Here is a 144,179-nt window from a genome sequence, read left to right on the forward strand (position 1 = left end):
AACAGAATGGGGAGCCTCTGTGCTGCTATATCCTATTATGTATTATTTATACGATTCCAAATACATGTCTTGATTTTCAACTGTGTGAGCTCCCCAAAAGACCCCAAACAGGCTTACAAAAATAATTAACAAATATTAAACAAGCATTTTACTATAAAGCATAATAGAACACAATAGCTAAATATAATTCCAGCTTTCAATGATCTAATCAACATGGGCCTGTTGAAAGATAAATTATTTCATGGCTTTTTAAAATGATCCAGTGTATCTTCATCACAATAAACAGAAGGCCACTATAACTAGCTCTATTTCCTGTTGTGGCCAACCTCATTTTAGGAACCATTGGCATTCAAACAAGGAACTAATCTTTGCAGGAAGTACAGTGAGCCATTAGCAGACTCTATGCTTCAGGTAATGTGCTATTATTGAACTATGCAAACTAGGATGTTTCTAGAACAGTTTTTTGGATATATTTTTTGCCTATTCCAGTCTCTTGATAGATACTCCTAATCTTTTTCTATATATAGTTTTTCTGCCCTCACTTCCCTCCACATTACATCCTACCCTTCAAAGAGATAGCTGTGCTCATGGAAGCACTGTTTCATAGCTAAAAGGGTGCATAAATTGCTGGGTCAGCTATGTCATTTTTTAACAAAATGTCTTTTGCATGTAGAATTAAATGGATGAAGAAAACAGGAATGAATTATATGCTATTTCAAAATAATTACAATAAGACATGTAAACAAATTAAAAAGGATATGTTAAGATGAGATAGGTTACAATTGTCCCTGTTGAGGAGGTTATCTGTGATCAAAATGAATGCTGTTTTTGTTCCAGACAATACCTGTTCTAACATCAGAGGTACCATTTAAACAATGACAAAAAGATATTTCTAAATTTATATGGCAAGGGGGAAAGCCAAGAGTCAAATACAAAATATTACAAGATTCAAAGGAGAGAGGTGGAGTGGGTTTACCAAATTTGAAGCTTTATTTTGCTGTCTCTTGTCTAATGTGGATGAAAGAATGGTTGTTGTTGAGAAATGATAGGCTTCTGGCTTTGGAAGGACATGACCTGATATTTGGATGGCATGCTTATCTATGGTATGATAAAGTAAAGGTCAATGTGTACTTTAAAAATCATTATATTAGGTGACCCATCCTGAGATTATGGAATAAATATAAACCGAGACTGTGTCAGAAGACACCACTTTGGATTTCAACACAGGAACCATTCTACAGACGCGAAATGATAACTAAACAGGAGTGGTTGATCTGTGGAGAGTTACTAGATTTCTCACAAAGAGATTGCAAATTGAAGACAAGGGAAGACTTAGTAGTAAAAGGTTATAAATGTCAATGGTTTATCTATGCACCATTACAAGAAATATTTAAATTAGATAAAAAACTATGGGCCAAACAAGAAAAGACAAAATTTGACAAAGGGCTATATACAAATGATGACCATGTTATTCCCAAAATGTATACACTTTTATTGAAGTTTGATGTGGAAGAAGAATGTGTTAAAGATTGTATGATAAAATGGGCAAAAATATTTGGGTATAATATACAAATGAATCAGTGGGAGAACATATGTGTAAAGGGGCTCAAATTTACTCTGAATTCCACACTCAAAGAAAATTTGTATAAAATGACGTATTGGTGTCTATGTCCCCAGATAAACTAGCTACAATGTCCAAAAGTATTTCAAATAAATGTTGGAAATGTGAACAACATGAAGAGACATTTTATCACCTCTGGTGGACCGGTCATAAAGAAAAAAAATGGTAACAAATCCATATGATAAAACAGAAAATTTTGAAGCTTAATATACAACTCAAACTGGAAGGCTTATTTTTTTTTAAAAAAAAAATATTTGGAACACAAATCTTTTTGGGAAACTGGAAGGTTTTTTGTTGGGACTAATGAGCAAACAGTTGGAAAATAATTATGGTGCCTTATTTTTATATATGACAACGGCGGCAAGGCTTTTATATATACAAAAAGGGAAAAGGACAGTACAGCCTTCAATGGATGACTGGATTGTGAAAATGATGGTGTTAGCTGAAATGGCTAAACTTACAGCTTTGTTTAGAGATAAAACATTGTCTACATTTATAATGAATTGGAAACCCCTTATTGATTTTCTGTGTGAAATGGAAAAAATTGAACTGATGATTTGCAGATTTGACTTATAAGAGGCTAACAGTGCAATCCTAAGCAGCAGAGTGGAAACCCCATAGGGAGAGAACTAAGCCGTGCACGAGCATAAATGGCACTTATGTTGATGTAAACCCCTCTGTGCCGGTGCCCAGCCGAGGTGCAGTACCGCAGATGGGTCATCAGTGGAGGGCACACTTGGCAGCCAAGTGGAGGCGCAAGTCTGGTGCAAGTCCCCACGCCAGCATGGAAGGAGGCGGGGTGGGGGAGGGGCATGAGTTAGTCTGCTTCCAAAGCCACTCTGGCCCTGGGAATGCCCCCTGCAGCAGCTGAAAGTTACGCCAGGAAAAAAGGAGGCATAACCCATAGGCACCCACTCTCTCCCACTGCCGAGCCTCACCCCCGTGGCCCAAAGGAGCACAAGATGGGAACTACCATGGGGCCAATCTGCATCCGCTTCCAGGGTGGGTGAGCCTCCCTCCCCACACCCAATCACCTGCTGACGCATACTACAAAACATCCGGCTGTGCTGCTCATGAACTCAGGTAGGTGAGCACATGGCCGAAGGCTCTGCCTGTCAACCTTCTGCCGTGGGTACTTTGTGCGTGGGGAGGGAGAGAGGGTACTTACAGTGGTGGGCACTGAGTGCACTGGGGGGAGACTTAGTGGGAAAACTGGGAGAACTTTGTACTCGCTCAAGGGAAGAAGGGCAAAGTCCAGAATGTCTGGCTAACAATAACCACTCAAGCCTCCTTGCAGGTTATCTGACTCGAAAGTTTCAGCTTGGTAAGGAATGAGGGAGAACTGACAGGTAAGAAAGAGATAGGCAGCAGCTAACCCAGCTCACTGATTTGTGCCAGCTACCCCCTCACTTGAACTCGCCTGACTGCTAGGCTCTTCTGGTGATGCTTGGCGGGGGAGGGGCAGTGGCGGCAGACCCTGCCTGCCCCATAGACAGTTGCCCAGAAAACTGCATTTGACACAGCCCTTACTCCACAAGGTATTGTGCCTGTGGCTTGAGGGATATAGAAAGTACTGAACAAGTTCTGCTGTACTGCTTATTGTATTGTGATATTCGAGCCATTTATCTAGAACCTTTGCTTCAAAATCATGAAGGTCAATCGGATGACAGTAAGACACACCTTTTACTATCCCATAACTCTGGCATCATGGAGTCTGTGGCTAAATTTCTTTGTTGTGCATCAAAGAGGAGAGGAATAGTTTAAGTGATGGGGCAAGGGATTTTTTTGTCTCCTTGCTGTCTGTGCATATGTATGTCCTGTTATGCCAATAAATGTATTCGATTCAACACAGCCAATTGGGGGGGGGCACTACTCATGTGAGAGCTCTATTCAGAGTCACTCAGCTGGGGCCCCTCCTGGCAGAGGAGGAGGTGTGGCCAGTGGTTGGGTTGACTGGGTGTTCGTAACACCCTATTGCTGAAGGGTGTTCAGCCACTTGACTTTCTACCTCATGGGATAACATCATCCCAAGGCAGAGCGCTGTCACGCCAGAGAGTCCTGCATTATGTGGTTGCAAGCTGCACCTGTGGAGTTGCCGCCACAGCTCTTAACCAAAGGACACTTTCCAAGATGTTGCAGATTGGGCTTGGCATCAGCCGTGCACTAGCCTGGTTCACTTGCAACATGTGTCTGTTTCTCTTGCAGGCAGATTGCCACTCATCTGGGAGACCAAGGGATGTGGCTGTCTGAGCTCCCTGTAAGCCTCCACATGTGCCATTTATGTCCTGCACAGGGAGCAGTTTACCAAGGCAGCCTGCAGCTTGGCCACATTGGCAGGAAATACTTCCAGAGAACCTCTGCACATTTTCCAGTTTAATAAAATGTGTTGAAAAACAAGAAACTGTTGTCTGTTCACTCACTCCCCTGACTTTTACAACAGCTGCCACTCCTCCCAACTCCCTGTTGGGACGTCTTCTCACACATCGCCACAAATTTTTCCTGGTTCGGGGCTTGGATCGAGGGGGTGGGCTCTGCTGCCAGGAGGAGAATTTATCAAGTGGTGCCCTGTCCGGCTCCCTTGCCCCCTTCTCTCCCGTCAATGTAAGTTCAGGCAGTGGGGTGGGAATTGAACTTTGGCCCATGAATGTCTGGCAGGGTGGAGAGGATGTTCCACTGAGGACGTTCATTTGCTGACAGACTGAACTTTAAAAAAAAATACTTTATTGTTTTATTCCAAATATAACAACCCATCACCAACATCACCCGTGTAGGGACCTCCAGGCAGTAGATACATAAATATTATTCCACACAATATTATTTCATATTCACAATTACTCCCAGTAAAACTCTATTACTCTATAGAGCATTCCACTTAGCCTTCTAATTAAATTAACCTCTCAATTTTCTATTAACCGACTAATCATCCCAAATTGATTAAACGTTTCTAAGTACCCCACCATCCTTCTAAACCAATTCTCCTCTTGTTCCCTAACCTTTAACCCATTCATTCTACGTATCTTCATCGTAAGGTACTCTAAAAATATTATATTATTCATATTTCCCCTCCAGTGATTAATCGTCAATTCCTCAGCTTCTTTCCAATTCCTTGCTATAACCTGTCTTGCTGCTACTAACATCAAATTTATCCACTTAGATTCCTCTCTTAACCTTAGCCCTATTCCATCCAAATTAATGTGCCATTGCTTTAGATATACTTACCCTTCTTCTCACTATCCTTGACATTTCCATACCAATTTGATCCCAGAACTTTTTTACTAAAGGACAGTCCCACCACATGTGACTGAACGTTCCCAATTCTCCACATTTCCTCCAACAATTTTTACTCCCCGGTTTTGAAATATAATATAACTTAATCGATGTATAGTACCATTTCAGTGTCATCTTCAGACCTTGCTCCTGCATTAACCTAGATGTAGTAACTAAAGGAGGTAACCTAAAAATCATTTCCCACTCTTCACCCCTAATTTTACCTTGAATATCTATTTCCCAATATTCCTTCAAAAATTCTCTCGGTGACTCCCCTGTGCCTAATAAAACCTTATACAATTTTGAAACTATTTGTATCTTATCTTCTCCATACTCTTTCACCAATTTTTCAAAGGGAGTAATTAATCTTTTACCAATATCGTTAATTTCTTCCTCCTTCAACAAGGAGGAAATTTGGTTTTTTGCAGCCAATTAATCCTATTCAAAATATTATTCTCCTTTTCCACCATCCCTTCTGCTCCCCACACCTTTTTCAACTCTATAAACGTCATCTTCTTTAATTTATCTCCTACCTCCTTTGACATTGATCCCCTCAACGGGGCAAATTTATCATAATACCACATTTTGGTAAGAGGTGATATCCCCGGGGCGAGCTCTTTTTTCCACTTCTCCCATACCCAACAGGGTCCCTGAAAAGTTGATAATTTGTCGCCTATCTTCTTCCTCCTTTTCCTCCTATCAAACAAACTTTCCTTTCCCCCTACTACTTAAAAATTTTCCCATTCTATCCAACCAAGATCTTCTCCTAACTCGCCCTCCAACCAAATCATTAGATGCCTTAATTGATATGCATCGTAATACAAACTAATATTGGGAATCCCCCATCCCCCATCTTTTATTCCATAATATCTATACCTACCCGCCCTTGGTTTCTTAGAGCAGAACCACAAGTGACAAAAGGCACAGATTGGACACTTGTCTGCTTCCCTCAAGTTTTGATGGGAAATGTAGGCATCCTGGTCTCGCAGCTTCGCTCTCTGACTGCTGTCCCATGGACTTTTCAACTGTCATTTGTCCAACATTCCGCCAAGCTGCCTACATTTCCCATCAAAACTTGAGGGAAGCAGACAAGTGTCCAATCTGTGCCTTTTGTCACTTGTGGTTCTGCTCTTAGATGCAAAAACAAATCTATCTATAGCTCCTTGCCACTTCTTTAATATATATCCTGGTATATGCCAAGGTAGCACATAGAAAAGGTAAATCAACGTAGGAACTAAAAACATTTTAACCATCGCATTCCTTGTACTAATTGAATCTTTCCTCCTTCCCCAAGCTCTCATTTTATCTTGAATTCCACTCCAAATTCTTTTAAAATTATACTCAAATATTTTTTATCATTCCTAGCAATATTAACCCCTAAATACTTCACCATTTTGTTTGCTATAGGAATCCCCAAAGTTTTAGAAGCTGCTAATTGTATTTTCGGTTTAACATTAAAACACATCATTGAAGATTTTGAAAAATTCACTTTCAACCCTGACACCTCTTCAAATTCCTGTAATACCTTTTTTAACGGGTCCATTGCGGACTCCAAATCCTTAATTGTCACCATCATGTCATCTGCATACAGTGTTAACAGATTCCCATCTACTTTCCCTTTTCCTGGGATTTCAAAACCTACTATTCCTTTATTCTTTTTTAATTTAAGCACCAACGGCTCCAGTGCTAAAATAAATAACATAGGAGATAGAGGGCAGCTCTGTTTCGTACCACTCAGTACTTGAACATACCCTACTGCTGATCCACTAACTCCTACCATTGCCTTGGATTTGGTATATATTGCCTTAATCATATTTTGAAATTTCACCCCAAATTTATACTTTTGAAATATATTTTCCATATACGTCCAATCCACCGAATCAAACGCTTTATAAATATCCAACGCCATAAGCGTAAGAGGCGATCCCTTATTTTTAGCTAAATAGACCATACCTATCACCTTCCTAACAGCTTCTACCAAATACTTCTGAGGCATAAACCCAAATTGATCTTTCCCTATCAATTGTGTTATACATTTTTTAAGCCTCATTGCCATAACTTTTGCAAATATTCGATAATCCATATTGGTGATAGAAATTGGCCTATATGAATCCCTTAGAGTCTGATCCTTCCCCGATTTAGGGATTAACACCAACCTCGACTCTAAGCATGTAGGTGGGGTAGCGGATCCGTCCAGAATTCCCTGAAACACTTCAGTCACATGTGGCACCAATATGTCCTTAAAATGCTTATAAAACACCACATTGAACTCGTCTAATCCAGGTGCAGATTGCACGTTCATAGAGTCTATGGCCATCTTAACTTCTTCTTCCATTATATTCTTATCTAGTTCCCATCTACTTTCCTCACTCAATTCTGGGAATTCCACTCCCTCGCAAAATTGTTCTATATCATAATTTTTAATTCCTTTGTTTGCATACAGTTTATTATAAAAATCTAAAAAGTTCTCCAATACTTTTAGGTTCAGTTTCCAACTCCCCTTTATCATCCCTAATCGCCCTTATATTTTTTCTTACTTGGAGATTTTTAACTTTATTTGCTAATATTTTCCCTCCTTTCCCTTCAAACTCATAATACTTCTGTTTACTATACCATAATTTTAAGGTGGTCCTGTTAACATCTAATACATTCAGCTCTTCTCTTTTCCTATTTACTTGTTCCCTATCCTCCTTCTTCTTAGATTTCCTAAATTTATCCTCCAATACCCTAACTGCTTCTTCTACTTCTTTAATCTTCCTATCTTTACCTTTCTTCAATCTCACCAAATTCTGCATACATACTCCTCTAATAGTAGCTTTCATTGCTTCCCATCTTATTGTCAATGACGTATCTGATTTTTTTATTCTCCACAAAATAGCATTCTATTGCTTTTTTAATGTTACCCTTGCTTACTTCATCTGCAACTAACCATGGGTTAAACTTCCAAAAATAAGGCCTATTAAAATGACCTACTTGCAAAAACACTGAAACAGGGGCATGGTCTGTAATCTTAATCATTCCAATATCCATATCTTTTACCCAATTCCTTACTTCCTGAGAAATTAAAATACCATCCAGTCTTGAATAAGTTCCATGTACACCAGAGTAGAATGTATATGAATCATCATTAGGATACCTTTCCATCCAGAGTTCCAATAAACCAAATTCCCCACACATTCTTTTAAATTTCACTACCTGTCCTTTTTTAACACTACTTTTCCCTTGCAAATTAATATTAAAGTCACCCCCTACTATCTTAATATGAGGCGAGAAATTATCAAGCTTCTGCAAGTACTTATAAAATACATTCAGCTGGTGCACATTAGGGAGGTAAATAGAAGCTAAGACCACCGGCTCTCCTTCAAGGTGACCTTGAACAAAAATAAACCTTCCATTCTTGTCTCTCAATACTTTATCCTCAACAAAATCAACCTTGGAATTTATTACTATTCCCACCCCTCTACTTTTCGAGGAGCCTGGAGCAATAAATTTCTTTCCTTTCCCCAAACCAGGAAAGTTCACCTCTCTCTCTCCCCCCCCTTGTGTAACTCTTGCAGAAACACCACAACAGATTTTAAGTCCAAAATATATCTTCCAATTCTCGCACGTTTCACTGAATTCCCCAGCCCTCTCACATTAAGAGTTGTACATATAATATTTACATTCCTTGTCATATTACTACTAACCATTGCTCTTTCCCATTCCTCTTCTGTTCTCTACCAGCCTGGCATCCTTGTCCCCCGCATTCCATAACCAACTCCCCCTGACAGTGCCAATCTACCCCACACCTAAACACCCAATCCCCCTCTGCCCAACCAAGAGAAGGTTTATATGCCAGAATTCTTGGCATATCTCTTGTATATGAAGTTCTTCCCAATATGCAATCATACCCTTCCTTACTCCATTCATAATCCACCCATCCACCCCATTTACCCCAGACTACCAACCATTCCACAATCACACACTCCAACCGTACCAACATTATTCCAACCACCCTCCATTCCCCCCCCCCCTTCTCAATCATCCCCCTTCTCACGCCAACCATCCAGCGACCCCATGCATCCATATTGGGGGGAGGAACCAGGGCACCAGTCCCACTAAATATAAACAGAAAGCTGTCCATGCTGAGCTATCCGGTTCTTTATTCTTCCTTCCTTCTTCATTAATCCTTCATTTCTTATTCATTTCTTAGCCTTAGCCCTTTCTCTGAAATCCCAAGTTTTTTTTTCATCTTTTTCTCTCTTCTTCTTGTGTTTCTGAGTGCCCTCCATCTCCTCTTCCAAATCACTGTCTTCTTCTGACTCCCCATCAGGAAGTTGCTTATAGTCCTTAGGCAGCTGCAGTCCCATATGCTTGAATAGAACCACCATTTGCTTCTGATCTTCTGCAACCAAAGTTTCTCCTTTATATAGCAGCCTTAAGGCAAAGGGTGCTATTCTCCAACTATATTTCATTTCCTTCTCCTGCAGCACCCTAGTAAACATCCTTAAGTTCTTCTTTCTTGCAATTGTTTCCTGCGATACATCCTCAAACACCATCACTTTCTTATCCTCATACAGTAATTTATCAAGCCTATCCAAGGCTTTCATGTCCTTAAGCACTTGGTCCTTTAATGTATATTTTCCAAAGCACATTACCACATCTCTAGGCCTCATCCACTTGGCTGTCTGCTTCTCCACACGATGAATACGATCAAAAACTTCCTTTGAGATTCCTAACTCCGGGAGCATTTTAGCCATCCATTCCACCACCTTCTCCATATCCTCTGTTTCTGGAATATTTTTCAACCGTAAATTTGACCTCCTGGCCCGGTTTTCCAGGTCCATTAATTTATCCTTCATATACTTATTATACTTTATCAACTGTCTGGACCGTTTTTGCAATATAACAATTTTCTTCTCATTTTTCTGAACCAATTCCCATGCAGAGCTCACAGTTCCTGCCATTGTTTCCATGGCGTCTGCTAACTTAGATATTTTTTCATCCACAATTTCTGTTACAGCTTTGGTAATGCTATGTTTTGCCCCCTCCACAGCCTTTTTAACTTCTAACTGAAAGTCTTTAGGCTTCATTACCTCAGTTTTGCTTTCTACTTCTGAGTCCGAAGACGCCATATCTATTACTCTCAGCTCGCTAATTAATTATCTGCTCGTTCTTCAACTCTGCCAAATTCCAGACGCTTTTTCCCTCTCACTTCACAGCAGACAAGATTAAAGGTCTTTAGGGCTTGGTTTTAACATTTTTATCTCAGAAGAAGGAATTTCTTTACACTTTTATTAGTCTTTCACCGGGAGCTTAGCCGCGACACGTCTTCCCTCTCAGCCAAACATGCCACACACCCCAGACTTAGCTAATAGTATCTGAAAAGCCAGGCAGAGGGGAAGGCAGAAGTTACTGCAGGGAGGTGGAGGATGTGAAGCGACATCTTCGGATCTCCTCTGCCTGCAGAAGAATGGACCACCCTCCATTTCACTGTTTACCAAAGCAGGGATAGACTTGGAAAACCTGGCCTCTCACATGGTTTCCAATGGGCATTCCTATCACTCACTGTAGAACCCCAGCCCACCCCTGCCCCTCCGAATCCAAGGGGTTGCTTCCAAGTGATGCAGGCTTTTTGGTCCCACTTTCCAGGGAGGCAGAACCTGTTTCTCATGGTAGCGGTGGCGGCGGTGTAGATTTGCAGGTGCACCAAGCTGCGGCCATGGCCTGGCCCTCATCAGAAATGGGGGCTGGATGGGCAAGAGGTGGGTGTTCGATCCAGATCTTCACTGTCACCTCTGCCCCCCCTCCCTGCTCTCTGAGGGGGGTTCTTTTGGCAGCGGTGGAGATCGTGGCCTCCCCATTGGCTGCACTGCTGCTTTCCCCTCCCTGCCTGTCAGAGGAGGGGTGTGGCCATTGGCTGGTGTGAGCAGGGTTGTCAGGGAAACAGTAGGCAGGCAGTCCTGGTGGTGGCTGTACCTCGCCTTGCCACGCTTGGGTGCTGGCGGGACTCTCCTGCAAAAGTCCATAGGGAGTCATGTAGCAGCACCCCATTTACGTTGATACACTAGTGACGATGCTATCTTGGGGGTTAGGATTGTGCTACCCATCTGGGAAAACTAAACAAAAGGGGGGATATATAGAAAAGATTAGTTTATGTATTAATAAGACTACAAGTGTATTGTTTGTAATAATGTTTTACGTGTTGTACAGGAAACTGAAAATAGTTTTATAATATATGTATTTCTTTTCCTTTTTTCTCATTATTTTCTGTTTTTTTCTTTTCTCTCTTTTTCTTCTCTCTTTACTTATATATACTTTCTTTTTTCTTTCTTTCCCCCTCTTTAATGGGATTTTAATCGTTTTATTAAAATAAAAAAATTAACAGCAAGGAATTAATGTAAAGCTTTAACTACTATGGTTGAACAGACAGTCAATCTAACAATTTAGAAATACAATATTGTGGCTATAATGTCAGAATTTTTAAAAATGTGGTTCCTGGTGAAAGCCAGTGTTGATGGGCTGAAGACCTCCCTGGAGGCCATTGTTAACATATCCTTGGGCACCAGGGTTTTTCCTGGAGGTCTAAAGGAATCCATGATGAGACGTCTCCTAAAGAAACCATCTTTGGACCCCACCAACTCTACCAATTACCACCTAGTTTTAAACCTCCCAATTCTGGGTAAGCTAATTGAGCAGGCAGTGATGGAACAACAGAGACATTGCTGTTCGCACTCACAGATGATCTTTGCAGGCAGCTTGACCGAGGTGGTTTGGCACTGCTGATATTATTGGATCTTTCAGCAGCACTTGATACAGTCAACCATGATCTATTAACTCACCATCTTGCTGATATGGGGATATGACGACTGCCTTGCAGTGGCTTATCTCTTTTCTCCATGGTCAGGGACAGAGGGTGGTGCTAGGGGAGAAATTGTCATTCTTTTAGTGTGCAGTGTCCCTCAGGAGGCAATACTCCTCTCCATTATTGTTTAATATCTATATGCGCCTCCTTGAGCAGCTGGTATGAAGTTTAGGACTTGGGTGCCATCAATATGCAGATGACACCCAGTTGTATCTGATGATGGATGGCCAGCCCAACTTGGCCCCAGATGTCCTGGAGTGTGCTTTTGAAGCTGTGACTGGATGGTTGGAACAGAGTCAGCTGAAATTGAATCCTACAAAGATGGAGGTCCTGTATGTGAGTTGTGGGTCCTTGGGCTCAGGACTTCTGCTCCTGATCCTTGATGGGGCACCACATGTGCTGATTTTGAAGGTTAGGAGACTGGGGGTGATCCTGGATACTTCCCTGACAATGGAGGCTCAGGTCACAGTGGTTGCCCATTCTTCATTTTTTCACCTATGACAGACCAGGCAGTTTGACTCTTACCTTTCAACCCACGATTTAACTACAGCAATCCAAGCAACAGTCATCTCTAAATTGGATTACTGTAACTCACTCTATGCAGGGCTTCCTTTGAGTCTGGTCTGGAGGTTACAGCTGGTTCAAAATGCAGCTGTGCATGTTATTGCAGGAGTCCTGAATGGGGAACATATAACACCTATACTGTGCCAGATGCATTGACTGCCGGTGGAATACCGGATCAGGTTCAAGGTTTTGGTATTACCCTATAAAGCCCTATGTGGACTGGGACCTGCATATATGCAGGATTGCTTCTCCCTATATATACCCCAGAGGATGTTTCAATCAGTGGAAAAACAACTATTGGTGGTCTCTAGGCCCAGGGAGGCCCACTTGGCCTTGACCAGAGCCAGGGCCTTTTTGATCCTGGCTTTGACCTAGTGGAACTCTCTGTCTGTTGAAACCAGGGCCCAGCAGGATTTGTTATCTTTCTACCAGGCCTGTAAGACAGAGATGCTCTGCCAGCCATATGACTGAGGCTGGGCCAGGCCTCTGCTGGCCATGTATGAGAAGGAGGTGAATGAATTAAACCTTGTTATCAGATCTGTTCACTACCCTGTGGGCGTGTGTTTTTAAAATTAACTAAGCAGTGACTGCCACCATGAAGATAATATCTATTGTAATTTTTGTATCAAACTGTACGATTTTAAAATGCTTTTATGTGCTTTTATGAAACCGTATTTAATTACATATAGTATTTTAAATGGTGTTATCCACCCTGAGCCCGCTTACAGGGAGGAAGGAATAGAAGCTGAATTAAATACATACATACATACATACATACATACATACATACATACATTTCCAGACCCTTGTAACTCAATTGCAGCCAATTGGGTGATAGAGGGCTGGAAAAGTATAACACCAAAGTCCCCAGGCTGCCACAGGCTTATCAGATCAAATCATACAGCAGCAGTTGGCCTTCTACACAGCCTTCAGAGTGGATGACCTGATGGCTGACTCCCACCAGGACGTTTCTGGGCAAACCCTAGGATTCCAGAATGTTTCAGTTCCTTTGTCTGCATCATCTTAGGGATGTCCAAGACTGATTAGAAGGGATGATGGAGTGCATCATCCTGGGGTTGGCTGCTGGTCCTTTTATGTCCAGTCCTGGCCACCATGGCCTACTTTACAATCTGCCCTCAACACATAGGCCCTTTTCTCATTCACACAGACTGCTCCCCAGTCACCAGGTTTCAATTCACTTGCACGCTTAGGTCCTGTTTTGCCACTGATGGCCTCTCAGCCATTACACAATACTGGCTCTCTTTTACCATTTTACAATTTACCAGTGGTAACCAAGTTATCATTAGGTGTCTCTATGGACCAGTCCCATAAAATAATTGTACTGAACTTGTAACGTGACCACAATGATGATGATGTTAGTCTTCATAAAACTTCAATCAAGATCTGGAAAATGATAAGTGAAAATCTATCGAAGAGTCTCAGAGCATCCCTATAACACCAATTTCTGTGATGGTATGAACACCCCCCCACACACACACTTCGTTTTCCCCACTCTGAAGCAGATTTTCCTGCCAAAATCCAAGCTTGCCTGCCTTGGCTGAGCAGCCTCAAGTAGTGTGTTTATACTTGTGTTTTTCAAGTTCTTTTTATGTCCCACTCTGAGAAGCCATTATATTTTTGCCTTTTTAGCCTAGCCCAGAAACTTGATAGCAGAAAAGCAGGAGCCCTCTTTTTCTTTGTATGTAGTGGCTCTGGAGGCAGAGCAATTCTAAAAAAAAAACAGCAACTTTATTGAACAGAGATGAAATGTAGACAATCAGGAGAAGAAATAGCTGAGGTAAAATTCATTGGTAGAACAAAATACTTCAAAAGTAATAAGCAAAATAGTTTCTTGCAGCTTAGTTTCAATATTTACAATCTTCAACATTGAGAAGTGTTTTACCTTGGTTAAAGCAACAATGTTTCTCCACATATTTCATGTTACTACTCATGTTTCCAGATTTTAGTTCAACACTGTTTTCCCTTTACTACAGACCTGGGGTCCTCCATAGAGCCAAAACCGCCTACTTGATGCTGGGTAGGATTAATTCTTCTTCACCTGAGAAGACATAACCCTACTCGCTTGGCTGAATAGGAATCTCCACTCACTACCACCTCATTCTGCCAAAAACACACTCACAATTCTATCTTGTGCTGGCTTTGGGTAACACTTGTCCTTTTAATTCCTTCTATGATTTTGTATATTTTTGTATAATAAACTTTGTGTTAATTTAAAAAAAACTTGGTGTCAGGAGTGGTAGCCACTGCCAGCTCCAGACTGGGGGTCCAGGGAGGCCCCTGGGAGCCATGATGCTCCACAGCCACCCTCCCTGCTGGCCCCCAGCCCACTTACCCTGCCGAGGAGGAGACACAGCCTCAACAGAGCCCCGGAGCTGGAGGAGGCACAGAGGCATGCTGGAGAAACCACTGTGGCTCAGCTGAGTGGTGCGGTGCAGTGGGGAAGTCCAGGTGGCAGCCAAGCTGAGCAGCATGAGATGCAGAAGCAGGGCAGCCTGCCAAGCTGGGGGAAGCAGCAGGATGTTGTACCAGGAACATCCTGAAACAACTATTATGGGGCTCGTGCTGGGGAGGAAAAGGCTGACGTGCAAGGTCTGGTGTGAGAGAGGGAGCACCTGGGTGACGTTAACCCCCTCCCCTGCCAAATGTCAGGTTCTGACTGTGTTTAAGCCAAAGAGACTCCATTTTAATTCTGTCAGTATATTAAGTGTTTCCTTTGCAGGTGGCAAGCCTTCCGATGGAAGCTTACAGTGAGGAGAAGAATGTTATGTCTACAGATATTTGGTTTTTGTTTGTTTGTTTTTTTATTTTTCAATATCTAACATACAAAACTACAATAACAGTAACTACAAAAGACTACAATAGCACAAGGGAAGGAAAAGAAGGGAGAAAAAAGAAAAGGGGAAGGGGGGTGGGAAAAAAGGGAAGGTAGCCTACAAACACTAAATGCTACACTTCAATGCTTTCCCTTCATACTACCATAATAAAAAAATAGCTTAATAAAGTAGTAGAGGAGTGGTTGATCATACAAATTACAAAGTACAGTTCAAGTTAAATCTTTTTCCCTCCCCTGGGCCTCGGATGCAATTCTCTCTGAGCATCTACCGCCGCAGCGCTCGTTGCCTCCCCCCTCCCTTCAGGCTTCGGATCGTCTTCTTTTTGCTTGGTATCTGGTCCAAATTCTGGATTTTTTTCCACAAAATCCCTTAGCTGATCTTCCGAATTAATCTTGTAAGCTTGATCTTTATGACTAAACCCGATTCCTTCCGGGAGTAGCCATTTGTACTTTATGACACATTCCTTCAAAAGAGCTGCCAACTTCTTGTACTTAAATCTTCTCTTCCAAACTAAGAATGGAACGTCCTTCAATATCTTGACTTTATTTCCCAGAAAGTCCAACTCCACATTGTAAGAATTATATAGGATACTGTCCCGGACCCTCCTAGATGAAAACTCAATAACAATCTCGCGAGGCAGCTGCCGCTTCATTGCATATTTTGAAGATGCCCGACGGACTCCCAAAATGGCGCTTTTCACTTCTTCTTTAGTTGCCCTCGCGGGTGTCGCTAAAAGTTCCGAGGCGAGATCCCACAAATCCTCGTTTTCCTCCTCTTTAACGTTCTGGAGACGCAAAATGGTCTGTGTTCGCTCCACTTGCAGTCCGATCAGCTGGTTTTCCACCAGCTTCAGCTCCCTGTTCATTGCTCTCATAAGTGACGCACTTTCCCGGGCAGACTTCTCTGCCCCCCCCGCTGCTTCTTTAATGGCTTTCACATCGCTCTCAATTAAGCCCACCCTTTGATCTGTTTCATTCAGCTTGTCAACAAAGGGTTTTATGGCTTCCATAACCGCTCTTTTAACCAGTTCCTCAAGCGTCTCGCCCCTCTGCAAGGCCGCCGTAACTGACTTGCCAAGAGCAGGGCTCTGCTTTTTCGCTGCCATTTTAGGGGGGGGGGAACTGCCAGTCTTCCGAGCCTCTACGAGCGGGGAAAAATCCGAGTCTTCTAGCCTTCAGACCCCACCACTCCTCACATCGCTTGTAGTAACAGAAGGGATTCGCTTACTTGCAGGCTTTCGCCTAATCCTGTTCCTTGCCATTTTCCATGGCCCGGCAGCACACTGGGTGCCGCGCTCGTCTGCCGGCCTCCATAGGGACTTATGGGCAATTTACCCCCTGCCTCGATCTGACAGAGGGCTCTTCCCGCCGCGCCCCGGACTCAGACTCCCTGCCTGAGAGTCTGAGGGCTAACCTTTGCAGATCAGCCGCACGGCCAGGCGGCTCGGCCGCTTCTTCCTGGACCTGCCAAGAAGAGCGTCTGACATGGCCGCGAAAACGAAAACGAATCCAGATATTTGGTTTTTGGACACCCTTGAGAAACTTCCACTTTCTCACCCTCGGGCCAATTGTTTTGAGAACTGAGGGGGAGGATGGGGCCTGCAGGGAACTGCTATTCTGTACCTCTGCTTTTGCCTGTCATTCGTAACAATTTCTAGCTCAGCCATGATCCTTGTATCTTGGAGTGTGGACTTATAATGGTTGTTTATCTTCAGTAAAGCCTTTTGAAATTGATGGACTTTTGTCTCATTGCAAGGGGTAGTCTGGATTGCAACTTTTATTCAAGCCACAGTCTGACATTTTGTTACGAATCACATCTGTTCCAATGCCTTGGCTGGAGGAGATGGATACCAAAGCCGTGCCCGACAGGGACCCTTTGTTTGATCCATATGTCTCCAACACCAAAGGAGTGGAACCTACTACAACAGTTCAACCCGTTCTAGGGGGAACGGAGTCAGGTCTCGCTACAGTGTATCCCCACAGTGTATCCCCTCGCACCCAACAGAGCTGGCACCCAAGATGTCCAGAGGGACTTGGGAGCTCGACCACGGGTGGTGGCGGAACCCCTGATATCTTTGCCTACACCGAGGCAGTGGGGCTCCAGGCCTAGAGAGATGAGGGAGAGGAGAGCAAGCACGGTGTTTTCCAGGTCGCTCATTGACGTGAGACGGATGGTCAGTTTGTCAATGGAGGAAGGACCTAGCATTATTTGGGAGCTTCCCAAGCAATCCCGAATGCCGATCGAGGCACGGGCCAGCAACCAGCCATGGTACATGTGGAATAAAGAATCCGAGCAACTGGAGGAATGGGACCCCAGAGGTACCGAGAATACCCAGGATTGGGAGACCACCCGTCGCGACTTGATGAGTTGGGATTATGCCGAAGTCGCCACATGGATGGGGCAACGCGAATCAAGTAATCAAAGTTGGCAGCAACTCCAGGGCCGAACTTTAGCCGTTGATGCGGGAATTTCAGCAATAACGGGGCTAGCGAAAGGAATCCTTGGCAGCATATCTGTGGAAGGTGAAACTACCGGGGCCACTGGGATGGGGGAGATTCGACCTTGGTCCCATGCAACCACCTCCTCTGAAGAATATGCAGATGCAGTACCATTCCCGACGGAGTTGCCCCAAGAATTGCCTTATGAGGATGTCGATACTTCAGTGCCAATTCATGTACAAAGACTGGAAGATAGAATTGGCACCATGGAGGAGAGCTTGGCCCACGCAGTGCACTTACTATCGGTGCTAGTTATGGAAGGATGAGGTGAGGGGCCACGACAGGACGCTGGAGAATGTCCTAGGATCTCGATAGGTCGAGGAGTAGCAGCCCTCCAACAACTAGCACCTATCCCGAGGGGCTCCCCAGTATTAACGCAGGCACAAGGCCAGGTCCCCCCTGCGAATCGGGACCTGCTGCTCTTGCCGGAGGATGACCATCAAGAACCAGTGATACCACCGCCTGACCCTCCACAAGGTCCACTGGATGTTTTACCAGAAGATCTCCCTCAGGGACCCCCTGCAGAAGATAATCATCCTCCGCCGGGACCCCCAAGGGACGGGGACCAGGAGGGACCTCAAGAGCAGCCTCCTCTTCAACCACGAGAGCAACCGCTGCGACCAAGAGAACAATCACCTCAGCCCCAAGAGCAACCCCCGAGACTCCCTCCGCCGCGTGAACAGCCCCCTCGTCACCCTCTTCCACGGAGTCCAGCACCGCAACCTTATCATCCACGGCAAGTACTGCAGGGGCCCCTGCAACCGAGACCGCAGGGTCCCCCACAGCCAAGACCACAGGGGCCCCTGCCTCCAAGACCACAGGTCCCCCCGCAACCAAGACCTCAACAACCACCACTACAACCAATTCCACGGCAGCCAGATGCACAGTTTAGACCGAGGCCAGCACCTTTACAGTACTACCCGTTACCAACCCCAGCCCCCGTCGCCAGACCTCAGGAGTTGCCGATGGGATGGGTAAAGTTGGAAGCTACATTTGATGGAGATCCTGCGAAGCTAGGATTTTTCTTAGTACAGGCGCTTCAGTTTTTTAATCGTTGGGGACATTTGTTCGAGGACAAAGCCAGTCAAATCAAGCACCTAGGATCCCGACTGCAAGGAAAAGCGGCAGAATGGTATGTAACTTTGTATGAATTGGGGGCCCTGGAGCTAGACACCTTACAAGGCTTGGTAGCGGCTCTCCATGCCCAATATGAAGACCCATTAGAAGAAGATAGAGCCCAAACGGAATTGCAAACCATTAGGCAAGGCAATCTGTCGGCCAGGGACTATGTAACTAAATTCCGACAGCTAGCCGCCAAATGCCCGAGATGTGAGGAGTCTACAAAAATAATCTTGTTTAAACAAGGCATGAATCCTAAATTGTTGGATCGGGCTCTTATGCAAGACAATCCCCCAACACTATTGGGTTGGATTCAATTGGCGTGTGAAGTAGAAAACCGGATGCAGGAAGTATGGCTTGTGGAGCAACAACAAGCAACAGGGCACCGAAGGACTTCGATAATTGTCAGAGGGGGAAGAGGAGCAGGATATGTGGCTAGAGGAGCGCGAGAAGCTAGATGGCGACAAGGACTGTGCTTACATTGTGTCTAAAGCGGTCATTACGCAGCACAATGTCCACTCAGGCCTGTGCAACAAGCTCCGTTCCAGCCAGCAAGTACAGCCTCGACCACCCTTCCCCCGCCATACCGCCCGACGCCAGCTCCTCGGTCTACTAGAGGGCGCGGCGCAACCCGAAGAAATCCTCCAGAGAAGGGATTAGAGCTAGAGGAAGTTATGGAATTTGATTCAACCACTCTAATCGGAGAAGAAGGACCCGAGAGCCCAAGTTCGGGAAACGAGATGGATCTGTCGTAACAGGACCCAAACGGCAGATCAAAAAACAGTCCTTTCCCATAGTGGAAAGACCTCGAGGGTCCATATTATTCATGCCTGTTACGTTAGTTAATCCAGAAAGAAAGACTCATATTCGTGTACAAGCACTTATCAATTCTGGATGCTCCCGAGATATCATTGCACCCGCTCTAATTAATGGATTAGTACTCCCAATGAAAGAACTAGAAACTCCAGTTATTTTTGAACAAATGGACGGCTCCAATATGAACCCAGTCGCCACTGAAACAATACCTGTGATCACAGGAATGGGACAGCATTGGGAGATGAGATCCTTTGTAATTAGCTCTACAGCCAAATACCCGCTGATTTTGGGTAGCAGGTGGTTGTGGGACCACAACCCAGACATTGATTGGCCAGGCGGGAGCATTACTTTTCAGCAAGACGACTGTAGAGATCACCGTTGGAATCAAAATTGGGGTACCAATCCTACCCTAATGGAACAGGCTCTCTTAACTCAAGAGGAAATCAACCAAATACCTAAAGAATACCGAGCCTATCTACAAGCTTTCACAGAAGAAGAAGCTAACACCTTACCTCCCCATAGGAGGACCGATTGTGCAGTGGAAATTCTCCCAGGAGCCACCTTACCCAAAGGCAGATTATATCCAATGAGCCCCATCGAACGAGAGGAACTACACAAATTTATTGACACCAATTTTGAAAGGGGATTTATCTGACCAGCTAATAGTCCTCATGCTGCCCCAGTACTATTTGTTAAAAAGAAGGATGGAGGATTAAGACTATGTACTGACTTCAGAGGACTCAATGCAGTCTCCTCCACGAATGCTTATCCAATACCCCTCATCAGAGATTTACTCAACGTCGTGGCTCAAGGTAAGATCTTTACGAAATTGGACTTAAAAGATGCTTACTTCCACGTTCGTATAAGAGAGGGGGATGAATGGAAAACTGCGTTCAATATGCCTTTAGGGCAGTATGAATATTTAGTCATACCTTTTGGCCTGGCTGGAGCTCCTTCAGTCTTCATGTCCATGATCAATGAAGTATTACATGAATTTTTATATAAAGAGGTGGTCGTTTATCTGGATGATGTCTTAATTTATTCTGAAACAGAAGAACATGTACAATTGGTACAACAAGTGTTAACCACCCTCATGTGCAATAATTTACCCATCAAATTATCCAAATGTGAATTTCACAAGTCTGAACTCAGTTATTTAGGATACTGCATTTCTAAGAATGGGCTGAAAATGGATCCAGGCAAAGTTAAAGCAGTACAAGAATGGCAAACCCCTACAACCCGTAAAGAACTACAATCCTTTCTGGGGTTTGCCAATTTCTATCGAGAATTCATACAGAATTTTGCCCAAATAACTCTCCCCCTCACAGAACTACTTAAGACAAAAAACAAAGGGGAGCAAGCCAAAAAGCCAACCTCCAAACTAATATGGACACCACAATGTCAAATGGCTTTTAATCTTTTAAAACAGCAATTTATATCCGAGCCGGTGCTGCAACACCCCGATGAAAATCGCCCATTTATTATGCAAGTAGACGCCAGCGATATGGTGATAGGGGGTGTGCTCCTGCAAAAGGGGGAAGACAATAGCCTTAAACCGTGTGTTTATCTCTCTCGTAAATTTTCGGAATCGGAGAGAAATTGGAATGTCTGGGAAAAGGAAGCATTTGCGGTCAAGGCAGCGCTCTCCTCTTGGAGACATTGGCTAGAAGGGGCCCATCATCCTTTTGAAGTATGGATGGATCACAAAAACCTGGAAGCATTGCGCAGCCCTAGAAGACTAAATGCAAAACAGTTACGATGGGCAGAATACTTTTCCAAATTTAATTTCACCCTCAAATTTTTGCCCGGCAAAACAAATTTTCTAGCGGACGCTCTATCGTGCATGCCCCAACTCAAAAGCAAAAGGGAGGAAACAGTAGACACAGTATTTTCGCCTACGCAATTAGGAGGTGTGGTCACAACGCGCAGCCGTGCAGCCCAACCTCCTCACCCAAATCAGGGGTGGAGACAAAAACCGAAAGACGAAAAGGAGGGGGGAAATGTGCCCAAAGAAAAACTAACTCAATCCGCACAAGGGGAATGGCTTTGGGGCGATCGTTTTTATGTACCCGCTAGCTTGAGAAAAGAAATATTGCAACGTTGTCACGATGCCCCAACTGCTGACCATTATGGGTATTTAAAAACCCTTCACCTCTTCCAGAGACAATTTTGGTGGCCAGGCTTATGCAAAGATGTTTCCCAGTATGTGGCTTCCTGCCCAATTTGTCTCAGCACCAAAACGCGAAAAGGGAAGCCTCCAGGACTATTACAACCCCTTGAAACCCCAAGCAGACCTTGGGAAATTATTTCTATGGACTTTATCACTGATCTTCCCCCCTCCAAAAACCACACATGTATACTGGTCGTAGTGGATCTATTTTCAAAGCAAGCCCATTTCATTCCTTGCACCACTATACCTTCAGCAAAAAAATTAGCGGACATATTTATGAAACGTAAAACATTCTTTTCCATCGAAGGTAATATCGGACCACGGCAGACAGTTCATTGCCAACTTCTGGCGGGAGCTCCTCCAACTTATGGGCGTGGAACAAGGCTTGGGCTCCGCCCACCATCCACAAACCGACGGACAATCGTAAAAAACTAATCAAATATTAGAACAATTCCTCCGATGTTATATTAATTTTCAACAGGATAATTGGATTGATCTATTACCTTTGGCGGAATTATCCTATAACAACAGTGTGGATGCCTCTACTGGAGAAACACCATTCAAAGTAGTTTATGGCTATGACTTTAAACCCTATCCTTTTGAAGCTCTTCCCCCTCCAACAGCTCCCAAAGATGTTTCAGAATGGTGGGGGGAAGCTGCGCAACAATGGACTCTAATTCAAGCACATCTTGACAAAGCCAAACAGGATTATAAAAAATACGCCGATCACCATTGTGTGGCCGAATGGGAATTACATCCAGATCTTGTTTACCTTTCAACAAAAAACTTAAGAGTGGCTCAAACTAGCCGTAAATTGGCTCTGAAATTTCTGGGACCTTTTCCTGTTCGCAAGGTAATCAACAAAGTTACTGTAGTGCTTGACTTACCAAAAAATTTGCGTCAAGTCCATCCTACATTCCACATCAGTCAGTTTGCTGAAAAAGGTCCCCCCTGCAAATCAATGGCATACCACCACTCCACCAATACCTACTTTGATTGATGACCAAATCCACTATGAAGTGCAAGAAGTTTTGGACTCTAAAATTAGACACAATAAGTTGTTTTACCTCATTAGGTGGAAGAATTTTGACTCTGGGCATGATGAGTGGGTGGAGTCTATTCATATTCGAGCCCCTAAATTGTTAAAAGCATTTCACACTCTATATCCTCTCAAACCTGGGGGAGGAACATTTTAGAGGGAGCAGAATGTCAGGTTCTGACTGTGTTTAAGCCAAAGAGACTCCATTTTAATTCTGTCAGTATATTAAGTGTTTCCTTTGCAGGTGGCAAGCCTTCCGATGGAAGCTTACAGTGAGGAGAAGAATGTTATGTCTACAGATATCTGCTTTTCGGACACCCTTGAGAAACTTTCACTTTCTCACCCTCGGGCCAATTGTTTTGAGAACTGAGGGGGAGGATGGGGCCTGCAGGGAACTGCTATTGTGTACCTCTGCTTTTGCCTGTCATTCGTAACAATTTCTAGCTCAGCCATGATCCTTGTATCTTGGAGTGTGGACTTATAATGGTTGTTTATCTTCAGTAAAGCCTTTTGAAATTGATGGACTTTTGTCTCATTGCAAGGGGTAGTCTGGATTGCAACTTTTATTCAAGCCACGGTCTGACACCAAACTCGGAGGCTGAGGGAGACCCCGCCGAGGTGCACACTAGGATGGCGGAGGGTGGAGACCTCACTGCGGGTGGGACAGTGGCTCACAAACTGGTGGCAAATGCAGACACTACAAGGCCCATGAGCTGCCCCCTCCCACACCTTCCCACCCCCACCGTGTGTAGTAGCACCCAGTCTCTGCTGCAATCTTCAGTCCTTTGGCCCTTGGGAGACCTTATGGCTGAGGCGGGACCCACTACAAGTTCCTCTATGGACTTCACCCAGTTCAGCCAGTGGCTGGCTGAACACCAGGGGCAGCTGTTGTGGGAATTGGCCAAGCAACTGCAAAAGGCACAGGCAGCCCTAGCTCAGCAACAATATTACACCCAAGCTGCCCTCATGTGAGACCTCAAGCAATCACTCAAGAGTACCCGGACCAGGCCTGGAAACCCAAGTGGCCCCATGGGGGCCAAGATTCTGCCTTTCCACTTGGCCAAACTAGGTGCAGAAGATGATGTGGACATGCTACTTGGATGTATTTGAGCGGATGGAGGAAGTGGCCCAGTTGCCCCGGGGTCAATGGGCCTTCATAGTGGGGCCCTACCTGACCGGTGAGGTGCTGGAAGCCCTGAAGGCCTTACCTAAAGAGGAGAGCACTGACTATGACCAGTTAAAGGAAGCAATCCTGGACCATTATGAAATAACTCCCAAGACATACCAACAGAAGTTCCAGGCGCTCACCGATCAGAAAACTGACCAACCCAGAACCTGGTGGCAGCCCTCAGGGATGCCGCGTATCACTGGCTTAAACCCACAACAGATGAGGGATGGGGCATAGCGGACCAGGTCATCCTGGAATAACTATTACAGATAATAACCCCTCGGGTCCGTAATTGGGTGGCCTACAACAAGCTCACTACCCTGAAGGAAGCCACATTGCTCTGGGAGAACATGACCGCAGCTGAGCCCAAGGAGGCAGGGCAGCCTGAAGGTTGAGGCCCAAGCAGCAGAGCTGGTTCCACAGGGGAGGCCCGAAGGAGCAGAAGAGCCTGATTGGGACCACAACCGGGGACTCCTGGGGCTCCCACCAGGGAATAAGGGCCGTGGTCTGCTCCCCCTGGCCTGAGAGGTCTGGGCCCGAACCCCCCTGGGGTGGCAGGAAATGCCCCTGTCCCTGCCCAAGGTCCCCTGTTTCATATGGAAGAGTGTTCTGTCATGAAGGTGCCGGTGGCATACCTGGGACACACCTGGGTGACAGAGCTGGCCCGGGTGAGGGCCCTATCTTACCCTGTACTGTTAGGCTGAGATGTGCCGCACTTCCACCCGGCTCTTTGGACCATGATGCAGGACGCAGATGAGACTACTGTGTTAGCCCTGTTGGGAGAGGAAGATGAACCCCAGGGGGAGGACCCCACGGCCAATGAGGAAGAGGATGTGGCTGGCCGGCTCCACGCAGGTTGGCAAGTCGACCCACTTGTCACGGCCACACAGGAGCTAGACGAGACCCTTGAAGCTCTTCAGAAGCTTATTGCGGTGAGTGAAGGAGAGGTGCAGGATACCCGATGGGTTGGGAGGCTACCCTGGGTTGTCAAGGAGCACGGGCTGCGGTTCTGGCTAGTGAAGGGGTCTTCAGGCAAGTTTCACCAGCTGCTAGTTCCTGTAGCCAACCGCAAGGAGGTGCTGGCTGCAGCCCATGACCACCCCTGGGCTGGCCATCAGAGCCCGGCAAACATGGTGGCCAAGGTGACAGAACATTTCTTTTGCCTGACAATGACCAAAGATGCCAAGCAGTTTTGCCACACCTGCCCTGTTTGTCAGAGGTTCTCATCCCGGAAACCCCCACGGGCCCCCCTGGCACCCCTGCCGGTGATCCGGGAACCATTTGAATGTATCACCATGGACTTTGTGGGGCCCTTACCTCGGACCCCCAGGGGGGCCACTATATCCTCCTGCTGATGGATTACGCCACCTGGTACCCCAAGGCCTTCCCCATGCATGACATGAAAGCTCCCAGCATCACCCGCGTGCTGCTTCGCTTCTTTGGCAAGTGGGACTACCCAAGGAGCTCCTGACAGACTGTGGCTGACCCTTCATGGTGCATCTCACCCAGCAGTTGTGCCAGGCCCTCCAAGTATGACAGGTATTTACCAGTATATATCACTCCCAAACTGACAGCTTGGTGGAGCGTTTCAACGAAACGATGAAGACTATGCTGTGCAAGCTGGCCCGTGATCATCCCCAACAGTGGGACCTATATGTAGATCCACTCCTTTTTGCCATGAGGGAGACACCCCAAGCTTCGACAGGATTTGCCCCATTTGAGCTCGTTTTCAGTCACAAGCCAAGAGGCATTCTGCACCTGGTAGAGAAAAAGTGGATGACCCCCACTCGGGGCGAGGCCCAGCCTGCCCCTACCTATGTTCAGGAGTTGCAGAACCACCTTGAAACTGTGAGGACATCAGCCCAGCAACACCTGACGGAAGCCCAGCAGGTCCAAAAGACCTACTACAACAGGGGGGCCAAGGCACAAGAATTCTTGTTGGGCACTCAGGTACTGGTAAATCAGCAAGTTATGGCCCCCACCCAGGGGACCCATGGTGAGGTCTGTACCCTGTCACAAGGGTCCTAGGGCCCCTATCCTATGAGGTCCAGTGTGGGGCCTCCTGGTGGCACCCTAAGTGTCTTCATATCAATGACTTAAAAGCCTGGCAGCCCCCAGGACCTCTCGGATGCCAGCTTGCCGAAGAGCCACTGGACCTCCCGGAAGGGGAGCTCCTGTGGACTGGACAGCTGGGACTGGAGGAAACCCCCCAGCTCGATGCTGGGCTAAACACAGAGCAGGTGGTGGCGGTGCAAGCACTACTCCAACTGACTCTGCAGGTCTTCTCCCAGCAACCCAGGTGGACCACTGTGATCTCACATACATTCACCACCCCACCGGGGAAGGTAGCCCGGGCACTGTGGTGACCCCTGCCCCAGAAGCGCTGGGATGTCGTGGCTCGGGAGGTGGAAGATATGCTCCAGATGGGCATCATCGAGCCCTCATGGAGTGCCTGGAGAAGTCCGATTGTGTTGGTCGCCAAGCCAGATAGGGCCGTCCAGTTTTGTGTCGACTATCGCCAAGTCAACAAGATTGCCACCTTTGATGCTTACCCTAGGGCTGACATCCTCATCGATCAACTGGGGTCCACCCAATATTTATCAGCCTTGGACCTCACGAAAAGCTACTGGCAGGTGCCCATGGCTCCAGAGGATAGAGAGAAAACAGCCTTTGCCACCCCTCAGGGGTTGTTTCACTTCTTCATTATGCCTTTCTGCCTACATGGGGCAGCCACCACCTTTCAGAGGCTAGTAGACAAGGTCCTGGTCTACTGCTCGGGTTTTGCGCTGGCGTATGTCGACAATATAATTATCTTCAGCCCCAACTGGGAGTCTCATCTGTGACACCTCTGTGAAGTACTACAAGCACTGAGGCAGGCTGGACTGCAGGCCAACCCATGGAAAAACAGGATTGGCTTCCGGGAACTAACCTACTTGGGGTATCAGGTCGGCCAGGGAGAGCTGTGACTCGTACCAGAAAAGGTCACCATGTTGGAGCACAGTCCCCGCCCCCACACTAAGCGCCAGATGAGGCACTTCCTGGGGTTGGTGGGGTATTACAGAAAATTCATACCCCACTTTGCCAGCCAAGCCAGCTCTCTATTGGACTACCTGAAGAACAGCCAACAAAGATTCAGTGGACCCCCCAAAGGGTTCAGGCATTTTAGACAATCCCTGGTTCTGTGCAATCCGGACTTTGAGTGCCCTTTTGTGGTTCTGATGGATGCATCCGACATAGGACTAGAGGCTGTCCTGTCCCAGGAGGTAGAGGGCCAAGAGCATCCCATACTTTTCATCAGCCGAAAGCTTCTACCCTCTGAAACCAAATACGCAACAGTGGGCCATGGGAGCCTAGCAGTTCTATCTTGCCAACAATCCCTTCACCCTCATCACGGACCATGCCCCCATCCTCTGGATGGCCAGGATGAAAGAGCACAATGCTCAGGTCTTACACTGGTACCTCTCTCTGCTTCCTTTCAGCTTTGCTCTCCGCCACCAGCCAGGGAATCAACATGTGAATGCGGATTACATGTCCGGACTCCATGAGCCCACGAGGAGCCCAACTTTGCCTGCTCCCAGGATGTGTGTGTGCCCAGAGTGGCAGCCACCGCCAGCTCTGGACTGGGGGGCCAAGGAAGCCCCCAGGAGCCACGATGGCCCACAGCCACCCTCCCTGCCAGCCCCCATCCAACTTACCCCACCGGGGAGCAGACACGGCCTCAATGGAGCCCAGCCAGAGGAGGTGCGGAGGCATGCTGGGGAAACCCCCGTGGCTCAGCTGAGCAGCGTGTCCATGAAGTCCCAGTGGCAGCTGAGCCAAGTGGCTTGAGCCACAGAAGCGGGGTGGCCTGCTCAGCTGGGGGAAGCAGCAACAGAGGAGGTGGAGGAATGGCCACATGGGCCGGCAAAGACGCAGCCATCCCTGAGGCCCGCCGCCCAGCAAGAACTGCCTGGCCCAGCTCAACTGGACACAGGGCAGGCTCATGCCTGGTGGGGGGTGGGCTGGCTCGCCTTGGAAGCGAGGGCAACGGGCCCGGCACTTCCACAAGCTGGCAGCTGGGGGTGGTGGAAAGGGAGGGCACCCCCGTGTGAAGGGCAAGGGGGACAGCCAATGGAAAGGTATCATGCAAGGGGGGAAGGAACGAACGGGGGTCAGGCAGACAGGGAGTTGGGCTGATTGGCAGCCCTGGTGGGGAGGCGGGTGGAAGGTGTGCCATAAAAGGGGGGAATCTCAAGGACACCGGGGAGGAGGAGGCTGACATGCAAGGGCCAATGAGAGAGAGGGTGCATGTGTCAATAAGCAGAGGGAGGACCCAGGTGACGTTAACCCCCTCCCCTGCCAAACTCTGAGGCTGAGGGAGGCCCCACTGAGGTTCACGCTAGGACAGCGGAGGGTGGAGACCTCACTGTGGGCGGGGCGGTGGCTCATACTTGTGCTGGCTTTTATACTTGGAACTGTTAACTAAAAGTCTTTCTTAAGACCAATTCATTTTGTTTGAGGGTATGCTAATATAACCTAATACAGATTAAGAAGCTTAATGAGAGCTACCACTTACTTTGTAACACAGTTTTGAATTTATCATCGATGTTCTTCTATTCTCCTTGTAACTTTACTGAATTATCAATAAATAAGTTAATTTTTTTTTTAAAAAAGGAACAGTTTAAGGGAACATAAGGAGGAACTGATTTAAATATTCAAATGGTTTTTTAAAAAAGAAAATCATTACAGTAGGGAATCCAGGAAACTGGCTTTAAGGTATAGGGTATAAGATAATCATGTAATAGGAAAGGATTCATCCACCTCAGTACAAGTATTCATTAATCTCTGAATTATCATTTGGATTTGGTATTGATTTGATGGACTAATATGGCAGCTGCAGTCCTCTAATAATTCTTGGCATCCCCTACTGTCAAGTAAAAGTCTATGTGTAACCTCCAGGATGATCATTTACTGCAAATCTTGCCAGCCATTTCTACAATGGCTTGAGCAACATGATAGATGATGTAGCCACTAAAGAACAGACAGGCTCCTAGCCAGCTAATATCACTGAAGTAATAACAAAGGAAAGGAAGGTTGTTTCCATCTTTCATGTGATAGCATGACATATTCTGTCATAAAAATGATGGGGATATAGTCTAAATTGGCTTTTTGGAGAAGAGTCAATAGGGAAATATCACTCATGGGTCTTTGCGTGAGACAGTTGAAGTTTCTTCTAAATGGTGCCAAGGTCTGTTTTTGGTGTAATGTGGTATTTGACATTTGATCCATATTCCCTATTAGAGTTGCCAGCTAGCCAAGAAAAAAAAAAAGTCCCATTCCTTTAATTAAAGCTTACTATGTGGAAATGGGTAGTTGAAGTTTTTCATGACATTAAGCTAAATAACATCACCTGATAGTCACTGCAGATCATCAAACTTGTATTACATGGCCAGTCTGAGGGACTAGTTTAAAATTTGGCAACCCTATTTTCTATTTTATATGAATAGGATAAAAATTAAGTAATTATTGGTTTAATTTGTTACGTTACTTGATGAAGATACCATCCATCTTTATGCTTCCATTTTGTTCATTTTACCACCAAATCAGAAATCCAGGAAAAATAGCTTTTCCTTGGTTCCCTGGGGAGTAGCACACAAAAATAGTTTGAAAAGATGTGAATGTTGCATTCTACACAGGTTCCACTTTCTACCCATCTACAGTTAAGGACAATATATTTGAGGGATCAGTGCTGTTCATATCAAGATCAAGCTGCCTTTTGAGGACAGAGAGGGAAATATATGAATTTTGTTTCATATCAACTAGTCTTTACTGAGATTAATTTATTACAGATATATATAAGCAATCATTAACATTTTTGAACTATAATAAAATAGATAATATAGTTTGGCATTATAGATCTTTGAGTAGATTATGAATCAAGTATAGCTTGGTAGAGTTGGTTAGGGGCCTGTAGTTCTTTTTCCGTGATAAATTCATAGAAGGGTAGCCATTTTTCACAGAAATTAGAGCTTTTAGGAGGTATATTGGATTTGTCTAAGTAGTTTGTTATCTTTTCGATGATAAAATAGTCCCATATTTTCAGATACCATTGGTTAAGTGAAGGTTGTGTGGGTTTGTTCCAGTTTATTGTTATTACATTTTTTGCGGCAGTTAGTAAAGTTGTAATTAATTCACGCTTGAGCGTGGGGATTTCAATAGTTTGCCATAGATCTAAAAAAATTAACTGTGGAGAAAATGGAATCTTACAGTTAGTTGTTAAAAAAACTTGTTGCAGTACCTCTTCCCAGTATTTACTTATTAATGGGCATTGCCACCAGCAGTGGGCATAAGTACCGATTTGACCACCTTTCCTCCAGCATAGCGGTGAATAGGTTGATATTATTGCAGAAAGTTTTTTAGGGGTATGATACCATCTTGTGATTATTTTGTATGTCTGGAGTTTCGTATTGATTTCTGAGGCAGTGAACCTTAAACTGTTTCCACAGGAGGGCTATGGTTACAACCAAGCCAATACTTACATTGTTGAAGGCTTTCATGGCCAGAGGATGTTAGTTGTTGTAGATTTTCCGGGCTGTATGGCCGTGGTCTTGGAGTTGTAGTTCCTGATGTTTCACCAGCAGCTGTGACTGGCATCTTCAGAGGTGTAGCACTGAAAGACAGAGATCTCTCATTGTCAGTGTGTGACACAAGCCTATACTCCTTTTTTCTCCACACAAAGAATGTTTCAGGAGTAAGGGTGCACATAAAGGATGGAGGGAGTCAAAATTCCACCCAGAAATCACTGTTTTGTTTTGTTAAGGCAGCTTATGGAAAACTGAACCAAATATGGGAAACTAAATTGTAATGCATCCCTCCAATTTTTTTTAAAAAATGTGTGTTTTGTTTTGTACTTCGCAGCAGCAGGCAGGCCCTGGGCTCACCTCATAGGGCAGCGTCTTGTTTTATGAACAACATTCCAATTCAATCCCAAGGGGAGAAAGCCTTTGTTATTAATTAACTTTGATGTTTTTAATTTTTTTTAATTACAAAATGGAAAAAAAACCAAAAAAATAAAAGGCAGACAAAATAATGCTGACTACAAAAACGCTATTAGTAAATCTATACACAGGCATCTATAAAAGATTTCAAAATAGCTTTTTAAAAAGTCCATAAGCAATTGCCACCAAGTATGATGCCCTTCCTTTCACTCTCTCCATTGTGAGGCAGATTTTCCTGCCAAAATTCAGTCTTTGACTGAGCAGTCTTAAGAAGTGTGTTAATATTTGTTGGTTTTGAAAGTCTATTTGTCCCACCCTGGCATGCAGATCTAATTTTGGCTTTTTAGCCAGATCTTGTATCTGCACTACAATTTTGTCATGACTCTCCCTACCACCTAACCAAATTTACTTGGGCTCTGTTTCAGTATTTGATTGGCCAAGACACTGGTAACAGCTCTCCCCCCTTCCCAATATTCCTGGTTTTGCATTGCTGTATTCAACTGACTGTATGACATTGCCTTTGTGGAATATGGATTTGTTGGAATGTACAGTGTCAACTGTGCATTGCAACACCTTGACTTCCTAAAATGTAAAAAGAAAAACCCAGGCAGGAGGTTCATAGTCAAAATGCAAAAGAAAGGAGCATTTCCTTCAATTCAAACACAAGGCATACCCTCCCTTTCATACACAAGAAAAAGATAATCCCAACAATGCCATGCCAGGAAACAGCTTTTTAAAAGTGTTTTTAAAGAGTTATTTGTGGAAAGAATAGGCTGTGCACAATTTATGCAGGAATGGGGGGAGGGGGGGAAGTGCTGAGACCAGAAATGCCTTTAACCAGCTACTGCCTTTCCTGGGCAGAAAAGTTCTGCCCATAGCGATAGTTGTCCTGATGATATCTATATTAGATTACTCCAGTGCTTTCTATGTGGAACTGGCCCCTGAAAAGTTGGTACAGAATGCTGCAGTCAGGATGTGGACTGGAGTAACTCATAGTCCTGGTTCATAGTCCTGAAAGCCAGTTTGGTGTAGTGGTTAAGAGCGCAGGACTCTAATCTGGAGAACCAGGTTTGATTCCCCACTTCTCCACTTGAAGCCAGCTGGGTGGCCTTGGGTTAGTCACAGCTTCTTGGAGCTCTCGCAGCCCCACCCACCTCAGAGCAGTTTACATACTGTGTACACTGCTCTGAGTGGGCGTTAAGTTGTCCTGAAGGGCAGTATATAAATAGAATGCCGTTATCATTATCGTTATCGTTGTCATTGTCATTGTCGTTGTCGTTGTCGTTGTCGTTGTCGTTGTCGTTGTCGTTGTCGTTGTCGTTGTCGTATTGAAAGATCAATGGCTTTTATCCTTGATAAAAAGAGTCATATAAAGGATTTTCCTTTTGAAGGTGCTTTTTTCTTTGCTGATTCATTAACCCAGATGAAGAAGAATCATCAGATGGAAAAATTGCTGGGTGTGATTGTTCCACAGCATCTTCAACAAGCTAGGCCCTGTTTCCAAGGGTCACAGCCTTACCAACATCGCTCTGGAAGGTAGCAATACCACCAATACTATCAACCATATGGGCAGCGATCATACACATCCTCTTATCATCCTTCATCCAAGAGGGCACTCAGATCTAGAGGGAGACATAGCCAACCTCATTTCCCTAAGCCATCTACACAGGGACAGAAGCCTTTATTTTGACTAGATTGCAAGGACTCGCACACTTCTATCTTGTTTCTGGACAGGTCACATCCTTTCCTCTGCCTGGGAGCACGTTTCTACAGACTCATTGAACCTTTCAAGTGTTAAATCGGGTTATAGGTTGTTTTTCTCTGAAACCCCTCCACTGTCTCTACCGCCCTCGAGGTCGGATCTTTGTTTAATTGCTTTGAAAGATAATGTTTCTGTGTTGTTGTAGAAAGTGGCTGTGCAAAAAGTTGATTCTGTTTCTAACTCTTACGAGTTTTACTCCAGATATTTTCTGGTCAAAAAGAAAGATGGGGGAATATGCCCACTCTTGATCTGAGAGGTTTAAACAGGTTTATTAAAGTACAAAAGTTTCATATACTCACTCTATCCAATATTCTTAAATCTATAGAGGCTAACATGGTTTGCCATTATTGATTTAAAGGATGCTTATTTCCATATATCCATTCATCAAGACCACAGATGGTATCTTTGTTTTTTATGTGGAAATGAAGTGTTTGAATACGCGGTACTACCATTTGGCCTAACTTCAGCTCCACGTGTGTTCACTAAGAGTATGGCTGCAGTGGTCATGTTTTTCCGATCGTAGGGCTGTGCCATATCTCCTTACTTGGATGACTGGCTTCTGGTAGCAGATTCTGCAGATTTGCTTCGTGAACACGTTAATATTACTGTGACGATCATCTCTATTCTAGGTCTATTAGTCAACTGGGATAAATCAATTCTTTTCCCTTCTAAGACCATTCAGTTTATTGGGGCTACCCTTGACTCTTCACAGGGCAGAGCATTCTTACCTCATGACAGAGTAAAAAGATTGCAGGCCTTGGAACAGTGTTTCATATCACACAAGTATCAGTCTGCACTGTTAATTCAAACTCGCCTGGGTCTCATGGCATCAACCACTTGTGAGGTGTTTTTGCTTGTCGTAGAATGAGACTGTTGCAAAATTGGTTTGTGAGAAATTACAACCCCACAACTACCAGTGAACAGGTCAGTTGTCAATTCTCAGGTCAGTCCTTAGGTCCTTAGCCTGGTGGAATAGCTCTGAAAATTTGATGCAGGGAAACCCCTTTGGGAGACCTTGCGCGGAAGTTTCTGTCTCAACTGATGCTTATAATTTAGGTTGGGGAGGACATTGTGGTAATTCATCAGTCCAGGGCACGTGGTCTTTAGATGAATCAAAGCTACATATTAATGTTTTAGAGCTTAGAGTGACTCGTTACTCCTTTGCCTCTTTTGCAGGTTTCCTGCACAACAGATAAGTTCAAATCCACACCGATAATATGATGGTGTTATACTACCTAAACAAGCAAGGGGGGATGGCATCACTCATGCTTGCAGCGAAAGCCACGGCTTTGTGAGAATGGGCCATTCAGAACATACTTCCGCATGCCATTCACATAGCTGGTGCAGAGAATATCAAGGCAGATACACGCAGCAGAGTGTTCCATTCACAACATGAATGGTTGATAGAATTGAAATACCTCCTTAAATTTTCCAACAGTGGTGGTTCTCCCATAGTGGAACTGTTTACAACACAAGTCAATGCAAAAGCCCTGAAGTTCTGCTCCATAGCAGGCATGGACCCCCTTTAAATAGGGAATGCTTTTCAAATCCCTTGGGCATTGAGTCTCTTCTATGCTTTCCCACCAACATCATTAATAACCGAGGTCCTATGCAGGATCCATTTTTCCGCAAACATTGCATCCTATTCACTTCTTTCTAGCCCCATCAGGAATGGTTTCCCCCTCTACGTTCCATGACTCAGGGCAGATGTATTCATTTCCCTCTAGTACCAGATCTCTTACACAAGGGTCAGGTGTGGCATCACAATATCACTACTTTGCATCTAACAGTGTGGTTACTGAATCCACTAAACCAAAGTTTTCAAGGGACATAGTCTAAATTATCCTGATTACGAGAAAGGCATCAACTAGAATATCCTACAACTACAAGTGGAATTGCTTTATAACCTGGCTAAAACCCTTGAAGATTTATCCTTTTTTCTTGCCCTTTGGCTTGTATTTTTTATTATTTGCTATCCTTGCATAGACAACGTTTATCAGTATCATTTGTTAAGGTGTATATGGCTGTGATATCAGATTCCATGACAGAATAGATGGGGAAACTGTTTTTTCTCACCACTTATCTAAGTTATTCCTTAAGGGTTTGTTAAAAACTTTCCCCCCTAAGACTCCTCCAGTTCCACAATGGAGTCTTCCTATGGTTCTATCTCAATTAATGTTGTCCCTATTCGAGCCAATGGCATCCTGTTTATTATCGTTATTCACATGGAAAGTTGCATTCTTAGTTGCTGTTACTTCAGCCAGGCATGTGGGGGAAATTATCACCTTTAGAGTTGACCCTCCATTTATTCATTTATTTTACAGAGAGAGTGGTCTTGCATACCAGTATTGAGTTTTTACCAAAGGTGGTATCAAAATTTCATTTACAACTAAGTTGTGCTACCTGTATTTTCCCCGTCTCCCTCATCTAGGGCAAAATATACTCTTCACAAATTAAACATTAAAAGAGCTTTATTATATTGTTTACATAGAACAGAGAACACTCATAAAACTAAATGATTGTTTGTATGTTAGTCTGGTCATCAGGTGGGACAACCTGCTTCTTCACAGACTCTATTCAGATTGTTTCGGTTATCAAACTTTGTTACCAGAAGGCTGGGATACAGTGCCCCCTCTTGATCAAGGTGCACTCAACCAGGGCCCAAGCATCCTTTCCTGTATTTCTCCATGGAGTTCCCTTATGAGTTGTCTGTCAAGCTGCCATGTGGTCCTCAGCCAACACATTTGTGAAACATTACTCTGTGGTCACAAATGCCAGAAGAGATTCAGCAATGGGAACAGGTGTTCTGCAATCACTGTTCAACTAACCACTCACACCTTCCTCCATTGGTGAGTAGCTTGTTATAGTCCCAATGTGGTACTGCACAGAAGGACTATGATAAAAACAAGGTTGTGCCTACCTGTAACTGTTGTTCATCAAGTATCTTTCTGTGCAGGCACATATTCCTCCCTCCTACCCCACTGTGAGTGTTATTTAATGATATTTTTCTATGGTGGTTCAGGAGACCGTGGAGGTACTCAGCCTCGTCACTCCATTTTTGGCAGGAAGGTCTCTGCGCTTGTACAGTGGAGGCTGGGCACCTCCTTAGAAATTTTAAATTTACAAAAAAAAAATCTATGGGGCCAGCCTGCACATGCACAGTCCCATCATGGAACTGCAAAGAAGATACTCGATGAACAAGTTACAGGTAGCTGCAACCCTGTTTTACCATGTCTCCTGATAAACAATCTGCATTGCCTGGTGCAATTATGCTACTTTCCATATCTTCAGGAAGTGATGCCATCATATCAGGATATGCTCTATGGTTAAATCAAACAGGTTTTGGTAATGCTAGAGTACCACCTCTGGCACAATGAGATCACTTTCAGGTTGTGCTGGAAGTGCTGCCATTGTACCAGGGATATCAGTTCCCCCACCCTCAACTGCAGGTTCCTGCCTCCCTCATCTCCCACCAGCTGCCAGGTCATGTCTGGCAACCCCAGCAGAAAGGCAGGATATAAATTCTGTAAATAGATAAATAAATATAAGACTAGAGAGTGGAGAAACCCCCAAATGGTCAGTAGGACTGAAGTGCAGCCATTTATTTGGTGTGCATCAAATTGTATGTACATTTTTTTTGAGAAATCATGTGGAAGCAATGCTGCTCATACAAATTTTAGCATCTTATTGTCAAGCAGTATCTTACAAGGCAATTAGAGATGTTGTTAAATCTAAATGCTGCAAGGTTTGTTTTGTATGTGCAGCTCTACTTTCCATTAGAGAATGAAGGAGGATAAAAGAAACTGAAAAGTGAGCTGTTAATAACTATAATAGCAATAACAACAGCCATTTTATATTGCTTCACACCGGCTTATGAGGTACATTAAGAGCAGCTGTAGCAGAAAAATACTTACAAACCACAAATGTGTAGAGAACATGCTGTTACCATATTCATTAGGCATAATTCTAGTCTACAAGAGTACACACTAAAAACACAGCAGCAGAAGCTACGGAAGGCATTGGAAGCATCATGGGCATCAGCTAAAAAAAACAATATGTCACCATGTTTCTTATCAATGCTAGGTGATGACTCAGGTTAAGCTCTCAGACTACCTAAAATACAGAAGAGTATCATGATCTTGTCAGACCAACCTGGGTTCCTTCTTTGATTGAGTGACAAGCTTACCAGATCGTAGGAACTCTGTTGACGTGATTTACCTGGATTTCATCAAAGCTTTTGATAAAGTTCTCCATGACACTCTAATGGGTAAACTGGAAGACTGCAGACTGGACTGTAGGACAGTTTGGTAGATAGGGAACTGATTAGCGGACCACACCCAAAGAGTGGTGGTCAATGGCGTTTCATCAGATTGGAGGGAGGTATCCAGTGAGGAGCCACAGGGATTGATTTTGGGCCCAGTACTTTTCAATATTTTTTATCAATGATCTGGATGAAGGGGTAAACAGATTACTCATTAAATTTGCTGCTATACCAAATTGAGAGGAAGTGGCAAACACAGAAGATAAAGTTAAAATTCAACAAGACCTGAATTCTCTGGAGAAGTGAGCGGTTGTGAACAGAATGCAATTCAACATAGTATTGTTGCACAGTATTACATCTGGGCCACCAAAATGTGAAGCACAAATACAGGATGGGGGATACACTTCTGGGTAGTAGTATATACGAAAAGGATCTTGGGGTAAGAGTGGACTGTAAACTAAATATGAGCAGTCAGTGTGATACAGTGGGAAAAAAGGTAAACTCAGTCTTGGGTTGTATCCAGACATGGGCACGAACAGCATTACGAATGCAAAAAAGCCGAGAACAGCCCGTTTGGCGGTTTGCGAACAAGCTGTTCATGAGACCCCATTCCAGACGAACAAGTGGTCGTTGCAAGCCTAGTTTGTTGCATTTGTCCACTGTTTGTGAAGCCAGACAGTCAGGCACCTTCAATCAATTCCCTTGACAACGGAGGCAGGGACTGCCTGAACTCTGTCTACATCCCTTCGGTCACCCTGGAAACCCCAATCTAAGCCCAACTTAGCTTGATGGGCAGGTCTTCCTTCCAAGTATGGAGCTCCAAATTGGTTACAATTGGTTACATGGGACCAGAGACCGGGGGGGGAGGGGGGAGGGGTGGTGTTATGTAGCCATGGGCACTCCAATCTCATCCCTGCAAACCCTGTTAGGCAGTTCTGACTGCCAACCACAGATCTCCTGCTTTTCTGTATGAGACCTCTGGTTATAAAAGGGCACTGTGCTCCCAGTTCTGGCTTTCAGTTTCAGCAAGCAGTGGAGTGGGACAGAGCTGTTGCTAGCCTTTTGGAGAGAGACAGGGAGAGTGCATTGGAGCTGGAATTTTCTCTGTGTGTGATGGGATATGGATCTATCCCCTCTGGTTCCAGGGCTGCTGCCAGACCCTGGGGCTAAGCTCAGTGGGCACCTTGGCTGAGGGCTCACAGTGTTCTCTCCTTTTCTTTCCTCCTTAATTCTTGTTTGCTGTCACAATGAGGCTTCGCGCGGGGGCCAAGGGTGGTCGTGGGGGGAAGTGCAATGGTTGTACTGCTTGCCCCGTGGGAAGCAGTAGTGGGCAGGGCTCTGGGGAAGCAGAGACTCCCACTCCCCAAAAATCAACTGTGGGGGCTGTGGATAAGGCCAAAGAGCTGTTGCCGCTGGGGGAAGAGGAACTCTTTAAACTGTTTGAGGAGGAGGAGGATGGATCCATGGAGGAATGCTTAGGGTTCGATGAAACATCCATCTCGTCCCCACCCCAAACTCCAAGTGCTGTCCCTGCCTGCAGTCCACCCCCCACTCCGTCTTCCATTGCCAGCTCTGATGCGCAGACAGTAACGCTTCATCCTCCTTTCCCTGGAACAGTTAGTGGGCCACAGTTCAAACTCTCTGTATGGAGAGTGCGGTGCGTGTGGTGAGGTGCTGTTTCTGTGATGGCCTGGTGCACACGGGCAATGACCCGAAGCACCCGTCATCGAGGATCTTGACTAGGCACCTGAAGACATGCCACCTGAGCCAGTGGTCTTTGTCCTCGGCCAGCAAAACATCTGGTGGTGGGAGGCTACCAGCTCCTCTGAACTGGGATCAGTGGGAGGGTCACCGGAATCCACCCCAAGCAAGAAGCCTTGCCCCCAAGGTGCTGCTGGTGGGAGCCGAATGGTCAGGCAGGCTGTGCTTGGGGAGGTTGTTCCATCAGGTTTAGTGATAGTGCCGTTGGAAAGGGTGAGGTCAAGTGCTCAGGGGGCGGGTATTCATGTCGTGGCAGAGACGATTGCCCTGCAGGGATTCCCTCTATCCATCGTGGAGGGTGTGGGCTTCCAAAGGCTGCTGCAGCACTTTGTCCCATGGTTCTTCATGACATCATGGCACACCTTTGAGCATCGAATCCTGCCTGCCCTCTATCAGTCTGTGCAAGACATGGTGCTCAGGGAGCTGTCGGCCTCCAAAGGCTGTACAGTACATTTCATGGCCGACCTCTGGAGCAGCTGCCATCACAGCTACCTTGCCATCACTGCCCACTGGTGGCAACTAGAGTACATCTGCTGCTCCAAGCCAAGAACTGGCCCCCAGAAAAAGGTGCCATGCTTGACACCAGGCTACAGAGTAGTTCTTCTCCAGGCCCGGGGGATGGACGAGGTCCATACTGTGAAGAACATCGCCACCACCATGAAGGTAGCACTGAGGGAGTGGACGACAACGGGAGAAGGGTTTGTCCGTGGCTTCATGGTGATGGATGTGGGGAGCAACATGTTGGCAGCCCTGAAAGAGGCATCCTTCCTGGGCGCTGGTGTGCATTGCACACAAGCTGCACCTGGTGATGAGGGACATGCTCAGGCTGGGGAGCAATCCAAGGGACAGCTGGGATGAGGGAATGTTGTGGATGTGCAATCTGCTGGACAGATGCCACCGCATTGCTTCCCACTTCTCCCGCAGCAACTCTTCCCATGAGCTGTTCCAGAGGCAGGGGGAGAGGGGGACCCTAAGCACCAACTTTTTCAGGACCTGCCCACCCGCTGGAACTCCACCTATGATATGCTATGTCATCTGGTGGAGCAGAAGGGCCCATTGCAGGACATCTTTGTGGGATAAAAGGTAGAGGCGTGGAAAGAAGAGCCATTTGTTTAAGAAAAATAGTCTTTATATCAGTATCAGTAAATTAGGTAATTCCATAAACAAGTCAAATCATATGTACAAGTAGCTAGATAATAGATCAAGTAAAGTAATGTGGCTATATAGTAGCAGGGCAGTGTGTCTCCATCTGCTTCAGCATCTCACACCTGCTTGCTGATCATTAACCCTTTTATGGCTTCTAACCAGGATTGACTCTATTTCCAGAAAGAGATGGCAGGATGGAGGGAACGGGGCAGGGGCGAGGGGCAGGCAGCAGAGGAGGAGGAGGAGGAGGGTGGAGTTGGGAAGAGAGCCACCCCAGGAGAGACCCACCCAAATGGCCCCACTTGATCTCTGGGACTCGTTGGTGGGCTGTGTGGTTGGCCACAGTGCAGTTGGCACATCTCTCGCAGTGGAGGACTAGGTGGGGGTGATGGTGTGAGAGTACTCACACAGCCCACTGAGCCCCCCACTCCAATCCCTTGGAGTATTGAGAAATACATCTGCTGTATGGCCAGACCTGTCCATTGTGGTAACCAACTTCCTGTCCTGCCCTCCCACCAGTGTGCAGTGCGAGTGGGTGTTCTCTCACCTGGGAGACCTCCTCCGTCCCTACCACGCACATTTGCACCCAGACCTGGTAGACATGTTGACCTTCATCAAGGTCAACCTCAACCTCCTTGGACCTGGAACTACCTGAGCTCTGAGCCTCCCCAAGTCTACTGTGGTTCTAGGCCAAGCTCCTCTGCAGCGGGCTCCAGCCCTCCTCAGTTCTCGGGGCTGCTTCCACGGCTGGTAACCTATTGTCCTCCTCTCCCAGACAAGTTCCCATTTTCTCTTTCAACCTCTCCCTCTCTGGATGGCACCAATACAACCCTTTCCCACAACTCGTCCTGCCCATCGCATCCTCTTCCTGACAAGTTCCTGGATGGTCCCTCTTTCAACCTCTCCCTCTCTGGATGGCACCAATACGACCCTTCCCCATGACCTCTCCTCTCCTGTCCTGCCCATCCCATTCTTTTTGCAAAGGCAGGAATGTGGGTCATGTCAGCTGCCTCCTCTGCCCCGCGACTCGGTGGGTTTCTCGGCTCATGGCTCACCAATGAAGGGGTCTTCTTGGTCCTGCCCCTCGATGTGGCTGGCAGTTACCCTTTGTCCCCCTCTCCCTGATAAGGTACCAGTCCCTCTTTCAACCTCTCCCTCTCTAGATGGTGCCCAAACTACCCTTCCCCACGACTTGTCCTGCCCATCACATCCTCTTCCTGTCAAGTTCCTGGACAGTCCCTCTTTCATCCTCATCCTCTGTGGATGAAACCAATATGACCCTTCCAATGGCCTCTCCTGTCCTGCCCATCCCGTCCTTTCCACGAAGGCAGGAAGGTGGGTCATGTCAGCTGCTGCCGCTTTTGGCCATGATAGACAGCTCTGCTGCTGTTGCTGATAGGATTGTACTGCATGGTGCCCCCCTTTCCATGGCACCTGCTGTCCCCTCTGAGCAGGGGAGAATGGGTCCCTCCCACTCTTTCTGTGAAGGCAGGAAGGTGGGAGCTGTCTGCTACTGCTGCTATTGGGCATGAGGGGTAGCTAAAAAACATTTGCTGATATGGTTGTGCTACATGGTGCACCCCTATCCATGGGCACCTGCTGTTCCCCCTGTGCATGGGGGGAATGGGTCCCGTGACTCACTTCCTTTCCACAAAGGCAGAAAGGTGAATGATGTTGGATGCAGCCTGAAGTTCAACACAGGAGGGGTGGACAAGCCTCTCCAGCAGCAGTCTACGCACTCCTTCAAGGTGGATGTTTGGGTCCTCCATCCCGGTCCTGCTGTGCAATCTGGCCAGGAAGCCTCTGTCCTCCTCTCCCAGATAAGTACTTGGTCCCTCTTTCAACCTCTCCCTCTCTGGAACACTCCGACCCCTTCCAATGACCTCTCCTGTTCTGTCCATCCCATCCTTTCCATGAAGGCAGGAAGGTGAGTGATGCTGGTGATAGCCTCCACTTTGACACAGGAGGGGCGGACAAGCCTCTCCTGGAGCAGTCTGTGCAATCCAACACGGTGGATGTTGGGTCCTCCCAGTCCTGCTCCACAATGCAGACAGGAAGCCTCTGTCCTCCTCTCCTGTACAGGTGCCTGGTCCCTTTTTCAACCTCTCCCTCTCTGGAACCACCCTGACCCCACCCTGTGACTCTCCTGTCCTATCCATCCTGTCCTTTCTGCGAAGGCAAGAAGGAAGGTAATCCTGGTGGCAGCTTACCCTACTTACTGCCTGCACAGGTGAGGTGTCTCTGAGTGGTGTGGATTATGTGGAACTGCAGTCATCCATAGGGTGCTGATGCTGAATAGACTGCCGGGTCTGTGAAGGCAGGTTGGTTCGTGATGCGGGGGACAGCCCACAGCTCCCCACATGGGTACTTACCTGTCTGCCCACAATCCCCTTTCCTAGGGGAACTGCTGCTTCCCCCATGACGGGGGGGGAGGCATCCTCCACTGCATCGATGGCCAGCATGTGAGCCTCTGCTTCTACCTGTTAGGGGTGAGCCCCACCTCCCACCCTTGGTTCTTTCCTTCCAAATTTCTAATGACGGGATAAACCAGATATTTATGCAATCCACCTGTTTCCCTAATATCCCTGAACACGGTATCTGTCTCTCCTGTCAATCTAATACAGGTATTCAATGTATCCATGCATCCCTCTATCCTATACATCTATCCCATACAGCTATTCACCTGTCTTTTGAGAATTCTGCCTATACCATACCTTTATACAAAGCTGGAAAGTAGCCACTGGGAGGACTGGTGGGTGGGCACATGGGGGTACCTCTGGTGAGTGGCCACACACCCTGCCCCCTAGAGGGGAGGTGGAATGCCATCGCCTCCCCCAGCCCGTCAGGGCCAGCAGCCGCAAACATCACCCACCTCTATACCGAAGCAGGAAGTAGCCTCTGGGAGGCCTGGCAGACGGGCACATGGGGTGCTGCCAGTGAGCAGAAACACCACCCACCCCTTAGAAGGGAGGCAGCCCACCTTCAAGTCCACTGCTCGTACACAGGGCCAAAGTCAACTAGTGGCTCCAATTATATCGAATGGGAGTTTCCTTGGGTGCATTGGATTTGGGAAGGTATAAGTCCAAGATCCATATTGAAATCTTGACCTAACTTGGGTGATGGCTGGAGGAGAGCCTGCTGATCACTCCCTGTGAATATGGGCTCTCTAAGTCCAATGGGGGCCATTCTGGGCCCCATGACCAACGAACACTGAACATGTTCGTTAACAAGACATTCATTACTGTTCATCTGTTCATGTTCATCGATGGCAACGAACATGAACAGCATGTTCATCCCCCCCCCCCGTTTGTGCCCATGTCTAGTTGTATCAAAAGGGCCATTGCATTGAAATTGCAGGAGGTCATAGTCCCTCTCTATACTGCCCTGGTTAGGCCACACCTGGAGTACTGTGTGCAGTTTTGGAATCCTCACTTCAAAAAGGAGGCAGAATCAAAATCAAGATGGTACGGAAGAGAGCGATGAGGATGATCAGGGGTCTGGAGACTGAGCCCTACAAGGAAAGGCTGAGGGCCTTGGGAATGTTTAATTTGGAGAATAGGCGATTGAGGGGGGACATGATTGCTCTCTTTAAATATTTGAAAGGCTGTCATTTGGAGGAGGGCAAGGAGCTGTTCCAGTTGGCAGCAGAGGATAGAACTCGAAGCAACGGACTTAAATTATATGCAAAAAGGTATTGGTTGGATATTAGGAAAAACCTTTTCACAGTCTTTCAAAGGTGGAATCAGCTTCCTAGGGAAGTGGTGAGCTCCCCTTCACTGGCAGTTTTCAAGAAGAGGCTAGATGAATATTTGTCAGGGATGCTTTAGGCTCATCCTGCATTGGGCAGGGGGTTGGACTACAAGTCTGTATGGCCCCTTCCAACTCTGTGATTCTGTTATTCTGTGATTCTGTGATGTGTTGTGCAGGATAATGAACAAAAACAAAATGAAATTAGAATCATCAAAAAGAAGGAAAACAGGAAAAGAAGCCTAATTGTTAGGCAGAAATCTCTTCAGTGAAACAAAAGAATTAACAGATTGTGTGCAGAATTTTGTTGCTGCTCTGATGGATGAAGTGTTGAGTGTTGACTGTAGGGTGTAGGGCTGCTAGTCCATTGGTGGGGGTGAAGGATCCCCTGCTCCCAGCCTCTGCCCCCCACCCACACACCTGGCTGGTAGGGGGGAAAGAGCTGGGGAATGGGCCCAGGAGGCAAAAAACCTCCCATGCAGAGCACAGTGTGCACACTCCCACTAGGAGCAACAACATTGCTCCCTCATGACATCATTGCACCTGGCGGCGGGCATGCCCCCATGCTTCACAAGGACCCAAATGCTAGAAGTAACATCAATATGCCCACCAGGAGCACACATGCTCCTTTTGTGCACACAAGATCTCCCCAGGTAAGTACCAGGTCCTCTGGCAACACTAGTGGTGTTGCAAAAACATACCTTGCTTGGTACGTCTTTCTTGGGAGGGAGGTATTAACTGTTGCCATAAAAATGAGAGTAAATCTAGTTTGAGTTGGGGAGGATGATGCCAGAATATGTTTTCTCCATACATATATACGTAGCTCATACAAGTATACTGGACAAGGGAAAACAGAAAGCAGTACTGGGTGAGACAAAGGGGAAATAGCTGTTTTGCACACATCTCAGACTAACACTTGGGCAGCTGAAGATTTTGAACTGGAAGAACGAAGGGGATCAGAAGCCTCTGATGAGTGGTGGAGATTGACATGGCAAAGACCAGCTACAAAATAACACGATAGTGTTGTTTTTTGCTTTTAAAGTTGGTACAGGAGACAGCAGGGCTCAGTTAGATAGGATAGTGAGGGCAGCATCTCTCTCGTCTCCTAAAGGTCATTTCCTTGTATTGTCTCCTAATCAGCTAAATAGGGCAATATTCTCCTCCTTCTCTCTTCTTTGAAACACACTCTCTCTAAGGTGTAGTTAGATAGACAGCATCTGTCTCTATCTCTCCTCTTTACTATCTGATATGTAGTTCCTAAATAAACTGTTTTACATATTTAATCAGTACTGCATAACTACCACTGCTTTATTTGCTGCTCTACCAACTTTTTTATCAGCCCTGTAAATGCCTCTCTGTTTAAGACTGAGAAACGTGTATTAATGTGTAGAAAAGAATCATTCATGAATCATTGTTTATGTGTGTGTATGTGTACACACGTATGTGTGATTTTAGTCATGTGAGACCTACATACATGTATGTAAGACTGAAATAAAAAGAAAGATTTCAGATGTTTTATTTGTAAAATTGGGGAAATGTTTTCTAGAGCTTAATTCTTTGATTATGTAATATATTTGACCTACAGTCTGTGACTTATGCAGTCTTATATGTTTGATTCTTTTGCCACAAAATCCCTCATGGTCCTTGGGACCCTTCTCATCATCAGCATTCCCAATCTGTAAAAGACTTTGCTCTCTAGATGATAAATTCCTTGATTTACTTTATAGAGTAAACAAAATCACACAGTACAAGAGGAGTTAACTGTAATCTCTGACCTGATTTACTTTCTTAAATTATCTATTCTGCATAAGGGTTATTTTCTGCTGTTTATTACACAATTATGGTTAAGCATACCATGAATTTCTCACTGAACAGTTCAACAGTTGACTTTACCGTGTTTTGAACATGATGATCAGACATTAGCAGATTAAGTTCACATCAAATTTATTGAATGCCTGCTAAACAGCTTTGCATTTTTTTCCAGAACTGAGCATGTGCCAAAACATTGCTGATTCAAACGAATCAGTGATCATTCAAATAGCAAAGAACTTCTTGGATGAACATCAAATAATTTCTTTATGATAGATTTATATGATTTTTTAAAAAATTCTATAACATATATAACAAAAATCTGTTGATAATCCAGATACAAATTCAGTAAGATAAATGGACTATGAATACACAAATACTTACATCAAGAAACAATGAAATAAGCAGACTATAAAATAAGCATACCTTCTAAATTACTACTACTACTACTACTACTACTACTACTACTACTACTACTACTACTACTAGAAGAAGGAATAGTCATGTCATAAGTAAGTTTATTTCAGTTAACAATCTATCTTTCTGAAGCACATAGTCTAGAATTATTTAAAAGAATGAATATACTCTTTCTCTTATTCATAACATATTGCACTGTATACTTAAATAAATCTGTAGAGAACTGTACCTCTTTACACCAGAAAGAATAGATTTCCCCCCTAAATTGCTTATGTTCATGTAGACATTGCTGGTTTGGGATTCAAATCAGTATGAGTTTTTTTGGCTTTCAGTGCTTCAGGACATGGGAAATGATTTTCATTAGGGAATCTATTCAAGGGTCTTGGGCAGCTGTTTATAAATTTAATGGCACTAAATTTGCACAGAATATAGTCCTTCTAATTTAAAGAATACCCACATTTAAATTGATTTGGACACAGACCTCTGAATTAGATGCCTCTCAGAGAAGGCACAGTTCTCTCCACTGATTCCTATTGGTGGAAAGTGGTGCCAGCCACCATCATTTAATTTTTTTAAAAACCCTGTCTACATTAATTTCATTTCCTAGTCTTACAGTGACCAACTGACATTAAAAATATTCTACCTTTCCTCTGAAAACTATGTGCTTGCCATACTTCCTTGTTATTGTGATCAGTTGTTTGTTTCACAGAATGAAGAAGGAGAATGGCAGGTTTGCAATTATTCCCTATGGGGGATTTTTGCGGGGGGGGGGGGGAGCAACTATTTTCCAGACTAATTACACCAAATTGCAGTGGAGCTAGTGCCACCTGTTCATTAAGGAACCAAAGTTTCAAGTGAATCGGACCCATATAGGCTCATGAACATGGTGCCTCCCACCATCATATTTGTAAAGAAAAAAACAGCTGCACCCTCACAAAGAAGGGAAGGAAGGAGAAGGACTACAGCCCTGCCATTATTCCCTATGGATGACTTGGGAAGAGTAGAGTGGCTGTTTTTTAACCAAATGACACCAAATTGCAGCAGAGATAGTGCTACCTGTCCACTTAAATAACTCTCAAGTTTCAAGTGAATTTGACCAAAGGTTTAACTCTACAGGCCACTGTGGGGTCTGTACCCACAAAGGAGGGGGCACAAAGGGAAGTATCATGGAAAAAAGCCAAACCAAAACAACCAGCCATGAAAGCTCACAATGTCAGAAGTCAAAGATATATCGTATATGTCATTCAATGACATATTTAAAGGTATAAACCTAATTAAGTTTTAATTTATATGTATTTAATCATATGCCATTCTTTTAGTATCTAATAAAGTTCTCTAATGCCTAAGCAAAAATTTTTCAATAACATAGCAGAAATGGGCTATATGAATTTCAAGCCCCCTCAAAGAACTAGAAAAATATCCAAATCTTATAGAGAGAGACTCTCAGAATAGTAAAGTGCTAGTACATTTAAACCATTCAAGAAATATATTGTACAAACAGTTTGATTAGTCCTATATGTAATACCAATCACTAAGAAAAATATTTCATAATCCAATGATTCATCATATAGCAGGAAAAGTCCTATTAAGCCATTTTTAAAGTGTCAGTGCAAATATAGTCCATTCATAAATAGTTCATGTATAGTTGTAGACTGTCCTGCTATACTTGAAATAACCTAAATTGGTCCTTGACTCCTTCTTAGTGAATAAATTTCCAACTCTGACCACGATGGGTGATGCAGTTCATTTTCCCCATTTCCAGACTTCTTTTTCAGAGTAGTCACAATTTAATGAGATTTTCACTCTGTCGAGAATATTGCATTCTCAGAGTGTAAGCTTTCGAAAGTCAGAGCTCCCTTCAGATCTCTAAGGTGCCACTGGACGCAAATCCTGCTGTTTTATAAATTTTTTAACTAATTTAATTGTATTTAACTTTATTGAACACAACATGCCACCATTTTCCCTGCATTTTCTCCATGCTATGACACTGGAAAGCCTTTTTGATATATATGTAAAAAAATCTGGTCATCAAAAAATGGCTCCCTGTTCATGACTGGCAAAAAGGAGATGAACACGATGGTGGCTGTCCACGTGTCCCTATTTGTTTTTTAGATAGTGCTGTTACTTGTGTAAGTCTCACAACAATATTTGCTGCCAGATAACCTGTAATCATTTTAAAAAGATGTTCTTTGGATGAACAGGTTGATTTTTGTGGCCCTGATGCCAACCATGTACCATTTTTAAATATTTCATTTCAAGAGTTGACAATCCCAGATGGATATTAGGTTTATTTTACACAGAATCTCATCAGTTGTATTGTAGATGCTTTCTCACCATGCTCTCTCAGCAGTTCTTTCCAGTCAGGCCCAGATGTCTCTGAAATAGCATAAGGTCTCAGAATTCCTGTTTTAAAATATCTCAGTAAAATGTCAAGTGGAGGGCTAGCATACATACTTTCTGCAGCCTGTTAGTTCCTTATTTTGTTGGATTTTTTTCAGACAGCAGGATGCAGACCTTACCTGTTCAGCCAATTTATCAAATTTGCAATCTTTCCCCTAGCCCTTTCCAACTCTAAAAGATCTGTGACTGGCATTAGGCCTTAATACCTAGAAATGTCAGTTCTTCTGTAACCCCACTTGAAGTCTTTTAAAAAATCTGGCATTTCTCTGGCTCTCTAAAGCACCATATGCTTGCTGTTTTTGTATGTTAGCAGTTGTCTGAAATGGCACACTACTGGAATGAACAATTTCTTGCATACGTTTTCAAAATACCAGTTGGGGAGATTAACACTGGAAATGGCCCTTAGAGTCATTCTATTATTTATCTGAGTTCTGTTTCTATATTTTCTAGGTGGCATACCTTTTCATGTCAACCAAAAAGATGGATTTTGTAAATTCAGATGAAAAGAAAGGATTATATTTTAGCAGATGAACGAATAAGAGCTTAATACATACGAACCATTTGCTTTTAAGTTTCACTCTTATGAAATGAAAACATAGTTTTGGTTTCCTGGCGAAGAAGGGGAAAACAGAACTTGGTAGGACATGAGAGCCTAACAATCTATGTTAACTAAAGGGGTAAACACTAATTATGCATAAGAGCTAATAGTTGAATGTTAGGAATTATTTAAACAACACTTAAAATAAGAAGAGGAAGCACTTTTTTTAAAAAAAGTTTTTTTAAAAGAAACACAGTGGTGACTGTTTAGCCAGGAATTGAATTTCAGATAATCAGGAACATACTGTCTCCAGGGCCCATTCTGCACAGCACACTTTAAGCTGTTGATGCTGAGCATTCACACTGATCGGTGATGGGGCGTCACCATTTTTCATTGCATGACCTCGATGTGATTTGGTGTCTGCTGATGATTTGAGATGTGCCTATTTGGAGCCACATTTTGTGGGAGCTGGATCTGACATCATTTTTTTAAAAAAAATTCACATGCCTTGTAATGTTGCAATGTTGGACACATCCCCCCACTATGTATTTGCTGATTGGGCTGTCTTGTGCCCACTGGAGAGGCAATTGGTGGTGGAGTTCTGGGGGAAAACATGTACTTTTGGTGCTTGTTCCACTCTCATTTTTTTTTAAGCCAAGCCAGGAAAGGGTTAAAATGCTGCTGCTTCACTCCCTCCTGTAACAATAGAAAGGGGACAACCCCAACTTGGTCAAAAAATTTTTTTCTTCAAAGCAACAAATGCTCACTCTTTATGCAATGTATTTCAAAAATAACAATTTAAAGACACGACTCCAGATAACTGAAGCAATGTAAGTAATTAAAGTCCATTCTTTTTTCAAAGCAACAAATGCTCACTCTTTATACAATATAGTAATTAACGTCCATTCATAGTAATGCTCTTATCTTCTTTCTTTTTGCAGCTTGTCCTTTTGCAGCTTGTATTTATCAGTTGTTGTTGCCAGAGGAATTGGCATTCCCACGCAGACGCCCAAATCAGGGCCTTTAATTACTTACCTTGCTTCAGTTATCTGGAGTCGTGTCTTTAAATTGTTATTTATGAAATACATTGCATAAAGAGTGAGCATTTGTTGCTTTGAAAAAGAAAAAAAGCTTTTTGACCCAGTTGGGGTTGTCCTTATTTTTTGCCTTGTTTGCCTTATTTGTTACACCATGCTTCACTCCCTCCTGGCAGCTTCCCTGCTGCTTTGTTTTGCAAAGGGCTGCACAAAACACTTGTTTTTTTCCTCCTCTTTGGCATTAGGACAAGCTTCTGGGAGGGAGGGAAAAGCAGCCATTTAACCCTTTCCTGGCTTTTAAAACCAGGAAGAATGAGCAGTAATGTTACAACTCATCCCTAGCTTTGAAAAAAAATAAATGAGAGCGTGCTCATACCACTGAGGGAGGAAGGGAAAAAAACAGCTATTTAACTCTTTCCTGGCTTTTAAAGCCAGCAGAGAATAAGCAGCAACATTAGGACTAGTTCCTTGCTTTGGAAAAAACAATTAAGAGAGTGCATGCATACCTGGGAGGAAGGAAGCGAATGGAGAAGCAGCCTTATGACCCTTACCTCACTTTACAGATAAAAATGGTAGAAAAGGAGTTCAGAGAGCTGAGGAGGGTGGGAGTGGTTGCCAGTCGACAGACCAATCAGCTCCTGGGGGAAAGGAAGAGGGGAGAACAAGAAACAGAATGGGAGTTTTTGATTCTGCATAGACATAACACACTCCAGCAGTGACTGGGCAGCAGATTAAAAAATCACAGAATGTGTGCAGAGGGGGAAAATGGGGAAAAGATGGACAAAAACTGATTCTGTTTCCCATTACTCCCTTGTATGTGCAGAACTCTGGAGAACATGGGAAGCAGAATAGATTCTGAAATGCTGTTAAGTGATCACGTGGAAAACACCCAGGGAACAAAGTACACTGTGAATTATCCTATCAGCATTTATCCTTTATTGGATGTTCATTAGTTAGTTTATTGATTTCAAATTATGTCTCACACTGTCTCCGGGACTTGAGGTGGGAAACAATTTCAAAACATCATTTTAAAACAATTGACCCAATATCCATTTTAATTTTTTTTAAAAAAATATTATTTAATTATTTAACACAAATCACGCACAACAAAAGAAATGCGACCTGTTCAAGACAGTAGTCTGGAGTAGGCCAATGGCAGGCAATCTCCCAGAGGTTAGCCCAGAGAGGTTGCAAACCCCCCAACAATTGCATGCTACTAGCAAGCCACCTGAGAAAGCATACACTAGGGGAGCTCCCAGCGGTGCATGACAATGTCACTTCCTGAAGTGATGTCATCATGCCAGCCCAGGATGTGCTCCCGTGCTTCCCTGAGGCTGATTTTGGCCCTAAACGAACTGAATTTGCCCCGTGCAAAGAGCAGGAGCATGCCTGTGGCCAGCATGATGACATCACTTCCCAGAAGTGACATCATTGCACAAGCGGTGGAAGTGCGCATGCATTTTGCACACACATGAGGAAAAGACTCCTGGGAGACACAAGGTAAGTGCCAGGTTACCCCTTCCCCCTGGGAGGGTATAGGAACATGGAAACCCTAGTCTGGAGGGCCACAAAGAGAGGGAGACTAGAGGGACAAAAATCCCAGTGACCCGTCAGCTCTTGAGGGCCCGAGAAGCTGGATAAATCATGAATTCAGCAAATGCATTTGTTTTTTATTTTGGGTGCAATTCTGTCTGTAGCCACTAGGTGGTGGAAGAACCACTAAGCAAACAGGAGTGACTGGCTTCTGGGATCTGCCTTTGCTATTGTTGGGGTCGGGGTGTCAGCTTTTTTTAAAAGAAAGCTTTCCATGGCTTCAGGGAGGCTGAGGCAAGCATGGGCCCATCAATTAACCTGGTATGCCTTAATTCCTCTCCCACCCTTCTAACTCTCCCTGTGTTTGTCTCTCCCATTATGCCTACCCTGGCTGGGAAACTAAAACATGTTTCATTGCAGAACAGAAAACTTTTATTCTTATTATGTTTGCAAAACCTGTGTGAGTGTATTCCCCAAAAATCTATCAAATCATCAAAAGGGTGTTTCCTCCCACCACCACAACACACACACTTTACATGCATTTTGATTCTGTTTTAATGATTGTAGATGTGGAATAGTGAAGGCTCTTCTGTTCCCATCCCCAAATAACCAGAAGTGATTTTGATTGCATATTAGCACTATTTAAGCAATCAGTTATTATTGTTATTGATACTGCATTGGTGGAATATCTGATACTTGGCCTTTTGTCAATGCAAATTTGTTACAGTAGGGAATAATCTAAAACTGAGATGTAAGAAGATGAGATGTAAGAAGAGTATCCTGTGCTGGTAACTTGCATGTGTATATATAAAATTACATACGTCTATATAGATGGCAATTTATTAAGAGGCACAGGCTGTGGAAACTGAGTGGTTGAGGGAATTCTCAGATAAAATGAGAATGGGGGAGTTTTGAGAATCTTTAATAAATAGAAGAGGAGGGTATTTTTGGCAGGAAGCGTTTGGCTGGAAAAAAGTGAGGAAAGCCGCCCATGCTCCTTTTACACAATTATGAAGGCTTATTGAGAGCAGAACTACAAGTGACAAAAGGCACAGGTTGGACACTTGTCAGCTTCCCTCAAGTTTTGATGGGAAATGTAGGCATCCTAGTCTTGCAGCTTGGCTCTCTGACTGCTGTCCAATGGACTTTTCAACTGTCACTAGTCCAACATTCTGCCAAGCTGCCTACATTTCCCATCAAAACTTGAGGGAAGCTGACAAGTGTCCAACCTGTGTCAGGTGTCACTTGTAGTTCTGCTTATAGATCGATAAACCATGTTAGTATAGAGGCTGATAAACTACTGAATGATGTGAAGAAAATGAAGAGTAAGGATTTTTTTTCTGCCTTACTGTCAGAGCTTAGGGCAGCCAAATGGAAGTACTGTATCATGTGCTGCATAATCAATTAATTGAATTCATAATCAATTCATAACCAGTTCATTAAATAAACTACTAGAGGTGACATCCACTGGTTTAGAAGACATCAACAGGCAATTAGTTGGATTTGTGGAGGTGGACAGGTCTGTGAGTGGCCAGTAGCTATGTTGGCAAATAGAACCTTCATGTTCATCTGCAGTATACTCTTGAATGCCAATTTTGTGGGGTACCTGTTGCCTTTAGTCGCTGTTGGTGGATTCCCAGAAGTATCTGGCTGGCCAGCTTGGGAAACATGACACTCTACTAGAGTGACCTCTGGTATGATTCAGTAAGCCTTTTATTTTATTTTTTATTTTAATTTATGGAATTTATAGTCAGCCTTTTTCACTGAGATTCAAGATGGATTTCATAGTGTAATTCAATTCATGGGCAGAAATCATTGCTCTTGGAAATCATGCAGGAGGATCTGTTCATTGAATGTCCTAACTATTGATTATATTGTATTTTGTTCATTGAATGTTCTCATAGCTATTGCTTATATTGCATTGTGTAATCTGCCTTGGATCTCAGTGAGAAAGGTAGTCTATAAACAAACAAAGTGCTGGCTGAAGAGTCTCCCTGATTCTGCTTGCTCCTGGTTTGTTGTTGCCTTGGAGGTAGGAGGGTTGCACTGTATCCTATTGCAATTATTATGTGTCCTCAGTAACAGAAAACCAAGTGATTTGTTTTGTTGTGATATTAATTTTAGATGGGGGGTTGCTACACAGAGGAAGGCAGTACCAAACCACTTCTGTTCCTCTTGTGCCTTGAATACCCCATGGTTAGGATAACAATGAATAGGATACAACTTGACAGAATATTCTTCTTCATATAGTAGGGGCAGATGGAATATTTGTCTAGGGGCCCGTGGTGGCTCTCTGCAGCCCTGTGCAAAAGAACGAAGTAAACATGAAGACATCCATTTCTTTATGATTAAGTAGGTTAGTCATAGGAAGACTGAAAAGGTATCTTTGTTAGAGACTGAATTACAACTAGATTGTGGTGTCTCAGCCGTAATTGATTAGGTTATTATTGATCAGATGCTGAGCTGTTTGCCCAGAGAAAGACCAAAGATGTTCAAAATATATTGGAAAATCTGAGCATTTCATTCTTCCAGTTCTTTACAGACAACAAAGGAGAAGGTATTGTCGAAGGCTTTCACGGCCGGAGAACGATGGTTGTTGGGGGTTTTCCGGGCTGTATTGCCGTGGTCTTGGCATTGTAGTTCCTGACGTTTCGCCAGCAGCTGTGGCTGGCATCTTCAGAGGTGTAGCACCAAAAGACAGAGATCTCTCAGTGTCACAGTGTGGAAAAGATGTAGGTCATTTGTATCTACTCAGGAGGGGTGGGGTTGAGCTGAGTCATTCTGTAAGAGTTTCCCAGGGTGTGGAATGCTAATGGCGGGAGGCTTCACTGAGTCATTCTGTAAGAGTTTCCCAGGGTGTGGAATGCTAATGGCGGGAGGCTTCACTGTATCCTGAGGAGGTTCTTTTGCATATGGATTGGATACATTCATATGGATACATTCATCATTTGGAGCCATGGGGAGGAAGAATTGATGGAGTTTTTGAATCATCTCAACAACATCCACCTGAACATACAATTCACAATGGAGAAAGAAAGTGAGGGAAAACTCTCATTCCTGGATACCTTGGTCATCCGCAAAGCAAACTCTCAGTTAGGTCACAAGGTCTACAGGAAACCAACTCACACTGATCGGTACTTACACAAAAACTCCAATCACCACCCCCGACAAAAAAGAGGCATAATGAAAACATTAGTGGATCGTGCAAGACGGATATGTGAGCCGCGCTTTCTCAATGAGGAAATTAATCATCTAAACCACGCACTTCAGGCAAATGGCTACTCCAGAAATGAAATCCGAAGAGCAATCAAACCCAGGATGAATCAAACAACCAAGGAAAAACAGTCACCTACAGGAAAAGTGTTTTTGCCATATATCAAAGGAATTACTGATCAGATGGGAAAGCTTATGAAAAAGCATAACCTTCAAGCAGTATTCAGACCCACCCGAAAAATACAACAGATGCTACGATCAGCAAAAGACAGCAGAGACCCCCTCACCTCTGCAGGAGTATACCGTATACCCTGCAGCTGTGGACAAGTTTACATCGGGACCACAAAGCGTAGCATCCAGACAAGAATAAAAGAACATGAAAGACACTGCAGACTTGGACAGCCTGAAAAATCAGCAGTGGCTGAACATAGCCTAACTCAAACAGGGCACAGTATCTTATTCCAGGACACCAAAATACTGGACAACACTTCCAACTACTTTGTCAGACTGCACAGGGAAGCCATTGAAATTCACAAGCATAAGCAAAACTTCAACAGGAAAGAAGAAACCTTAAGAATGAACAGAGCATGGGCTCCAGTTCTGAAAAACACCAGGCCAACAAAACACTCTACACCCGACAATAGCCCTGCAGAGAAGATTAGCACATCAAGCACCAATCCATATGCAAAAGAACCTCCTCAGGATACAGTGAAGCCTCCCGCCATTAGCATTCCACACCCTGGGAAACTCTTACAGAATGACTCAGTGAAGCCTCCCGCCATTAGCATTCCACACCCTGGGAAACTCTTACAGAATGACTCAGCTCAACCCCACCCCTCCTGAGTAGATACAAATGACCTACATCTTTTCCACACTGTGACACTGAGAGATCTCTGTCTTTTGGTGCTACACCTCTGAAGATGTCAGCCACAGCTGCTGGCGAAACGTCAGGAACTACAATGCCAAGACCACGGCAATACAGCCCGGAAAACCCCCAACAACCAAAGGAGAAGGTAGTATGACTTACTCCAGGGAACTGATTTTCATAGACAAGCTTTTGAGAAATTCATGGATCTAGAGAGACTAAAGTTGCCCATCTTCTTCTAGACTTGCTGCAGAAATGGAAGAGAGGCAGAGGCGGCTGTGGATGCTGCTGCTGCTAAATAGTTGATAAAAAAAATGAATTTCCTTACAAAATATTCTTCCTGATACTGGTTATGTATTGTTTATAGATTGCTGTTTGAGAGCAGTATGTAGACCTATTACCATAGGTTTTTCTAAACTGGCATATGATGGTAGTTAGGAACTTGAAAAAAGAATATCATTATTATTATTGACCATTAATGGCTGCAGAGGTTTCCTTGGTGCAAGCTAATTGTTATGAAAATCAGCTGATAGCTGTGTTCTTAAATGCATGCTTGGAAATTGTATCAACCTTTCCAACTGAGTAGAGTGGGGAAGTTATGTGTTCATGTAAAAATAAGAGAGAGAGATACATTTTTTTAAAAAAAGTTGTGAGATGATGCATTTGCTCACTATTTATACCATTATCTGATTAGAAGTCACAAAAAGTCTGTGGGAGAGTGAGGAAACTAGGACTCACAGAGGCATGCATAAAATACTACTGGTAGCATCATTAAATGCACAACAAGTAACCCAACAAGCAAACTGCTTGTAAACTGGTAAACTGCTTGGTACAAAAACTGCTTGATTGGATCCATGCTACTGACCAGCAAACAGAAAATGAGCTGGCGGGCGTTTGATCATCCCTTACCAAATAGTGAGCAAATTAATTGGTCAGTTAGAGATTATAAGAACAGTATTTTTTAAAAAAAAAATCTTACAATTTGATCATAGATCCAGAGGAGTTAGCCGTGTTACAATTTGGGGTTCATTTAAGTCAGTTCTATAGTTGAAGTTCCTTTTCTGCACATGCATTTTCAGACAGTCTTATGGGAAGGTAGTACTCCCCACTAGAGATGGGCACGATCCGCATTACGAACGGAAAAAAACCCATGATAATGGCGATCGCATGATAGTGACCCGGCAGATCGTGATCGGCCACGGCCAACGATCCAGCGGTCGGGAGAGGCCTAGATCGGGGCATTCGGGCTCAATTCGGGGATCCAGACACTCAGGCTCCAGCAATCTATTCCCCTGGCAACGGAGCCAGGGGAATGCCTGAGCTTTGTTTGCCCTCCTTCTCTTGCCCTGGAAACCCAAATGGAAGCCCAGCTTTCCTTGATCAACAGGGCTTCCTTCCAACCACGGAGCAGCAAAGCCGTCACAAGTTGGGAGAAGACACCCAGGGGAGGGAGGAGGAAGGGGGTGTTCTGTAGCCATGGGCACTCCAATCTCATCCCTGCAAACCCTGATAGGCAGCTCTGATGGCCAAACACAGACCTCCTGTGTTGCTGAATGGGACCCATGCTTATAAATAGCCGTGGTCTCCCAGGCTGGGTTTCACTTTCTGCGAGCAGTGGAGTGGGACAGAGCTCTTGCTTGCTACTTGCTAGCCTTTGGAGAGAGAGAGAGAGAGAGAGACTGAGAGAGTTGGCCGCCACCACAACCCACCTTCCCACATAGCTGGGAATACCAGCGTGCCCCGCTTTGGCATCCACGATCCACGGTTCAGGAACGGGAGATGATCGGTGTGGATCGTTAATTCGGGATCGTTGCCGGTGCCGAACCACGATCCGCTGGTTCGTTAATTTTTTTTGGATCGTGTCCATCTTTACTCCCCACATCATTTACAGTGCAGTCCTAAGAAGAATTACTCTAGTCTAAGCCTATTGAAATCAATCGGCTTAGACTGGAGTAACTCTGCTTGTTACCTATTGCAACCATCTACTAGGAAAGAATAAATTCTAGCTATTGTGCAGCTGCACAAACAGCTTGCAAAGGAAAATAAATGATCCTCATATATAGCTACTGCCCTGCCACACAGCTTATTGACAGCAGTTCAGGGTGGGTGAGGGAAAGGTGACAGATCTGAGGTTCAGCAACTGAGGAATCACAACTGTTAATCATGGTACGTTCATCTACTGAAACTGTTCACTACAAAATTTATGGTATCCTTCTCCCTAGTCCATGGAGTGGAGAAGCTAATGTCGGGAATTGTGTAAAAACTCTTTTTCCTCTCTGCTTTTCTGCTCTAAATGCCTCTCTATCAAATTCATTTTTCTTAAAAAAGAGATATAAATAAAACACTGATTTTGTCTCTAATAAATATGTTGCATGTAAAATGTAGTCAGACAAGAGATAAGGGAGCATCATGGTAACAGCTACTATTAAAAAAGGGCCTAACTCCACTGTGACGTACTCATAAACCGACAAGTAAATACATTTATTTATTTTATTTATTTTATTTATTTTGACTAGTATCCTGCCCTCCCCACGAATGGGCTCAGGGCGGCTCACATCATCAATAAAACACAACAAATTAATAGTCAACTTTAAAAATAGATTTAAAAACTTATATTAAAATACTCCAGTGCCATTATACATAGGCTACTTTGGATACTAATAAAAGACTTGCATAGGTCATACCTGTGGGTAAAATGCATAGCTGAGGGCAGTCATAGAAGAGGTAATGATCTTAGATAGGATAAGCGGGGATACCTGCTGGTCCTCAACCAAAGGCCTGGTGGAACATCTCCATTTTACAGGCCCTGCAGAACTGTAATAGGTCCCGCAGTGCCAGGATCTCCAGTGGGAGAGTGTTCCACCAGGCTGGGGACAGGGCAGAAAAGCCCTGGCCCTGCTGGAGGACAGCTGGATGTCCCTCGGGCCAGGGACCACCAGGAGTTGTTTATTTGCAGGGTGTAGCACCCTGCAAGGGATGTAATGGGAGAGGCGGTCCCGCAGGTATGCCGGTCCCAGTCTGTGGAGGGCTTTAAACACCAAAGTTAACACCTTGAACCGGATCAAGAACTCCAGTGGAAGCCAGTGCAGCTGGCACAGCACAGAATGGATATGCGGTCAAACCGGTGTTCCTATAAGAACACATGCTGCTGCATTTTGGACCAGCTGCAGCTTCCGGATCGGGCTCAAGGGCAGCCCAGTGTAGAGTGAGTTGCAGTAATCTAGCCTGAAGGTGACAGTTGCATAGATTACTGTGGCCAGATTCTGAGATGAGAGATAGGGTGCCAGTTGCCTGGCCTGTCGAAGGTGAAAAAAGGCAGATGTGGCAATGGTCATGACCTGGGCCTCCATTGAAAGTGCATGTCCAAAGTCACACCCAAGATTCTCACAATCAATGAAAGCTTCAATTGTACCCTGCTGAGGGCTGGGAGCAGGGTCCCCAACCCCATTGCTCCACGATCTAGACACAGAACCTCTGTCTTCAGGAGATTCAATTTCAGGCAACTCTGACGTAACCATACTGTCACAGCCTCAAGACCCTTGGCCAAGGAATCCAGAGCACAGTCAGACTGGTCATCCATCAACAGATAGAGCTGGATGTCATCTGCATACTGGTGACATCCCAGCCCAAAATTGCGGACTACCTGGGCGAGGGGGCACATATAAATGTTAAATAGCATCAGGGAAAGAGTTGCTCCCTGAGGTATGCTGCACACCAAGGAATGGCGGGCGGACATCTGTTCCCCAAGGAGCTCAGCCATTGAAGGATTGTCCTACAAATCCCCATGTTGGCAAGGTGGTGGGTCAAGAGATCATGATCGACTGTATCAAACACTGCTGTAAGATCTAAAAGTATAAGCGGTGCTGACCCACCCTGATCCAGGTTCCGCAGCAGATCATCTGTGAGGGCGACCAGAGCTGTCTCTATACCATGGTCGGGCCTGAAGCTGGACTGGAATGGGTCCAAGATAGAGGCATCATCCAAGTATACCTGTAACTGTTCCACTACCGCCCTCTCAATTACCTTACCCAGGAATGAAAGATTTGAAATTGGGTGGTAATTGGCTGGATCAACAGGATCCAATGATAGTTTTTTTAAATAAGGGCCACACCACTGCCTCCTTCAATGAGTCTGGGAAAATCCCAGAACTCAGGGAAAGATTAATGATGTCAGCTAGCGGGACCCGAATCCCAGCACCACCAGTTTTCACCAGCCATGATGGGCACGGGTCCAGTGGGCATGTGGTAGGTTTTACAGCATGCAGGACCCTGTCTGCCTCTTCCTGGGAGAGTAGTGTGAACTGATCTAATGTCAACCCTGAAGATGGCCAAGGGGCCTCCAGTTCACATACTGTATCAACCATGATGGACAGGTCTCGGTGGAGCAACAGGATCTTATCTGCAAAATAGTCTCCAAAAGCTTCATAGCTTATTGTCGAATTCACATTTTTTGTCCCATGTGTAAGGGACATTAAAGCCCAAATCACTCTGGAAAGTTGTGCTGGGTGAGAACTAGCAGACGCAATGGATGCTGCATAGTAATCTCTCTTTGCAGCTTTCACTGCCACCTCATAGGCCTTCATAAACATCCTATAAGATGTTCTTATCACTTTGTCACGGAGTCGCCGCCACACTCGCTCTAGCCATCTCAGCTCCCATTTCATCTGTCATAGCTTCTCAGTATACCATGGAGGTATTCTAGTTTGGGGGCGGAGAGGGCGACGGGGAGCAATCTCGTCAATGGCATCAGAGAGATGGGCATTCCAGTCCTCTATCCGCTCATCCAACAAGCTGCCAGGGGGCATCAGATCCCGCAGAGCTTTCTGGAATCCAATTGGATGCATTTGACTCCACGGGCAAGCATAAATCAGCTCGTCACCCAAGCGGGGTGGGGTGGGGGGCTGCGGTGCCCAGACAAGCCCTGAGGACAAGGTGGTCTGACCATAGCACTACTATAGGTTCATCCAGATCCACCTGTATCCCCACCACAAAGATTAAATCCAGCGTGTGTCCTGCTTGATGTGTGGGCGCTGATACAAACTGAGAGAGTCCTAACACTGCCATGGAAGCTATCAGGTCCATGGCCCGTGAGGAGGCGACATCATCAGTATGAACACTGAAGTCTCCCAGGACAAAAAGCCAGGGATACTCCAAGGCCCAGCCAGCTACTGCCTCCAACAGGCCAGGCAAGGCATCTGCAGGTGCGCTGGGCAATCGGTACACCAAACAGATGGCTATACTCTCCTCGGCATCCCACACCAGGTCCACACAGTCAATACCAGCAATCTTTGGCATAGGTAGCGGCCTGACGGAGAAAGACTCTCGAATGAGCATCACCACCCCACCCCACCCAGCCACTGTCACATGACTGATGAAGGACCGAGAAACCTTTAGCTCTTTCAGGGTGACAGTTTCATCTTCTTGTACCCAGGTCTCGGTCATGCACACCAGGTCCACCTCTTCCATTGCAAAATATTGCTGGAGGGTTGCAGTCTTATTATTAATGGACCTGGCATTTTGCAACAGCAGTGATGGGAGACTGCATTGAATCCTAGCCCCACTACCAGCATCTTTCGGGATGGGGCAAAGGTTGGAAGGGACCCAAGCATAGCCATATCTCTGGCTCCTTCCCATATAATGCCTAGCCCCACCACCATACCTTCCCCGTCTCATGACCACTGGGATCCCCGACCCCATATCCACCACCACCTCAAATAACTTCTGCCCCAGCTACTAAACCCACAGCACCTATTGCACTGTTACCCAGGTCCACCTACCCAATAAGTTCCGTGAAGACCATCCAAATTAATAATTAAGTTCCAAATTTCCCATCCCTCTTTAAATTATTAATTTCTCAACTTCTCTAACTAACTAACTAACTAACTAACTAACTAACTAACTAACTAACTAACTAACTAACTAACTAACTAACTAACTAACTAACTAACTAACTAACTAACTAACTAACTAACTAACTAACTAACTAAAACTGAGTAGGTTTAATTTAACAGTCCAGCAAAGGGCTATACCTAGTGCAGTTTGTCATTCAGACATGCAATACATACGGAATTCCCCCTACCCAAGCCATCCGCCCCAGTAATAACAACTATCATAGAGAAGGTAATACAATAACTAGGGTGAGATAAAGAAGATAAGATAGATCTCCCTCATGAACTGGTCTATATTATAACAAGCATAATTCCAGCTTCAGTCTAACAGTTTGAGTCCTCAGGCTCTGCTGAGCAACAATTTCAGGGATAGTTGGCAACGTCGCAGCTGTTCTAACATAGTTGGGTCCCTTCAGTGATCTTTGCTTACAATGTTGCTGAAATTCTATCGGGTCATCTATTGCTCCAACTGCAGGCATTCCATCGTTTGCTCTGGCTGCAGGCATTCAGCTGCTTCAGCTGCAGACACACTGGTCGAGTTCCTAGTTCCAGTTCTCCCAGACTAAGCCTGCTGACAGCAGGATCAAATGGCATTCAACTTAAGAGCACCAGGAACAGCAACTCACAGTAAAAACAATGCTGCCCAGCTCAGAGTGATCACAGAAGAGGCTCCAATGGTTTAAGGACTTCTAGATGCGACAGGCAGGACCGTCCAGCTATCCCACAGGATGCCGGTAGCTGCCCCTTTCTCTGACACACCTCTCTGTCTGATGTAATTTGCTGGAGTCCCTCCAGTGGCCGAAGACCTTGGGGAAACCAACAGTTGGCAAAGCAAAACTACAGGCAGTAAGCAAGCAGGGGGGCAACAGCTGCAGCAGCTCCCACTGCTCTGTGAAACAACAGCCTGCGGCAGGTATTCAGCTCAGTCCCTCAGTGTCTCAGCTCTCAGCGTCTCAGCTTCCCAGTCTCTAATCATCCAGTTTCTTGGGGCTCGATAGTAAGCCAGTTTCTAAATAATTCGTTGAGGTTGTAGTAATAACCCCTTAATACCGACTCAGGTGGAACACAAAAACCTCAACCCCCCCAAATAGCCTTAATACTTAAACTTTAGAACTTAAAAACCCCTCCTGCAGCAGGAGCTTTTGATTAATGTTCCCCCCATGGAGGAGTAAATATCCATTTTAAATACTGTAAACACCAACATCAATATTATTCAAAATACAAAAGGATTATTTATGGTAAAGTGACACAGTGCAATGAATATACATATACAATAGAATGAATCAGCTTCTATAGCCAATACTCTCAAATAGTCGTATATGCAAATAAATACTAATAAATTCATGAGTCTGGAAAACAACTAGACTAATTTGCCAGAGGAAAAAAAATGCTCATATGTCCACTTTTCCTTTAACAGGATAGAGGAAGAAATCATCCAACTGGCTCAGCTCTCATTCTTCTCCTAACAAAGGTAAATCCAAAGATGTTTTTGTATTAAATATTTTGATGGTAAAATATTTCTTTAATCTTTCAACAGGATAAGGAGAAACCATGCTCCTGGCTCTGCTCTACGAGGTCCTGGCTCGCATCCTTGTTTCAAGACCACTTTTTCAAGAACATTCCATCTAACAATAATTATCCAAAGGTGGATTCATTGATACCAATCATACAGAAAATCCATGTTATACACAACCACCTGGGTCATGTAATTATTTGTATTTATTTGTATATGAGACCGTTTGAGAATATTGGATATAAAAGCTGATTAATTCTATTGTATATGTTTATTTATTGCACCATGTCAATTTACCATAAAGAATCCTTCTTTATTTAGAAATAAGAGTGTTGTTAGTGTTTACAGTATTTAAAATTGATATTTATGTATTTATGTATTTATGTATTTATTTATTTATTTAATTGTTGGCATGTAACATGTAGGCAGCCCTTCATAACAAATACATTCATGCTCTGGGCTTGAAAGAAAGGAAAGAATAGGGAACAGGAAGTGTCTTGTCTTCTGTTCTGGATGATGGCCATATGTTGTAAGTACATCTATGAGAATGCAGCAGACTGGGGTAGGAAAAGGTGAAGGTTCCATTAGGTTTTATGAGGATCCTTCTATATGTATGCAAGTACATTTGTCCAAGGAAGGATTGTACCTTTAATACTAATGTAGCACTTTCACCTAATTATTCTATTTGTTTAATAACCCTGTAAGAGTGTTTTAAAAACTGTCATACCTGTTTATGTAATAAAGTAAAAGCAAACTTGTTTCATTTTTAAAAGTGCAAAATGTGAAAGCAAATTGTAGCAATCCAATGCTGTTCTTCCAGAGAAACATAACAGCAACCTTTGTGAGGTATTGAAATAATTAGTAATTTTCTTAATTGAGACATTTGAGAAAATAATTTGCAGGGCTTAACTGTCTTTACAAAGCTAATTTGAACTATTAAAACCAGCAGATGATCACCCCTTGTTAGCAAATTATTTTACAAGTTTTTTCCCCTTTAATAAGAGACTATAATTTAAAATACGTGATGCTTGGATGAGTTGGTTGATTAAATGAAGGCTTTTTGTAGGACCATTCATTCATTATACCTAAGGGTAATAGCAAAGCATTACATGTGTTCCACTTTTGTGCGTGATGAGAAGTTGCAAAGGCAATATTACCAGTCTGGGTTTCCTCTGAAAGAGAGAGAGAGAGAATAATGGAGACTCACGATGTTCTTGTAGAATTGGCTTTCAGTAGCAATTATTCTGGTACAGCACAGGTGGAGGCATTTTCAGGAAACAGTTGATTTGCTACTCCACATCACATTAGGGATACTCTAAACTCCATGGTGGTAAGTAGAATCAGCAGGCAAATATACCATGTTCAGCCATGGTGATCACCAGTTGGCTGAACCTCAGATCTCATAATGCTGAGCTTCGCCCTGAGCTTTGCAGCTGTGCAGTTGTACTATTTCAGTTTCATATCCTTTGCCTTGCAAGCTGCTTTTGTACATGCACAGTAAGTGAAATTGATTCTCCATCAGGATCACAGATCATAAGGTTAGATAATAAAATGGTATGGGGGAGTGTTACAAGACCCACAAAGCTGTGTGAAAATGTTTGTTTGTGAGAGAACCACTATGAGAGCACGGACTTAAACACCAAACAGCAAGACTTTAAAAATATATATTTATTGTTTATTTATAATTATTGGAGTACTAATTCATTTGTCTATTGTTTGTTTATATGACTGGCTGCCAAGTAGTGAAAAAGCCTTGAGAAACTAGGATTTCCATCAAGCTGATTAAAAACACTCCTACATGAAATAACCGGCCCTTTAAGCCAGTAGCAACAGCCACTTCTGGTGGATGGTGCAGTTTGCCTCCCCAGAGAAGGAAGGCAGACAGTGCATTCCCAGGCATCTGGGTGTGTGCTGAGGGGTGGAGCCAGAGACCTTAGAAGGCCACTCTGACCCCATGGCTATGACATCTCATTGCATTTTGAGCTTTCATTGTATTTCCAACTGAGTGGGGTGTGAGGAGAGATACCTGTGACCATCCATTGAATTATGCCCAAGAAGAAGTAAGAACGAAATGGGAAATGGAAATCTGTGCATAAGCCCGTCGGCAGTGTTCCTTGGCACTTCCAGTTCCATCTTTGGACTGATGGTCTGAATTTCATCTCAAGTGGGACGTTTCTCCCCATCCTTGTATACTCTCCATCCACCAGTTGAGACTGTATATATTGTATTATTTCTGGATTGACAGACTACCTCATTATTATTGTTCATAACTGCACTTTGAATTGATATTTATGCATTTGCACTTCAGCACTTTGCACAAGCAAAAATATATATATATAAAAAAATAACTTTCAATTGATTGGTAATTTATTGCGGTTCCCCGGATTCTGTATTTTGTGTTGTTCCTCTTTCCGGGGGTTCCCTTTGTTTTTGAGTCTCCCCTGAGTTGGCAAACTTTGGCTGACAGTACTATTTATTCACAGGAGCCTGGTGTTGGGGGCTGCTGCTAGGAAGTTATTTTTTCCTGTCCAAAGGTATTACTAATCTGGCTCCAATTAAGGCAGTAGCAATGCACCCAAGAAAGGAGTGGGCACAACTAAGGGCAAGCTGCCTGCAAAGCGCCCTCCAAAAAGGCCCACTGTTGCCTTGTCCTCCTCAGATGAAGAGGATGTTGGTTTCAGCAGGCAAGAAATTTTGGAGTGGCTTGCTGCATTAGAACAGGTGGTCTCAATGGGGTCAGCCTTCCTTCACAGGACAGCTGATGGGGGCGGTTGGTTGGCTGCCCACTACAGCCCAAGCTCAGGCCAGGATGGGGATGGTGGTACCTTGGGGTTCCTTTTATGGGATGCCTTGGGCTAATTACAGGGTGGTGCCTTTTCGGGCTCTGCCATTTGGGGAAACAGCCATGCCCCTATGTGACCACCTCACTCTGGTGACAAGGGAAAAAATTCTCAGGGGCGAGTATGTGGATGTCTTAACCCTTCTCTTCAGGGAACTGGAAAAGAAGGATGAAGAGGATCTGGATGATAGGGACAAGGTCGCAAGGTTGTGAGGACTTGGACTAATTGGGTCCCTGGATTCCTCATTTATGTAGGTATTATCGCTTGTGCACAGCCTTGGTGAGCTGACCCGTTTCAATATATGGACATTATATAAAGGGGGTATTCGAATTTCATGGGTGCAGCCTAGCTGCAATATGATGAAGAGTTCTGAATGTGTGCTCCCCTTAACCCTACTATGCCTTGGGATGAGGTGCATCAGCAGCTTTGGCTGCAGGTCTTGTGCCTGGTGTGGCCAAATGCAGGTGACTGCTCTTACAGTGGTCATCTCGTACACCGGTCCTCCACGGCTACTTGCACCTGCACCTCTGCGGGGTAGTCAGTTCAGCCCCGGCTGCTTAGCTAGGAGTTTTCCTCGCAGGGAGTGTGTAGCCGGAAGGCCTGCAGGTTTGGGCATGAATGCCGAAAATGCAGAGAGCCACATGCTTTCACTGCCTGTACGCAACAGAAGTTGCTCATTAAGCATGGTGGTGGCCTTTCTGGGCAACAGGCCTCTGAAAAAGGGCCCCAGCCCTATAAAAGTGAAGGTACTTAAGGCCATGTTGGTTGACTGTCCCAAACGGGTTGGTGCCTAGTTCTTGTTACAGGGTTTTATGTTTGGTTTTAGGATCCCGTTCCAAGGTCCCAGGACCCTCTTCATGTCATCCAACTTACATTCCATTGTAAGCAGTCAGCCCTGCCTTCACCAGTTGTACAGCAGTTTTCATATAGCTGTGTATAATATTAAAAGTGTACAAGCCTCTGGAGTTTAAAATGGCTACTGTATAGCCACCGGAGAGCCTCTGCCATTGCTACATCCCGCCCGGGAGGACCAGGCATGCAAGGAATTCTGCCTTGGAATGCAGAGTGATTGCGGCTTGATTGGATTTACTGCCATTCCGACCCTGCTGGTGCTCAGAGCAACAAAGGTCTCACAGAGTCATCCCCACTTAGTATATTCCATTCCCTCCTTCCGTGATGAGATCTCCTGTCCATGATCGAGGAGCTAATCAAATGACATTCATAAGTATAGACAGTCATTCCTGGCACAATGAGTTCCCTCCCTAAAACACTTAACCTAGCTCCGGTGTACTTCATCAGAAAACTGTCCTTTTTCTGCAGCGCTAGAACTAGTTTTGCATCTGCATTCACACACCCCAGCAGCTATCCATCAAGGCAAACAAGCCTTTTGTCTAACCCAGGAACTGACGATTGGAGTCTTTGTCCTAACTGCTAGGAGGACTCTCCTCCACCTCAGGGCACATTTTACTTATAAAAGCAGAGCCTTAGCCCCATTCAAATCGAACACATTTCCGGATCCACAAGCGCTGTTCCCTTGAGGTTTGCTCTAAGCCTCTTGCTCTCTTGGCTGGGGACGGTGGACATTTGAAGCTTCTCTCTTCACCGCGGACTGGACTACTCTCCAGGATAGGTAGATATACTTACTCCCTCTCTCTCTATTCCCAATCTCTGGCTACATTTCCTAGGACTCTGTGTGTGTGTGTAATTATCTTTCCCAGTAATTTGTGTGTGTGTGCATGAAGTTCGTGTGTTCAATAAAAGTTATTGTTTGATATTAAGCACCAGACTCGCTGTTCTATTGTCAGAAGGGACCTGGTATACAAAAGTGACAGATCCCAGTTACTGCCTCTCATATAGCCATCTTCCTTGCTTGCTAATTCCCCCATAAATCATATTTTTGCAAGAAGACCACTTCCAGTAACACTGTGGTCAGCATGGAGGGGATAGTTAGAGCCAAAATAGCAAAGAAATGTGCTGATCAGGGTGTTGTGCCCCTTTGCTTCCCCTCTGGTCCCTTGTTTGAGAGTTTCTCCTTTGGATGTTGTTCCTAACAAGGCAGCCGGTGAATTCCAGCTGATTAATTATCTATCATACCCCAGGGGAGGCTCTGTAAGTGATGTCATTCCTGAGTACTTGTGCTCTGTACGTTACACAGAGTGTAACTTGTGTTTTCTATTGATGGACAGCCGGCCAGACACGGCCCCAGACAATCTGGCCAGAGCTTTGGAGGCTGTGACGGCATGGTTGAAACAGAGCAGGCTGAAATTGAACCCAGTGAAGGCGGAGGTCCTGCAGCTGGGATGGGGGATGCCAGATGTTGGGATCCAGCTCCCTGCCCTGGATGGGACACCACTGGCAACTTTGCCAGTGGTAAAGAGTCTGGGTGTTCTCTGGATGCCTCCCTATCAATGGAGGCCCAGGTCACGGCGGTTGCCAAGTCTGCATTTTTCCATCTTCGTCTGATCAGGCAAGTTGCCCCCTACCTGACACCCCAGGACCTGGCTACAGTGATCCATGCAACGGTCACCTCCAGGCTAGATTACTGTAACTCACTCTACGCTGGGCTACCCCTGGGCCTGATCCGGAAACTACAACTGGTCCAGAATGCAGCTGCGTGGGTCCTGACTGGTATACCTTACCAGTCACACATCACACCTGTCCTGCGCCAGCTGCACTGGCTTCCGGTTGAATTCCGAATCAGGTTCAAAGTGTTGGTTCTTACCTTTAAAGCCCTGAGCAGGTTGGGACCGGCATATCTTTGGGACCGCTTCTCCCTGTACATTCTCCAGAGATCACTTTGATCAGCGAATAAATATTTACTTGTGGTCCCCGGCCCTAAGGAAGCCCGCCTCGCTTCAACCAGGGCCAGGGCCTTTTTAGTCCTGGCCCCAGCCTGATGGAACGCTCTGTCAATGGAAACCCGGGCCCAGCGGGACATATTATCGTTCCGCCAGGCCTGTAAGACAGAGCTGTTCTGCCAGGCGTTCAGTGATTGAAGGGGGCGGTTCCATGTCGGCCTCCCACCTTTGGGGTGGGGGAGGGTTCTCCCCACCACTGCACTTTGTTAATTTGTTTTATTGTTTGTATATTGATTTTAGTTCTTGTTTTTATCGATTTTAACTGTTCACCGCCCAGAGCCCCTGGGGATGGGCGGTATATAAATTGAAATATAAATTTAAAAAATAAAACACCTCCTTTGACTGTCAATGTAGTTAGGAGATGTGGTTGGGGAGAAGAGATGGCTAAATGTGACATTAAGTTGGTATTTTGCCTTCTCCCCATTCATCCTGATGATTTTGAGTTGCTGGCTTTTTCTTTTGAGGGCCAATTTTACATGGATAGAGCAATCCCCATGGGATGCTCCATTTCTTGTGTGGCCTTCGAGCATTTTAGTACGTTCCTTGAGTGGACCTTGCATCAACAGCAGCACTGCTGTGACCCAGCCCACTACCTGGACAATTTTCTTTTCATTGCCCCAGTGTGGTCAGGACAGTGCACTTGGCTCCTGGATGACTTTGTTAACCTTACTCAGGAGCTGAGAGACCCCTTTGCCCGTCACAGGTCTTTTTTAAAAATTTTTTTTATTGGATTAGAAATCAATATCATATTCATTACAATCAATTCCCTTTAAATATTCCAATTCTAACCCCCTCCCTTCCCCCCCTTTTGTTGACTTCCAACAGTTTTCCAACCCCTTGTCCATTTTTTCCCTTACTCATTTCAGACTTACTTTATTCTATTAAACATATACTTTCATTCTCTTCTAAGCTTATCTATTATAACACAGTACTATCTCTATTCCCTTTCCCACTTAACTTATCAAACTAAGTATTACATTCCTGACATATATTCTTTAATAATGTAACATTTTATCTAATTTTTGTACTCTATACTCTGTCTTACTCATTCTAGTCTCGTCAAAATGGGACAATCAATTTGTCCCCTATTCTGCATGGCTCTAAGTACTTCTATAAACATTGTATACATTCAATATAAGTCAATCAATTTAACTTATACTCTATATGTTGCTATTTACTTCCTTCCACCTTTCTTATATTCATTCTATTTTAATTATATAGCTTACCTATTATACAGTTATCCGCCCGAAACATACTTAGTTAACTTATCCCCTTATAATTCTTAAAATAACACCTCTATAGTTTAATACCGTATATAATAATCTAATAAAACAATTGCTTAGAACTTCTTCTTTAACTTCCCTCCCTGGTAAAGTCACTTCTCTCTTCTTTTATTGTATTTCAGTAATTTTCAAACTGCCACAGTTCTCCTCCCACCTCCCATTTTTTCACCAAATATTGCTTCAGCTTCTCCCAATCCATATTAAACTGTCCTGAATCGAGGTCTCTCAGTTTCCTTGTCATTTTGTCCATTTCCGCCATGTACAGCAATTTGTAAATCCAGTCCTCCATAGTTGGCAATTCTTGTACTTTCCACTTTTGCGCATACAAAAGTCTAGCCCCTGCTGTCATATAAAATAACAACGTCCTGTATTGTGCTGGAATATCCTCCATTTCCAAGTTCAGTAGTAGGAGTTCTGGGTTCTTATTAATTTGAAATTGTAAAATCTCACTTATTGCTTCTGTTATTTCCCCCCAGTACTGCTTAGCTACCTCACAAGTCCACCACATGTGATATAACGATTTTTCATGCTTTTTACATTTCCAGCATTTATTAGACATATTAGGATTCCCTAGCGCAATTTTCTTTGGTGTCAAATACCAACGGTAAATCATTTTGTAAACATTTTCCTTAATATTGGTGCATGTCGTAATCTTTATCGTATTTTTCCACAAGTGTTCCCACGCCCTCATTGTTATCTCTTTGTTAAAAATTATTGCCCACTTCACCATTTGAACTTTAACTATCTCATCTCCTGTCAACCATTTTAACAACACTTTATAAATCTTAGAGATTTCCTTTTTATCCTCTCGCAAAATTACCTCCTCTAATTCCGAATTCTCCATTCTTATCCCTCCCTTCACGCAGTCCGAGTTATAAAGATCTCTGATCTGCCTATATTGAAACCAATCATAACTTGGAGACAACTCATCCTGCGTTTTAATTCTTAATTTAGAAGACTCTATTCTTGTTATCTCCTTATACGTTAGACATTGTTGTTCATTATCGACAGTTCTCGGATCTATTACTTCATATGGGACCACCCAGGCAGGTATTCCGTCTTGTAGGTAATTTCTGTACTTCTTCCAAATTGTGAAGAGGCTTCTCCGAATGTAATGGTGCAAAAACATAGAGTCTGCTTTTACTTTATCATACCACAAGTATGCGTGCTATCCGAATATTTTTTTGTATCCTTCTAAGGCCAGTAGTTTGCGGTTTTTCAGCGTCATCCAATCTTTCAACCACACCAGGCAAATTGCATCATGGTAGAGTCTTAAATTGGGCAGCTGCATTCCACCTCTCTCTTTTGAGTCCTGCAATACTTTCATTTTCACTCGAGGCTTCTTGCCTGCCCAAACAAAATCCGATATTTTCCTCTGCCATTTTTCAAATTGCTTAGAATCCCGGATAATTGGTATTGTTTGTAACAGAAACATCACTCTCGGCAACACATTCATTTTAACTACTGCAATTCTTCCCAACCATGACAAGTTCAATCTGTTCCATTTAATCAAGTCTTGCTCTATCTGTGTCCACAATTTCTCATAGTTATTCTTAAACAGATCTATATTCTTTGCAGTCAGTTCAATTCCCAGATATTTCACCTTATTTGTTACTTCACAGTCTGTTATTTCCGTTAATTGCTGTTGTTTTTGTTTAGTCATATTTTTACATAGTATCTTTGACTTCTTTTTATTTACATAAAATCCCGCCAAATCAATAAATTCCTTTATTTTCTCTATTACCTTTGGCATGTTCTCAATTGGGTCCTCTACAATTAACATTATGTCATCCGCAAATGCTCTGACCTTATAGGAAAAGTCTTTTATTTTTATTCCACGGATTGCATCGTCTTCTCGGATCTGTATCATCAATATTTCCAGAACCAAAAATAAACAACAGTGGGGACAACGGGCAACCTTGTCTTGTACCTTTACCTATACTCAATTTCTTAGTCACCTCGTCATTCACCACAATTGCTGCACTCTGGTCTTTGTAAATTTCTTTCACTGCTCTTATAAATCTTTCCCCCATTTGTAGCTGTTCCATGGTGGCAAACATAAAGTCCCAGTTCAAATTGTCAAATGCTTTTTCAGCATCTACGAAGAAGAAACCAACCTCCTTATCACATCGTTTATCATAATATTCAATAGCATTTATCACTATCCTTAAATTGTCTTTAATTTGTCTATTTGGTAAAAAACCAGCGTGTTCCTCCGCAATAACTTCGGACAACCATCCTTTTACTCTTTCCGCCAGTATCTTCGCAAAAATTTTATAGTCATTGTTTAATAACGAAATAGGTCTGTAATTTTTAACATTGGTCAAGTCCTGTCCCTCTTTAGGGATCAATGATATGTTGGCCTCGCTCCAAGTGTCTGGAGTCCTTTGATCCTTCAATACTCCATTGATCACTTCCCTTAGAAATGGCACCAGTTCGTTGGCCATTACCTTGTAAAATTTAGCTGTAAGTCCATCTGGGCCTGACGCCTTTCCCAAATTTGTTGACTGTATTGCATTCCTTAACTCTTGTTCTGTTACTTCACTGTTCAATTTATTCCTCCATCTTTCCGAAATTACTGGGAGCTTCATTTTATCCAAGTAACTCGCTATTGAGTCTTTGTTCACTTCTTTTTTATTATATAACTTTGCATAAAATTTATAGAAGGCTCTGCTAATGGCGGTCTGTTCCAGGCAAACTTTGTTGTCATCATATATTTTATTTATTGTCCGCTTCTCCTTTCTCTTCTTTAATTGCCACGCCAAATATTTCCCAGGTTTATTTGCCCCTTCAAACGACTTTTGATTCATCCTCTTAAGATTCCATTCCAATTCCTTATTGTTCATTGCCATCAACTGCTCTTGAAGGATTTTAATGTCCTGATATATCTTCTTTTTCCCTGGTCCTTTCTTTAATTGTATCTCCTTGGCTTTTATTTTTTCCATAATCTCCTGTCTCTTCTCTTCTCTTTTCTTCCTGACTCTTCCATTTAAATCCATTAGAATGCCTCTAATTACTGCCTTGTAAGTGTCCCATACCTTGTTGGTTGGTACTTCTCTGTTCATATTATACTGTATGAAGAATTTAGTCTCCCTTCCCAGCGTCTCCATGTTTTCTCCCTCTTGTAACAAGTCCTCATTTATTCTCCATCCTCTCCTTTTAGTTCTTTTCCCGAACTTCCACATAATTGGATTATGATCTGAGCCTACCATAGGCATTATTTCCACCTCCTTATTCCAAAGCACTAAGTCCTTTGAGGCCCAGATCATATCAATTCGTGACAACGTTGAATGTCTCGCCGAGAAAAACGTGTATTGTCTGCTTTTAGGATTCTGTCTTCTCCAAAATCTTCTAAAGTTTCCTGTTGCATTAATGCAAAAAAAAGCCTTTGGTAGTAATCCCCTTTTCTTTTGCACAGTTGCTGATTTCTTGTCCTGCTCCAAATTCGTAACTCCATTGAAATCTCCTGCAAGAATTATCTGGTCATAAGAAAGTTCGTCTAATTGCTTCCTCAAATCCTCAAAGAAGCTTTCTTTTGCTCCATTAGGTGCATAAATTCCAATCACCAAGACTCTCTTTAAATTCCATGTACATTCCATTGCTAAAAATCTGGCTTCCACATCTCTCATCACTAGTTTCGGCTGTAGCTCCTTTTTTATATACAATGCCACTCCCCTTTTTTTCTTTTTTGAGGCCGCTACAAAGTCATTACCCAATTTGTTCAATTTAAGATATTTTACATCCTGCTTTCTAATATGGGTCTCTTGTAAACACACAATATTACATTTTTGTTTTAATAGCCAGTGGAAAATGTTTTTTCTCTTATTAGGTGAATTAAGTCCATTTACATTCCAAGATAAAACTTTACACTCCATATTCATAGCCTTGTTGTTGGTAAGCCCTTTTCATTGTCCCTAATGAATTTTTCCATTTCTAATTCAGATCTGATGCGCTTTTTTACTCCTCCAAATTCAAAGGACATTCCTCCAGGCAATTCCCATCTGTACCTTATTTTCATGTCCTTCAGAATCTGGGCTAGAGCTTTATATTTTTTCCGATCTAGCAACACCGATCTAGGTAACTCCTTCATAATGATAACCGTCTTGCAATCGACCTTGAAATTGCTTACTCACAATAATTTCTCTTATATTTCTGGTCGTGAACTGCACAATCACGTCTCTTGGTAGTTTCCTCTGGGTCGCGAATCTTGAATTTATTCTGTACACCACATCTAGGATAGCCACAGTTTCCTCCTCCTCCTTCCCCAGGTATTCAGCTAACACCTCAGTGATCTGTTCTTGGGCCGTTTTTCCTTCCACTTCTGGCAAGCCACGAAACCTCAGCTGCTTCTCCATATGTTTGCTCTCCACAACTGCCATTCTTCCCCTCATCACCCTCATCTCCGTTCGTTGCGTATCTGCTAAGGTCTCCACCACATTTTCCACTACATTGACTCTTTGCTGTGTCGCTTGCAAGTCATTTTGTATCGTTTCCATACCCTTCTTCACTTCTGCTAGTTCATTCTTAAGTGTCTCTTTAAACTCTTTTGCCAGCTCAGGTATCATATCCTTAAGCTCCTTAATCCCTTCTGAAAGTTTTTTATCCAAGTTCTCTATCGCCGCTTGCCACTCTTTTTTCGACATCGTGGGGCTTGCTTTACCTCGCTCCCATGAGTCCGCTCACTTCTTTAGCTCCGTGGCGCTTGGCTTAGTGTCCTTTTAATTTAAATGTCCCGGTCTTTTTCCGAAAAAGTCATTTAAAGAGTCCAAAATGTCGGGCGACTTTTCTCTATGGTTCCTCTATGGTTTTTGTAATCCAATATGGCTTACTTCCTCTTCCGCTGAAGCCGCAGCTCTTCCCCTTTCAAAAATGGCGATTCCCTTCTTACTGTCGTCCAGAAAGGGCCGCTTCTCTCCAGCGACTCTATCACTATTACGTACTTCCTGTTTCCCAACTTCCCACAGCAGTTCTCGCGATGGTAAAACCTTCTCACAGCCTGATATCTCCTTATATCTCCTTATATCTTATATCTCCTGATATCTCACATGAGAGAGAGCAATGAATTGGTAACTGACATGAGGAAGCATACTTGTAAAGTCTGACAACTGTGTTCTTTGAGAAAGAACCTTGGAAACGGACTTGATGGGAATCTGGACCGTCCGTTAGAAAAATCATGGTCACAGAATCTTCTATGTATACCAAAAGAATATAACCAAGGTCTACGTATGATCTGTGACCTTCACAGTGTCTGGGATACTTTTGGACCGTACCCATATTGAACTGAGATATAAGGCGAAATTGACTCCATATATGAAATTTTGTGTCAAACGATGCTTAAAACAATTGCACTTTAAGTAGTATGAACCATAGGATTTGGAGCACAGGACACTTTAATTGATTAATCTGGAGTATATATAACGCCTATGAAATTGTAGCTATTTTGCACTGTAATATGTGGTATGAGTCATGATATTAATTTGCCAATAATTAATAAATAGATTGTTTATAATATTATTGGAAGGAGACATTGATTGTACACGGGAAATTTCTTTTGTGAACTGTATTCACCATGTTGCTCTACAATTGTTTGTTGATATCTCCTTATAACCACAGGTATGTAAAACAATAATCCAATTTCTTTAATAACTCCGTTTAACTTAGTCCTTTTTCTAATATAGTTCTTGCCGGATCCTCCCCTCCTTGTAATCAATCTGTTGCAGTTTAAAAGTCTGCTTTAATACTTCGTTACTTTAAGTAATCTGTCCCGTTTCAAGAGATAGTGATCTTTACCTTCTCAAACACTTTTCGCGGGTTGTAATCGCTGTTTCAATCTCGGATTCCCCTCAGTTCTTTTTGTTCCTGTCGAAGCTTGGGCATGTAGGTCTTATGCCAACCACATTGGCTCCAGGACTGCCTCAGAGATTATAGCTGACCTGTCTTCGGGTGGGACCTCAAGGGACGGGAGGGAGTCCGTTGCGCAGGACCCCCCCTCACCCGAGATGAACGCGCCCTGAGGTTCTTGAGCATTCTATGCCTGTTCTCCGCCTAAGAACAGTTGGCCGCGGGCTCTTTTTGCCCCGCCGGCCGTCAAAACAGCAGCCTGGAAAGCTCAGCACTTAGAGCTGTGTTAGACCTTCATGGATCCCAAACCGGAAGTCCCAGGCCTTTACATTTTTAGGAACTGAGTTGGATACAGTTAGGCAGACCTCACGGTTACCAGCCAATAAGTTCCATGATCTTGGGGCCCATCTGGATAGTCTTAAGGGGAAATGGAAGGTGTCCTTATTGGAACTACAGCAGATAGTAGGCCACCTTAATTTTATGTGCAGGGTTGTTGCCCCTGGCAGGGCATTTCTTAGATGCCTCTGTGATGTAATAGGCACCCTTAGGCTTCTGCAGCACCAGATGCGGATCACTGCAGGTATTATGGAGGACCTGGAGATTTGGTACCAGTTTTTGGAGTCCTTCAATGGGACCGGTTATTGGAGAGGGAACTTCAGGTTTCCTCTGACACTTCAGATTCAACTGGTTTTGAGGTTTATTTCCAGGGGCATTAGTGTGTTGCCCAATGGCTAGCTGATTGGGTGGAGCAGGGTGTCAGAAAATACCTGACATTCCTAGAATTTTTCCCAATCTTGGTGGCAGTTTACTTTTGGGAGGGTGAGCTCATGAAGCACTCCATGCACTTTTAGTGCGACAATATGGCAGTGGTTCAGGTAGTTAACTCCCTCTCTTCTAAATCACCCAGGGGCATGAAACTGGTGTGCACTTTTACACTGAGCTCCTTGCACTTTAATATATTGTTCTCAGCCAGGCATGTTCCTGGTGTGAACAATGGAGTGGCAGAAACATTGTATCGCCAGCAGATGGACTGGTTTTGTTAGCTTGCCCCTGGGGATTATTGGGGTTTGTCAGCTTGTCCATTGCCCCTGGGGATTATTGGGAGTCTGAGGACTTCAGGGCCATCCAGTTAGCCCTGGCCCCTAGCACCCAGAGGGTTTACAATCAGGCTGTACGTCAGTTTTCAGGTTTTAGGCAGGAGATAGGTCTCCGCCAGTCATGGTCCATCCCTGTGGAGCACCTGATGCACTTCTGCATGGTGCAGAAAGATAAGGGGAAAGTAGTCAAGTACATTAGGAGCCAGTTGGGGGCTCTGGATTTTGCATGCAAAGCCCAAGGCCTGGCCAACACCATAGGGGACTTCCGCATCCGGAAGATGTTGGAGGGTTGGTCTTGTGAGTCTGCAGTGCCCAGGGATCAGAGACAGCCCATTTCCCTGAACATTCTTATGGATTTAAAGACAGTGTGGGCCACAGTTTGCCACCCCAAGTACAAGGAGCTTCTTTTTCATGCTGCCTCTCTGATCTCATTCTTTGGAGCATTTAGGGTTAGCGAGCTAGTTCCTCAGTCCCATTAGAATGAATCAGGCTGAGCTCTAATGGCTTTGAACATTAAATTCAAAGGGGAACAAGTAGTTATAACCCTCCAGCAGTCCAAAACTGATTAGAGGCAAAAGGGGGTGAATATCATTCTTGGCCCATGTGCTGCGAGGGACTTGTGCCCAGTCTCCGCCCTCAGGGGCTATGTCAGAGCCCGGGGGAAGGAACAAGGAATTTTGTTTCACCATTCAGATGGTTCCTCATTGACCAAGTACCAATTTTGGACAGTCATGGAATGGACGCTTAAAAAACTGGGCCTGGCAGGTGTTAAATTCAGTACTCATCAGGATTGGGCTGCATCCATGGCAACAGCTATGGGTTTTATGGGACCAGACATCCAAAGGGTGGATCACTGGTGTTCTTCAGCCTATCAATCTTATATGCTGCCTTTGGTCTGTGGTAAACCTTCCTAACATTGTGTTTCTTTTAGGTGCTGTGGGTTGACAGGAGAGGCTGCAGATCCTCATCTATGGCCATAGCTTGGTTTTCTGGGCAGCTTACCAGGCTGTTGATTGAGTACCAGCTTGGCCTGAGCTGATGGGCCACTGTTGAGTGATAGGGCGGAAGAGGCCTGTGGTGGTCATGGTTGCTGCCCCTTCTGTTTGAGGGGAGGAGTGGTCCTCTGCCTCACATCTTGGTCATTCACTTGGGTGGGAACAACATTGGTTTGGGTAAGGGTAAGGCCCTTTCTTTGCATGTGCAGGTGGACTTGCGGGAAATAGGCAAGCGCTAACCGGGCATCCTGATTTTTTGGTCTGCAATGCTTTCACACCAGGTGTGGCAGGAAGCATTGAACCATAAGGCAGTAGAATGGGCTAGGTGAAAGGCCAATAGAGCCCTCTTCAAGGCTATGGTAGCCAAGTTGGGAATTTATTTGCCCCATCCACATATTAGGGCTGAATATGCTGACTTCTATCAATGGAATGGTGTGCACCTCTCTACAAAAGGAAACAATATATTTTTGGAGGACCTACGGCAAGGGCTTAGGTTGACTTTAATCCATTGTGGGGTACTGAGACCTAAGCAAAGGCTTGGCTTCTGCAATGGCAAGCTAGAAGTTAAGGGGAAATGAGTGGGCTGGTGAGCACCCTTGGCACCTCCCCATTGGTGGGGGTGAATCATATGATCATATCACAATGAAGATTGTGCTGAATAAGAAAGACTGCAAAAACACAGGTATGCTAGAAGAAATCATTGCGATATCAGTCTTTATTTTCTTATGAACCACAAAGAAGCAGCATTCTTTTATTTTGTGTTTATTTATTATTATAATTAATTACTCCATTTTTATCCAATCCACTTTGTTCTTTCAGCGTTTAAAAATAGGGGAGGGGAGAGCTCCTCAATCACTGCAATGTTGTCCCCAGCAGATCTGTGTCCCTACAGCATTTTCAAAAGTTCTAAAATGGTGCCATATCCCCATGGCAGACTTGGGGACATGGTATTTTCTAGTTTGACCTAAAGAATTGTGCTGCAATGTGCTTAACCTTTCCAGTATACTGCATATGAGAAAGGCAGTCATTTGTAGTTCCTAGTAGAATATTGCTAGAGATGTTTAAAAAGAATGAGTATAGAGATGTGGTCTATCATTATAAAACCTCTCTCTTTCCCCTTCCCCCACTTGCAGTTCAACAGATGTACTTCTGAAGGGAAAAAAAGAACACTACTGTTTAATTACTGCTCTCAAACACAGATGGTGCCTGCAGCTTTCTATATGAATTGAAATAAGAACATATATCAATTGTGCTGTCCACTCAGCTTCTACTGAAGTGAACCCTCTAAGGATGCTGTTTGTAAACTTTGTCTGAATATGCTCAGTGGTTCCAATGTTAAATAAAATAAAGTTCTTCCCTTCACTTTAATCCCTCAGGGAAGCCTGGTTAATTAAAACTGTTTATTACAACATGATCAAAAAGTCGGAATTCTATGTGTCCTACATCTAGCTACTACAATATTCTCTGTCATTGAGCCTCACAAGGCCCTGAAGACTCTGACTTGGTAATGCAGTCATCAAAGAGATAGGCTAACTCACTCTTTAGTCAAAGCTGTTTGTTCCAAGGTGCAGTGCAAAAAATGCTCTAGGCTTTCCAAAGCTACAGTGGTTCCTTCATCCCCACCCACCTCTCCTCCTGTCTTTACTTTAATCTAAAACCTCCTTGCCATACTTAATTTAACACTGAAATCAAATTAATTATTTTGTAACTAAATTGGTCTGAAGGATGTAAATTTCATATTTATCATGGCACATTAATTGATGCAGTGGAGTGTCCTCTAGGAGCAGCTGCAGTTAACTTTCTTATGAATAATGAACATTTTTTTTTGCATATGATATACTTTGGTGGGAGCAAGACTACAAACTATATCTTTAAACTATATCATATTTAAAGAAAGGCGTTTAACAACTTCTCCTAATTTGTCATACTTTCCCTCATTTTAACCAGTATCCTATACCTGCTGTCTTGATAATGCTATATTATGATTCAGACTTGCAGATAGTTTATCCACAGGCATGTCAGGTGATTCAGCAGATAGTCAGCTGACCTAAAGAAGCCACAAATGACCCAATGAGGTGATCTGTAACTAGGCTTTTAATGTGGTTAAAGGACAGGGTTGAATAAAAAGTATAAGAACAGGAATTCCTGGGTGAAAGAAAACTATATAGGATCTGGGAAGAGTTCCTGTCAGAAAAGGGTGGAGAGGAAGTTTGCAGACTCAGCTCGGGCTGTGTTGCTACTGAGGGCAAGGCTGAGGTGGAGGCGAGGTCAGTGACAGAAGAGAAGGAGCGGAGAGTCACTCTTCTGAGAGTGACAATGTGCTTGACACCATTTCAGAGGTCTACCAGCAGGAGCAGAATGCTTTCCTACCCACCTGCTGCTCAGTCTGGGTGGCCAGTGGGCCTGTCACAACTTTATGGGTTTGGGGTTTTTGAGGCATTGGGTTGGATCCTTAAACAGTGAGCAGGGCTTTCAGGCAGCTCACCCCTGCAGAGAAGGGAGGCAATGGCCAGCCTGCATGGCTGGTGGCAGCACATCACTTGCTGTCCCGCGGAGCTAGCATTGGGCTGGGGTGGTATGCATCAAATAGCAGGGGACTTCTGATGCCAAAGGATCTGCTGCCCATATGCCTGGCCAATGCTCTAATCTGGCTGTAATCAATAAAGTTATGTCCATTCCAACCAAACAGAGGTGTCTGTGTATCATTTGCTGGAACCGAGCTGGAACTTAGCAAATACCAGGGGACATTGGGGCTCCTGTTCTGAGGCTCTTGCCTATAACTGCCTAGAAAGGTGGCTTGTAAGGAAGGATATATAGGGGAAATGTCCACATATACATACTGTATAGGCATTCTCAAAATAAGTTAGAGGATATAATAAAAATACTAAAAAACCGTAAAAGTCACAGTGATAACAAGGAAATATGACAAGCAGATACTTTTCAGCAGAAAGGTCAAAGTTTTTTATTGTCAGTCAGTCACTGTAAGAGTAGGAAAATTAAATGAATTCAGATGGAGGGGGGTTATGCCTCTCCCTAATCTGGAGCTCTTTTACTAGACTGCTGCCACTTTAGAATCAGTTTCTTCAATCTGCTTGTAATTAGGGAGATCTTTATATTAGAAGGAGGACTGTGTTCTGTGCAAATTTGGTGTCGTTATCTTTAAAAACAACTGCCCTAGGTCCTTGAATAGATTTCCTGTTGAAAATATGATTCTGAGGGGGGGGATACAGATTTTACTTCCAAACTGCTAATATCTTACCCAGAAATAAACAACAGCAGTAAAAATCCCTCCCAAAGTCCAGATAAGAAATTAAAGCTTTTCTGAGTGTACACCCCTGCTATCCATTGCAGGTGAGAGGTGGAGCGCATATAACACCTATATTGAGCCAGCTGCATTGGCTGCCAGTGGAGTACTGGATCAGGTTCAAGGTTTTGATACTAACCTATAAAGCCCTCTGCAGACTGAGACCAGCGTATCTACGAGACTGCCTTTCCCCATATGTGCCCCAGAGGATGCTCCAATTGGGAGAGAAACATCTATTGGTGGTCCCTGGACCCAAGGAGATCCTCTTGGCCTCAACCAGAGCCAGGGCATTCTTGGTCCTGGCTCCAGTCTGGTGGAACTCTCTGTCTACTGATACCAGGGCCCAGCGGGATATGTTATCCTTTCGCCAGGCCTGTAAGACAGAGATGTTCTGCCAGGCATATGGTTGAGGTCATTTTTTTAAAAAAAAAATTATTTTTGATATCTAACATAGAAAACTACAAAAGACTACAAAGATATAAGGGAAAAAGGGGGGACTGGGGAAAAGGGAAGAGCAACATATGAACAAAAACGCACACTACTCTACATGTCTTGTATTCCCTTCATGCTGCAATTTTTCTTTAAAGTTAACTTTCTAATATGCTATCAGATTGGTAGATCTTATACAATACAGACTATATTCAGGATCAGGTCTTCTCCCCCCCCCCCCTGCGTCTCGGTCTGAGTTCTCTCTGCGCAGCTGCAGCAGCTGCGCTCGTTCCCTCCTCCCCCCCACTTTCCCCTTCAGACTTTGAACTTTCTTCTTGCTGAAACTCCTGATGGTTGAACAAAAAGTCTGTCAGCTGTACTTCCGATGTAATCTTGTAGGTTTGATCCTTATATCTGAACCAGACGCCTTCCGGGAACAACCATTTGTATTTTACATCACATTTCCTCAGGAAAGCCGCAAGTCTTTTATACTTAAATCTTCTTTTACGAGCCAGAAATGGAACATCCTTCAGTATTTTAACCTTGTTGCCCAAATAGTCCAAGTCCACATTATACGAATTATATAAGATGGTGTCCCGAGTCTTCTTAGATGAAAAGTCAATAATAATCTCGTGAGGCAGCTGACGCTTCATTACATACTTTGAAGATGTCCGATGGACTTCCAAAATATCGCTTTTTAACTCTTCTTTAGTTGCCTTTGCGAATAACGCCAAAAGTCCCGACACCAAATCTTTTAAATTTTCACTTTGCTCCTCTTTTACATTTTGAAGACGCAGTACCGTTTGGGCACGGTCCACTTGCAATCCTATTATTTGATTCTCCAAGAGCTTCACTTCTTTACTTGTTGCTTTCATGAGTACTACGTTTTCACGTGCAGACTGCTGTGCTCGAGACGCTGTTTCTTTAATGGTTTTCACTTCGCTTTCCACTGAATCAACCTTTTGCCCCATTTCGTTTATCTTCGCTACAAAGGGCTGCACAGCTTCAAAGACTGCTCGTCTGACCGTCTCTTCTAAAGGTTCCCCCTTCCCCTGTAACATCGCCATCACCGATTTACTCATTGCAGGGCTCTGCTTTCTCGTCGCCATCTTGGGGGGGGGGTGCCAGCTAAGTTCTGAAACTCCGTGAAGGGGAAGAAATCCGCACCTTCTTAGCTTCAACTCCCACCAATCCTTCGCATACACTTAGAAATCAGAAGGGATTCGCTTACTTACAGGTTTTCACCTTAAATCTGCTTATTGCCGTTCTCCATGGCCCGGCTGCACGTGATGTGCTGCGCAAGTCTGCCGGCCTCCGTTGGAGCAAACGGGCAATTTACCCCCTGCATTGCTTTCAGGGGGTTCTTCCCGCCGTGGTCCGGGCCCTGGCTCCCTCACTGGGAGTCCTGGGGGTTAACCCTCATGAGTCAACCGCCCGGTCAGGCTGCTCGGACGTTTCCTCCCGGACCTGAGGAGAGGAGCATCTGACATGGCCGGGAAAACGAAACCAAATCCCCATATGGTTGAGGTCATGTTTGGCCTCCACCAGCTGAAAAATGGAGAAAAATGGAGAAGAATAAAATCTGAACTTCTCTCTACTTGGTTGTCCACCACCTTATTGTGTTGAGTGTGTCTGCTGCTATTGATTGCCACCATCTGAATATCTATTCTATTCTATTCTATTCTATTCTATTCTATTCTATTCTATTCTATTCTATTCTATTCTATTCTATTCTGGTTTTAACTGTATAAATTAACTTTCATGTGTTTTAATATGCTGTAATCCACCCTGAGCCATTCGTGGGAAGGGCGGAATAGAAATCTAAATATAATTCATATAATTATATGAATTGTTTCATTAGCATTATTATTTTTTCCTTCACAAGACAAAAATACTTCTGTGTCTAATGGAATCAGTGCATTCCCTAATGGAATCATTTCTTCTTTAAGCTTATCATTATCTATAGAAACCACAAAATAATTGTTGTCAGATAAATATGAATAGAGGCTGGATAGTATAACTTCTGGTGTTTGTCCTACTGAACATTTCATTTTTTAAACAAGATATTCTTGTGCTTGTCCCTCCTCTGTCAAAATGAATTAACACTAATACTTTTTGTTACTAGATGTTTATGTTACTTGTATCATCACATTCATAAATGCTTAATTGATAGCAGATAATCACACATGAGTACAAACCTTTGGATATAAAACTTGAATCTTGATACATAAACATAGGTTTTCCAGGCTTCTCAAGTAGGGGATGTGTCACATCTAAGTCATCCTAGGGGTATGATTGGGTGTCAGTAGATACAGCCTTGCCCCAGACTGAACTTGAGTGGTCCTCAAGATCTCTAGTGACATAGTTAAGAATAGCCCCTACACTCAAGTTATTTTTGACCAGTGCATGTGTCCAAAATGTGCCATTGTGCCTACTATTCCCAATGCTTACTATTCCCCTTCTCTGAGAGAGGTCAGGTTCATAAGCCTGTTAGCTGAGCTTTCCACACAGTTCTTTTTCTTATTGTTCTGTAGTGGCTGTGGCTCCTTCTCGCATCCCAAAATCTTGCTTGACTCTGGCTCCTGGACAGCCATCTCATCTCATGAATTTAGCCTGATATACAGGCTCTGATATATCCATCATAATATGGTTTGCCTCCCATTGTGTCACAGCCAGTCTGTGACAATCTACTTCTGGTAATATTGACAGCATGCCAGTATGGTCACAATTCCCTCACCCAACCATGAAATCCAAATACAGAACTGATCATTGTGATTGTGAGTTTCAAATTTAAATGAAATTTTCTATACATTAATATTATATTTATTTTACACAATGCCTAAATATTGTTATAATAGCAGTGGGAAAAAAATTACTTCCAAAGAGTGACTTCTTACACACACAACTAGTTCCCAATCTAGAACTGTGCATTTTACCCTTCCTTTCTGAAAGAGAATTATAAAACTGCATCTGCACTCCAGGAGGTAAGGTTAGAAGACTCCAGCCACTTTATCAACAAGAACTAATTGCTGGGTACAGACCAATGAAAGAAATACGCAGTCTATTCAGTCAGCATTAGCTTTTCCTGGATTTTGCCTGTATAATGGTGAGTCATTCTACTAGGCAATTCTTAAATGTCAATTGCTGCCATTTTACATTAAAGATAAAGCTTGCAAATGAAGTCTTAATACCTCTGTTGTTGACAGCTACCGAAAAAGCTCAGTGATTTAAGCCACCTTAAATATCTCTCATAACTGTTATGAGAGACCACAAAGGTAAATGGATTTAATTTCCCCATTGTCGAAATAGTCTGGCATTGCCCCAGTTGCATGGGGTATTTCTTAATGATTTGGGCTGTGCTTAATTATTTTTCTCCACAGAAACACAAACAGCATGTGCGGAAGGGGAAGGGGAGGGGACAAGCTATCTATGCAGTATCATTTAAAAATTGGAGATCAACTTTAGAAGTGCTGATAAATAAAAAAAAACAAAAACTATGCATCATGTTTATTTAGATTTAATGCCCCAAACTTGGTGTTGGTAAGAATCCAAAAGCACATATGTTTACATGTTAAATTCTTTCTCTCCACCATTTTCAATAGTTTTACTTAGCATATATGCACTGTCAGATGCTCAGGATCACCTGTCATATTTCTGTAGCTAAAACTGATGCTGTTGGAGCTGGAAAACTAAGACTGGGAAATGGTTGCTGATGCCTGCTGTAATCTCTCCCTAGCCTGGGAATCTGACATTGTGACATTTAAGAATCACCCAACCTGATTGTAGAGTTGGAAGACTAGTAGAAGGGTGGGGTGGGGGAAGTAGCCATGACCCTTTATCTGCTTTGAGCTTTTCTGTAACTGTCAGTTCTAGCAAGGATGGCATGAGAGCATGAAACTGGCAATTCCAATGAAGAACTTTAACTCCTAAAGTCTTTTGAGAGTTGCCTAGCATCCTCACATGCTCATGCACATTTTTACATGCTAAACACCAACATTTTCATATGCATTATGCCTCTTCATATGTAAAAACACTTTATAAACAGGTGATTTATGTCATATGTGTAGGCATAGGGGCCCATTAGCCATTGATACAGGATGAATTTGTGACTGAGGCTTGGGCTGCTACTGAGTTCTGGAACAGATTGCCAGAGAAAATTTGTTGGCTTCAAAGGTTGGTATCCTCTACATATGGATACCAAAGCATCATAAGATTTGGGTCCAGTAGCACCTTTCAGACCAATTAGATTTCCAGGGGATGAGCTTTCGACAGTCAGAGCTCTCTTTATCAGAGCACCACAAGGCTGTATTTCAATAAGGTTTCTCTATAGGACATTTTAAAAGTCTTTTTTGACAAGTGTCTCTGTACTGGAAGAGGAGAGGTATAACTTGTATAAGTTTAAAGGAACATGTGAATCTAAAAAGAAAGATGATGGGGGTTACACTTGCCTGAAAGCCTCTTTCCCCTCAACCACTGTTCAGTCCCAGGTTTCATCTGTCATTTTTCAGGATCCAGCTTTGCTGCAGAACCTTCCTTTGGCCTCAGACAGACAGAGGTGAGCACGACCTTATTTCACCTCCTCTCCTCTCGCTCTGTTCCATTTTAAGCTGGGAGCCAGAGCTGGTATGTTTTCCTCTGCCACCTTCATTAAGCATTTTAAATATCCTAGCCTGGTCTGAGAGATGCCCAGTGGCCTCCCTCTATATAGAAGCCCAGTGGGTGCATGGCAAATCCATAGGGGATAAATGGAACAGTCTCTCCCTTGCTATTAATCTTTTCTACTCCAAGGGTGGAGTATCCAGATAGCTGCTGGATTGTTAAAGGTCCAGCTGTCACTGATTCGCTGACTAGCAGGTAATCCTTTATAAGTGTATCTGCAGTCCCACTTGGCCTGGTAGATGATGAGTTTGACAGTGTGGGGCTCCAAGAAGCAACAATATATATGCTGAATCTGCTTCACATCCATTATCTCAATAATCTTTACACCAAACCCACAAGGTAGGTGAGATGTATTATGAGCAAGAGGAAAAGCACCCACATGCTTTAAAAGCACTCACTCCTTTCTTTTTTACTGCTTCAGATTTTATAAGGTTATATAGAGGTTTGGAGAACAACGTGCCATGAATGAATCTTGGAAAACATTGTCTCACATGGGTGGGGCTGTAGATCAGTGGAAGATCTTCTGTTTTGTATGCAGAAGGTCCAAGGTGCAATCCACAGCATCTCCAGTTAAAAAGATCATGCAGTAGGAGATGTGAACAACCTCTGCCCAAAACCTTGGAGAGCCTCTGTCAGTCTGAGTAGACAATAGTCACCCTTATGGACCAATAGTTGAATTCAGCATAAGCCAGCTTCACTATGTACATTAAGCCATAAGAAAATATACAATAATAGACCCACTGTCCTATGAATGACTGTCCATTCAGTTATACTTTGTAAATAAAATAACACAACCACATTATGAATTCTGTAGGATGGCTCTTCATTTCACTGGTGATACTCATTATAAGAAGGTTTACAGAAACAACAAAGATCCTTGTCTTATTGTACATTTTCTACCTGTATGGAAGCAAAACAATTGTAATCAGGGTCCTGCTGTTCTTTATTGTTTATATCCTTTTTTGTTTCATAGGTAAAACATGTGACAATAGGAACTAATTAATAATAATTACACTTGGTGTGCATTTACTCAGTACTTTTTTTGAAAGTTTTCCATAGTCAAGTACATTTTGTTAGAGTGGAGGCCCTGCTATGCCAATTTCAATGGGCAGTAGTTTTCCTCTGGTGGGACCCTTAAGAGGTACACCAAAGCATATTCTTGCTAAATGGAATGCTTGAGTTCTGCTTCATGTCCCGTTAACTGGGAAATATTAGCTGGGGGAAGAGTAGATGGCAACTCCCTGTAGAGTTGGTTGTGACCATTTTTTTAATGAGCTGAATGGCTCACTAGGGAGCAGCCAACACATCCCTTTTATCATGTTAGCTGATGCTTCCATGGTTGGGTAAACAGGTATAGGAATTTAGAAAGTGGATCCATATTTCAAGGAAGCAGGTAAGGTATCCAAAGGGTGTTTTATTTTCTCCATTTCAATTTTCATTTCTAACATTGGGTGTTGACTATTACAATCATGAAGTAGTGAAGTTGATTAAAAGCTTTTCACTTCCCATCTCCATAATGACCCCAAATGTTTGAAGTTTTCCCCCTGAAAATTCCCAATCAAATATTCTAATTGTTGGGTTCAGATGAGTTCTAACAAGTTGTGGGGATAATAGGAATATGAAGCTTGCTCCAAAGTTCAGTATCCAGGACACATCCTAAATTGTACAATGCTAAAGCCATCTTGATTGTCAGATAGTCATGTCTGGACCAAGTATGAGAAGTAAAACAAAATGATAACAAGAGGTATACATGTCATGTGGAACAAAATCTTTTTTGTGTGTGTGGATTGATCCAAAACAAGTTAAAAGTATTCACAGAGAACCAGAAACAGATCAGTTACTGGTGGGTCTTTATCAGGGCTTTTTTTCAGCAGGAATGCAGTGGAACAGAGTTCCGGCACCTCTTGAAAGTAATCACAGGTCCAGTGGCCCGGCCCTCTGATCCTGTTTCCTCCTATGCACAGCCCAAGGCATCCAGCTCTTTAGCTTTGGGCAAAGAGTAACACTTTTCTTGCTGCTTGCAAGTGGCAAGAAAAGTGTGGCTTTCAAAGCTTGCTGCTTTTCAGTTGATGGAAGGGGGATCTCCCATCAGCTGAAAAAAAGCTGCAGGCATTGAAATCAGCAGCATTGCTTTCAAATGCCTGCTTGCTTTTTTCAGCTGAGGGGAGGGGGGAGGGACTCCTTCCCCTCAGCTGACAAAAGCAGCAGGGCATTTGAAAGCAGTAACACATTTCTTGCCTTGCAAGAACAGTGTTGCTTCTTTCAAAGTCAGCATTTTTTTCAGCTGACAGGAGGGGGATTCCCCTCCCATCAGCTGAAAAAAACTATTTTAAAATTGCAGCAGCTTTTTCGATTGAGGGGAGAGGGAGGAAGGACCCCTTCTCCTCCTCCCCCTCAGCTGAAAAAAGCAGTGGGGCATTTGAAAGCAGCAACACTTTTCTTCCATGTGTTTCTCCCTCATTTCCCTCTTGAGAGTTCCACCACCTCTTTTCCCAGAAAAAAAGCCCTGGTCTTTATTACAAGTTCTTAACATGCAGGTTTGATTGAAAAAGCATTAACCAAATATTAGTCTGAAACAATGGTTCTGTTAGTTCAGTGCTATGGTAACATCAAGACTTGACTATTTTAATGGACTATACATAGGTCTCCCATCCAAATTAACTAGGAGTCTCCAATTGGTGCAAAATGCTGCAGCACGACTGCTATCAGAAGTGACCAGGAGCATGAATATCACCTCCATTCTGCAGTCACTTCATCGGTTGCCTATCAGCTACTGTGTTCTGTTCAAGGTATTGGGTATCATATACAAAGCTCTTCATGGCCTTGGTCCAGCAAACCTAATGGACTACTTCCCTCCCTATGTTCCTCCATGACAGCTTCGGTCATCTGAAAAGGGTCTCCTGTAGGTGCCACCCTGCACATGGGTGAAATCAACAGCAGCCCGTATATGGGCTTTCTCTGTGGTGGCCCCTACCCTGTGGAATGACCTGCCTGAGGAGGTCGGGAGACCCCCCACTCTCCTAGCTTTCCACAAACAATGCAAAACTGAATTATTCAAAGAGGTTTTTGTATTGTAGGGAGTGGCTTTCAGATCCTTCACTAATAAGTTAAGGGCCATAGACTTCACAACTATGTTGCCTTACATACTACCTGTTGTCTTAAATATATGTTCCTATGAGTTACTTGTGCTTCATGTGATCTAATGTTAGCCCTAGAATTGCGTATGTTCTGTTTCAGCATTTCTTCAACTCTTTATTGGATTTTTATAATGCTATGTCTTTGTAAAATTGTTTATTTACCCTATGGTATTGCTTATGAAGATGTCCTTGAAACTGACTGTACTAATCTCACACTGTGTAATCTACCTTGAGTCTCAGTGAAAAAGAGGGACTATAAATGACATAAATAAATGAATAAATAAATAAAAATTAGAAATCAAATCATTGAAAGATGCTAAATATTAAAGTATACACAAGAATTATTAGGTAATTAAAGGACAATGAGAGAACTAAATTTACAATCATGGATAGAACTACAACTGTCAGGGAAACTTCTCCTACCTGCCCTAGCCCCCAAGTTTTAGGGAGATTTCACTTGGGGGGCAGGGGACATGTTATGGACCCCTAAAGAAGGTGCTTCTTTCCTCCCCAACTCTATTAATCTCTCTATGGGGAAAGGGGGGGGCTTTTCTGGCTTGGGGTAGTATTTTGCAAGCAAAATGCACGCAGCTTTAAGGGGACCTGATCCTACCTGTCCTCCCACCTTCCCTTAAGATTCAGGGAGATTGCACTTTGGGGGACCATGACATGGCCCCCTCAAAGGTGGTTCTCCCACAACCACACAATGCAATTTCTTTCTGCTGTGTGGAAGACTTCCATCCACACAGTAGAAACACATGGATTGGTGCTGCCAATGGCCACAGCCACAGTCTGGCCACACCACACACTCCCAAGCAACCCATCACAGAAGAACCCCCCCCAACCTAAACACCCCTGCAGTTACTGGCCAGCCACTCTCCATTGGTTCTTGTTATGGGAAAATCCAGAGACTCCCACAGCAAGAAAACATGGAATGTGGCATCTATGGCCACAGGCCTAATCCTCCTTTAAATCTACCCCCCCACACCATCCCCACAGACCAAAAACATGCTCCCCAAAGTTCCCTGCCACCCCCAGAGCAGGCTGGCCACTCCACATTGTTCCCTATAATGGGAACTTTTAAACTGTCTTTCCCAGGGCAATTATGCACAGGCTAAGGGTGCCATATTGGAGAGCACATTCTTGAGTGCAAGCTCGTCCCTGGGAAAGCACTCCTGAATCACAGACACCCTCCCCAAATTTCCCCCACCATCTCAAGCAGGCTGGCCAGCCACTCTCCATTGTTCTCTATGATGGGAACTAACCTGTACACCAGAGAACAACACACAAACACGCATTGAATAAAGTTAAAAAAATATATTTTCTAACTTTCAAATTACAACTTTAAAGGCACAGTATTGTAACACATCACAACAGCAGTCTCCCACACAATAGTACCACAGCTCACTTCACATCAGAGAATCACAAAAACACATTTGCTGGCAAAAACACTTTATTTCTTTCAATGCTTTAGGTTACACAGCAGGAGGGCACAACCCAGGGCATCACAGCAGTCTTCCACACAATAATACCACAACTCACTTCACATTAGAGAATCACAAAAAAACAATTGCAGGCAAAAAAACCTTTCTTTCACAGCCTTAGGTTACACAGCATGAGGGCACAACACATGGCACCACAGCAGTCTCCCACACAATAATACCACAACTCACTTCACATCAGAGAATCACAAAAACACAATTGCTGGCAAAAAAAAATTATTTCTTCCCTGACTTTAGGTTACACAGCATGAGGGCACAACACAAGATATCACAGCGGTCTCCCACACAATTGTACCAAGGTTCACTTCACATCAGAGAATCTGTCACTTTAGGTAATTATACCATGAGGGGCAAACCTCTGTACCCCCACCTCAAGCCCACTGAAGTTTTAGGTTGAAGGGCTTTATTCCAGAAACCAAGAATTGCCTACACTAGATGGGAAAATACATTAAGACAGTAAATCTCAATAAGTCTGGCATACACCTGTGTCCAAGCCCACAGTGCTGACTGAGACAGTCTCAGAGTGATAAGATAACAGGTGCCCCAAGCCTTTCAAAGGAAGTTAGTTTACAACAACTGCAATATGACATCAAGGCACAGCACAGTCATTTGGCAAGTGGCACCAGCAATGCACAGCCGTGGCACAGCAACTCAATGGCATGAATGGGGCCCATTCAGGACAGAATAACAAAAACCACACACACACAGTTTCATTCTATACCACTTTATTTCTTGGTACAGCATGAGGGCAAGCATCCATCCCTCCCAAACCAAAATGAAAGGGGGGTAACTCTTGCAACTTGGTCCAGCAGAACCATTGTCATTTCCTGCAGCTGGACTTTCAGTTCAGCCCATGGGAAAACACCACAGAGCAGAACTGTACACAGCCACAAGCACAACACAATGGCATTTTCAGAGCATAGTTACAGAAGTCTTCCCCCCAACCCCTGCCAGCTTCAGGCTGTACTAGCAAACATCTGTGAGACACAGTGATGTAGCCTTCATCATCAGCTGGCAACCTGCATTGTCCCCACCTGTCCCCATCCCCACCACACCCACTCCTTCAACATGAACATTTTAACAGCATGCAATTACATTAGACAACATTAAACAACATTGGAAAACATCAAAAAAGTAAACAGTAAACAGGTGCAAAGTATCCCTAACCTAACCAGTCCCTATCTAACCTATTTCTCCCTCCAGTGGCAATCAACATTTCTGGGGCATGTTATTATTTTTCAGAATAAACTTGGTCCCACAGGGTCTGTCATAGTTTTGGGTCAGTTTTTTAATTCGGGGGGGGGGGCAAATTGCAGGGTGCATTCTCTTTGCCACTGAGTCCCACCCACCTTCTACTGGCCATTTTTACCTATTTCTACAGGTTTGTTTAGGGATGAGCGTGATTACCCAGGACTAGACTCAGAGAGGATGCAGGCCATAAGGAGGGCTCACCTCATTCACTCTGGAAGTCCTGTCTGGAGAAATCAAAGAGCTAAGAGCTGACCTTCAGGAAGGTCAACTGCTCAACTCTCCATGGGAGAAGGCAAGAGCAATGTGGGCTGACCATTTCACCCGCATGGGAAAAGATGCACTTGCTCTCCACACTTGTTGGAGGGCATGAGAGCATCCGCTGCACCTCGAGGGAGAGGTCCGGCCAGACCACCTCTTTCTTGGCCCAGTAGCAGAGTGGATTGGTGGACAGCAAATCGCAGGGCTCTGCAAGGTAGTCCCTGACTATGGCCTCCACTGAATCCTGTCTCACACGACTCACGATCCCAGAGGGGCCAAGGGGCTGCCGGAGCATGTCCATCTCCATGGACATTCTGGTGGTGGCCGTGGGGGGAGCCTGCTTAGAGGGGGTGCAAGAGGGACCCGCAGGGCTGGGCCCCTTTCCCGTCCCCTCTGATGACAGTTGTCCCCTCTTGGCCTGCCTGCACCTCACCCATGCACAGAGGGTGTCTCTGGCTTGACTGAGGTTCCTGTCCCACTCGGTGAAAGTGCCCTTAATGCACGGGTTGCACATGGTTGCCAACATGTACAACTCGTTCTGCGTGAGAGGCATTTGCCTTGCAGCTATGCCCTGCTGCAGCCTTCTCAACAATGCACACACTGCTGGAACAGTGTCAGCACAAGGTGTGCCTGGGTCCACAAAGGGGGCCAATCAACTCTGGAGCATGTGCACCAGAGGAATGACCAGACCCAGGATCACCATGTCTGATGAGACCGCCACAGTGAAGTCCTTGAAGGGCTTCAGGACTTTCATTGTCTAGGTGACGGTGAGCCAATCCTCCTGGCTGAACTCTCCCACCTGACTCGCACTGCCACTCTCTGAGAGCCATGTGTGGAGTGTGGCCTGCTGCTCCACCAAGCACTCAAGCATGGCACAGGTGGAGTTCCAGTGAATGGAAACATCAGAGATCAGTACATGTTCCTGGCCTGCTTCTCGCCCAGTTCGTGAGTGGCTGTCACACAGTGCGAGAAGTGACTTCTGAGACTCCAACATTTCTGGAGGAGATACTCGAAGTTACGAGCCATGGGATCATGGGGTTCCGCAGTGGATCCCACCCCAAGCATGTCTCTCATCACTAGGTGAAGCTTGTGGGCCACACAGTAAATGCGCTCTTGGCTCACCTGATGTGCCGCTGCCCTCATGTTGCTGCCACCATCCATCACCATGCATCCCATGGTGGCGGGGCCCCGGCCTACTCACTCTTCCAACTATCTCCTCAGGGTGGCAGCGATGTTCTCCACCATGTGTGACACATTGAGAACCTTGGTGTGGAGCAAGGCCTTGTAGTAGCCAGCCCGGTGGTCTCTCATCCTTCCCTGCCTAACTGCAGACACCTCCCCTTCACCCAGAAGCTCTTTAGGTTCCCACCAGTGTGCAGTAAGCAAGATGTATCTTTGCTGCACACTTGGGCAGGTCCAGATGTTGAACATGAATTGCACAGTTCTCCCGGCAACTTGGGACATCTGTGCCTTCACGTGGTCACTGGCAGCCCTGCAAAATGAGGGCACCACCGATCTGCTCAACATTGTGCAAGCAGGGACGGCATACCAGGGAAAGAAATCTTGGAGCAGTCCTGTGAAGCTGAAGTCATCCACTATGGAGAACGGTCTACCATCTACAGCAACCATATTGATGATGTGGTGCGTGAGGTGCTGGCTCGCCTTCTGGATCCCCTCTCTGGGCACACTAGGGCCTTGCCTACCAAGTATCTCTGTCAGAGAGGCTTGGCATCCCTGCCCTACAGGAACCCATGGCGGGAGAACACCAGAGGAGCCTGCCTCCTTCTGGCTAGCTGGCAGCCATGTGGTGCCACTTGAACTCTCCCCCCAAAGAAGCACCACCTGATGTAGCCTCTTCAGTTGGTTCCTCATTCCAGATGTGAAGAGATGGTTCACATCTCTGCCTCGGCTGATGCCCTGCCTACAATGCTCAAGAAAACAACAGGCTTATACCCGGTAAGCAATAGCAATAACAGTGTACAACACACCCAGATATCTATCAGTAATTAATTAACAAATTTCTCAAGTATACTTTATGGGTTCATGAAAAAGTGTATTCAGTCATAGAAATAATCATAGAAGTCAGTTATAATCATAAAAGTCAGTAATAATCATGGAAATCAGTCATAGCAATATCTCTTTACAATATACATGTAATGGCTCCATACATAACATGTATTACAATATACATGTAATGGCTCCATTACAATATACATGTAATGGCTCCTCCTTCCTGCCTACAATGCTGGCACTGGGCAAATCAGGGGTCCTCCATTCTCTGGAAGTGATTCCAGATTTTGGAAGTTATGGGGGGCCCACGCCTCCCAGGGGAGGTGCTCATGGGCCCCTCACCGGACACCTCCTGTGAGGTGTGTGGGCCAGACACACCATGTCCTACTCTCGCCTGGGCAGTTGGGGATGGATGAGGCTGAAGGGGCTGAGATGTGGGCTCTTCCACCACAGTCTCTTCCTCTTCCTCCTGCATCCTCTCCTCCTGCACAGCCGTGAGAGGCCTGCTGCTGGCCTCAGAGGAAACAGGGGAGGACTGCCCAGCAGGGGGTTCCTCCTGCAGTTCCTCCAACATCCTACGGGTTCTTGGGTGAGCAGGAGCACAGGGAAATTCATGTGCCCCACGTCCATCCCAGGAGATACCACATTCTGCCCCTCCTCCAGGAGCTGGGTCTCAACTGCTGGAGGAGGAGGAGCCTCAGCAGCAGGACCCTGCCCAGTGCCAGCCCCTGTCTCAGACACCTGGGTTGGGGGTGGCCCTCCAGCAGCTTCCTTTAGGAAAGAGGCCCTTTGAACCCTCTTCCTGTCACCAGAAGCCAGGGTGGTGAACTGCAGCAGTGCAGGGGAGGGCCTCCTCTGCTCAGATGGGGGGACAGGCACAGCAGTCCCCCTACCCCTCCCCTCCACCCCTCTAGACTTACCTCTGGCCTTTCCCCCAGGGCCCCTCTCAGCTCTCCTATCGGCCATTCTTTCCCCTTCGCTGACTACTACTGTTTTTTTTTTAATAAAAGAAAACTTAGAATTGGTTTTCAGAAACTATCTACCTGTTTCTAAAGCTATGCCTCCTGTGTCTCTTTTATTACTGGAAATGATCAGTCAAATTTCTTTTTAAACAACCCTATTTATTTTTGGGCACCTAAACCTACCAAACAGCTGAATTCCTCTTCAGGTATTGAGCTGGCCCTAAACCCCAATATAAATGGAAAGCCTTAGCCTATCACAATACTAATGTGCCCAGCCTGGCTCTAAGGGTGCCAGAGATGGGCAGTGAAACCCTACTTATGTGAGAACTATGAGCAGCCTATTTATACAATTATATCACTAATATGGTGTTTGTGTGGTGTGTGTGTGTGGTGTGTGGAAACTGTAACTACTCCCAGCCAGACAAGCAGAAACCCACCCCTTTCCCCACCCAAATGGAAAACCCAGTGAGTCACAGATTCACTCAGCAGTCTTGTAGTCCAGTGATGGTCAGGCAGTTAGGTAGGCAGGAATCCTCCAGAGGAAGTCCTCTCCTCCTCAGTTGCAAGCAGCAGTCAAACTGGAGACGAGAGCTTGAAGCTGCAGCAGCAGCGACAGTCTCTCCATTCTCTCTGGCCAGGAACAGAAAGGAATGAGCTTAGTATAATAACCCATAAACTACCCTCCCTCCAAAACTTGAAAAAATATGGCCTCAACATTGGTGTGACCCAGTAAGGCCTTAAGCCCAAGGCCCACTGTGAAGGCAAAGCCATTGTCACAGTACTACATTTTAAACAGAGTTAAGCAGTGGCCCAGCATCAAGTAAAATTCTCTTTCCTTGCTCCCCTGTCTCCAAAACAGAAAATAATCCAGGCCAAGCCCACAGCCCACTATGAAGGCAAAGCCATTGTCACAGCACAACATTTTAAATAGAGTCAAGCAATGGCCCAGCATCAAGTAAAATTCTCTTTCCTTCCTCCCCTGGCCCCAAAACTGAAAATAATCCAGGCCAAGCCCAAGGCCCACTGTGAAGGCAAAGCCATTGTCACAGTACAACATTTTAAACAGAGTCAAGCAGTGGCCCAGCATCAAGTTAAACACATTCTCTTCCCTTCCTCCCCACCTCTCCCCTAAATAGAAAATCTCTTCTATCAGTCTCCTAATGTCCAGCACTGAGAGAGTTGATCCACAGGCAGCAGGCACAGCAGAAAGCAGAAGGCAGAAGTCCAGTAGACCAGTCCAGAAAGGCCAAGGCAGAGACAGTGAGAAGAAGCAGTCTCTCTCTCTCACAGTCTCTCTCCAGCAGGAACAGAAGTCCAGCCACTATTTTAAATCCACTGCTGCATCTCCTTCTAGAGAATCCATTGGCTGGAAGGAGTAGCAGTGGGATTGGACACTCCTAACTTCCACTCCCTTCCCTGATCCCCCTCCCTCCTCCCCTTGAACTCCTACTCTATCAATCACCCCTCCTCACCCCTCTCAACCTGAAATTTAGGCGGGAATCTCTGGCTGCTTGCTTTGCATTGCATTGCAATGCAAATAGCTAGCAAAGCAAAGATTCCTGCCTTTTTTAGCAAGGGGTGAGGAGGAGGTAGTGAGTCACTCACTCCTTCTCCCCCCTCCCCTCTTCCAAGAACTGGCAGGAAGTTTTAGCTTTTTGCAGAAATTTGCTAGCTGTTTGCAAATGTAAACAGCCAGCAAATGTGCGATTCTTGTTTTCCCAAATATTTCCAAAGTGATCCGAATTGCTTAGGAAATACCCGCTTCAGTATTTTCGAATTGGGGCCAGCATGCCCCACACACCCCTAGTTTTTTTATTGATTGATCTGGAAGTACGCAATTTAGATTGTCAGATCTGTTGCTATTGAACTTGAGAGAGTTTAAAACCAAGGTCTCTGTGCTAAGTCTGCACGTACGATGGTGATTTATTATTGGAGGCCATTCATAAGACTGTGTTGATACTTGAGATAATTCCTTTGTCACTTGCTGGAGGTACTCTTAACAATTTTTCAAAATCAGTCAAAGATTTTGACAAATGTTCTTTAAATATGGTAACTAAGTTTCTTATTTGAAAGTACTGGTACCAATGGATCTGATAATCTAATTTGGCCTCTAAAACATACTTAGTTTTCTTGGTTAAATTTATTAACCTTGTACAGTGAGCTTTCCTCCAAAACTTGTAAGCTTGCATCTGCAACCCTGGTTCATACCATGACTGACCTATGAAAGTAGAAAGTGGTGATATCTATATCTATATCTATATCTATATCTATATCTATATCTATATCTATATCTATATCTATATCTATATCTATATCTATATCTATATCAATATCTATATCTATATCTATATCTATATCTATATCTATATCTATATCTATATCTAGTGGTGGGTGTCTTACTGAAGATGTGTCTGGAACAGCCTCTATAATTTAATGGAGAACAGTGTACAGTTTGTCAGGTTCTGACTGTGTTCAAACCAAAGAAACTCCATTTTGATCCTGTCTGTGTATTAAGTGCTTTCTTTGCAGGTGGCAAGCCTTCCACAGGAAGCTCACGGAGAGAAGAGGAATGTTATGTCTACAGATATCTGCCTTGCCGACGCCCTTGGGAAACTTTCGCTTTCTCACCCTCGGGCTGATTGTTTTGAGAACTAAGGGGGAGGATGGGGCCCACAGGGAACTGCTATTCTGTACCTTTGCTTTTGCCTGTCATTCGTAACAATTTCTAAGCTCAGCCCTGATCCTTGGATCTGGGAATGTGGACTTATATTAGTTGTTTATTTTCAGTAAAAGCCTTTTGGAATCAATGAACTCTTGTCTCATTGCAAGGGGTAGTCTGGATTGCAACTTTTATTCAAGCCTCAGTCTGACACAGTTATGGCAAATGGTTTCTACAGATAATCATTGTACTCCTCAAATCTGTTGCTATATTGTATCTTTAAATATCTAACCAATAAACAAATCTATTGATTTCCAAGCTGCTTATGTTAATATTTCATACCTGTTTAACATGTTCCTCTCTTCCCTTCTTCATTTTTCTGTATTGAAACTGCAGTAGTTTTTTGAGTATAAGAAATACTTTGGTAGAGAAGTGTGAAGTGTAAAAGAGTCCAACATTTAGCTATAGGAAATATAAAGACATAGGATCTGTACATAATGCTGCCAATATCAAGATAGATTGTATATTCAGTTGATTGCCTAATTAGGATTGTATATTATGAAAATCCCAAGCTGACGATGTACATGGAAATTGTGGTTTGAGTTGCTACAATGATTTCCCAGAATGGTAATACAAATACAGGATTTTTAGGTATTACAAAACCCTTTCCCTGAACAATTGGTTTTGTTTTGCATCCTTGGGTACTGCTAGCTAGCTGCAGCAGACACTTATGTTTGTCTTTGATTCCACTGCTTTCCCAGGCAATCATTTTTTCCCCTTTTTATTGGCTCCTTGTAGGAGAGGAGCACAGATAGATCCCAGCCAATCACCTTTGGAGACAAGCTGCAGAAAGTGACAGTTGTCTTCCTTCCCTCCTTTGAGGGGGAAGAGCCTTTTTTTTCTTTGCAAGTGTGATGGCTGGGGCACCTTGTTCAGAAACCCATAGAATTATACTGTTTGGTCCAATTCATTTGAAATTTTGTGGTTCCAGCACTAACTGCCCTACAATTTTTGTGGCACTTAGTTGAAAAACAGTCACCTCACCCACCCACCCTCAATTCCTCCATAGGAAATAATGGCAGACATGTAGGATGGGGCATGTAGTATGGGACAGGAGATCTACAAAGGAAGACTTCCTCACTCAGTGAAAGGAAACAAACAACAGAACTCAACATGGTAAGATGGAAAACAGAGTTTTCAATGAAAAGCTAAAACAACTCAGTTAGTCAATGTATGACTAGGAAAATAAAATGAATGCAGACAGTTTTTGTTTTTAAAAAATGCCCGTGGCTGGTGCCATCCACCCACCCACATAGGAACCAGTGGAAAGAAGGGCACCTGCATCTAGAAGAACCTACTCTAGAACCCATTGGTCCAATTTGTTTGATAGTCTAGGGTGTATAGATTAGAGGGAGGACTATGTTCTGTGAAAATTTAACACCATTATTTTTATAATCAGCTGCACCTGACTTTTCAATAGAGTACTTATTGAAAGTAATGGTCCTGAATAGAGATGGGCACGAACCACATTACGAACTTCAAAACCCCACGAAAATGGCGATTGCGCGATTGTGATCTGGCGGTTCGTTATCAGCCACGTCCAACAAACCTGCGATTGGTAAAAGCCTGGTTCGGTGCGTTTGGCTGGGTTTCACTTTCAGCGAGCAGTGAAGTGGGACAGAGCTCTTGCTTGCCACTTGCTAGCCTTTGGGGAGAGAGATTAATTCAGCTTGGATGTGGGGGATAGGGATCTATCTCCTCTGGTTCCAGGGCTGCTGCCTGGCTCTGGGGCCAAGCTCAGTGGGCACCTCGGCTGAGGGCTCACATTATTATTGATCAGAGCCTGATCTGTTCAGGTCTGTGGGATTGGTGGGCTAGGGCTCTAGTCCCTCCTTCCCTCTGGTGCCAGGGCTGCTGCCAGACCCTGGGGCCAAGCTTGGTGGGCACTTCGGTTGAGGTCTCACATAAGTGCCTGATCTGTTCAGGTCTGTGGGAGTGGTGGGCTAGGGCTCTAGTCCTTCACTCCCTCTAGTGCCAGGGCTGCTGCCTGGCTCTGGGGCCAAGCTCAGTGAGCACCTCGGCTGAAGGCTCACATTGATTATTATTAATCAGTGCCTGATTGGGTCAGGTCTGTGGGAGTGGTGGGCTAGGGCTCTACTCCCTCCCTCCCTCTAGTGCCAGGGCTGCTGCCAGGCCCTGGGGCCAAGCTCAGTGGGCACCTCAGCTGAGGGCTCACATTGATTATTATTAATCAGTGCCTGATTGGGTCAGGTCTGTGGGAGTGGTGGGCTAGGGCTCTAGTCCCTCCACTCTAGTCTGGTGCCAGGGCTGCTGCCAGGCCCTGGGGCCAAGCTCGGAGGGCACCTGGGCTGAGGGCTCACCAAATGATTCGTATTATTATCACAATCCTAATCATTTTAATTATGATTCTTATTATTAGTATTATTATTCTTAATCTCTGTGCCTGTTCTGCCCAGGCATCTTGGTGTGCTGGGTTATGGCTGTAGCCCCAGCCTTTGGTTCCAGTGCTGCTGCCAGGCCCTGGGGCCAAGCTCAGTGAGCACCTCAGCTGAGGGCTCACACAGTGTTATTAGTGCCTGATTGGGTCAGATCTGTGGGAGTGGTGGGCTAGGGCTCTAGTCCCTCCCTCCCTCTGGTGCCAGGGCTGCTACCAGGCTCTGGGGCCAAGCTCAGTGGGCACCTTGGCTGAGGGCTCACATTGATCATTATTAATCAGTGCCTGATTGGGTCAGATCTGTGGGAGTGGTGGGCTAGGGCTCCAGTCCCTCCCTCCCTATGGTGCCAGGGCTGCTACCAGGCCCTGGGGCCAAGCTCAGTGGGCACCTCAGCTGAGGGCTCACAGAGTGTTATTAGTGCCTGATCTGTTCATATCTGTGGGAGTGGTGGGCTAGGGCTCTAATGCCTCCCCTCCCTCTGGTGCCAGGGCTGCTACCAGGCCCTGGGGCCAAGCTCAGTGGGCATCTCGGCTGAGGGCTCACATTGATTATTATTAATCAGTGAAAGGATGCAAATTCGGTTCCAAAGTTCTTTTACTGGTTCATCTCAGGCAACGTGTTGTACATCCAGTTTAGTAATAATCATACAGCCAATGAAACCTATTTTTTTATATATGAAGCAGGAGTCGTATAATGTGTGAATTTCCTTATTTTAATCCTGGGCAAAAAAGAGAGGTTTTGCCCAGGATTAAAATAAGGAAATTCACATGTTATACGACTCCTGCTTCATATATATAAAAAATAGGTTTCATTGGCAAATGTATGGAGGCTTTTGAAGAAGCGTGTATATAGCGAAACGGGATACTTAGCCAGGCACACCCGTTGCCACTCTCCCGCCGGGAGAAACCCCCAACTACACGCGGGGGTTTGCTCCCTGTATGATTATTACTAAACTGGATGTACAACACGTTGCCTGAGATGAACCAGTAAAAGAACTTTGGAAACGAATTTGCGTCCTTTTGTCAGGTCCAGACTGCTTTCTTGTATGCCTTTGCTTAACTGACTCCATTTTAATCCTTTCAGTGTGTAAGTGCTCTCTTCCAGGTGCCAAGGTTCCCAGGCAGCTATCTCGCAGAAAAGGATTGTTTTGGCTACCAACGTTCCACCAAGAACCGGCCTTGGAAGCTTCTTGCTCTTCCGACTTCAAAGGGGTTGTTTTGAGAACTGTGGGGGGAGGTTGGGCCTGCTGTGATCTGTTACTCTGTATCTCATGCTTTGCTTGTCATTGGTAACAATGCACATGTACCATCCTGGACCTTGTGTTCAGGCTAGTGGACTATAATGAACTAATTCTTCAGTAAAAGCCTTTTGGAAACAATGGACTGTTGTCTAATTGCAGGAGGTAGTCTGGAGTAAGAACGTTATCTAGCCACAAGTCTGACATTTTGTTACCAATCAACTTTTCCAATGCCTAAGCCGGATCAGACGGACTCCAAAGCTGTCCCTGTCAGGGATACTTTGTTTGACCCGTATGCCTCTCCCGGCTCTCAAGGCTCGGACACTCAAGTACCTGCACCGAGGGAGGATAACTCCTCGGTCACAACAATCTATACCCTTGCTCCAAGCAGGGCTGATACGCAGCCTCGGGCCACGGTTCTCCCACTGCTATCGCTGCCTACCCCGGCACAGTGGGATGCGCGACCAAGGGAAACCAGGGATAGGAGGGCCAGCACGATGTTCACGCACTTACAGTTGGATAGTCGGCGTAGCCTGGAATCCATCCCTGAACAAACCGGTGATCAACCTTGGATATATTGGAATAGAACGACCGAACAATCGGAGTGGGATACGTCCCGCCGTGGCACCCTGACTTGGGATTATGCGGAAGTCACCCCGTGGTCGGGGCAACAAGAAGTAAGTGAGCACCAGTGGGTGCAACTGCAGAGCAGAACGTTAGCCATTGACTCAGGTATATCGGCAATCACCGGCCTGACAAAAGGAGCAGTTCGAGGGGTTGTCGCGGGGCCGGAGCCGGCATTGGATAGACGTCTAGCGGGCCGAGGGGTCGCGGAGCTGGCGGCATCTGTGGTCTCTGTGGTAGAGGTTGTTGCGGGTGCGGTCGCGGCTGGCGCAGTGGAGGTATTCCCGGGCGCGGCTGGGGAAAAAATCCTCTCGGTATAGGTTGCGTTGGCCACGTTGGTGCTGGGGCCGTTGCCCCTCTCGGCCGCGGCTGATGAGGGGCTGGTCGTAATGGTTGGGGATGGAGTGGTAGCGGATGAAGCGGAGGCGTATCACCTCGCGGCCCCGGGGTTGGTCCCGCTTGCGTTGTAGGTGGAGGGGCTACCGGCTGATCAGCTTGCGTCGTGGTTGGAGGGAGGATTGGGCCCCCCGGTTGTATCGGTTCCCCTCCGCCGTTGGTAGGACGGGGCTCCCCCGGTTGCGGTCCGTCACCCCCTCCACTGGTTCCGTCGTCAACTAGTCCGACCGGCTGGTCAGGCTGGGAATCATCTGGAACGGGTCCTTCTCCGGGGACCTCTTCCTCATCCCCCGTCTCTGGTGGCTGTTGCGGCCAGGGTTGGATCGGATCCTCCTGCCGAGGCAGGAGCGTTTGGAGATTGGCCAGACTCTGGCTGATGTCTGGCCATCCAGCGGGCCGCTCACGACCGCCGTCCCCCGCGACTAGCACCGACAGCAAGTGGACGGCACTGGCTAAACTTTCTTCCATATTTATGAGTCTGTTTTCCAAAAGCTGTACTCTCCCCATGGTTTCCTCACCCTCAGCAGCTTCGGCCGTCTGCGAGGTTTGCCCAGTTTCAGTCCGCGGTCCCGTGGCGAGCGTTTGCTGCCAAGGCAAGGGTGCCTCGTCTCCTCGCTCCTCGATGATCAAACCCACTATGAAGTGCAACAAATACTGGACTCTAAAATACAAAGAAACCAGTTATTTTATCTCATCAGGTGGAAGGACTTTGACTCTGGGTTTGATGAATGGGTGAACTCTGTACATGTTCATGCCCCTAGATTAGTTAAAGCATTCCACTCCCGCTACCCACAGAAACCTGGAGGGGGAGTATCTTAGAGGGGGCAGAATGTCAGGTCCAGACTGCTTTCTTGTATGCCTTTGCTTAACTGACTCCATTTTAATCCTTTCAGTGTGTAAGTGCTCTCTTCCAGGTGCCAAGGTTCCCAGGCAGCTATCTCGCAGAAAAGGATTGTTTTGGCTACCGACGTTCCACCAAGAACCGGCCTTGGAAGCTTCTTGCTCTTCCGACTTCAAAGGGGTTGTTTTGAGAACTGTGGGGGGAGGTTGGGCCTGCTGTGATCTGTTACTCTGTATCTCATGCTTTGCTTGTCATTGGTAACAATGCACATGTACCATCCTGGACCTTGTGTTCAGGCTAGTGGACTATAATGAACTAATTCTTCAGTAAAAGCCTTTTGGAAACAATGGACTGTTGTCTAATTGCAGGAGGTAGTCTGGAGTAAGAACGTTATCTAGCCACAAGTCTGACACCTTTCACGGTCCTTTTTCACTTCAGCTTGGTTTTCAATTGTGACCGTTCCCACCTTTGGTTTGTTCGGCTATTATTAATCAGTGCCTGATTGGGTCAGGTCTGTGGGAGTGGTGGGCTAGGGCTCTATTTCCTCCCTCCCTCTGGTGCCAGGGCTGCTGCCAGGCCCTGGGGCCTAGCTCAGTGGGCACCGTGGTGGAGGGCACACAGAGTCATCTCCTTTCCTGTCCTCCTTAATTCTAGTTTGGTGGCACAATGAGTCTTCCTCTTGTGTTGGCCGCCAAGGGTGGTTGTGGGTTGAAGTGCGATGACAGTCCTCCTAGTTCAGTTGTGGAAAGCAGTATTGGGTGTGGCTCGGGGGCCGCAGAGAGTCCTCCCACTCCTGCCAATTCATCTGTGTGGGCTGTGGAGGAGGCCAAAGAGATCTTTGCACAGGAGGCAGAGAATCTCTCTCAACATTTTGAGGAGGGGTGGGTGGGCGATGGATCCCTGGAGGAATGGTATGTGTGTTATGAAAGATCCCTCCCGTCCCCATCCCAAACTCTCGGTGGTGTCCCCGCCTGCAGTCCACCCCTTACCCCATCGTCTGTGACCAGCCCCGCAGCGCAGCCTGTAATTGTTCATCCTCCTTCCCCTGGGATAGTTAGTGGTCGACGTTACAACACCTCCATATGGAGGCACTTTCGGGCCCTTCCTGATGACCCCTGTGTGGTGTGATGCTGTGCCTGTGATGGCCTGGTGCGCAGGGGCAAAAACTCGAAGCACCTGTCTTCGACGGCCCTGACTCAGCACCTGAAGAGGCACCACCCGAGCCTGTCTCCCTCCTCACCCAGTGAAACATCCATTGGGGGGGGAGAAAGGGGGCCACCAGCTCTTATGAGTGGGGGTCAGTGGGAGGATCACTTTGCCCTGAGGGTGATGCTGGTGAGAGCAGAGCGCTCCAGCAGGCTGCATTGTTGGAGGTTGTCCCCTCGGGGTCTGGGACAGCACCACTTACAACCTCGAGGCTGATGGCTCAGTAGGTGGCTGCCACCGCACTGTTCCTCAGTGGGACCCTCGGGTGAGGACCCGCGGTGGCTGGGGGATCAGGCCCCCAGTCCGAATGACATGTCCGCTACCTCCCATGCAGGGAATACCAGTGTGCTCCTCTTTGGCCTGGCGGTTGCGGGGGGATCTTCCCACTTACCCCCCACATGACAGGTCCTCTCCCTCCCATTCTTTCTGGCAAGGCAGGAAGGTGGATGATGCTGATGGCAGCCTCCTTTGGGCATTTGCGCAGCAGCTCAGGAACTGTTTCACATATAGTTTAGCCGCACGGTGCCCCCATCCTTCGCAAATGCTGAGCCCTCTGAGCAGGGGGGGATGGGTCGCTAGACTCATGTCCTTCCCACAAAGGTAGGAAGGTGGCCGATCTCAGCTGCTGCTGCTGCTGTCACATTTCCATCTCCCCCTCTCAGGAACTACTCTGACCCATCCAAACAATGTCTCCTGTGCTGCCCATCCCCTACTTTCTGCAAAGGCAGGACAGAGGATCAGGTCAACCCCTGCTTCACAAGGGACTATCCTGTTACTGCTCTCTCCTTGGTTACACAGCTCGGTTGCGATCGAGCAGCCAATTGTATTGTATAGGGATACAGTCAATTGACAATGTGGCGGCTCCCCTGTCAACGGGACAGACGGGGCCCCTTTCAGCTGGGTGGTAATGTGTCCTGCAACTCCTGTCCTTTCCGTCAAGGCAGGAAGGTGGGTACTGTCGGCTACCACCATATTACTCCTCAGTGGGACCCTCGGGTGAGGACCCGCCGCGGCTGCTGGGGGATCTCCCATTCTTTCCGGCAAGGCAGGAAGGTGTGTACTGTTGGCTGCCGCTGCTGGACTGTTCCTCAGTGGGACCCTCGGGTGAGAACCCACGGATGCTGAGGGATCTTCCCCTTCCCCCTCCTCATGATGACTGGTCTTCTTCCACCCACTCTGGGAATGCCAGCACGCTCCTCTTTAGCGTGGAGGTTGTGGGGGATCTTCCCACTCACCCCCCACACGACAGGTCCTCTCCCTCCCATTCTTTCTGGCAAGGCAGGAAGCTGTGTACTGTTGGCTGCTGCTGCCGCACTGTTCCTCAGTGGGACTCTTGGGTGAGGACCTGTAGATGCTGAGGGATCTTCCCCCTCCCCCTCCTCATAATGACTGGTCATCTCCCTCCCATTCTTTCCAGCAAGGCAGGAAGGTGTGTACTGTTGGCTGTTGCTGCTGCTGCACTGTTCCTCAGTGGGACCCCGAGGTGAGGACCCACAGTTACTGTGGGATCAGGCCCCCGCCCAAATGTCATGTCCTCTCCCACCCATGCTGGGAATATTAGTGTGCTCCTCTTTGGCCTGGTGGGTGGACACATAGGGGGTGCTGCCGGCAAGTGGCCAGATCCCCTGCCCTCTGAGGGGAGGTGGCTCACCATTGCCTCCCCTTGGCCCGCCAGGCCTGGCAGCCACCCCAGTACACACCTTCCAGCCCTCACTGGGAATACCAGTGTGGTCCTTTTTGGCCTGTCAGGTGGGCACATGGGGGTGATGCTGTCGATCAGCCAGACCGCCCACCCCTGAGGGGAGGCAGCTCACCGCTCCCTCCCCATGCCCACCAGGCCCAGCGGCTGTCCCCATCACCCACATTCCTGCTGTCACAGGGAATACCAGCACACTCTTCTTTGGCCTGGTGGGCAGGCACATGGGGGGTGCCACCAGTGAGTGGCCAGACCCCCCGCCTCCCTGTGCCCGCCAGGCCTGGCAGCCACCCCCAATACACACCTTCCGGCCCTCACCAGGAATACCAGCGCGCTCCTTTTTGGCCTGGTGGGTGGGCACATGGGGCATGCCACCAGTGAGCGGCTAGACCCCCCACCTCCCTGTGCCCACTAGGCCCAGCAGCTGCCTCCAGTACACACCTTCCAGCCCTCACTGGGAATACCAGCGTGCTCCTTTTTGGCCTGGCGGGTGGGCAAAAGGGGGTTGCTGCCGGTGAGTGGCCAGACCCCTCGCCTCCCCATGCCTGCCAGGCCCAGAGGCCACACCCAGTACACACCTTGTGGCCCTCACTGGGAATACCAGCATGCTCCTTTTTGGCCTGGCGGGTGGGCACATGGGCATGCCGCCGGTGAGCAGCCCGACCCCCTGCCCCCTGAGGGGAGGCGTCTCGCCTCCATCTCCCTGTGCCCACCAGGCCCGGCAGTCACCGTCAACACCCACCTTCTGTACACTGGGCCAACGTCAACTGTTGGCTCTAGGTCTGTTGAGTGGGAGTTTCCTGGGGGCCTTGGATTGGAGAGGGTATAACTCCAAAATCCCTTTTGCAATCTTGTCCAAACTTGGATGATGGCTGTAGGAGAGCCTGCAAAAGACTCCCCTGGAATATGGGCTCTGCAAGTGCCACAGGGGCCGTTCCGTGCCCAACGAACCACGAAGTGCGAACCAGCTTGGCAACGGGAAATGTTTGTTGTGGTTCACGATCTCGGGATCATCGTTGGCACCGAACCGCGAACCGCTGGTTTGTTAAGTTTTTTTGGTTCATGTCCATGTCTAGTCCTGAACCTCTGGAACCTGAAAAACCACACGAATTTGATTCCCAAACTAGTAATGCCCTACCCAAAAATAAACAATCCCAGTAACACTCCCCACCCCGCAAACCTGGATCCAGCATTATAAAGATTTTTTTCTTGATGCCCACCACTACATCTAACATTTTCAAAACTCTATGTCTATATTATACTTCCTGGAATGAATAAAATTAATTAAAATATCTGTAATGAATATTTATTCAAGCGGAGTTGTGTGAACATACAATTTTTGATCAAGAATAGCTCTGGCAATGTATCTTGATTTCAGAAAATGTGTGTGTGAGGGAGGTATTTTTATTTGATTTAAGGAATTATTCACAATTAGAACAATATGTTCATTTGTGACAGACTGTCAAACAGAATTTTAAATAGAAATAACATTCATGTTTTTCTTGAAGGAAAATATATCCAAGATTTTCTTACCTTGTTATTATTCTTACAGTTACACTTGTATCCTGGAGTGAAAACATAATAATTCAAAATTGAGTTAAATTGAGGTTTTTAATAAATGATTGGCAACAATGCACTCCTTATTTAGTTATTTATTTAATTAGATTTATACCTTGTGCTCCCCACAGATGGGCTCAGGGCAGCTAACAACAAAGAAGACATTAAATATTACACATTAAAACCATATACATACATCTAAAAAGCAATATAGAAAACAATACAAAAATGCAAAGCTTGGCACTGTAAACAATATAGGCTACAATAAATATGTGAAAACCACAGATATAGCTATGACACAGGCCCAGGGCAGACACCAGCAGAGCATGGGATGTGGTAAATGGAAAAGGGACAATTTACTGGCTCTCAAACAAAGACCGATAGAACATCTCCATTTTGCAAACCCTGTGGAATTGTAACAGGTCCTGCAGGGCCCAGATCTCAATTAGGAGTATGTTCCACCAGGCTGGAGCTAGGGCCAAAAAAGCCCTAGACCTGGTTGAGGCCAAGCAAATGTCCCACGGGCCAAAGACCACCAAGAGCTGCTTATCTGCAGAGTGCAAGGCTCTGCAGGTGACTGTCAAATACGCCTTCAGCATATCCGCCATCTGTCAGGTGTACTATGCTATAGTATTGTGCCTCTGAATACATGCAGAATAGAGCCAGACTTCTGTTGGTTCGTTGCTAACCACTTATCTTCCAGACAAGGTGTTTTGGTTACGAGTTCCTGCTGAAGTCTGAGAACCTGACCTTGGATTTAACACAAAGACTGACCTGAGCTCCTTTTCTCCCCACTCCCTTCTTCCCAGGCAATGCACACTAAAACTCCTAACGGCCTAGCCTTCTCAAAGGGGGAGTGGGGACACTGACCTATAACTGATCTTGCTTTACTACCTTTAGGCATTCCAGCCAATTGTCACAGCATCTTGATACTGGTATTTTTCCTTAACAAAACATCTTTAACTCATACACTGGAGTGATGCAGTGAAGTGTTTGAGGAAATACCTGGCAAGACCTGACAGGGACATAGTGGGAGAGGTGGTCCCACAGGTTCGCAGGTCCCAGACTGCAAATGGCTTTAAACACTAAAACCAACACTTTGAACTCGATCAGGAACTGAACTGGGAGCCAGTGCAGCTGGCACAGCACAGGTTGGATGAGTGCCTGAAATGGCATCCCAGAAAGGATGCGTGCTGCTGCATTCTGGACCAATTGTAACTTCCAGGTCAAGCCCAAAGGCAGCCAAGCCTAAAGCAAGTTACAGTAATCCAACCTGGAGGTAACCATCACATGGATTACTGAGGCCAGGTCCCAGGGTGAGAGATAGGATGCCAATTGCCTGACCTGCTGAAAACGGGAAAAGGCAGATCTGGCAATGGCCATGACTTGGACTTCCATAGAAAGCATGGCATCCAGGAACATGCCCAGGCTCTTCACTGTCGACAATGGCTGTAGCAGCATGCGGTTGAGAACTGGGAGCCAGGGTTCCACGTCCATCACCCAACAACCCAGGTACAGAACCTCCATCTTCAGACGATTCAGCTTCAAGTGACTCTGATGCAACCATTCCGTCACAACATCTAGACCAAGGAATCCGGGCCAGCATCTAACTGGCAGTCCACCAATAAATAGAGCTGGGTGTCATCTGCATACTGGTGACATTCCAGCCCAAAGATATGAGCCACCTGGGCCAGGGGCCACATATAGATGTTAAATAACATCGGGGAAAGAATGACCCCCTTAGGGAGGCTGCACACCAAAGAATGGCAGGTGGACATCTGTTCCCCTAGCTCAACCCGCTGTCCCCGACCATGAAGAAAGGAGCTCAGCCACTGCAAGGCTGTCCCGTGAATCCCCACAGTGGCAAGGCAGTAGGTCAACAGGTCATGATAGACCGTGTCAAATGCTGCCATAAGACTACCAGCAGCACTGACCCTCCTCGATCCAGATGTCACCACAGATAATCCATGAGAGTGAACAAGCCATTTCTGTACCATGGCCAGGCTGGAAACCAGATTGGAATGGGTCCAGATGGAGGACTCATCCAGGAATACCTTTAGCTAAAATCTCAGCCCAGCATGAGATCTCAGCTCAAATCTCAAGCCTTGGATTCCATCAGGAAAATGCAGTGTGGAGGTGGGAGGTTTCCTGGGCTGCATTGGCTTTTTAGGGAGGAGGCAGGGACCTCCTTTGAAAGTGAAAAATAGCCCTGGAAAAGGGCCCTACCACCAGCCTGCCCTGCCCCCTCCTCCCCAAAGAAGGAAGGGAGAGATGAAGAGGCAGGCTACCTGCCTTCCCCTCTAATTGGTCAGATGCTGCCTCTCTCACTTCAGGCAGGGTTTGGGAAGACCAGGCCCTTTTTGCCACACCTCAAATGGGATTTGAACCAGCAGATGCCACAGCTCTTGCCTCACCTCCACTCACCATGCTTCATCATGACTCTTGCCTCACCTCCACTCATGCTGAGTTTGGGTGGGCCAGATTCCACCTCCTTCTTCCCACCTCACACAGGGCTTGAGGGGGGGGGGTAGATGCTGTCTGCTTCACCTTGTGCAGGAGTTGGCCAGCCTCAGTGCCACCTCACTTGCCTTGTCTTCCTTTCTGTGGGGTTTGGGGTATTCAGGTGCTGCCTCCCTCCACTTATCTCCCCTCACGCAGGACTTGGGCGCAACCTCCCCACATACCATGATGTTGCCTGGAACCCCCGCTCCAGAGTCTGGGCATGGACTTTATGGATGAACAGGGCTTAACTTGATACTAGGCCAATATATGCATGAAGAAAGGAACGTCATGGGACTGGCAGGGCAACCCCCTGATCAGCACCCACAAACCACCCTCTCTGCAAACACTCTGGAGTGGCCACACTGCACCCAGATAAATGGGCCTGCTTGCCAAGATGCCAGCCCCTTCTGAAATCCCTACAGGAATCAGGACTGGCAGTGAGAGATAGAGGAAGAAGTCATGTTCTAGAAAGCAGTTTTAAAAGGACAACTTCTTCCTGTGGATGCCATAGCAAACCAGTGCTGCTGTCACAAACTGTATACACATTGCACTTTTGATGTGCAGATACCTGAAGCAGAGACTGTGAAGTGAGGCACCTCAAACTCTGGGAATCTCACATCAAGACGATCGTCTCCAACTATCAAAACAACAAACTGCAATAAAATGCAGATGGTGCCGTATTTGCATTTCTTCTTCTCCATGGAAGTGTCACCAAGTACCATCAATAGATTCAATCGCTTCCTTCCTGCTCTTTCCCTCTCCCTCCTGTTCTCTCGAGGTATCACCAAGAAAAACATTAGATTCTAAGTTATCCATCCTGGATATCTTGTATCCTGTTAAAGTGACACATTAATTGCTTTTGTTAAAATTCCTGAGAACCATCAATGGGGTATAGATCATTCCACTGGTCTTGCCCCATGATAGGAATTGGCTATATAAGGGAGATGCTCAGACCCCCTCAGCCTCCTCCCCTACCCATCTCTCCCTCCATCTCACTCCTACTCTGCTCACTCCTACTCTGCTCTACTGCTGGCCATTACACTAAGCACCCTCGCTGCTAAATCTCTGCTTCTCGCCAGAACAGGTGTGTATCTCCTCTCAATGATACTCCTGCTAATGCAACAGTCTCTATATTTTTTGTCTGTATTTCCTAGTCTTGTAATGAATGTGTGTGTGATTCTTGTACTCTGTATACTCAAGATTATTAAGTAAAGGCTTTGATTCATTGAAGTATTCGTCTCCTCTTTACTAGGTGGACACTAGTATTTCTGATCCTGGTATACATTGGTCATGATCCCTTAATAATAGCCTGCTGCTTATTAATTCCCCATTCTTGAGGCAGTTTGGCTAACAATGAGGAGCTTGTGTGGGCTAGATGCAGCACTTCTCCCATAGGGCTGGCCTGGCCCAGGTGGTTAGGAAGTTATTGGAACCCTGGGAAGTATCCTGTTGCCTATAATTGTAACCCATGAGATGATAAATCATGGCCAGATCTGACATTAATCACTGGCAGACTTGCTACCTGCGGGACTTTCTTACACTATATGTTCTTCAGAAGGCACTTCATTTGGCTGACAAACACCTTCTGGTGGGATGTTTGCCTTTTCGGCCCCGGCACCAGGCTGGTGGAACTCCCTCTCCATCAAAACTAGGGCTCTGTGGTGGGATTCGGTTTCATTTTCTCGGCCATGTCAGACGCTCCTCTCCGCAGGTCCGGGAGGAAGCGCCCAAGCAGCCTGACCGGGCGGCTGATCTGTGAAGATTAGCCCCCAGGACTCCCAGTGAGGGAGGCAGGGTCCGGAATGCGGTGGGAAGAGCCCCCTGAAATCGATGCAGGGGGTAAATTGCCCATTTGTTCCTATGGAGGCCGGCAGACGTGCGCGGCACCTCGAGTGCTGCTGGGCCATGGAAAACGGCAAAGAGCAGAACTAGGCGGAAGCCTGTAAGTAAGCGAATCCCTTCTGTTATTACAAGTGCACGCGAAGGAGTGGTGGGATCTGAAGCTAAGAAGGCTCGGTTTCTTCCCCCTCACTGAGTTTCAGAACTTGGTTGGCGGTCCCCCCCCCCCTAAAATGGCAGCAAAAAAGCAGAGTCCCGCTTTGGGCAAGTCAATTTCGGCTGCCCTGCAGGGGAAAGGAGAGTCGCTCGAAGACTTGGTGAAGAGGTCGGTTATCGAAGCCATAAAGCCCTTTGTTGACAAGCTGAATGAAACAGATCAAAGGGTGGGCTTAATTGAGAGCGAAGTGAAAACCATTAAGGAAGTAGCGGAGGGGGGGCAGAGAAGTCTGCTCGGGAAAATGCATCACTCGTGAGGGCAATGAACAAAGAGTTAAAGCTGGTGGAGAACCAGCTGATCGGGCTGCAAATGGAACGAACACAGACAATTTTGCGCCTCCAGAACGTGAAAGAGGAGGAAAATGAGGATTTAAGGGATCTGGCCTCGGAATTATTGGCGACACCCACGAGGGCAACTAAAGAAGAGGTAAAAAGCGCCATTTTGGAAGTCCATTGGGCTTCTTCAAAATATGCAACGAAGTGTCAGCTGCCTCGCGAGATCATCATCGATTTTTCATCTAAGAGGATCCGAGACACTATCCTATATAACTCATACAATGCGGATCTGGACTTTCTGGGTAATAAAGTTAAGATACTGAAGGACGTTCCATTCCTAGTTCGGAAAAGGAGATTTAAGTATAAAAGGTTTGCAGCTCTTCTGAGGGAACGTGGAATAAAGTATAAATGGCTATTTCCGGAAGGTATCTGGTTTAGTTACAAAGATCAAGCTTACAAGATAACATCAGAAGATCAACTAAGGGATTTTGAGGACAAAAACCAAGAATTTCAGCAAGACACCAAGCAAGAAGAAAAGGATTTGAAGTCTGAAGGGGGGGAGGGAACGAGCACTGCGGTTGCAGCTGCTCAGAGAGAACTGCGTCCGAGGCCCGGGGGGGGGGGGGAAGGAAGACTTAATTTGGATTGTAATCTGTATTTTGCAAGGTCAACCACTCCATCAATATCTTACAAAGTTTTAATTTTTTAATAATGGCAGTATGAAGGGAAAGCATTATTTGTAGTGTAGTGTTATATGTTGCTGTTTTTTTTTTCTTTCCTTCCCCTGCCCCCTTCTTTCCCTCTGTATTGTTAGTTAATGTAAGTAATAAAAAAAATAAAAATTTTCAAAAAAAAAAAAACTAGGGCTCTGTGGGATTTGTTACACTTCCACAGGCCTGTAAGATGGAGATATTCCACCAGGCCTATGGTTGTGACTAAGGCTTGAGCAAACTGTCTGATTGTCTCCTACCCCCTGCTGTGATCTGTGGTACACTTTTTCTTAATACCATACAGCATCTGCTTGCCCTACCCCATCACATCTCAAGTGATGGGGTGTATTTTGAACACTGTTAGCCATCTTGGGTAACCCGGTTTTAACTTGATAATTTAATTGCTTTTATTTCTACGTATTGTATTTTAAAGTGTTTTATAGTTATTATATTGTTGTAACCAGCCCTGAACCCACTTGCGGATAGGGTGAGTAAAAATCAATTAAATTAAATTAAATTACCACATGACTTGTGTGACTGTCCCAGGCCCAGTTGCTTGTGACTGTTCGACAGCAGTCCCTCCATAAAAGCAATAAAGTTTTCAGCCTAGGACCTGGGAGACCCAGGTTCACATTGTCATTGTGCTGTGTAAGCCCACATGGTGACCTTGGGCCAATTGCTCTCTCAGCCTACACTACCTCACAGGGTTGTTGTGCAGATAAAATAGTGGGAAAGAAAATTATATAAGCTGCTTTGGGTCTCCATTATGGAAAAATATGGGGTATAAATGAAGTACATAAGTAATAAATATACACTGGGGGAACAGATAAAAGGTTGGCAGGTGGAAAAGTCAGAAGGAATCATGGAAAGGTGAGGATACGGGAACTGTCAGGAGCAGGTGGCCAGTAAGCTTCCATGGCAGAACAATGAATTGAATTTGGGTCTCCCAGATCCTAGTCTGCAGTGCTAACTACTACACCACACTGGCTTTTCTGAGGTGGTTGCTGTTGAACAGTAATAAGCAGCTGAGCCTGGGACAGTCATACATTGGACTGAGTATGAAAGGCTGGCTCAAGGTCACCCAGCAATCTTCCATGGCAGCGTGGGGATTTTAACTTGGTTCTCCCAGATCTTAGACTTTTCCTCTAGCCCAGGGGTGGGCAATTGTTTTGGCTCGGGGGCCACTTTGTGAGAGCGGAGGTTAGTGGAGGGCCGCACCTTTTAAAATGATTGCATTCATTAGTTAACTTTGCATTTCAGAAAAGGTATAAATTGTATCATAAAAATCAATAAATATAAATTAAATAAAATAGTGGTAGTTTTATTCAATTTATTTATTGTGCTAATTTCATATCATCTATAGCTGCAAGCACATTTAATTTTAGAATCAGTTTAATGAGACAAATGTACCCTACACTTTTCTACAATTTTTTTGAAATCAGGGAAGGAAATCTCGGTTCAAGGCAGATTTTTCTGACTGTCTTGGCGGGCCACAAAAAACTCTGTAGCGGGCCGCATGTGGCCCATGGGCCACAATTTGCCCACCCCTGCTCTAGCCACTACTCCTCACTGGCTCTCAGCTTTCCCTCCTTCATTCCCTCAGCAGCTTCTACATAGGAAAAATTTGGCCAAGTTGCAAAAGTTGTGCAGTAGTTGCATAAGGGAATTGTATTGTGGTCACTGCCAGGCCAGACTAAATCATGTAAGTTGTGTGGATGCTAAGACTGGGTCCAAGTGAGTTGGATGGCATAAGTTGTCTGGCACTTACCACTGCTCCTGACTGAGTTGTGCAATTTGCATTGTAACAAATTGTCTGGTGGCTGCTGCAGGGTCTAACCCCAGTGAGTCCTCCCTTTTCAATGAGGGTGGACCTGGAGGCCAAAATAGCTTTAGAAAGGGTCTTCACTACATTTTGCTTACAGAAACCAAAGTTTGAAGGCTGGCAATAGTGTAATAGTTGCTTAGGAACCCTCATACTGGCCTCTGAGAGCCTCACTACAAGTGACATTTTACACGTGAAGGGCACTTGATCATTTTTGCAAGTCTTTCTGGGAACTGAAGTCCCTCTCCCCCACCCCTTTTCCTTCTGTTCCTTCCCCTCTCTGTTAGAGTGGCTGCCTGAAGAAACAGAGAAAGCCTACGGCAACAGCAGCTTTTGCAAATCGTCTTGCTTGGGGGGGTGGGGGATGCTCTGGAGAAAGCTGACATGTCGGTGTAGTCCCAGTGTCCTTCCCCTCTCTGTTAGAACTGTTAAGATCGCTGCATGAAAAGTCAGAGAAAGCCTGCGGCAACAGCAGTTTTTGCAAATCGTTGCTCCGGTCACAAGCCTGCTCTCAACGATCTTTGGGGGCGGGTAGCTGCAACTTTCTCAGCTTTCTCCAGAGCATCCCCCCCCCCCGAGCAAGATGATTTGCAAAAGCTGCTGTTGCCGTAGGTTTTCTCTGTCTCTTCAGGCAGCCATTCTAACAGAGAGGGGAAGGAATAGAAGGAAAAGGGGTGGGGGAGAGGGACTTCAGTTCCCAGAAAGACTTGCGAAAATGATCAAGTGCCCTTCATGTGTAAAATGTCACTTGTAGCGAGGCTCTAAGATTTCCTTTCTTAGAGGTACAGGCTCTGATTCAATTATTTTGGGTTTCAACCCCACATTGTTTGTTTTTATTTTGGATTTTTCTGCAAACCAGAGATAGCCCACAAGACAAGACCATGTTGAGAAATAGATATTTTGTACTCCTTTTCTCTATTTTATCCTCAAAACAACTTGTGTGGTGGGTAAGGCTGAGAGAAAGCTGAGCCAGTGAGCTTCATTGATTTGAGCCCAGGTTTCTCCAACACTAATCCAGCATGCAGAGTGCTACACCACACTTGGTTTTCTCTACTATAAACAACCAACATGTTAGAGCTTTGGCATCTATCATATAGGTTAATTTGAAAATACAAATGAATGACATCAGTTAAAAGTAGAAACATTCTGGCAAAGCTCGAACAGTAGACAGAAAGCAGTTAGCAGAATAAATTTAGAAGATTTTATAACTGGCACAAAGTACTTGGATTAGTCATAATAAAATGCAAATATAATTTAAAGCCAAACCTCTTGAATACACTACTTTGGATTATTTTCTCATTATTGCAAAATGCAATACTTTTCAAGGGAAGGGAAAATAGGTTTCTGTAACTCAAATGAACCAAAGGATCACACTGAGTTAAACAATGAAGGAAAGGGGAATGTTAAAGGCTGAGCTGATATTTAAGCAAGGAAGCAACCCACTTCATTCAGTTTTTTCCCTTATGTAGCTACTTGAGCCTGGACACAGAAACAAATCTGCTGCCTCTGCATTTAGCTCCCACTCATAATTCTACAGTCCAGAATTATGGACTTCCATTGCTAAGTCACATAGAACTTTCTTCAGATCTCTTTCTGACAGCCCCCATGATTTGTATCCTGTGTCACTTCCTCAGCTTTCTCCACTTATTATGCTTCCCTGCAGGCCCTCTTGGCATGTTGTACCTGAGTATATATGGTTTCTTTCTCTACTACTGCACAGTTTCAAAAATAACCCTCAAGACTCATGAGCAGAGATAGGCACATGGGAGGATAAAATCATCTTAATTTATGCAAGTCCCTTTATGAATCGGCAGAGTCTTTGCTGGGAAAAAAAGTCCTTAGCTTAGGTTTTTTTTTTAATTCTTAAAGGGATGGGGAGAATAGGTTGTTTTCAACAATGGTGCCAGATATCTTAAAACTCTTTTAACAGCCAGCACAAAAATGGCCTTAAGCAACAGTACAAAAATGCAGGGATATTTTTTTTCCTGGCAAAGTTCAGACTACACTGACATTTGACACCTGTCTAGCTGCATCTCCAAGCTGTAGTTATGCCTTCCAGCATTTTATTGGTTTTGCTGCTGTATCCAAACTGAGTACCATTCCAATTTGAGCCGTAGACTGGCTCTAGTATTCTTCATATTTGTAAATATATCAGTGACAAGCTATATCACCCTAATATAGTGCAACTTTTGATTAGAGGATTTAAGATTTTCCTGACTAACACTAATTCAACATCCTGTATTTGTTTAGAAGACAGAAATAGCTGCTAGCAAGTATCCTCTATACCAACAAGCAAAACAAAAACACACAGCCCACATATATGCACACCCAACCTCCTGAATGGAGTGGGATGAATTCTCTTTGGCTTTTAAGAGGATTAAAATTGGGTAAATATGATGTTGAAGCACATGGTGCCTAAGGGAGAGCCAAACTTGCCATTGTCCCATTAAAATGCTTGAGATGCTGAAGCCATAGGGTAACTTATTAGAATAAATAATTAAACAAACACTCTTCTGTTCAAATTATGATTTGATCACAAATTGCAAGCAACATTCATGAACATTTCTTTCTTTTTTCCCTGAATACTCAAAATATTTATAAATTGTAGTGAAAATGCAAGCAGTGTGTTTCTAGAGCTGCCGTCTTTCAGGTGGGATTTGGAGTTCTGGAATTACATCTGATCATCAGACTACAGAGATCACTTCTCCTTGTGGAAATGGCAGTTTTGGGGAATATTCTCTAAATCATCACATCCTAGTGAACATTATATCCTTGGACTTTCCCCCAAACCTTCCCTCCCCCTCCCACCTCTGCCCTTTCCTAGAGAACTGCCTCCAATTTTCCAGGAATTTTCCAAGCTGGAGTTGGCAACCTGATTTGTATGTTTTCACAATACATTCCCTTAATATTTTGATCCTTCAACATCTGCTGTCTTCCCAACACATCCAACAGGGGAAAAAACCCACTGAAACCCAGAGTTAAACATTCCCAGTCATGAATTAACATGGTTGACTTGACTCTTTGTCAGAACAGACCATTTTTTATTTGTCATTGTCCAAAAAAGTAACACAGTAGCTCAAAACCACCCATAAGAGTAAATAATTTGCTTTGAACTCTCAATCCCAACAATCAGTCAAGTTGCACTATAGTAATCAAATTAATCAAGGCTTGCAGCCCTAAAATAAATGAATTTATCTTGTAAATTCATAACAATTCAATTGACACTTTTTATTCTCCATCTCATTTCATATAGTTTCATCTGGAACAGAGACCTTTTTTTGATGTTCTACCACTTGCAATATTTAAACATTTCTCACTTCAGCATGCTTTCTTTAATGAAGAAATTCTATGTATTTTTCAGCAATCTAGCTTTGAAGACTCAGTACTTTTGCAGGCTATTTCAGGAAAAGTGCTACACTAGCAGTGATTTGTTGGAATCACAACAGGCATTAATACTAGCTTGGTTAAAATCCTGTTTGTTGCTAGGTATGCCTTGACCATCTCAGTGTTACAGAAGAACAGTCATTGTAGTTAAAATGCTGTACTTTATTTGCCTCTTACACAACGATGATTTAAGAACAGAGGTTGTTCACTAACCAAGTAGCTACTACTATTGCATATAATTTCTAATCACTGGCAGTACAATCCTATACAAAGTGACTCCTGTCTAATTCCACTGATAGCACTATAGAAGGGAATGGATCAGTTGCATTCTGGATTCTCCATTCTTCCTGTGACTGATTCCGTTCAGTTAGTCCAAATAGCTGTACTTCTGGGACAACAGCAACATCTTAATGATGTGATCAGATCAGAACCTTGGTAATAGGAACCCATGTTGAATAGCAGTTATGAGAATGAGCTGTGATTTGGGAAGCACATAACTCTTCTAGTTCAACTTGAAGATCCTGGTTTTGATATTCCTTCTCCATTTTGCTAACGGATACTGAACTGATATCCCAGTTCTGTTTCTTTGCATTGTGGTTTTGCCATTAAAATAAGCACATTTTCCACTATTATTTTTGCAACAATTGGGTATAAATGACATATAACTGGAGAATAAAAGGAAATATTCAAACTGGGAACACCATCAGTTAAAATAGGCAAAATGAAAAGACTCACATGGGAAAAAATGAAAGAACAAATAAAAGGGAGCCATCACCTCTAATCTTCCATCTGCAATATGATGATATTGATGCTGACCTACCTTATAGGGCCGCTTGCAAGGATTACCATGATAATATATGTAAAGTGCTTTGAACACATTAATGTGTTTGTAGAGCGCCGCCAAGTTGCAGCTGACCTATGGCAACCTCATGGGGTTTCCAAGGCAAGAGACAAACAGAGGTGGTTTGCCATTGCCTGCCTCTGTGTAGTGACTAGGACTTCCTTTGTGGCCTCCCATCCAAATACCAACCAGGGCCAACCCTGCTTAGCTTCTAAGATCTGACAACATTAGGCTAGTCTGAGTCATCCTTGTCAGGGTTTGAAAACTGATAGTGCTACATCAATACTGAATATTATTTTAGGGAAACTACACAGCTCATGTAGAAGCAGTCACTCCTTTGAAATATATAGAAAATTAATTAGACATGCTTTTTTTGTTTTTAAAATGCCCCTCTCATTTCCTTGAGGCTTATATATATGATTCTGGAAGTAACAACCAAACTGATCTAAACAGCAAATTGAACCTGCATCCTTTCAATGACATCATTTGTTCTCACTGGCTTTAAAAAAAAAAATCTGATTGTACATATCAATTTACTTGCATGGATTTTTTTTTATCAGTGATACAATCTTCCAGGGTAATAAATCTTCCAGTGAAATCAAGGAAGATCTCATCTGGAAAGACACATCACATTTTGAGGTTGCCTTTCTTTTTGTTATTGCTTTTTGTGACAGGAAAAATGTCTTTTCCTGACACAAGTGCTTGTCAGTGGCTGTAGGTGGCATAGTTGCATAATTCACATTGCATTGCCTCAGAATGTAGACTCATTGACTTCAACAGTTATCAAAAATGGGTATTCAAATGCGACAGCAGCAGGTTCTCGGAATCCATTCCCACAGGCATTAGACCAAGCTCACAGTAATGCTAAGGACATCATTCTTGAGCATCAATTAGACTTCAGTGTTTAAGTCCCTGGAGACTCAACACAAATCCTAGTAACTGTTTAGAACGGGAGATGCTTTCTTCTACAACCCCTCCATACCTACTCCTAAAAGTCTTGTGATTTAATTCAAGCATTTGCTTGATTTAATTCAAGCATTTTATTCAAGCATTTGAATTAAAACTGAACATCAAAGCAGGCTGGCATCCCAGTTCTAAACATGATTCAGACTTAGTCTAACTGGTCTCTCCTGAAATTTACTTTTAGAGAATAGAGTTTGGTCCTATGAATTGCTACTTCATCAGAATTTGCAGAATGGAATTTCCCTGCTGCCCTCTCCAGCTGTAGCCCTCACATGCACTAGTGCTGTGCCTGAGTTTGGGAAACTCCCAGAACACTGCTGGGCATGAGTCAGGGCCGTTAGCGCAACTGGCAAAAAATAGCCCTCTTTATATGCCCTCAAAAATGTCTTTGCACTGGGGAAAATAGGATCCCACCCAGGCTGCTCAAAATCACAGTCTTTGAACACATTGTCTTGATGCCGATGCATAAGTGTAGGATATTATGTAAAAGCTGTTACAATATTAACAGCTTGCAATTCTAATAAAATTGATAATTCTTATTTTGTATCTTCTGAGTCTGAGTCTGAAGTGTCCAATAATGCTTACAACACTGAAGCATCACATGCAGGAGTTATGTGTTTCTTCTTTATTTTCCACAGGTGTCGGTAGTAGTAAAGAGCCTTCACCATTCAAAAACCAAAAAAAAAATCCCCAAACCCTTCACCATTATTCAGCACAATATTATTTGGTTGTTGTGGGTTTTCCGGGCTGTATTGCCGTGGTCTTGGCATTGTAGTTCCTGACGTTTCGCCAGCAGCTGTGGCTGGCATCTTCAGAGGTGTAGCACCAAAAGACAGAGATCTCTCAGTGTCACAGTGTGGAAAAGATGTAGGTCATTTGTATCTACTCAGGAGGGGTGGGGTTGAGCTGAGTCATCCTGTGAGAGTTTCCCAGGGTGTGGAATGCTAATGGCGGAAGGCTTCACTGTATCCTGAGGAGGTTCTTTTGCATATGGATTGGTACTTGATGTGCTAATCTTCTCTGCAGGGCTATTGTCAAGGATAGAATGTTTTGTTAGCCTGGTGTTTTTCAGAACTGGCAACCATGCTCGGTTCATTCTTAAGGTTTCTTCTTTCCTGTTGAAGTTTTGCTTGTGCTTGTGAATTTCAATGGCTTCCCTGTGCAGTCTGACAAAGTAGTTGGAAGTGTTGTCCAGTATTTTGGTGTCCTGGAATAAGATACTGTGCCCTGTTTGAGTTAGGCTATGTTCAGCCACTGCTGATTTTTCAGGTTGTCCAAGTCTGCAGTGTCTTTCATGTTCTTTTATTCTTGTCTGGATGCTACACTTTGTGGTCCCGATGTAAACTTGTCCACAGCTGCAGGGTATACGGTATACTCCTGCAGAGGTTAGGGGGTCTCTGCTGTCTTTTGCTGATCGTAGCATCTGTTGTATTTTTCGGGTGGGTCTGAATACTGCTTGAAGGTTATGCTTTTTCATAAGCTTTCCCATCTGATCAGTAATTCCTTTGATATATGGCAAAAACACTCTTCCTGTGGGAGACTGTTTTTCTTTGGTTGTTTGCTTCATCCTGGGTTTGATTGCTCTTCGGATTTCATTTCTGGAATAGCCATTTGCCTGAAGTGCGTGGTTTAGATGATTAATTTCCTCATTGAGAAAGCGCGGCTCACATATCCGTCTTGCACGATCCACTAATGTTTTCATTATGCCTCTTTTCTGTCGGGGGTGGTGATTGGAGTTTTTGTGTAAGTACCGATCAGTGTGAGTTGGTTTCCTGTAGACCTAACTGAGAGTTTGCTTTGTGGATGACCAAGGTATCCAGGAATGAGAGTTTTCCCTCACTTTCTTTCTCCATTGTGAATTGTATGTTCAGGTGGATGTTGTTGAGATGATTCAAAAACTCCATCAATTCTTCCTCCCCATGGCTCCAAATGATGAATGTATCCATATGAATGTATCCAATCCATATGCAAAAGAACCTCCTCAGGATACAGTGAAGCCTCCCGCCATTAGCATTCCACACCCTGGGAAACTCTTACAGAATGACTCAGTGAAGCCTCCCGCCATTAGCATTCCACACCCTGGGAAACTCTTACAGAATGACTCAGCTCAACCCCACCCGTCCTGAGTAGATACAAATGACCTACATCTTTTCCACACTGTGACACTGAGAGATCTCTGTCTTTTGGTGCTACACCTCTGAAGATGCCAGCCACAGCTGCTGGCGAAACGTCAGGAACTACAATGCCAAGACCACGGCAATACAGCCCGGAAAACCCCCAACAACCATCGTTCTCCGGCCGTGAAAGCCTTCGACAATACCTTCTCCTTTGTTGTCTGTAAAGAACTGGAAGAATGAAATGCTCAGATTTTCCAATATATTTTGAACATCTTTGGTCTTTCTCTGGGCAAACAGCTCAGCATCTGATCAATAATAACCTAAACACAACTCACTTAACATCAGAGAATCACAAAAGCACAATTCCTGTCAAAAACACTTTATTTCTTGAACAGCTTTAGGCTACACAGCGGGGGGGGGGGGGGACACCAAAGGGCATGGAAGCAGTATCTTACACAAAAATAACACAACTCACTTCACATTAAAGAATCACCCCAAAAAATAGCTGTCAAAAGCACTTTATTTCTGTAACTGCTTTAGGTTACACAGTAGGAAGGCACCGCAGAGCAGGAAAGCAGTTTACTACGCAAAAATAACACAACTCACTTCACATCAGAGAATCACACAAACACAATTGCTGTCAAAAACGGTGAAGTGGGTTGTATTATTTTTTGTAGTACATTGCTATCATGCCCTGTTGTGCCCTCCTACTGTGTAACCTAAAGCTGTTCAAGAAATAAAGTGTTTTTGCCAGGAATTGTGTTTTTGTGATTCTCTGATGTTAAGTGAGTTGTGTTATTTTTGTGTAAGATAGTGCTGCCATGCCCTTTGGTGTTCCCCCCTGCTGTGTAACCTAAAGCTGTTCAAGAAATAAAGTGTTTTTGACAGGAATTGTGTTTTGTGATTCTCTGATGTTAAGTGAGTTGTGTTATTTTTGTGTAAGATAGTGCTGCCATGCCTTTTGGTGTTCCCCCCTGCTGTGTAATCTAAAGCTGTTCAAGAAATAAAGTGTTTTTGACAGGAATCATGCTTTGTGATTCTCTGATGTTAAGTGAGTTGTGTTATTTTTGTGTAAGATAGTGCTGCCATGCCCTTTGGTGTTCCCCCCTGCTGTGTAACCTAAAGCTGTTCAAGAAATAAAGTGTTTTTGACAGGAATCATGCTTTGTGATTCTCTGATGTTAAGTGAGTTTTGTTTTAATTTTTCTGTGTGGGGGACTGCTGGTGTAATGTGTCATAATGCTTTGCCTACTTGTACTTTGGAAGGGAGAAAATAATTTTTTTAAAACTTTATTTTGTGTTGTTCTTGTTTTATTCTTTGTTGTGCAGTTGGTTCCCATCATAGGGAACAATGGGGCTGGCTGGCCAGCCATCTCTGTAGGTGGTGGGGGAATTTGAGGGAGGGTGTCTGTGGTTCAGGTGCTCTTTCACAGGGACCAGCTGGCACTCAGAAGTGTGCCCACCATTGTGGCACCCCTGGGCTGTGCAGAATTGTCTAGGGAAAGAGAGTTTAGAAGTTCCCAGCATAGGGAACAAAGGGAGAGGGCTGGCCTTTGCCAGCCTGTTCCTGGGGTTATGGGTGTAGGGCAGGTGGGGGTGGATTTGGGTCTGTGAGGGGCTAATGTGGGGATTTGGGTCTGTGTGTGGCAGCTGGGGGGGAATTGGGTTTGTGTGGGGCTGTAAGGGGTGGACTTTAGGGGCTGAGAGGACCTACTTGGGGATGCCATGAAATGGCCCCCCCAAGTGGGAGCAGTCTGAGCCTTGGTGGGGGGTGGGAGGAAGGGTGGGAGAAGGGCCCCAGAGGGCTGGGGGGCATTTTGCATGCAAAATGCCACCCCTGGCAACACAAGCCTCCCCCAGCTGTCAGTGGTAGAGATGAGAGCAGAGCACCTACTTGGGGAGGCCATGAAATGCCCCCCCAAGTGGGAGCAGGCTGAGCCTTGGTGGGGGGTGGGAGGAGGGGTGGGAGAAGGGCCCCAGAGGGTTGGGGGGCATTTTGCATGCAAAATGCCACCCCTGGCAACACAAGCCTCCCCCAGCTGTCAGTGGTAGAGATTAGAGCACCTACTTGGGGAGGCCATGAAATGCCCCCCCCAAGTGGGAGCAGGCTGAGCCTTGGTGGGGGGTGGGAGGAGGGGTGGGAGAAGGGCCCCTGAGGGCTGGGGGGCATTTTGCATGCAAAATGCCACCCCTGGCAAAGGAAGCCTGCCTCTTCATTTTTTCCCCATAGGAAATAATGAAGAAAGATCAGCAGCAGCATGCTAACAATATGCTGCTCCTTCGCTTTCTTATGGGAGGATGGGGGAACTGCTTTGGGGGGCCATAACATGGCCCCCCAAAGTCCAATCTGTCTGAAACTTGGGTGGTTGTTAGAGAAGGGTTAGAGGAAGGTCCCCACCAATTTTGGGCTTATTTGGTGGGAAAATGCCTCCTCCAGGCGTCCTGGAAGACGGAGGCATTTTCCCATAGAAAAAAGCCGAAAGAATGCCGAAATAATGCCGAAAGAATCCCGAAAGTCGAAAGCCGAAAGAGATTCTTGTTTCGGCTTTCGGCTTTAACGATAGAGAATCTTCTTTCGGCTTTCTACTTTCGGCTATAGCCGAAAATTTTTGGCTTGCACACCCCTAGTCTTCACTATTTGCAGCACTTAGTCTGTTCCTAGGGTTGCCAATTTTGGGTTGGAAAATTTCTGGACATTTGGAAGTGAAGACTGCAGAGTTTGGAGAAAGGAGGGAATTCAGCAGGGATGTGATGCCATACAGTCCACCCTTCAAAGTTGTTGTTTTCTCCAGTGGAACTGATCTCTGTAGTCTGGAGACCAGTTATAATTGCAAGAGAACTCTATCCCCATTTGGATATTGGCAACCTTACCTGGCATCTTTCTGCTGATTCTACAGGCTTTCCTGAATGATTTGATTCATATGGTACAGGGTCATGGGAAGGTTATATTTTGATAAATAAATTTACACATGAATTGCAGCATGTGGTAGCTTTGCAGACTTGATAAGCAGAATTGTCTGAATTGCTAGTAAAGGTACAGATCACCATTAAAGTGACCTACTTGCTTTGATAGGCAAAGAATGCAGAGATTACACAAGCCACATAGCCCCACCTATTTTATTAGTCATACAAGTTTAAAACAGTAGTAATTTGGCAGATGGGGGGGAGTAAAGAAAAATTACAATTCCCACAAGGCAATGTGAGAATGTGCATGCAAGACTTGTTCCAGATCTGGACAGTTCACTTGCCCTTTTCATTAACGAACCCGGAATCAGGGAGCAGTAAAGGACAGAGGGAGACAGCTCATGTCTGTGAATGTTTTATGCACAGGAAGAATGCTGGTCAAGCTAAAATAAAATACCCAAAAGACAAAACACAGGAAAGCAAAGGATAAACTAAGTTTTTATTTCAGCAACAGAAAGACAACTAGGGAGCTGCTTAATAATAGGGAACAGGCTCTTAACTAACATAATAAATTATAGCTCCACCTACAGGTGAATACAACACCATCCAGGACAAGTAGAATATCTACTTTGCATCTAGCTATCAATACTCTTGTTTGTCTGAATTAAGTTTCAGTCTGTATGCACTCACAAAGAGCCCTTTGTTGCATCCAGATACCAATTAAATGTATCAACTATTTATCTGGACTTAGATGGGAAAGGACATATAGAGTTGGACATCATTTGTATACTGATGACATTGTATTCAAATCTCTTGATGACCTCTCCCAGTAGTTTCATGCACATGTTGAACAACATGGGAAACAAGAACCCGTGGTATCTTGTAGATGGTAAGTCAATGGCGCTTGTGATGTATAGGATAAGCATTAGATTCTCAATACTGTCTTTGGATAGCTATCTGGCAGGAAAAACTGAAGCTACTGTATGACTGTGCCTCACACAGTGCTGATAAACAGTGCTGTCCAAAGTCAATGAGAATCACAAGAAACCAGCAAGGATTTGCTCCCTCAGTAGCTTGCAAGTGAAGGTCATCAAGAAAGGTAAACAAGGCAACTTCTGTCTCATGGTTAGTTTTTTTTAATAAAAGGAGGTTGAATGGATTAAGGGATCTAATGGATTTTGAAAAAAAAACCATTCAGCAGAAAGACCACATATTGGGGCAAATTTATAAACTTCTGCTTCAATATGATACAGGAACAGAACAAGTTAAAATGTGTATGTCAAATTGGATTCAGAATTTTGGAGAATGATAACTTTTCAAAAGTGGGAAAATTTATGAACAAAGGGAATAAAAATTACTGCGAACCAAATATTAAGAGAAAACTTGTACAAGATGTTCTATCAGTGGTATATAGCCTCAAAATATATAGTAAAAATGGATACGAAAAATAGAATGATGTGCTGGAAGTGTAAAGAAGTAGAAGGCATCTTTTACCACATGCGGTGGATGTGTAAAAAACCAAAAAAAAGAGGAAAGAAATACATGCAGAGATTCAAAAGATCTTAAAAATGATTTTGCAATGAAACCAGAGATTATGCTCTTGGGAATAATGCCTGAATAGAAAACTTACAGGAATAGAAAACTTAAACAAAGTGACATAGATGCCATATTTACAAAATTTGGACAAAGCTGACTACAGGAGAGCAGTTACCCTTCTTAGAATGGATATGTTACCATCAATGGTCATAGAGGGTAAGTATACAAAGCAACCATACGAGGAAAGAGTGTGCGTATGTGGGGCCGGGAAGACAGAAACAAGGGGGCATGTTCTTTTTGAGTGTAAACTTTACCAAAATATTAGAACCCCCTATATAACTCCAATTTGCAATCAGTCCCCAGGAAGAAATGATAGTTTTATCTAGATAAGCTTTTAGCCGATACGGATCAAGATACCACCTTAAAAGTGGCAAAATTTGCTGTGCAGACCATGTGGCTCTGGAAGTATTTTATAGGGGGAAATATTTCAATATTTTATTAATTTTAAAGTTTTAAATATTTAAGAATTTGGATTCTGGAAATTCAGTGCTTACTAGATGGATAGATTTGTAAACAATATGGTTTACTTCGACTGTAATAATTAGATTGTATGTCGTTACTTGCTTGGTCTTTGACAGTATTAAATATATTGACTTACAAAAAAATGAAGGTTCAAGTGAATATATATTCTATTCTGAGAGACATAAATCTTTGTCGCATGTAGATATGGTCTAGGTATCAAAAATTTGGTGATCAAAACTGTTAAAGTGGAGATATTGCCAAAGTCCTTTTCAGACCATAATCCTATAAGCGTAAGTTATAGAATCAACTCTAACACATTTGGGTAGCAACTAAATGAATTTTTACTACAGAAAGAGGCAATTGTAGAAGATTGTTTAAAAAAGGCTGAAAGAATTGTTGAATTAAATTTAAACAAGGGTACAGATTTGAGAACGGTTTGGGATGCAAGCAAAGCATTTATGAGGTCACTTCATACATCATAACTCAGAATTAAAGAAAAGAATCAGGAAAAAATGCAAGGTATTCTGCAAAAAAATTTTAAAAGGAGGAAAAATTAAAAACTGTGTCAGGGAATTTTCAGGAGCAAAGAGAGATAAAATGTTTGCAACAACAGCTATCAACATTAACAGTAACAGATTTAGAGAAAAAACTGAATTAGGCTAAGAAAAGAAATTTCGAATTTGCTAATAAAATGGGAAGGTGATTGATGTATAGACTGAGAAAAAAGAAAGAGAAAATGGGAACACTTCAAGAAGAGGGCCTTCAATGCCATGGAATTGAAGGTGCTAACTCGCATCTATAGTGATGGGACCAAGGAGCGGAGAGAAGACACGTCCTTCTTCAGGAGTGGTGAAAGAAGAACTGATGGAGGGAGCCTCTCACCCTGCCTTTTATAGCCATGCCTGGGGGAGAAAGCACACAAAATGCACCTCTAGGAGCTTTGGAATGTCCATGGCTGACCTATGCATCCACAGTTCCCATATGGTCCTGCACAGCAGACATGACAATGAAATAGACTAGCAGATATCTCCGGAACAGTGCTTTTTTGTTATATAAAAAGGGGTTTCAGTACTCACATTTAAGGCTGTGCTAATTTCCACCAGTTCCACTCTCCCTTTTTTTATCCCTACTAAGCTGTTCGTTAAGGCCCACTCTCTCTTTCTGTGACAGAGTGGAGTTGGATGATGCATGAGGAGAGTCCCAGTACAAGTGAGTATTGTTGGCAAAAAAGCCCTGCTCGGGAACATCCAGTACAACTGCAACTGATGTGTGATCCAAATCAGATTGAACAGAATTGATTTTCATCTGTAAAGTGTCTAGCAAACAGGTAATATATAGTTGCCAATTATTTTTTCTTCTGTTGGTCACCATATTGCACAGGCCACAAAGCCATTCTGCACAATAACATTGGTTAACACAATGTTGGTGGAAAATAAGATGTATTGCTGCTATCATTTCCATGTGGTAGGATCCAAAGTAAGCTCTTTCATGTTCCTCCAGCTTTGGCATGAGCTTTCCTCCACAATTACTCTGACCATTTCTCCATCCATTTTATCAAGGCTTGGTACTCAAAAAACTAAGGCACATAATCAGCACTCCCCGAAAATAGTTCTTTGCAGCAATTACGCCCTTGGTCACTTTCTCACTTTGGAAATGAACCAGGACTTCAGCAGGACTGGAAAGAAACTTTTACAGGTTGTTCAAGAAACCAGTAAGAGCAGGAAATTTGGTGTGCTGGTAGTCACCAATACAAACTATCAGCACCTTTGAGGAGGGAATTGGTGGAAATAGGTTTAACCTTATTTGAGTGCCAGCACATTTTTTGTTACAAAAATGCACTGAATAAGAGCTATGATTGCCCATGGACAGGTCATTGTAGTACCCCCACCACTGCAGAGGTTCTGGAGTCCCCAAAAGCTAAATTTTAGTGAGTGATCTGTCCATAGCTTCTCTATCCAGGTCACACTGCTTCTGGGCTGAAGAAAAGTCAAGAAATGTTCACATCCCGCTTTATGCTTCAAGTTTGATGTTCACCCGTTGTCATGGGAACTGTTTAGTGTATAGTGTACAGTGGGAACTGTATAGTGTATATTTATACACTATACTTACTAGGATCAGTTGGCTAGCAACAACCTAAATGATGCCTAGTAATAATAGCAAAAGTGGGCAAAAATATTAATCTTAGTAATAACAGTAAAAGTGGGCAACAATATTAATCTTGGTAATAATAGTAAAAGTGGGCAACAATATTAATCTTACGGTGATAAATTTCAAAATATTCACTTACATTTCAGATTTTTCAGTGCTGGACTGGTGTCTACAATCTTTAGACAAATCAAGCATTATCACTTATAATTTTTATGCATATATTTCACTTTTGAATTTATACAAGGAAATCTTAGCATTCCTATTTTAAATTCTGAAAATATTGCTAATTTTGAATATAAAAGAAAATGCTCCATTACTTCTGTCCACATACAATCTGCATGCAATAGTTAGGGCTGCCAACTCCAGACTGGGAAATTCCAGGAGATTTGGGGATGGTGTGTAGGGAAGGCAGACTTTGGGGAGAGGAAGGGAGCTTAGCAAGGAAGTAAGAGTACACTCTCAGATCCTGCTATTTCTTCAAGGGATACTGACCTATGTAATCTGGACATTAGTTGCAACCTGGAGATTGGCTACCCTAGCAGTAGTTTATGCATTACTGGCAATCCAAGCCATTTCTCTTCTCTTGTCCACAGGAGACAACAGACCACTCCAGAAATAAAGCCTCATTCTCTCCCACCGCCTTTTCTCTCTTCTCTACCCTCTTTCTGATTTTTCTTTTTTGTGTCTTCTTGTGTCCTTGTTCTATAAAATGAACAAATATTTCCATGATTGCCCTGAGGGATCAACACAATATGCAGTAATTGAAGTACATGGTAAAATCAGTAAAAGAACATAACAATTCAATTAAAGAAACTTATAAAAACAACAGCTACATTATGTAGCAAAAGAGAACATGGAAAAATTGTTCACCTTCTTTGTTACATGCAGACTTCAATAATTTATGCTGAACATTTCCTTTGTAATGAAGTATAAATGGTGTTCCCTGAATTGAGCAGCTCTTTATGAACTAAACCTGACCTTTTAATAAATATAAAACTGCAGCAAAATCCTGGATTCTTAATGGATAATAGCTATGCCATTTTGTAGCTTGTTTTCCCATGACCTGTGCTTCCTTCTCCATCTATGAAGCTGTTGGATTGTATTCACAGAACTTCTTTCCCTCCTTTAGCCTCTTCCACTCCTGAACATCAGCTCCTGCTGAGCAGTTGGGATTGGAAACAGCAAAGGGGCAAGGTAGAATAGACAAAAATCACCCCCCCCATCCCATTTACTGCACACAAGATCTTGCTCCAATTGCTGAATAGCGCGGGCAAGAAGGCTGGGAGTCATTTCTGCTAATTTCCCCCTCAAACTTCAGTCCTTTGTTCTGCAGCCCAAGGGCAGTCAGGAGAATGACTCATGGAACTCTGAAAGTGAGACAGAAAGGGAAATGGTCCATTCCATGAATTCCTGTTTTTAGTTCATTCGATAATGTAGTTTTATCCTGCATCCCTTCTTTTGACTGTCTTACCTTTGCTACATAATGTTATATGTACATATGTATGTTTGTATTTATAGTCCACCTTTCTCACTGAGACACGAGGTGGATTATACAGTCATCATTTCACTCAACGTTGGCCATTTTCATGGACTGCGGGAAAGTTCGTTCTCAGAAAAGGCACCCAAAAATCAAAAGCCAAACAGCCTGCTACCATTTTGAAATAGGAGACATGTGAAGTGAAGAGGAAAAGCTGGTAGTGTTTGGTGAGTGGGCCATCTCTTTAAGGATGTGTGTAAATGGCCAAATCTAGTATACATTCATGCTTTATACATTCATACATTCTTTAACTTTAATCTCTCATGTTATTTATATTTCTAGCTTTGAGTAAATATGCATCACACTTTCCACTGTATCTGACTAATTGTTCTACTCTGGGAGATGACTATGATTTAAATTTCCACAGATCTCCTATGCTGCAGTGGAGATTTGTGACCTGTTCCTTTGAATGTTACCTGAACGGCAAATTGCACAAGTAGGGCACAAGAAGCTGTGGTATGTCCTTTTAATCCAGTAAATTAGGCAGAATGGCTGCTATTTTAGCCTTAACAATTTCAATATTAAATTATTAACTTTAAAAATGAAATAATAATGTCAGTGTTCAAATACCATGCTTGTAATAGAAATGTGAATTGTGGTGCAGAAATCTGACCCTTAATTAAAATATGCAGCCTCCATCATTGCAAATTTTACAATGGATATTAACTGTCAAATTGGTTTATATTCTACCAAAAAGGGCTTCTTTGTGGTCTTCTTGGGGTTCTTCAGTAACAGATCTTTCAAGAGAACCCATTGCTGTTTTAACAACAGTTGCAAAGCACTGGTTTTAGTAGATTCAACAAACTTTACCATTGGTAGTAATAGGGCCATTCTAAACAGACTTACTCCCTTCTAAGTAGGCTTGTGCACTTGAAACAAAATCAGAATGATCTTAGAAATATTTTAGAAAGGTTTAAAGTATATAAGAGGCATTATGATTTTGAGCAATCTAAGACTTAATTTGAGACAGAACTACGTACAAATAATGAACATGTTATTGCGAAAATGTATAAACTTCTGTTGAAATTTGAGATAGAGGAAGAACAAGTGAAAGAATCTATGATTAAATAGGCTAAACATTTTGGATATAATATATGAATGAAACAATGGGAAAATATGTAATTAAAAGTGTTGAAATTTACATTGAATTCAAGAGAACTTTTATAAGAGATGTACTCTTGGTATATGTCTCTGGTCAAGTTGACCAAGTTTATGTTGGAGATGTGAACAACAGGAAGGAACATTTTATCATATGTGCTGGACATGGAAGAAAGCAAAAACAAACTTGGACACAAATACAATCATTAATCCAGAATAATTTAAAGATTAATAAAAAACTTAAACCAGAGCTTTTTCTTTTGGTATTAATGGACACTCAGCTAGAAAGAAGTCATAGAACTTTGTTTTTATATATGGTAACAGCAGCAAAAATATTTCATGCACAAAAGTGGAAGAGTCCAATATTGCCTACAATAGAAGAATGGTTGGTGAAGGTGTTGGAACTCTCAGTGATGGCTAAACTTAATTCACTGATTAGAGAAGGTGGTACACCCAGCTGCACGTGAAACATGCTTGGACCATGGGCCACTTCTGCCTCACTGCACAGAGGGAGAGGCAGCCCTGTATTCCAGGGTATTTGAGTCTTTGGAAGGTGGGGTCTGGCCCTATAAAGGGCAGCTCTGCCTCCGTAGGGCTCAGTCGGTTTTGAAAACTCAGTCTGCCCACTGCACCCTATGGCAGTACAGGATTAGCAGGTTGCTGATTATCAGGGCCAGGTAGGATTTTTTTCTCTTTTTCCCAAATTGGCTCAGGGAAGATGTGTTTTTCTCCTAACTTGTACTGTCCTGTAGGAGTGATATTTGGAGTGGTGGAGCTGTTATCTAGGTCTTTGGCAGGTTACATTTGGGTAGATAGAGGGGGCTGATGAGTATCTGGTGGCACCTCCCCATTGGTGGGGAATTGGGGTATGACAGGGATCGGCTGGCGGGCTGTATGGCTGCCAGCTGAGAGGACAGACTCCCTTTGGGACCCCTTATACAAGTCTTTCACTCAGGCTCCACAGCTTGGGGTGCTTGGAGCTTTAAGAGGAGAACCATTCACCTGGCATGCACATGGATGGCTTGCACCTGGGGCAGTGGGTGACTTACCCAGGCAGGTCAGGGAGGAGGTCCAGGGTGATCCCTTGGTCCTGACTTGTACCGTTAGTGATGCCCTTGCCATTATTAAGTTTGATGAGGGTCAATAAATGACCCAGATTTATATCCAAGCCTTGTGTCTGACTCTTCATTTCAAATTGGGCGGGGGGGGAGGCAAAAGACAATAAGTTTGTTTACTGGTGATTGGAAACTTCTTATATACTTTTTGCATGAAATAGACGATAATGATTTGATGATTAGTGGGTTTGATTAATAAGAAATTTGGACAGTAGAATAAAAGAGAGCTTTTTTGTTAACATAGAGTAAGAGAAAATGTAATGAGTAAGAGAAAATATAATGCTTATATTTTTTGCAGAGAAAATCAGAAGCCTGCTTTTAGTTTGTATAGGTCCCCCCCCCTTTTTTAGTTTTGTTTGTCTGTTAGCTGTTATTTTGCTTTTACAAAAACTTCAATTTTTAAAAAAAGAAAAAAAATAGAATGTTTGGATTTAGATTTGGGGAAGGGTATCACCAGCAGTATTCTAGACTATTCAGATCCCTGATACTGTTTTCAAGTTCAGAATATGTTTGTTTCTCAGAATTCTGACATTTTTCAGGTTCATTATTTCCTATGGTATACTATTTGCAACCCCAGCCGGAATGAAGAGACAGACACAGGCTTGGAACTAAAAGGCCATTTATTAACATGACTATAAACATAAACCACGGCAAGGGCTAACTAAGCGGTACAGGTCAAGCCATGGGGTCACCCCTGGACCTCTGCCTTGACCTGTCTGGGTGAGCCCCACAGCCCTGGAATGGCTGCAACCTGGCCAGCCAGGCAAATGGATCCCCCCATCAAGTACCTAATGCCCCAGCCATACAGCATGAGGGAAGGCCTTATCCCTGGGGATGCCCGCAGGCATCTGCCTGTGTTATGGTAGCTGTCAACAAGCATACCACTCTGTTGGCAGACCCTGTTCCCCATCCATGGGGAAGCGTCTCCGGGTGCTCACCGGCCAGTGCTCTATTTGCAAAACTCTCCTGCAGAAACCTAACCAAAACAGCACCACCCAGGCCAATACCTCAAACCTCTGCCAGCAGTGCAAGGCAGGCGGAAAAAAACCCTTCCCAGCAGCCAATCAGGGAAAAGGGCAAAAAATTCCTACCTGGCTCTGGAAACAGCAGCCGGCTAATCCTGTAATATGACAGGGTGAGGTGGGTGGGCCGAGCGTGCAAAGCAACTGCAGCTGGGGAAAGCAGAGGTGCCTGTAAAAGGCTCCTGGCTCCGCCCCCAGCCAAAGCCCTGTATGCCCGGGAAGGGAGCCTGTCTCACCCTCCGGGCAGGGCTACAAAGGTCGGCTGCCAGCTTATGCAGTTACGCTGCAGCTGGGTGAGCCAAATTGCCGGGGCGGGGAGGCTGTTTTCAAGCAAATTACACCAAAATCCTCTCATGTTTCAAGCAAACTTGATTAAGGGGTGCAATTCTACTGGACTCTGAATAAGGTGCCATCCTACTTGTCTCCATTGCTTCATGTAGGGAAAACAGTGCTTTTTTCCAGGACAAAGAAGCCAATAGCCACACAACAGCAACCACTGGCCAAAGGTCTCCACATGCAAACAGGACCAAGAAGCCCAACAGAATCAATATCATACTAGAGATTCCCAGAACCACCCAGGGTAAAAGTGGCAAGCACAACTGAACCAATGTGAAACCAGAGAATCCAATAGCCAAGATTGTGCAGACAGTTCTAGTACTCCTGCTAACATCTGGTCCTCTTGCTTCCTCCTCCTCCTTATCAGTATTTCTTAAAACCTAAATATTGCTCCAGATACCAAAATATATCTAAAAATACTGGTAAAGGAATTTTTCAGATATATAATAGACCTGGAAATATCCAAATCCTTACTTCTAAGCCAATTGACACATTCCTATCTCTAAGCCAATTGACTTCAATGAATTTAGAAGGATGTAACTTCCTTAGGAGTGAACTGCATGTTACATATCTCCCTAGCTCCTTTTCTATTCCCCTAGAGAGTTGTACTTTCCTTTGACATTTCATTTGTACATATCTTTAACTTAAAGACATACGATAGCCTATCTACCTAAGAATCTTCCTATTAGCTGCACATCAAAGAAAATAGCACATTAGCCTTCCTTAAGCAAAAGAAATTAATAGTAGTTATCTCCTCCCTGCATTAGCAAAAAAAAAAGGAGAGAGTTTATTAACTTCATTACTTTACATGTATCTCCATTTGTAGTTTTTTGAAAGTCAGCATGTTAGAATTCTGAAAGCTCTGGATATTCTTGGATACTTGAAGGAAAACAAGTAAAGGTAGTATTTATATGGGCATATTGATGAGAAGTTACTTCATTTGGGGGGCATTGATAATAAAAGAATTTGTTTATTCTGAAAGTATTCACGGCTAATTAAAATTCACTTTCCGAGATCCTTTAAATTGTATAGAATAAACTCAAATAGCTTGGTTGTTTGAAACTGCTGTTACTGTAGATAAATCCATCCATTTATGAGAAACTGGAAAATAGGAAGTTCTAATGTCTAACTAGCATAATAACCAATGAGAAAGGGAAGCAGAGAAGGACAACTCAGGCGCTCAGGATTTGGGAATACCAGGACACAACTTTGTTACTTAGAGATTCCTCAGGTCTTGGTGTGGTCTGGATATGGAATGATTGATGCAGTTGACGGGCCTGCTTCTGACAGCAAACAGCTGGCCATGAATGGACGAAACTGAAGAGAGCAGAGCTATGCCTTTGTGGGCATTAGACAAAGCTTGGCACAATTGGCCAGTGTTCTTCCACATCTGCTCCCTCTCAGCCTGGGCAAAGTAGGCACACATGGTTTGAACCAGGGAAGTGAATCTCATCATGGGTCAACTGCCATGTGAATTAGGACCTGGTCACATGTGCTAAACTCAAGTCATGTGTGATGGGGGAAACTTCAACTCTACTTAGTGTTTGATTGCACTCATCTTCAAAATAGTTTGGGGGAAGGGAAAAGGGCTCCTGCCTAAGAGAGAAGAGACAGCAGCTGCTTCAACTCTCCCTGCTTTCCATCCAGTGCACTTTTGCAGCTAGAAAAGAGCCATGGAGGACTGGCTGTTTATCTTTTCCTCATGTTTGCCCAGCAGATGTGTGGAACAAGCAGTAAGAGAAAAAGCCCGTATGGCATTCCCTCCTCCTCTTGCACCCTTCTTTGTCTTTAAACAGCAGAAATGGCATCAAAGACATTTTTTTTTAATTCAAAAGTAACTATTTTCTTTATTTTAGAGGGGAAATGTCAGGTGAAATCAGGGGTTGAACATTTCAGAGATAATTCACTATATAAATCTCTGAGTACATCAGGACATCAGTACATGCACAGACTTTAATTCTTATGCTCTTCACAGATACTTAAATTCTCATGTTTAGAGGCTTTTGTTCCCATGTTTTCCTCAAACACTCTAGTACACTTTCTTTTAGGATTCTCTTTCTCTTTGAGATTTAAGAATGCTGGCACCCACTTTCTTGTACTCCAAACTCCTTCTCTTTAAGCACTAGTACTTCCCTTCAGTTTTTAACTGAATCTTAAGGTCTCCAGGGACAGATAAAGCTGTTGCTGCCTCTGCGCACACACATGGGAGCACTTTTCCTTTCCCCTAAACCATTTTGAATGCAAGCGCAGTCACACATTCAACTCAAGTAGAGTTGGGTTTTCTCCCAGTCACACACAACTTTAGTACACATGTGACCAGGCCCTTAGCATTTTCAATTCACTCATAACCTTTATTTTAAAGGAAGTAGAACTGTGGATGGGCAATGCCTATTCAGTCTAATTCATTTTTTAAAGAAAGGGGGGCTGACTGATTTGTCTGGGAGCCTGATTCTGGGAGCATATCTGGGTTAATACAGAGAACCAGTATCATATGTGTAATTGTTTCTTAACTACGTGCTAAGTTGCTGCAGCACAGATGACCTTGGCTGATTTTATGATTTTCCATTGTTGCTTTTGTTCCCCTTTAGCTCCTAACAAATCCTGTTCCTATTTTAAAAAGGCATTTGTACTACCGACCCCTCTATACACCAATGAAGTGTTTTATATATTGTTGAAGGCTTTCATGGCCAGAGAACGATGGTTGTTGTGGATTTTCCGGGCTGTATTGCCATGGTCTTGGCATTGTAGTTCCTGACGTTTCGCCAGCAGCTGTGGCTGGCATCTTCAGAGGTTCTTTGTTTACACATGTAAATATTTGAAAGGCAGAAACAAGTCCCTGCTGTGTTTATTTTAAGCTATCCACCCACATTTTCTATACACATCTTTACCCAAGAGAATTTTGTTTTATTTTCAATGCTGACTATCATCCCTCCCTCAACAACAACAACAAAAAAAAAACCCTAAGGAAAATTTTCCAGAAAGCTCAAATATACATGTAAGAACCTCAGTCAAAACCACCTAAACCTTGTGAAATCACTGTTTAAATATTTTGAAATATTTAGTTTCAATTAAGTAGCTGTGTTAGTTTTCAGTAGAACAGCAGGATTTGAGTCTTGTAGCATCGTAGAGATCAAGATGTTCAAGGTACAAGCTTTTAAGAGTCAAAGTTCGCTTTTCAGGTACCAGTAGGAGTGGAATTCTGCCATCCTGGCCAGTGGCAATGCCACTCAGGCAGGTGGCAACTTTTTGCCTCCTCGGAAGGAGGAAGGCAGGAGGCCCGCCCTGTATACGGGGCTCAGCTCTGAGGATGGAGTTTAGTTCCTTTAGCTGGCTTCTCAGCCCCCGTAGCATCAGTCGCACCTCGTACTCGGGCAAAGCAGGGCGTGTTAACCCCCTTTCCCAACATGAGGAGCAGAGGAACGGCGGCATCAAAGTTTCCCGGCTGTTCTTGGCTGGCTCGGAGGAGTGTTTGGGCCAGCTGAGCACCGGGCTTCAGAGCGCTCTCTCGGCACAGCACTTTTAAAGGCACTGCGTCTTTTGGAGTGCGGAGCGGCGGCTGAGGCGCGTGTGGCGGCGCACTCTCCGGGCCCCACTCGGAAGAGCGCCTAGGTGGTTGCAGCTTTGCCACTTGAGTGCCGCTTTTCGGAAGAGCACCCAGGCGGTTGCGGCTTCGCCACTTGAGTGCCACTTTTCGGGGCAGCGCATTTGCTGCACAGCAAGCCTGCAGGCTGCTTGGTGCTGCGCGGCCTTGTAACAGGTGGGACTGCCTCCAGCTGGCACCATTAGTGCTGGCCTCAGGATTGTTGGTGGCCTCCCGCCCTTTTTTCCCTTCTTGGGTGGCGAGGGCCTGTTTTAGGGTGCAGGCTTCTGCCCCCCCACCCCCTTTTCCCTTTGGAGGGGGATTCCTGGCGGCCATTTCCCATGTTCTGGGGGTTTTGGCAAACTGCTTGTGGGACGTGGTGGCCATTTTGTTCACTGCTGCTGGTGGGGGTGGCCATTTTGTTCACACTTTGCTGGTGTGAGGTGGCGGCCATTTTGCATGCCGGATAGGCACTTTTATAATTTGGGCTCATCTGGTTTCTTGTGCCAGTGTAGGGGCTAGTAGAAATAATCATGACCCCTAAGAAAGGAGGTGGCAATTCTAAGGGCAAGCAGCCCACTAAGAGGCTGCCCAAGAGGCCCACAGTAGCTTTATCTTCCTCAGATGAGGAGGAGGGGGGTCCTGTTAGGCGAGATATTTTGGTGTGCTTACCTTCCTTAGAGGAAGCGTGTGGTATGTCTGCCCCCTCGTCGGGGTCTAAGTCTGGGAGGCCCGTTAGGGCGGCTTCAAAGTTGGCTGCGCTAACAGATATTCTTTCTCATTTAATGGCATTGGAAGGGAGATCTGCCACGGGAGTGTTGGTAGGAGTGCCTGCCAGTGCAGCAACCAGCAGTCAAGCCATCGATGAGACGGCTGAGGAGTCTGGATCAATGGGGGCTGACGGCAGCTGGACGACAGAGCCAGAGCAGGTTGCCCTGGTGGTGCAACCACCAGAGTCTGAGGGAAAGTCTTCTTGGCCCCAGCAGGGTCAGGGCTGGCCTTGGGGGCACTGGGGTCTGGCCACTGCCTCAGTGCCGCCTAGCATGCTCCAGGCTCCTTACATACAGAACACGCCTCAGTACACGTCTAAATCAAGCTATGCACAGAACATGCCTCAAGGCGCACCTCAATCTAGCTATTCGCAGGCTTGTGTAGCAGGTGCCGCTCAGGCCAGCGGGTCAGCCACTGGATGGGCCCAGTGGGGACAACCACCCTTATTGGGGCAGGCTCCTGTGCCCTCCAGTTGGCTGTTAGCAGGTTCGCAGGCTCAAACTGGAATGGGGCTAGTTGCTCCTTGGGGTTCCTATTGCAGGGTTCCTTGGGCTAATTATGGTACAGTTCCTTTTAGGGCATTGCCGTTCGGTGATACTGCCATGCCCCTAGATGACCATCTTACTGCTGCCACTAGGGAAAAATATTGCGTGGTGAGTATGTGGATGTCTTTACCCTTCTCTTCAGGGACCTGGAGAAAAAGGATAAAGATGATTTAGATTAAAGGGATAAAGAGCGCCTTAAGCACAGCAAAATTGACAGGACCTGGGCTAATTGGCTGCCTGGTTTCCTCATTTACGCTGGTGTTATTGCTAAGGCCCAAACTTGGAAGGCGGCCCACCTTTTCCAGTATATGGATATCATATACAGGGGGTATACTGACTTCGCTGGTGCAGCTTGGCTGCAATATGATGAAGAGTTTAGAATGAGGGCGGCCCTTAACCCATCATTGCCATGGCATCAAGAGCACCAGCACTTATGGCTTCAGTTGATGACCCCGGAGAAGTCCTCCACTGGGGACTGTTCAGCAGGCATATTGTACAGCGATCTTTCTTGGGCACTTCAGGTAGTGCTTGCTCCCGAACCTTTGCGGGGCAGTCGGTTCAGCCCTGGCTGCTTTGCTTCGAGTTTACCTTGCAAGGTGTGTGTAGTAGGAAGAACTGCAGGTTTGGCCATGAATGCCCAATCTGTAGGGGCCCGCATCCCTTCACTGCCTGTAAGCAGCAGAAGTCCTTCGCCAAAAAAGATGGTGGCCAAGGTGGGCAGTAGGGCTATGGAAAAGGGCCCCAGCCCAATAAAAGTGAGAGTACATGAAGCCATGTTGGCTGATTACCCCTGGCGGGCTGATGCCCAGTTTTTGTACCAAGGTTTCCTGTTTGGTTTGCGGATCCCATTTCAGGGTCCCAGAACAGCCTTCATATCTCCCAATCTGCGTTCAGTGGTGGGCATGGAAGATGTTGTTAGGGCCAAGATAGCTAAGGAATGTGCTGAGGGTAGGGTTTTAGGCCCTTTCCCCTCCCCTCCCATTCCTCGCTTGCGGGTATCCCCCTTGGGGGTAGTACCTAAGAAGGCAGCTGGTGCATTTAAGTTGATTCACCATTTGTCTTACCTCAGGGGTGGCTCCATTAATGACGCAATACCTGAGCACTTGTGCTCAGTGCATTATACATCCTTTGACCAAGAAAGAGGTCAAAGTGGTGAGGCGTTGTGGCTGGGGAGCAGAGATGGCGAAATGTGACATTAAGTCGGCATTTCGCCTTCTTCCAGTACACCCAGAGGACTTTGAACTTCTGGGGTTTCCTTCGAGGATCATTTTTATATGGACAGGGCCCTCCCAATGGGGTGTTCCATCTCGTGTGCTGGTTTTGAGCATTTTAGTACGTTCTTGGAATGGGCATTGCATCGTAGGCAGCGTTGCCACAACACAGCCCACTATTTAGATGATTTTATCCTGGTGGGGCCCCCGCAGTCTGGGCAATGCTTTAGGTGACTTTATTTACCTTGTGGATGAACTGGGGGTCCCCCGGCACACAAAAAGACGAAGGGCCCAACAACAGTTCTGACCTTCCTTGGTATTCAATTGGACACTGAGCAGCAAACTTCCAGGCTGCCAGCTGAAAAGGTCCAAGATTTGAGGGCATGCTTGCGGACCCTTATGGGGAGACGGAAGTTGTCTTTATTGGAGCTGCAGCAGGTGGTGGGCCACCTTAATTTTGCATGCAAGGTGGTGGCACCTGATAGAGCTTTTCTAAGGCACATCTGTGATGCAATGGGGACACTCAGGCTTCCCTATCACAGGATACGTATTTCTACGGGGATGAGGGAGGACCTGGACATTTGGCACCAGTTTTTGGGTGGCATTAATGGTGTCTCCTTTTGGAGACAGGAACTGTTGTTAGAAGGGGACCTACAGGTTTCCTCTGACGCGTCTGGTTCCATAGGGTTTGGAGTTTACTTCAGGGGCCACTGGTGTGTTGCCTGCTCGCCTGCCGATTGGGTGGAGGTGGGTCTGAGTAGAGACTTAACGTTCCTTGAATTTTCCCCAATCTTAGTGGTGGTTCATTTATGGTGGGAGGAACTAGCTAACCACTCAGTGCACTTTTGGTGTGACAATATGGCAGTGGTGCAGGTAGTGAACTCCCTTTCTTCTAAATCACCCAGGGTCATGAAGCTGGTGCGAGTTTTCACGCTAAGGTGTTTGCACCTTAATATATTTTTTTCAGCCAGGCATATCCCTGGAGTAAACAATGAGGTGGCAGACACCCTATCTCATCTGCAGATGGACCAGTTTTGACAGCTTGCCCCCGAGGTCGATTTGATGCCAGCCCCAGTGCCCCAGGAGCTGTGGAGGATTGGGAATCTGAGGCTTTCAGGGCCATCCAGTTAGCCCTTGCCCCTAGTACCAGGAAAGCATATGATTGATTGGTAAGGCAGTTTGCCAGGTTCAGGCTGGAGGTAGGTCTCCGCCAACTGTGGCCTATCCCCATTGAGTACTTGGTGCATTTCTGTGTGGCCCAAAAAGGTAAGGAGCATGGGCTCAAGTACATTCGTAGCCAACTTGCTGCCTTAGCTTTTGCATCCAAGGCCCGTGGCTTAGTGGACACCACTGGGGATTTCCAGATTTGGAAAATGCTGGAGGGTTGGTCTCGGGAGTCAGCAACCCTGAGGGATGATAGACAGCCCATTTCTCCAGGCATTCTCCAGGGTTTGAAAGCTATGTGGTCCATAGTTTATAACTCACTTTTTGAGGAGCTGCTGTTCCATGCTGCTTCTCCGATTGCATTTTTTGAAGCTCTCAGAGTCAGCGAGCTTGTTCCTCAGTCCCTTAAGGATGACTCCAGCCATGCCCTTATGGCAGCGGATGTTAAGTTTAAAGGGGAACAGGTGGTTATCAGGATTTGGCCCTCCAAAACGGACCAGCAGCAAAAGGGGGTGGATGTGATACTTGGCCGGTGTGCCTTCACCAATTTGTGCCCAGTGGCGACCCTAAGGAGGTATGTTGATGCCCAGGGAGAAGCACCAGGAGTCCTGTTCCACCACAGTGATGGTGTCCCATTGACTAAATACCAGTTCTGGACAGTCACAGACAGGGCACTTCAGAAGCTGGGCCTGGGGAGGGTCAAATTTGGGAGGCACTCTTTCAGGATAGGGGCTGCTTCTATGGCTGCAGTGATGGGTTTCTCAGGGCCTGAGATTCAGAGGGTGGGCCGATGGTGTTCTGCTGCTTACAGAGCATATGTGCGGCCTTTGAACAGTGGTCAAGCATTTTGACATTATTTTTCTTTTAGGTGCTGTGGTTCGACAGGAGAGGCTGAGGATCCTCATCTGTGGCCACAGCATGGTCTTTTGGGCAGTGCACCAAGCAAAGAGGACACCAATTGGGTTGCAGCTTGGACACAGCCAGTGGGCTTCAGTCAAATGGCAGGGAAGAAGAGGCCTGCGCTGGTCGGGGTTGCTGCTGCTGTTGTTTGAGGGGAGGAGTGCCCCTCCACCTCACATCCTGGTCGTGCATTTGGGAGGCAATGACCTGGGTATGGTGAAGGGCATGGCCCTGTCTTGGCAGGCACGGGACAATCTGCTTGAGATTCGCAGATGATGGCCCAACATCCTGATTTTTTGGTTTGTGATGCTTCTGTGTTGGGTGTGGCAGGATGCATTAGACCATCACACTGTGGAGCAGGCTAGGCAGAAGGCCAATAGAGCCCTATTCAAGACTATGACAGGGGGATTGGGAATTTACTTGCCCCATCTGCAAATTCGGGCCGAGTTTGCAGACCTCTACCGAGGGGATGGTACGCACCTCTCTGCAAGAGGTAATATTATATTTCTGAATGACCTGTGGCAAGGGCTTAGGTTGGCTTTAAGCCATTTGTGGGGCGCCAAGGCCTAAGCAGAGGCTTGGCCTCCGCAGTGGCAGGAGTTCAGTTACAGGAAATTTGAGCATGCCGGTGAGCACCCTTGGCACCTCCCCATTGGTGGGGAATTGTGGTCTGTCAGGAGTGGCTGGCTGCTGTACAGCCCAGTTGTGAGGACAGACACCCTGGGTGGGGAACTCCTGGACAAGCCAGTCTCCCCCTGCTTCTGTACAGCTAGGTGGGGAAGCTTTACAGGGGTGAACCACTTTGCCTGGCCAGGCCAGGTCCCAGCCATTCGATGGATGGCTCGTACCCAGAGCAGTGGGTGACTCACCCAGACAGGTTGGGGCGGGGTCCAGGTAGTGACCCCAGGGCCCGACCTGTACCGCTAGTTAGGGCCTTGCGGTAGTTGATGTTTAACTGTTGAAATGTTAATAAAATGGCCCATTTTATAACCCAAATACTGTGTCTGCCTTTCATTCTGACTGGGGGGGGCAATTCTCTGAGTCTTTATATCCCAGACAGGAGGTGATGAGGGGGCAAAGAAGGGAGTTGGGGCTTAAAGGTACAATGTTAAAATGCAGCTTGATTAGAGCAGCATCTGTAGTGAGATAAGAATTCTTTGTCTCTATTCTACTCCAGGGAATGAGGCTATGCCAGG

This window comes from Eublepharis macularius, chromosome 3 (genome assembly GCF_028583425.1).
Source record: "Eublepharis macularius isolate TG4126 chromosome 3, MPM_Emac_v1.0, whole genome shotgun sequence".
NCBI classification, from domain to species: domain Eukaryota; kingdom Metazoa; phylum Chordata; class Lepidosauria; order Squamata; family Eublepharidae; genus Eublepharis; species Eublepharis macularius.